Source organism: Coturnix japonica, chromosome 6, assembly GCF_001577835.2.
Source record: "Coturnix japonica isolate 7356 chromosome 6, Coturnix japonica 2.1, whole genome shotgun sequence".
NCBI lineage: Eukaryota > Metazoa > Chordata > Aves > Galliformes > Phasianidae > Coturnix > Coturnix japonica.
The window spans coordinates 29,530,090-29,649,646 of NC_029521.1; the positions used below are offsets into that span (position 1 = coordinate 29,530,090).

Here is a 119,557-nt window from a genome sequence, read left to right on the forward strand (position 1 = left end):
ATTAACTTTCCTTGTCCCCAGAGGATCTTCGATGTCCAGTCATTTTCAGATCTACCTGAATAGGAAGCTGTGTCTGTGCTTCAGGCCAAGTTCATCTCCACAGCAGAATTGTGCTCGTAGTTGGATGGGGGTTAAAGATAACCGAGGTAAAGGCATTCCCTCTGCACAGCTTCTGGTCTTAAAATAAATACTGCCCTTGAAAGCATCCCATCGCCACTGATGAAGCAATGCTTCATTGAGTTATCTCCATGAGCACACGCCAGTAATTGCTGTGGATAAATTACACTCGCCAAAGACTTCTAATGGCCATACTTTGAGTTAAATTAGCTTCCTGAGTTTGCATTGTTAATTAAGCTCAGCACCACCTTTCCATGTATGTTGCTTTCCTTAATAGCCTGTGCTGTCTCTGAAGGGTAAATTATTGCCTCTCTGTTCATGTCCTGTCTTGATGGAACGTGGTATCGTTTGCATTTACTTATTCTACACAAGGATGCTAAGTTGCACGTTGCAAAGTTGCTAAGTTGCAAATGCAGCTGGAGCCTGCACAATTGCTGTGCAGCATACATTGATGCAAAGATTTATTCCTAAATAAACTGAACTCCAAAGACAAATTCATTTGGACTTTATCCACATTGTTTTAACTTGCCTGTGCATGGCAGGCTTATAAAGGACCTGCAGCACCAGCAGTTCCATCACAGATGTGCATTGAGATCACCAAGTTGGACAACAGTCACCTCCACTGCTTTCATAAAGCTTTATTTTACTTGTTAGGTTCCTGTTGCTGGTTGAGCTCTGGAGTAAATGCTACAAACCCAGAAATGTGAATTAGGATTCAGGTGTAAAAGTAAGCCCTAAGCTCAGGGCCAGCTGTGATTCAATGCAATTTGTTTTTCCCTGCAACCTGTGCTCATCCCACCATTAATGATGAGCCTTCTCCCACCTGCCAGGAGAGTGGCTCCAGTTCTGTTTCCCTCAAATCCAATGCTGCCAATCAAGTACTAATTAGTGTTAATAATCAGCCTGGGCTGGCTGCTTTGGGGAATGGTAGTGGGGTTCTTTGTGATGGAGTTCCATGACCAAACTAAACCATGCTGCTGTGGAATGTGGTGTTGCTGTGGTCTCACTATGGGAATCAAAATCTTTGGGGAAGGTGAGTACATGTGCCCTGTTGTATTTGTGCCTTCCTTCTTTGAAAGGGTAATTAATAGCAGGATGAGGGGAAATGGTTTAAAGTTGAAGGAAGGTTTAGGCAGTTGATGGGCAGTTTTTGGTGCAGAATAACTGATGTGTTATGCTCGTGTCAGCCTTCAAACCAGGACCAGGCATGGAAAGAGGTGGATTTTCTAGTTTGATGCCTTATGGTGAATTATTTATTTGTGGCAAAGTCTTGGCAATTGCACAACTTCTGGAAAATGTCTTGTCATCCCAGTGTCCTCCTGAGCATCCTCATCCCTTCTGAGGTGAGAAAATTGCTGTACAGGTTTGGTCTGATGGAAAAGCAGCTGTGAGTGCTGCAGCATCTCAGCACTGCTCACATGGCAGTAGAGAGGATTACATACCTGGAGATGAGCGCCAAGATCTCTTTGTGAGCCTCTAATACCTTTTTGGCAAAGGCACAGTGATATAATGTTAAGTATTTATGTTCCCCCGATTCCCTGTGCTTTTTGTTGGATGTTTTATGGTTCTAATGTTGCTTATGAAATGCCTGGTGTGTTACGGTAGTTCAGGGCCCTAAAAATTAATTTACTGTGTTTTATTTATTACTATAGAAACCTTGCAGTCCTTCTGTAGCTGCCTCCAGAAGGAAGCTGAAATATGTTCTCCTCCTGTTCTTAGCTTGGGAGTTTACAGCAGAAAAAACCTGTGATGGGACATTGCAGAACTGCCCACGTGTTTCGCAGTGATGCACGCAGACCATGAGGCTGGGACTTGATTTCAGGCTCTGGGTCTGCTCCTGCTGTATGGGGACAACTTAATTTGTTCTCTGGGCTTTTAATGAATGCTAATAATGCTGCAGCCTACCCATGAGTAATTCAGTACATCAGTTCTCCACTGCCCTAAGAATAAATCAGAACTGCATTATTTCCTCAAGAAAGTACATTTGGGAGGCAGGATCAGAGCAGTGTGAGTATGGAGTAGTCAAATAGAGTATAATACAGCACCCATTGGGCAATTGGAGTCTGGCTGTAAAGTACTGAGCCCCTTTAATTTCCACTGACTGCAAGGGAAGGTGATTTGTCATCTGTCTGCTTGTGGGGAAGAACTGATGGGAAAAGGTAGCTCTGCTGGTTTGAAAGACAGTGCTAGAAGCTGCTCTTTGTGAGGGAGATGCATTTTCTGGTGTTCTCAATATGGTTTCTATCACATTTCTTACTATTGATTGGTCACAGCTGGGCAGTGGCTACTTTTTTGCTGAGATAGAACTGACTTAACGCTGCTTCTGTGCTGTTAAGTGGTGGAAGAGCCTTGAACAATACCTGTATTAGTAGTAGGCTTCCATAGATCCTTCTAAGTCTTAAGTTTTGGGATCAGTGTTGTTCCACCCAAGCCAAGGGCTTCATTTCACCTATATCCCTTCTGAGTGACCTGAACTAAGGATTCCAAAACTCCTGTGTTTGGAGCACACTCATGGCTGCCCTCCTGAGTACATGTTGGTGTCTAGACCAATAGACTACACACATCAATTTCTTGTTTTCTTGGTTCTCATTTTTGCATAAACACATTGAAACTTAATGGCAATAAAAAAGTCAAAGGGAAAATCAATTTAAGTTGCATGGAATTGTTGGAAAATCTCTTGTGGAGATGCTGTAAGGTTCTGTTTAATGGATTGCTCCTTATACTTGGACACACTTATATTTTGCCCCTTGCTGTTCTGATTTTAAAAGAAGGCACCTGTGAGTTGTCTTAGGCAGAATTTATGTCTTAGTTATTTTAAATGTAAACCCTGAGCAAATGCCAACTTGCTGTCATCGTGGAAGCAATATGTCAAAGTAGATGTTGTCACCTTCTGTATGGGATAAAAGACAACCTTGTGAAGAGACAAGGTACCATCCACTGCAGAGCCTCAAGCAAAGCCCTGCCCCTCCAACACATCGCTGAGCTGGAGGACTTCAGGTGAGATCCTGACAGCTCTTCTCACCCTGTGGTTCTCCAGAATGATGTAAAGCCTGCAATCCATCCTGCCTGACGTATCCCGGTGTTTGATTAAATGTGTCCCGCAGCACTATTTCATGGCTCCTATTGATCACACAGTGTAAACAGTTCTGTTTCCTGCTCTCTTCAGAATAAGATGTTGTGATTAAGTTGCACTTCTGTCAATGTAAGGAAGTACTGGTGCTTGCTCCTTGCAGTTTAAAGCAAGCAGGCTACAAAAGGCCCCTTGGGCACTCAATAATCCTTCCCAAATGGCCCTTCACTGGCAGGTTTGGCTGTGCCAAATGCTATTTAAACACCTCTGTATTAGTTCTGCTCTTCAGGTACTCAGCTATGGAGTGCCCTATCTGCATGGCGTGCTGTGTCTGTGCCCCAGATTGTGCCCTCCCTCCTGCCTTACTTTGTTTTTGCAGTTCTTACTGTTGATGTGATCAGTTCAAGCAGTAACTCATAGGGTGCAGATCGATCAAAGCTCTGATAAATGACTGTCATAAAAGAGCTGTTTAATTTACCTCAACGCAGAGACTTTCACTGTCTTCTGGCTTTCCTATTTCCTTAGAAACAGACAGTCTCCTGTGCTGGGGACTTTGAAACTGATTAGAAAAAATAGAGCGTTTCTGATGGTCCACATGAATTGAGTACAGTGATACTGAGATCAGGACCTTCCCTCACTATCAGAACACAGCAATGCCCAGAAATCTTTTGGTCTTTTAATTCAGCTGTTAAGGTGAAATTTGGAAGAGGTGAAGATAGTTTTTTGGTACAGAAGCTAATTTGGGGAAAGGAACATGAGAAAATGTGTTAAAAAGAGATTTTTCTTTATATATTTTTAATTTCCTATTTTAGAAGCCTATCTTCTTATTTCCATAAAGCTTCCACTCCAGGATTGCTGTCTCCTTACATGATCTGGGTTTGTTCATCTGATAGGTGTGGAGCTGAGAACTGGCAGTGGTCTGTGTATGCTACCAGGCTGTGATAGAAGCATCATTCTCATTTCTCACCTGGGGATAAAACTAACATAGCCATGATGTGATGTTGAACTGGATTAGTTAAAGCCAGAGTGAATGCAAGTATGAGAAGTGCTTTTAGAATCCAGTACTAAGAGAACTGACCTTTGTCCTAGGAGCCTGCAGATATCTGTGGCTCACTGGAAAGTTAGTGGCATGCAGGGCTGATCAGCAAAAGCAGACCATGTTCCCACACATTTACCCCCACACCTTGCTATGATCCCATGCAAATGGACTGGTCCCAAGAAGTCAGTGTTGTGCTGCACACTTAGCACTTTGCTGTGTGTGTTTGCAATGCTCTTTGCTGTGTCTATTGGTCTAAGGAAAGATTTGGACTGGGCTGTACTTTTATTGCTAAATATTCTTTTTAATGTGGCTGAGATTTGCACCCAGGTTGGAGGAAAGAAGCGCTCACCTCTGCTGTCTTTGTGGGCAAAAAGAGCTGCTATGGAGGAAGCAGCTTCACTCAGCCTCATGCTGCTCAATTATCTGTCACTTAAGGAGAAGAGCAGCCTTTCAGATCAAACGCTGCAAAAACCTGTGGGGAGAAACTAAATACCTTGGGAATAGCTGCTGCTGTGCAGCTCACAGTGCTGGGAAGCGTCTGGGAGAGGAGTCACTGGGAAGATTAAGGGGAAATCACCTGAGGCGAAATACTTGTGGCTCTTAAAATGTTTTCTTTTCTTGCAGAAAATACATTTGTCCAAACGTTTCCCACATGGGCTGAAAAATGAGTTTCTGCACAGAGTGTATAATTTCATACCTGGTAACCAGGAGGTGAAATGCATGTTAGGAATGGGAAGGGAATCCTCCAATCTGGGAGCTGTGCTCCATAAGTCCCTGTGTTTTAGCCTTGTGAGTTCTCTGCTCCATCCAGAACTCTTTCAAGAACCTCTGCTTGTTTTCTTGTTTCCCGTCTTTGTTTTTGCCATGCAATGCTGCTGTACCTGTGCCAGCTTGAGGTGTTATGTTTCCTCATCACCATGGGAGCATCCAAACAGCAGTGCTGATCTCAGGGAAGTGGAGAAGAGGTTACCTGCTACAATGAAGCCCTTACATTTTATTCCTGTCACTTGGAGATCAGTCAAGGACAAGGCCCAACACCCACAAAGCCAAAGAGTAACACTAAGAGGTGATAGGGCCAAATCTTCATCTCGGAGCAGAAGTATCTGTGCTGCTGCCCATTGTGTTCCCAGTCCTTGCAGTTCATGTCCAGTGGTTGCATTAGTGGATGGATGTTCAGAAGGATATCTTTGCCTGGCAGGCTCTAACCACATAAGATATGGTAACCCCATTACATTATTGTGGTCCCACCCTCTCCTCTGCTTCAGGGTAAAGGACTCTTCTCCTTTTCAATGTCAACTTGAACACCCATGCCCAATCCTTCCAAATAAGACTTTATTCTCAGCTTCTTCCAGCTTCTTACTTTGGTATCCCCTCATCTCAGAGCACAAAGAAACCCTTGAGCTGGCAGGAGAAACTGCCTCTCTTGGCTTGAAATCTGCTTCCCAAAATCACAGCCAACCTGGCTGTGTCCTGACCAAGAAGCAGCCTTCTCCAGCCCCACTGATTTCTTCCATTCTGAACTCCTAATCTTAAAATAGCTTGTAAGTTTCCTTATCTCAGCTGCCTAAAGAACTGCATATCTTCTATTACAGAATCTACATTTCTCTTGCAAGCCACTTCAGTTTCTAACTTCCTTAGCAGAGTTCTTTCTCCAGTCAGTTTCCCACTTAATTAATCCTTTGCCAGGTTGAGTTAACAGCCCAGTAATTAGCAGCTCCTTGGTGTCACTGAAGGTCAGAGGAACAACCTTATTTGTTTAGAAACCCCATATTTCAAACAGTTTCCTTCACACAGCTGAGCTGCATGCTTTCCTTGTCTTGCTTTTTTCCACAATCATTTGTATTTGCTCCCATTTTCTAATTTTATCAGCAAGGAGTGAATAGGATGGGAAGCCTTACTCTTTTTCCTGAAGCCTTTGTGACTTTTTAGCTGGAGGGAGACAGCTGTGCATGTACTTGTGGTTCTAGTTTAGCATGTGAGGTCTGGTTTGCTTTTTTCTGCCAGTGACCACTCAGGAGTCCATGGCAGACACTGACACAGTGGGTATTTTAATAAGTTGGTTTATAGTACAGAGCATGAACATGTATTTGTAAGAAGTTGAATAATATAACTGTCTCAATAAGTACAAATCCAAGAAAGCTCCTCAGGCAACCAATAATTGTCCAAGAGCAAGAAATTACTGAGTCCCATCAATAGAAAGGTCTTATGCAAAGACCAAGCCTAGACCCAGAACAGAGACTCAACCACAATCACAGAATGTCCAGCTCCTGGCTCCACACAGGATCTCCCTCATTCTGGCTCACATACCAGAAACTGAGACACCAGAAACACTGCACCTGCCTTAAAGACTCAGCTCTTACCATCCTGCACTTCACCAAGGTGGATGGTTTCCCCCTACACCTGCAGAGATTGGGCAAACTGAAGGATCTGAGTCAAGAGCAGGAATGGGAAAAGGTAAAATTTATCCCCATTCTTTCTGGTACTGAGCTGCCTGGCTGGGACCAAGGAAGCCCACCTCCTGCTGAGCTCAAAAGCTGAGGTATGATGGAGAGTTATGTAAAAGGAGATCATACACTGGGGCAGTGGAAAGAAGTGAGCCGCTCTTCTCCATATGAACACCACATGGACCTTTGCAAGGAGCAAGCGCTGGCTGCAGCCACTGGGTGTGCACAGCAACTCATGGGAGCCACCTTCCCTGGGTGCACTGCAGATGCCCCTCATGATACCTGAGGCAACAGCAGAGCACAGCTGTTGGCACAAAATGTGGCTTTCTGGTCGCTGCAGAGAAGATCTAGCTTTCCATGTGATCATAAATGCATTGCAGGTGTCTTCCTTTGAGTTAGGACAGGCTGGGGAGCAAGAAAGAAAAGGAGGGCCTATAGGTTAATGAAACTTCAAATCCTTGTTACAGCCTCTGGCAGTGCATAGTTAAAATACTTCATCCATCCTTTTGCAAGCAGAGCTCTGCTGGGCAGCACTTACCACAGGGATCCTCAAGTCTTGACCTTCTGGCATTCCTCCATGCTTCTACTCCCTTCTATAATTTCCTGTGCTCCTTCACCTCTTCTCCAGACCTTGGTGACCTCTGTGATCTCTTTATTCTTCGTTTCACATCACTTCTCTTGCATTCATCACAGACTCCTGTAGGCAGGGAGGTACCTGAAGCATACATCCATTGGTGAACGCTGTAGTGATTTTAGGGCTGTTCAGTTTTGTAACCTGTCTGTAGGAAAATGTAGTCAGTACAGGTGTCAGAAGTGCTGGATGTGTGGGAAGCGACACAGGAAGTGTTGTGAACAGCCCAATAAAAGTGCTGTGAGATATAAGGTTATTATGTTATTATGTCATATATTAATAGTATCTTTGCCATATTCTCTCTGAACACAGTGGCTTTTTTGAAGTGGCTCTTGTTTTAATGGTGAGTCTCTCTGTATTATCCCCCTCTGTTGAGCATCATGAGCTGCTGGGGGGCTTTTGCTGCTCCCAGGGAAGAGATCGCTGCCCCATCCTGACACTGACAAATGGAGCCCTTTCATTTGTTATGCTTTCAAACTAAGGCTGGCCTGCTGTTTCTATAAAGGAATGTGCTGGCTTCAATATCCACCTCGGAAAAGGATTTGGGGCAGCAATGGCCCTTCAGGCAAATTCACTCCCATTGATCAGCAAAGCACCTGACAGGGAGGGAAGAGGAGGAGGAGGATGCCAGCTGCCCTGCCCAGGCTGCACCATGCAGCCATGTGTAAGGACTCCAGGCCTTACTCTTTCAAGCCTGTGCCATGGACTGTGACTCGCAGCATCCTTCTTTCTATAGTGAGGATGAAGAGTGGTATCTACAGAGCAAGTCAGTGCCCTGCTCCCTCACTTCTTTATTTTATTAAAGTTTTGAGTAACAAAAATTGCAACCCAGTGCAGCTCTTTTATACCTCAATTTCTTTCACCATCTGTACTCTGCTCTGATAAAGGACTGATTGACTCTTACATCTCATTTCTTATCAGCCTTCCCTGGCACTGGTCATGCTGCTCAGTCATGTACTGCCTAGAAGTACTTTCAGCCTGGTTTCCATCATAGAAAAGCTTCCCAGACTTAACCAGGAGCAACTCTTCCTCTTTGGTTCCAATTATAGAAATAATTTCCAGATTAGAAATATTCACCCTCTGGCTGCAGTGAAATAATTTGAGTGCACACCTGCTTGCAGGCCCCTTTGATTTCTGTGGGCATATTTCATTCATTGTCTCATATTAAAGCTAGAGACTCTTTTAAAATCCAATATACCATGCAGCGGTTTTGATCTGCAGGGACAACTGTGGCATTGGTAACAAGAGGATGCAAATTGCATTTAAAACTTAACATGTATACCCATTTAGGCTTTGTTTTGGATGCTGTCCCCTTGTGTTGTTATTTCTCTCTTCTTATGTGAAATGCTCACGTCTGTTGGAGGAATAGGCTGGAACAGGTTGCCCAAGGAGGCTGTGGATGCCCCATCCCTGCAGGCATTCAAGGCCAGGCTGGATGTGGCTCTGGGCAGCCTGGGCTGGTGGTTGGCGACCCTGAACACAGCAGGGGTTTGGAACTGGATGATCATTGTGGTCCTTTTCAACCCAGGCCATTCTGTGATTCTGTTAAATTCTGTATTATTGATGCCTTATTTTGAAGGAACTTGGGTCACTGGAGCATGGTGCCAAGAGGGGGCTGAGGGGTGAGGGGAAGGATGGAGGTGAGTCACCTCCAAGATGGTATCAGGTAGTAAAGGCTGATGCTCTGAAACCGGGCCCCTAATGGTGTTCCACTGCTCACAAAAGACAAATGAAGATGGATGAATATGAATTATCAGTTTTCTTCTCATCAGCTTCTACAGCAATGTAGCAGGTTGGATGTCATGCCAGGAAAATGGTAATTTATGACCCGAGCAACATTTATCAATTAAAGTGTTACTTGAGAAGTGTGTTTTGCCAGCCTGCTCTGCTTTGACGGGTGTTACTGAGCAGCACTTTTATCCCAGTGCATGTTTAGTGTGGTTTCTGTTTTGTTCCCTCTTGCTGGCCGGGGGCTCAGTCACACCATCAGAACGTAGCACATAACCCATCCCTCGAGGTGTTCAAGACCAGGTTGGATGGGGCCCTGGGCTGCCTGGTCTGGTATTAGATATAATATCTACACAGAGGTGCCTAATGCTTAATGTTTAGATGACTGTAATGTAGGAATTACCTCCGTTGCTTTCTCCCCCACACACGCTTCAGTACATGCACAAGTGCACAGGAGAATATAGAGGTTGAAGCAACTATTGCTCTGGAGTCTCCAGTCTATTCTCTCTCTTCTTCAGAGGAGGCTGCTGGGGGGAGGAAGAGATTAGTGAGGATATTTCGATCCCCATCAGCTTCAGCTTGCAGGGTAAACAGAGAGTTTCCACGCCATTGTCACGTTAATTGGTTCACTGCTTGATCCAAAGCTCCCTAAAGTCAATGAAAGTTCCTGTTCTTTCCAACTGCTTGCATAAAACGGGCAGAAATGATTTTCCCGGTGCAAGCACAGCAGTTCAGACCTCTGTCATGGGGTTTTAACAGCCTTCTCTATCAGAAAGAGTGAAAGCTGTGTTAAGGTTTGGGAAAAGGCTCAAGAAGGTGCAACTCGGAGAGCTCTGGCAATGCTGGAGGTGATGTGGTGGTGGATGGGGCCATTAGTGAACCCTCTGAGCTCTGCCAAGCAGAGTCTCATTCAGGTTTTCTATTTCGTTCTACAGAAGAGGGGGGAAAAAAGCAGTTTTTAAGGCTGGGAAGGGGACTGCTGCCCTCTTATGGCTTCCGAGGTGCACAGCAGGGGAAGTGGCTGAGCCCCCTCCAAAGGTATGAGGGGCTCAGAGTGGAGCCAGTTCACCCAGATTTTAGGAGTCCTAAAGGGCGAGTTTTCTTCTAAAAGCTAAAATATGGAAGGGTTCTGCATGTTATCAGTGAGCCCTGCTTTGGCACTGCTTGGCTGCTGCTGTCACAGTGTGTTCTCCAGCAGCATTTGCTGCCCACAGCTCAGTTCCCTGTGGAACATCAGTGTTACTCATAGGAGTGTCTGTCACCACACAGATCCCAAGCTGCCTTTATACTCAAATAGACTTCACAGGTCTCATTTGCAGAGGACACACAGAGGTTGTGCATTTATCCCCATTGGTGTGACCAGAGCTGATGTTCTGGGGATACGCTGCCACCTCTCCCTGTGCTGGTTTGGAGCTCTGCCCCATATGGCCAAAAGGCTGATACTGACTTTCAGTGCTGACACTTCTGTAATAAAAGCCATTACTGCATCGGTGGCTCTTGATTTAGAATGGTGGTGGTTAATTCTTGCAGCTCCCCCACGTGCAGCAGTTTTAAATAGCAGGAGCTGGATGGTTCTTTAGCAGAACTGCTCCTGGGGGACAGGAATCGGTTTTATGGGCTGCGCTGTGGCTGGTAGCAGTGCTGAACAGCGGTGCTGTGCTCTGCTTTCTGCTGCTGAGGGCTCTGACCACGCTGTCACTAAGAGATGTCAGCATCAGGAGTTATACTGTGTGTTATTAACTCTTTTCTGTTGCTGCTAATTGTTAAGGTGGTTGGTAATTTACTGCATGTCAAGGATCTTGTGTGTTTTCCAAGGAAAAAGCTGCTGCTTTTTTGGGCAGTTTTGCAGCAGAACTTCTCCATAGGGTGAAACTTTTAAGTGAAGCATGGGACTAAAAGAGATTTGGGAGAAGCAGGAAACAGAGCTGCTCAGGTGATCACCTGCTACCAAATCACCCTGGTTGCAGGGCTGGGATTTGCCCCACTCCTTCCCTTGGCCTGGCACTGTGCCTCCACTGCTGGCAGGTGATGAATGGGTAAAGCTACTCTGTTTAGATAAGGTGGGAGCTTGGTGCTGACAGTGCTTGCCCTTTGCTTCTTAACCTAAGGGTAAGTGCCAGAATCTGCTCTTGCGAGGAGAAGGAATGTGCCAAACAGCTCCATTCATTCCCATTCTGGCTGGCAAGAGCCAGACCCATTCCTTCTTTATATCCTAAAAGCAAAACACAAGGCTGGCTTGTGTTGCACTCTCTTTTTCCTTCCCGTCTAACAGTGCAGTGTCAGCCCCCGCATCATCTCCTCTTATTAAGCTTTTCTTCAGGTAATGGACACCTGATCTGCCTGGCTCTATGCAGACAGCAGCACTCCTTCCCACGCCCCAGCACCCTGCAGGCAGCAGCTCTGCACAACAGGAGCCCCGAAGTGCTGCAGATCCTCTCCTTTTCCCAGCAGGAGTCACCTCTGACATTGCTCTGTTCCACCGACTTCATTTCTCCTCGAGCCAAGTGCCTGATGGCAGCGTAAGTGCGCTGCCTGATGGGCGCTGGCGTGGTGCAGCACTGACAGATGCGTGCTGAAACCGTGTGAAACATTTTGCAGCCAAAGCAAAACTGGCAAATGTTTGACTCTCTGCCAGCTCAGCTCGTGGGTGCAAAACATCTGATACTTGAACTGAAATGTTTACAGCAGGGAAAGCCGTTCTAGGCATGGTTCTTGTCAGAGAGAGCAGATAATGGCTCTCATGGCACTGACCTGTCCCCATTCTCCAGGTCCTACAATCCCTGTTTTGTGTTTCTCTGCTCTGCCCTCATAATGCTTTTGGATAAATGCTTAAGATCCTCCTCTTTGGTTACTTTGAAAGAGCAAAGCAGTAAAAAAGCATAATGCTTTAATCCCAAAGCTTTATTCTTTTGACTTAAATAGTGAGAAGTCGCCTCTTGCATTGCATCTCCTCCTAGAGATGCTTTCCTTCACGTGTGAGCATCTCTTGCATCATAGGCCAGATGCCAAGTACGGCTGTGACAGTCCTATTGCAAAGGAGAACTGTGCAATAAAACATTGTTCTTGTAGCTGCAGAGGTAGGAGAGAAGGAGCAGAAAGTGCTGGCTGCTCTGCATGGTGCTCATCTCCAGGACTGTGTGCACAGAGCAGAATGTTGCAAATTAAAAAGGTAGATGCGGGGCTGCTCTGCTGCTTTGCATGGGCCATTGCCTTGCTGCTGCAGCACTGCGCATAACTTCAATCTGAACACAAAAGATCGGTCGGGATTGTCCATATTAAACAGTCATTTTATTTTAGACCATCATTTTGGCAATGTCCTTAAAACAGAATGACGTCTTTTGATGCGTTTTCAATTGGCCTTTCCTGTTCCTTCTTCTTAGAATATCTTGCATGGTCATAGAAATAGATGATAACGATAGTAATAATGTTGAAAATGATGCTAAGCAGCAGGATCCAGTAGGAGTAGGAGTACCTGTGTTTAGATCCGACGTCACCCAGCTCCAGAGAAATGCATTTGATGGCCAACTCCCGAGACATGCCATTGCCTTCTACGTTGATGGGAAAAAGTATCATAACCAAAAGAGTGAGGATTCCTGGGAAAGAAAAGCACAACTGTTAGAGATGGATCTGTAGGATTATGTTAGAAATACTTGCATTGAGCAGCTCTGTAAGTTGCTACTTAGGAATATTCTCAGAATCACAGAATGACCCGGGTTGGAAGGGACCTCAAGGATCATGTAGTTCCAACCCCCTGCCTGGCAGGGCCACCAAACATACTCCTTTACTAGATCAGGTTGCCCAGGGCCCCGTCCAACCTGGTCTTGAACACCTCCAAGGACGGGGCATCCACAACCTCCCTGGGCAGCCTGTTCCAGGACTGCTATTCTCCCTGTGTTGGTGTGAATGCCTGTGTTCATATAAATATGAATCCAGTATTTTTCTGTTATTAAAATCTGAGGGTGTTTAAAAAACATCTCTGCTACCTGATGAAAGAACCCAGTGCTGTTGGTAGCTAAAATTAATGGATTCACACTGGCAATCCTTAGCTAAGGTCAGTGAATGTCATTTTTTCACTGAATTTAGTGTTGATGCATGTAATATATTAATTCCTCAGGTGACTTGCAGGTGGCTTACTTGGTATGACCCCAAATTCATGGGATATATGGTACAACAAGTGGATGAGACCCTGAGCAACCTGCTATGGGCTCAGTGTTGGCAGTGCTCCGTGCAAGACCCTGGGCTTAGCAACCTGTGGTTCTTTCCTACCCAGCCTTTTCAATGACTGCGATGAGCCAAAATGAGATCTCTTACGGGATCTATGTCTGTTTCCCACAGCCTCCTTAATGTATGTTGAGTTCTGCCACTTTGACATTTAACCAAATACTGCTTTTGTTTCTTTGCTTTTGTAGTGCTAGCAGAGATATAACTAACGTCCATTGGTGAAAGCATTCCCACCCTTCCCTCCAGGTACCCCGTATTACCAATGTTCCTGCTGACATTGGGTCGGGATTTAACAGGGAGGGCACTGGGATCTCAGACCATCTGGTGCAAAGATTAAGAGCCTTCAAGACACACAACAAACGATGCGTGATTTTTCATCAAAAAATGCCTGTGGCAAAATCAGCTTCTAGGTCGTAGCTCTTAGAGGGCAGTCAGAAGTGACTGCGATCCTCAGCCTGCATGTGGGTTACTTTCTCATTAATACTTAGTTTGGCAATCCCATAATTCTTCCATTGTGGGTTAAGGCTTACAGCCTGCAACTGCAGAAAGGTGTGTTAGGAGCCAGCTGTAGGGAACTGGGGGCTGTGCCCCCCAGGAGCTGTTTGGCAGAGTTCATGGCTCTGAAACTCAGCATCTCCACCGTTATTATTTCTTTCTTCTTAGGGAACATTGAAGCTAATTTTGATCTCTGCAAGTGCTTTTTTAGAGAATGAAATGCATTTTACTGTGACTCAACCCCTCTGTCCATCTTCCCTTTGATGTTAATGTTGTTCTAGATGTATTTGGTTCAACACAGGTTTCAGACACAAAGCTGCAGTCCATCCTATTGATGAGACCTTAGAGGCCTATTTCACTAGGCAGGTAACACAGGAACTGTTATGCTGTAAATACCATGAAGCAGTGGCACAGAGCCTTTAAGGCTTTACGAATTGCTCTGTAGTCACATCCAGCAGGGACACTTCTCAGTTCTGCTTTAATTCTGCATTCACCCAGAGGGTGGTGACGCACTGTTCACAGGTTGCCCAAGGAGGCTGTGGATGCCCCATCCCTGCAGGCATTCAAGGCCAGGCTGGATGTGGCTCTGGGCAGCCTGGGCTGCTGGTTGGTGACCCTGCACACAGCAGGGGGTTGGAACTGGATGAGCATCGTGGCTCTTTTCAACCCAGACCATTCAATGAGTCCGTGATTTGTTAGTTTTTTCTGTTCTCCTTGGTGTGTGCAGGGAGGTTGGACCAGATGGCCTTTAGAGGTCCCTTCCAACTCAATCAATCCTATGAGCATGTTTTCAATTGTTTCATTTTATAAGTAGTTCTTAATGAGAATACAGAGTTATCTGCATGGTGGGCACAAAGTAGTCAGCGTGGACACATTACTCACCACTTATGGAGTTCCAGGTGTAGACTCCGATGGGTCCCAGGAAGGTCTGGTAGGGGTTGCTCACAGTGTTGGTGCACGTAAAGCCGGCGCTCAGGAGGGAGCTCAGCAAGATGAGAACCAGAAGCACAATGATGGCTGTGTTGATGCCTTTTGTTCCACTGCTTCTCAGAGCATCCACAACTGGGAAAGAGGAGGTGCCCAGGGTGTTTAAATGTGCCCAGCAAATCAAGGGCTATTGACACCAAGCTAATTGAAATTAAAAGCTAATAACCAGAGGTTTGGCTGAGCTGTAGAGATACAGCAGGAGCAATAGGTTTGGCTATAGCATATGAGCCCAAATCTGCAATGGGATGGAGGTATCTTGGTCTATGCCTACTAGTCCAGTTGGCACACAAACCTAACCTGGGTTAGGTAGCAAGCTCCAGATTGATGCAGTCCTTCTGTGCAGGTTGTTGCTGTTTCTGTAGCTGGCCAAATGCTCTTGGTACATGCAGTCAGTCTCTTCAGGACTGTAATTAGTTTTATTGTTTTGCCTACATCCTTCCAGTTATTTGGTACCTATGCTGATAATGCAGTACTCCCGGTGTAATTGCAGTAGAGCTACACTGAAGCATAGTATCCTCCTTTCAATTTAAAGCTTGAGAAGGCAACTGTAATGCGCCTGAGGCTGCCTGAACCTATAACAGATCTGACATCAGCGTTGTCATGCTCTGCTCAAAGAGGCGTTGTGATAGACGGCCATCTGCAGGGAAACTTCCCTTTGTGCTGCTCTTCATGCAAAGCCATTACTACAGTGTTCAGCTACCGCGTAGACTGGGGGAATCATAGCAGTAAAAAGAACAAAACCGTAATAAACAACCATAAAAAGGAAATAAACATTCGGAGCAAAAAGAAGAGCTGCTGGAAATAAATTAAAAGGAGAGCTTTCAACTCGTTTAGTGTTTTATTCTTAGTAGAAGTTAATTTCGGTTTGAACAAATGGCAGGTAAGGATGCGTTGTGGAAATGAGATGCAAATTTAAGCAGTTCTGCTAGAAGAAAAGGAAAGACAGGCATTCAGGAGGCATCACTCAAGGAAATGGAGGTGAGCGCAGTGCAGCTGTACTGGTGCGTGTGCTGAAGCAGCCTTACTGCTGCTGGCTGTTGCCTACCATGAGAAACACGGCTGGGCCAGAAGCAGACAGCTGTGTATGATTTCCCTCTGGCAGCATCCCTTAATTTTATCTCTGGGAAGATCTCCAGAGCTGATGGCTGCACCCTCTCATTGCGCTCCTTCATCCTGATGGTAAGCCACCATTCAGGAGATGTACTTCTGCCAGGCTCCACCTGTTGCAAGCATTCCTGCAGCAGCACAGAGCTGCAGAAGGTTTGAAATAAAATGCAACTTTTGTGGCTGCAGACGTTGTTCCAAACAAGACTGTGCAAACTAGAGGACTTCCCAGTGGCTGATCTGGTTGAATGTGACAGAGGTACCCTCTGTATCAGGGTAAAACAGCCTGAGTGCAGAGCGAAAGCACAGGGCTGTGCCTCCAAAAAGCCCTTCAGATTTCCCTGTACCTCCTTTTCCTCAACCCCGTTTCCTGTAAGTCTAGTACGGTCAGATTGAATTTCCCAAACTTTTACAGAGCTGTGTGTGAATGGCCTCAAGGCTCCACGCCAGCCCTGAGGCCCGTTCCAAGCAGAGCTGATCTGGCAGCTTTCACAGCTCTATCATCACAACACAGAATGAATTGTTCACTTATAAAAAAAAAAGAAAGAAGAAAAAAGGAATTCAGCCTAACTTTCCACTTGGCACAGGGTCCCACCAGAGCCCTGGAAGCTGATGGCAACTTTGCTGAATAACCAAGTGCCAGCAGCTTTCAAGTGTTTGGTCTGTATTTTAAAAGGTAGAAAATGAATAAATTCCTCTGTCTCATAGTGAACTTCAGAGACTTCCTGGAGTACTGCTGGTTGCTCATTGCTGGGCTCTGGGTGTGCCTCTGCACCTTGCTCACTGCTCTGTGGGTCTGACTTGGAAACAAGCACGGTTGTCACTGTGTTGTGTGAAAAGGTGGCTCCTTTCTGAGGTTAATCTTTAAAGCAACTGATGGAGGCTCTAAGGATTGAAGTTGTTAGATATAATATCTGTGTTTGGCCAGATTCTGAGAATCCCCAGGGCCGCTGGATGAGCCCTGATATTTCGTTGCTTTGTTGAGTTTATCCATCATGCAATTTGTGCTTGTAGAATCCATATTTCTTTGTTTGTCTTTCACCTTCAGGCTTTGAATTTCCTTTTGATGGTGTGGTATCTGAACGGTAATATTGTCTTTGCAAAGGCTCAGTGTCAAATGAGAGGCATCCTACTGTCTTGGGACAACCTATTTCCTATGGTCCTATAGGAGCTGGTTGCCCAAGGAGGCTGTGGATGCCCCATCCCTGCAGGCATTCAAGGCCAGGCTGGATGTGGCGCTGTGCAGCCTGGGCTGGTGGCTGGTGACCCTGCACAGAGCAGGGGTTGGAACTGGATGATAATTGTGCTTCTTTTCAACCCAGGCCATTCTGTGATTTAAATTTAAAATTAGTATGTATGCAGGTCTGTGAAGCATCTCTCCTGTTTTAGGAATGCACAGAATCCTACTTAATACAAAACATGGCAATCATGTCTAGTATAGAACCTAAGAATTAATTCTAAATGAGCTCATTTTATCTTGGAGACGTGCCCAACGTAGCTAGTGAGGGATGCAGGCATGTCCATATTTAGAGCACTCAGGAAGCATCTTCCCAGCAGCTGTTGAAAACAACGAGCAGCTCCTGAAGCAAACTTGATTTACCCATCTATAAATGGTGTATATGTGAGAACTGCTATGACATTTCCTAAATGATGAGCACAAAGATTTAAATCTGAAGGAAGACAAACAACACTGACAACTAAACCTATATGGACTGTGCAAAAAACTGAAATCCCACAGGGCTGCTTGGCAGTGCCCAGGTCCTGGGGTTTGGTTGCATCCATTGCTTTGCAGGCAAAGGCAAAACATGCCCCAAACTCCTGCCAGCCTGCATCTTCTGCTGGCCCTGCCAAGCTCCCATGGGCAGAGTCCTGCTTTCATGCAGCACCCTATAGAAGTCAAAAAGAGCCTGCCTGCGTGGAATGCTGCTGCACTCACCTCTTTCATTACAACACAATCATTGCAGTGTGAACTGAATTCCACAGTATAGCTCTGTCACATTGCTAATTTGGGTGCCTCAGGTGTGATTTTTATACTGAGTTCAGGTGGGAGAGAACTGGGAACTGTCTGGATGTTTAGATCAGCTGTGCTCTGCCTGGGAGGGTTTGTCTGCTGGTGGCGGTGGGACATCTCACAGCCTACCAAAAGACAGAAAGCCTTCTTCAGGTTTCAAAGCTATTTGACCTACTCTTCCAAAAGACAGCAGTGTTTCTTCTGACTGCCTTCTCTGCTCTTTCACATGTGCTTGTGTGAGTGTTGTGGCTTCAAACCCAGAAACTGAGTGCAAATCCTTGTACTCCAGAGCAGCATCCAGGCTTAGCTCAATTGGGCTTTTATGAATATTAATATTAATCACAGAATCACCAGAATTGAAAAGGACCTACAAGATCATCCAGTCTAACCATCCACCCATCACCAATAGTTCTCACTAACCCATGTCTCTCAACACAATGTCCAAACATTCATTGAACACCTCCAGGATCAGTGACTCCACCACCTCCCTGGGCAGCCCAGTAGTATTTCCTAACATCCAGCCCGAACCTCCCCTTAATGTCAGCAGAGCTCCTTGAGCATTGAGGTAGTTGTGCTGAACTGAGATCAGTATGCAGCCTGTGGTTGCATTTGGTATGCATCACTTCTTGTTGTTGTTCTGCTTTTTCTCATGCTTCCTTTCTCATACTAAAGTTTTCCACACTTGAGTAATAACTTTCTCCAAGGTCTTGCTAGGTAAGCCCTATTCTTTTTTTCCCCTAATTTTTTGCCTTTATTTTTTCCCGTGTAGCATCTCTTTTCCCTTGTCTCTCAATTGTTCTCTATGTAACTTTTCAACCATTTTTATTATTTTTCTCTTTCTGGTCTTAATTTTTCCACTGAGGATAAATACCAAGAGCAGCAAATATTAAGCAGGGCTACATAACAACAAATTATGACCAGCCAACAGCTTTTTGTGAAGTGCTATTTAGGATTCTCAGTCTAAAATCTCAGAGCCAAAGAGCCACCTGGAAAAGGTGTGGTCGCCTGTGCCTTTGGTGGGGACCTTATAAAAGGTGACAAGCTACGTCATAACGCATACTTCACACATGAGTGTTAAAAAGAAATGAGCGAGGATATTCAGTTCAATAATATCACTTAGGAATGGGATGGGGTTCTCTTGAAAGAAACAAGTATTTTCCTTCAAGTGCAGGCCTGGAAGATACATATACACCATCTCTGTCTAAATTAGCTTTACGTGTTTTGCCCTTCTCCCTTGAGCGATTTCAGAACCTATCTCTATAAAAATGATGTTAATTTGATCGTAGGCAGGCAAAATGTTTTAAATCAAATGATTAATTCAATGTAATGAAATTTAAAGGAAGCCAAATTAGTTTTGTATGCTTTTAATGAAACGCTAATAGAGTGTTGCTTTCCTGTTTGTCGCTGAAAGCTTCTGGAAATTAAAATCTGTTTGACACAAATTCTGATCCTGTATCCTTTCCTCCTTTGGAGGCATTGGCTGAGGCCACAGATCACCAGGAGTTGCCATTGGTAGCAACACTTCAGCATTTGACTGCCTTTCTTGGGTCTTATTTCACACCACTTCAAATCCTTGAGACGGTTTGTAGATATTTTCATGGAAATTTTCATTAAGGTTGCAAAAGGACTCTAGGATCCCCATGTCCAACCCCATCCCATACCACACGCACCGACCATGTCCTTAAATGGAACCATGGGGTCATAAGGGTTGGAAAGACCTCTCGGATCCCACAGTCAACCCCTGTACTCCTGGTGCCACCCAGGCTGTCACCCACCACCATGCACTGCTCCTTACCTTGGAAATTGCTATCTGAGATCTGCAGCCCCTCATTGATGACCTGAGCGCAGGTCACTTGGAAGAGCCCATATGTGAGGCTGACAGTAGTGGTTGAGTTCTCTCCTCCAGAGAAGCTGACCTCACTGTCCATCCACCCCTGCGTTCCCAGAACGGCACAAATGACGACAAAGGATGCAACGCTGGTCAAAAAAGCACCTCCATACATCAGTGTTTTCTGTCTGGTTGGCATTTTGGCTGGTGGATTTTCTACAGGTTCAGGTTTCCTTTCCTTTGGCCCTGTTGGGTATAAGGTTGTTCCTCCCTTTGCTCCCTGGAACCTGCTCTGTGTGCAAGCTTCAAGTTATCCTGGTAAACTTTAAGCAGGCAGCAGCAATCATAAAAACGTAAAATAACTGAACTTTGATCTGGAGAAGAGGCGTTACCATGGCTGTACCCACACAGCCCTGACACAGAGGGGAGGGAGCAGCCACTGCCAGCACAAGACTTACTGTTAATGCAGCTCTGCCCAAGGAGGAGATTCCCACGGCTCCCCTCCCGACTCCTGAGCAATTCTGGAGCCCAAACAAAGCTCCCTGACTAACTTTTCTGGGTTTCTCTTCTCCCAGGTAACTACTGATAGGATGAGAGGTCACGGCCTCAACTAGCACCAAGGGGGGTTCAACTTGGGCATCAGGAAAAGTTATTCTTGCACCGGCACAGGATGCCCAGGGAGTGGTGGGGTCACTGTCCTGGGGGCATTCCAGAGCCATGGGGATGTGGCACTGAGGATCTGGAGGGGCCTGGGGTTGGGCTTTGGGATCTGAGAGGTGGTTTCCAACTCTAATCTCTCTCTGAATCTATTCCTGTGTTTTCTTCTGGAAGGTTGGTACTTAGCCTGGAAACAGTTTTTGCTATCTCCACACCCAGCCCCCTTTGGAAGCAAGTGGTAGATTCTGATTTCTACAGTGAAGATGGATGGGTGTTCTTTTGCTCTGCTGACTCCCATCTTTCTTAACAGCTGCCTTCCACTTTTGGGGCCTCTCAAATTCTTGATGCTGTCTGTGACAGGACTGGGCTACTCTGAGCCATTTCAGGGTTAAAGGCTTTCCATCTAGTATCAAAAAGTTATTTTTTTCTAAGGAAATGCTATAAATCTTTATTAACTTCCATATATTTGCGCACAATGCCTATTCCCTCTTCCTCATTTTTTTGCTTGTTTGGGCTCTGTTAAGTTCCAGTCAATTTCTCTAAGCATCACTTGCTTTAGATGTGTAATGATCTTTGATTGCACTTCACCAATGGGGCTTTCAGCCTTCAGCTCTTGTTCAGCTCAGACATGAAATATGCATTATTTGCTGGTTGCCTAACTGCTCTACAGGGAGGAAACAAACACCTTAAAGAGGGATTCATTTCAGTGGGCTGGTGAATGTGTAAAGGAGGCAATACAGAAGGAAATCTGCCCTGGGCGATTGAGCAGGAGAAATGTTACAGTAGAAATCATGTTTGAAATCAGTGCATCTTATTTCTGAGATGTATTGCTGGTATTTTGTGTGATACAATCTCATGTTTCTTTTTATTTTATATGGGATTAAAAAGATATTTTTGATGCCATTGCTTTTATGAATGTATACATTTTGTTTATGTACCTTGCATATACTTCATAGACAGTTTGAATGCATGCATGCTTTAAGCACTGGAGACCCAAGGGAAGATTTCAGCCTCTCTAAACAAATGAGGAACAGGAGACCTCCCTTCCATTTCCCTTCCGGACCTTCAGTTAAATTTTAACCACAGAAGGATGGATAAACTTCCTTATGATCACCGCTATGTCTGTCCACCCTTTAGTTCCACGCTGCTGGGGAGGAGTCAGTGATCCTCTCCCAGAGAGCTTCTCCCTTTACTGGGTGAAGCACAGGCAGTAAAAGGTTTCTGCCCTGGTTCAGCTGTGCCACTTGACCCACTGTGAAATACATTTACAAGATATACATTGAAATATTAATATTTGTCCTGGTACTGAATTGGAGGGAGCACTTTTTCAGCAGCTGCTCAGTGGACCTCCTTTGGCAGACTTGAGAGAACCAAATATAAAGCGAGCCAAGCATTTGTACCTTGAAAAACCTCTAAATAGCAGAGACTGAGAGCTGCAGGGCGTAATTTGTAGTTCCTTTCTAAGCGATCTTATTCAATTATTCTCAGTTTTCAGTGACTGGGCTCAAATTTTTGTGGCTCAAATTGTTGAAACTCTCCTGAGGCCAAAGGAGTGGCCCTGTAAACGAGCCCATAATTTGCCCTTTTCTTCCTTGTTACCTTGAAGATAATCCATTCTCTGTTGATAGCACGATTGTTTGTGTCTTTTCTTCCCATAGCTGCCTAAAAAACCACCGCATCTCCTGTATTTTGAAAAGCATTTCCAGAGCACAGCCATCACTGTCCAATACGCTTCTCCTGCTAAATCCTAATGATTAAACTGGAGCCCTACATGTCAAGCTCCCTTCTGCAACGGCAGCATTTCTATGCCTTGCTCCAGATCAGGCACTCGCATGGAAATCCGGTCTGACACAGCACACCTCATCGCTTCAGGGAGAAGAGGAGAGATGGGTTTCATCCAGCTGTGATAAAATGTGTCTCCATCAGTAATTTACCAGCTCTGCTCCAGCTAGTGATGCTGCAGTCCTTACACAGCAGTCAAAATGGATAATCAGAGTAACTCACTGGGACCCAGACAGCAGAGAGATGTGGAATAAAATCACTCGTAGCCTCGTATTTTTAAAGGAGGAATATGTATTTATCTCATATTTATGTACAAGTTTGCTTTAGGCAACTAGATCTGCTGTAAAACAAACATATATATATATAAATATGTATATAATGAAAGTTTTATTTTCAAATGGAACGTCCCAGCCTGCTGCTGATTCAGACGGGCCACATCCTGTGCTGCTGCTGACCACTGAATGGCCTCACAGCTGGTCCAAAGTCATTCTCCTATGGTGGGTTATGACATTTCACATGGATTTCTCTTCCTGTGTTGCACGCATGCTCTGGAAGGAAGAATCCAGCCATGCAGACACAGTGCAGCAGCTTGCAGGCAATGTGCTCACCCATGCCCTGTAGCCAGGGAAAATTCAAGGTGAAATTATCTGCATTTAGCAATGGTTACCAGAAGTTTACAAGATCCCACATTTAGTTAAAACCTTTCTCTTAGAAAAACACCAGGAGGTAAGTTAGCTTAGCATCGTGCTTGGCTGGCAGGTATATGCTGTTTTCCTGGGAGCCCACCGTTGCGATGAGCCCTTGCAGATCTCACAAAGCCTTTACATCCTTTCTATTTTCCATTTTCCACATCTAGTCACAGAGAAGAGCTAAAAAGGCAAAGTCCTTGAGCTGCTCTTGGCTCCAAAAAGGGGTCAATAATCATCCACGTGTGCACAGCATTGCAGGAGGAGGCTGTGCATTACTAATTATCTCTACCTCTTCTAAGCTGGATAGAAGGTAATTGAAACAACTTGCTGGAAGTGTAATAGAGAATACTAAGAATTAGATTGATTTTTTCTCCCTGGTAGCTTTGCAGCCAGTGTTCTGAGTGGGGATGGAAATGCAAATCTGCTGATGTCCTTTGGGCTGCCTGAAGGAAACCAGGTAAAGCATCATGAATTTTGTTGTAGGTGGAGATGGAAATCCAGAGCTCAGCTGAACTGCCGAATTATTGCAACAGCTGCCTGGGAAGCTTGGATGTGATCACAACATTTTGTGTATCTGCTCCCAGCGCTGCTGTGCAGTGGATTTGTGCTCTTGCATCTTACAGCTTCGTTCTTCTATTGCTCCAGTCCGTTTCAGAACGCTGCTGCAAGAAAAAAGAAACAGATTTCAAGTACTGATTGGATTTCTTCATATAAAATGGCTAAATCTCCTCACTGGACAGGTATTGACTTTTGGCTCTGGGTATCGGTAAGCACTGCCCCCCAAGCCTGCTGAGCAGCAGCCACCAGAAGCAGTGAATGTTGGCTTCCACCTGGACAGAGAAAAAGGAGGAATCATAAATCACACAGGACCTCAAGGATCACAAAGCTCCAACCCCCCCACAGCACACAGAGATGCCAACCTCTACATTTAATACCAGCCCAGGCTGCCCAGGGCCCCATCCAACCTGGCCTTGAACACCTCCAGGGATGGGGCATCCACAGCTTCTCTGGGCAGCTGTTCCAGCACCTCACCACTCTCTTTGGTAAAGGAAGGAAGGAAGGAAGGTCCCAAAGCCACTGCGTTGGTATCAACACAAATGTGATGGGAAAAACCCTGTTTTAAAATGCTCACCTGCTGTAAGAGCATCCTTCAGTTTTACTGTCTGGTGTCTCCTCTGATATCCTCAGGCACAAGCTGTGCTGCTCCCAAATATCATTGTTGTGTATTTGCTACCCAGACTCCAAAAGGCCTCATGGTTGAACTCACTTCATCTCAGTGGAGAAGTGATGCTCAGCAGTGTCCCCACTTGCTGTAACCACATGGGATTTGCCATATGCTCAGGCCCAGGGCTGGGCTTGCTTCTTGAAACCCTTGGGAAAATAAATAGTGCAGCCCATTAGGGTAAAATAAGAAGTTAAAAACACTTAGAAAGCATACAGATGTTTGCCATTTTTCTTTAACGCTCAGGGTCAAAAGGTAGAATTATTATTATGATTATTATTTTTCTATTTAATAAAATGGGACTTTGTGCTTCTTCTAAGCAGGTAACGTTTAGAACAAGTCCTGTAGGTGGTGATGGAGGGAAGAGCTGGCAGAGCAGGCTTCCATTTACTGCAATTTCTGTAACAATTATAAAGACAAGTAGTCTCAAATACTTAAAGACATGCCCAGAAACCTTCGGATTTAGATTCCAAATGTAAGAATCTGAGACAAATGTCTTTGAAGCCATCAAATTAGCTACTGCTATGATGTTACATATTGCCACGCTTTCACCCAATGACTCTCAATTTATAGACTATATTCGGTGCTTTTAACCAGGGATACGTTTGCCGTTATAAAAAAATGTGATGCCCCTATCTGTTGTTTGATGTTCTGTCTCTGATTCTGTCATTTCTCCAGCACGTTTACAATTCCAGTTCCAGAGGGTTGGTGAAGACTCAGATGTATTGTGCTGCTCCCGAGTGCACCATGGCCAATTCTTTATCAATGTTTGTTTTCCTGCAGTGAGGCTCACTATAGAAGGAATCATAGAAGGAATCATAGAATGGCCTGGGTTGCAAAGGCCCACAGTGCTCATCCAGTTCCAACCCCCTGCTGTGTGCAGGGTCACCAACCAGCAGAGCCACATGCAGCCTGGCCTTGAATGCCTGCAGGGATGGGGCATCCACAGCCTCCTTGGGCAACCTGTGCCAGTGCATCACCACCCTCTGGGTGAAAAACTTCCTCCTCATATCCAACCTAAACCTCCCCTGTCTCAGTTTAAAACCATCATAATTCCACCTATTTGAGTGCCTGGATAAAAGCAGCCATTCAAATGAATACACCATTTCTTGCAAACATTTCCTCGTGAGCAAATTGCTGACTCTCACCACTCGATCTACCAAAGGGCTCGTTAAAACCAGCGCCTTCCTGGTGCTGCGCCCATTTGCACAGCTGAAATCGCTGCTTCCCACTCAACGTGTTGCCAAAGGGACTTTGATTAGGAGACCACGTTGTGCAGGAGACACGGATATTCACTGATGTTTCTATTCTGATTTCCCCAGCCCTGCCTTGCAGCTGATGGTGGGGAGTTCTGAAATGAAGGTGGGTCGTTGGTTTGGGTGCTGAGGTCCCTCGGTCCCGCTGACAGCGCCCTCCGCCAGGTGAGCGGAGCGGATCGGAGCGGCCGATGCGGGCAGCATCCGCCAGGCGGCTCCGCTGAGAGGAGGAGGAGGAGGAGGAGGCGGCGGAGCGAAATTTCCTGCCTGGCCGCCGCCTCTGCCCAGCGCCGGAGACCGGCAGGGCGTCCCGCGGTCCGGCGCCCGGGGCCCGGCAGCCCCGGCGGGAGGGCTGAGAGCCGGCAGGAGCATCGGTGGTAAGTGGGGAGTGGGCTGCGACCGTGGGGGCAGGTGGGCGTCGCGGGGAGCCCGGTGGGAGCGGGGCGGGGCTCCCATAGCGGCCGTGCGGAGCCCCCATAGCGCGGTGGTCGCGGTTGGGATGCGGCTCGGAGTGCAGCGCTCCGTCCGTGCCGGTAGCGGTAGCGGCCCTTGGGCTGCTCGGTGGGTTCTGAGCCGCCGCGAACTTCGTATTTTACGTGGGGGTGATGGCAGAAAATAACACGGGGCTTCGGTGGGAACGGGCCCTTGGTGGGAACTCCACACCCCGCTTGCGGTTTTTGCTTAAAATTGGGAGAAAATAATGCCCGAGCGCTCATCAGCAAGGATAACTTCGGTGAGATGTGCTGCTGGTCTGACAGACAGAGCTGTGATAGCACGGGGAGCTGATGGCTCTGAGTGTGTGCTCTCCTCCCGTGATAGCGGTTGGTGACGGGGTGATGCTGAAAGCGATGGCCCGGCTGCGTTCCCAGGTGCTGCCGGAGAACACGGAGATAAAGGCTGAGGATTGAGAAATGCTCTATGGTGGGAAATGCTGTTATTTGCATGGGCACGATGAGCTTGGGGGAACGTAAACATGAATGCGGAGGTGAAGTTGGATGGAAATGAGTGATGTTCAGCTGGAAGCTCACGGTGTCATCTTGGATAGATCTCCATGGGGGTCACTGGGAGCTCCATTTGCATCACTATGGCCTCGGGGTCACTGTTCCTGCTGGGGCTGACCTGGGGCTCCTGGTGTTGCTGTGGACCATGGCTGTGCTACCTGATTCCTTCCCTTTGCTTTGTCTTTGCCTGTTAATAGAGGAACAGCACAGGTGCTGTGTTCTGTTGCACCGGCCATCTGTGCTGGCTGCGCTCTGGGTAACAGATGCTGTATCAGTAAATGCATGCAGTGTGTTTTACCAAGTTAAGAAATAGGCGCTGGATTACTTGTTTAAAAGCTTCCTAGACACCTTTAACAGATCCATAGATCTCTGTATACCTCAATCAGCACAACTGTGATGTTTAGGCTGTTGTAATCTATCCCGAGCCTGTGAAGCACAGGTGTTATTTGAGCACATTTGGATCTGCATCTCACTTTCTTTTCCCCTTTTCTATAAGATACCTTTATGTGCTTTAAGGGAGAAGGGGGGCTGGGAGAGGTTGTGTTTTCTCACCATCTTTCTTACAGGGTGGTCTGAGCATCATTACAGTGAGAGCTGTGCTCATTAAGCCATTGCTGTTGATTGCAAGACACCTGCCTCGCCTTCCTCCTTTGAGTTGCTCTGCAGGGCAGCTGTTGAACTCCTTGAAGTGTGGGAGGGTTATGGCTGTATCCCCTTTGAATGTTCCTGATGTTTTGTAAACCTTATTCCTCATGTGAAGCTCTGTTTCCAAAATAATCTTCAGGGTGGGTTTAACATCAGCTGGAAGTTGTGTGGGGAATGTATCTTCCATCATTACTGCTGGGCCTGGAGAGGAGGCTGTGCCGTGTCCTGTTATGTGTTATTAATAAAGTCAAACTGCACAGGGCCCTTGGGAGCTCCGTCAGGGTTACAAGAGCGATGCGCTCAGAGCGGATGGGGAGATGGGAAAGAAATCAGTGCTTGTTTAGAACAGAAGGTGGGTGTTGTCATGCTGAGTTCAGGGCTGACCGCATGGCCTGGCCCTGCTCTGGATGCTGGGCTGTGTGTCAGGGAAGCACCTGCTTTCAAGTTGCTGCCTGAGCAGCGTGTGGGGGTCTGCAGCAGATCCAGCCCCCAGCATCACCGCTGCTTTTTGGCACCTGGTTTTATTTTACTGCTCTCTGGACGCAGTATTAAGGAAAACTAATCAGAAACGTGACGTGGTGCCCCACAATTGAACGTGTCACAAATTAAACCGATGCATTATTAAAGAGTTCTAATGGCCTGTTCTGCGTGGAGCTGAGTTTCTGAGTGTCTGTCTGTGATGCTCGCTGTGTGGGCTCCGTGTGGTCCCAGGGAGTGATTCAGATGTGGCTGTGGCTGATGTGATGCAGCAGAATTCCAGCGCAAGGAGAAGTGGCTGTGACCACCCGGCTGCTGCCTGCAGGCTCCCTGCAGCGCTGCTCACAGCACTTTTGCATTGCCCTGCAAACACTCCATCTGCATGTAGTCTTTGTCCTCTCCAATAACTATTTTATCCTGGTCTCAAATCCTAGGAGGGTTACTATTATTTTTAAAGTGGCCTGTACTTATTCCAAACTCTTTGCTGAGCTGTAGGTATTGTTTAAATAAATGCATACAACAGATTGGAAGAATAGTGTGAGTCAGAGCTGCAGTGAGATGCTGCTGTGGCAGAGATTAGGAGAGAACCTGCCTCAGCAGTTTACTGAAGCATTTGTCCAGGATTTGTTTTCTAAGTGTGGGGTGTATTTTTAAGATACGTGAGCAATATTGTGCTTTCTACTTCCATTTACTTTGTGCAGGTGTAATATTTCCATTAATGAATCCTTTTGCCTGCCAGAACGTGTTGTGTTGATATCCGCAGAGGATGGGTGCCTTCAGGGACTGGAAGAATGAGTGGGAGATTGCCTTGCTGATAGGAGAAGGGGATACCTTTGGACTGTGATTGGAATTGCAGTGTGCTGAGATTTTGCTTTCACAGTGAGCCACCAACTGATTACCTACAGCGAGAGAGCTCTGTGCGCAGGGCCTGATTTGGGGCTGGTTTGATGTGCTTTGTACCAGAGAAGCAAAGCCTTGTGTGCTATTAGGGGATGCAGCAGTGCCCTAAAAATGCCCTTTTGCCTTTTGTCTGCTGTTGGCTCACTGCTGAAGCAGCGAAGTGAAAGGATCTGGGCACAGACATTGGGCTTGGAGTGCAGCAGTCGCAGATCTGGTATCAGTGGTGACTTCTGGCAAAGGGACAAAACAAAACTGGAAGTAAATCCGTTGGGGTAGGTTACTGCTTCAGGTGGAAGTTTATTGTCACAGGGAAGTGTGGCATGACTCAGCCATGGACTTGGCTGTCCCCTTTATGCCAGCAGCAACAAACATTCAGTCCTTGAAACTGATAGGACAAGGGAGAATGGTTTCAAATGAAAAGAGGGGAGATTCAGACCTGGCGTAAGGAATAAAGTTGTTTGTAATAACGGCAGTGAGGCACCAAGAGATTCCCAGGGTCAGGGAATGAGCTCTGAGCACCTGATGGAGCTGTGGGTGTCCCCACTCACTGCAGGGAGTGGGACCTGATGGCTTTCAGAGGTCCCTTCCAACTCAAACTTTTTTGATTCATATTACAATAGATTTTCTTCTTTGAGTGCAGAGTAATAATTATCGGTAAGAGGAGAAATTATCAGTAAGAGGAGCAGGGAAAGGCATAAAACAAAGCTGCAAATCAGCTGGAGGCAGGGTGAGATGCAAAATTCATCTGGGAATTAAGAGGTTTCCTCCTGGATTTCCTTGCTGTAAGATTCATTGGAACATAATTCAGAAAGGAACCTACAATTAACTACATTATCACGATAATCTCATTCTTTCAATACAAATGAGTTTTAATTGTTGTGGTTTTTGAGGTTTCCATACGTGGGCTTAGCAAAGGGCTGTAGTTATTCAGCTTCAGTGCTGCCCTCACTCATTCATGGGGTGCATTTTAAATACTTCTTGGAGGGGCCATTTCCCTTTTCAACCAACTTTCTCTAGTTGTTCTGTGCTGCAGTTGCTGCTGGCACTGCAGCTCTGCTCCCATGAGCTTTGGATTTCAGCAGGCAGTGAGCACTGCGTGTTCATGGCACTGAGCATCCAGGTATCTTGCACACCTCCCAAGTTCTGTAGGTTAGATCTGCATTCCATGAACGTATACACGAGGTTGCTTAAATATTTGATCATTCAACAGCATTAATGCATCTGCTGTGATACGTTCTGCTCATTTGGTACAACTGGGCCAAGTTTGCTGCTGGAAGCTGGATGGTGGCAAAACAGCTTTCATACAGCAGAAGGAAAGCCTTTGTATATCAAGTTAAAATGATATATGCTTTCCCTGCTAAGTACTGGGATTAGTGTAAATGGACCCTCATTAGTGTTTTGTTTGCAGTTGTCAAAAGCTCATTAATTTCAGGTTAAACTTCTTTGCTCACTGTCCCCAATTGCTTCTCAGTCACAGTGGTCCCAAACAGAAGCCTAGGCTGCTCACAGCTCCTCCCAGCCCCCATGTTGATGCTGGGGGGGATTGATCCTGGGAATGCAGCTCCAGTCACTCAGATTCTGTGCTTGCTTCTTTCTGAACGCTTTGCTACTCATTCCAGCTTCACCTCCCAGTCTCTTTCACACCTGCAGGAGTGAGCTCCTTTCCTCATGTACTCTGTGCTGTTCAGGTGGTGTTTTCCTGGCTGTCCCCCCTTGTTGGTGGTGGGGAGACCTCCTGCTCCTCCTAGAGCAGAGGTGGGGGGCTCAAGAGGAGCAGTGCAGGGATGCTGCATGGTGCTGCCCGTGTTCTCAGGCTCTCAGCAGGTTTTTTGAGAATGGTTTTGCTCGGAGCACTCGTATTTAAATGGGACTTAAAGCAGCTGGTTACGAAATGCTGAAAGCAGAGAGAAGATTTTATTAGGAAATTCCCTCTGGTGGGAGGGCTGTAATTTTTTTATAGTGGGAATTATTCTGCTTGCAAAATGAGATGAAAGGCACATGGCACTGGATCTTCCAGCAGTAGCTGAGCAAGAGAAAACTCTGCTTTTTCATCTAATCATAGAAGAATGCATAGGTTGGAAAGGACCTTACAGCCTCTCTGTCCCCCTCCCCCAGCTCAGGCTGCCCAGGGCCCTGATCCTGATCCTGGCCATGGATCCCCAGGGATGGGACAGCACAGCTCTGGCTGTTAGGCTTTCTTTTGCCTTCCTCTGATGATCTTTGAGGTCCTTTTCTATGATTCTGTGGTATGGCTCATGGGTAAGCAAGGAATTTGGTGGATCTCCACTTATTCATTCAGCCTGCTGCTGAATGGGGCTCTCCCATACTGATCCCAAGTCAGTGAGTCACAGGTGTGATAGCTGTTTCCCCTACAACACAGGCAGCCAGCCCACAAGTGAGAAGCTGTGCCTTGTTGCCCCCCCTGGGCTTGCAAGTTGAGAGAGCCCAGCTCTGTTTGGCTTGTGTATGTGTTTTATGCATGCAGAGCTCCTGCTTTCCTTACAAGAAGCATGAGTTGCATTGGTTGTGTTCTGAGGGTGCTGTTTTTGCCACGATCAGGATGAAAATGTGGTTGGAGAAAGGTTCTCACTCCTATATCTGTGTGCTCCTGCTAAAGCATTCATCAGAATTCAACACTCTGCTCGTTACTGCGCTTTCCCAAGATTAATTTCATGTATTCATGTGTTTTCAAAGGCAAATTGTTTGTGAACGCTGCAAAAATAAAGCCTCCAGGAATGTAGTTCTGTTGCTATTTTAGTACTACTGGAATTTTAAGAGCTTGTATTTCCCAGTGTATAAACTTTGGTATGTGCACCACCCAGCATTGTACCCATCACCCAACAAGCTGGGCCTTCCTGGTTAGCATTTGACATTGAAAGACCTGAATCCAGAAACCACCTTGCAAATGTAAATGTATCCTTATGGTATGTAAGAATTGATGTAGAAAAAGTTCCCTGCTGGTGCTTTGCTTTGGGGCTCTCTATGGCTGCAATGGTTGTGATTGCAGGTTTTGAGAGCGAAGAAAGCTGAATTGTTCCAAGAACTGTTGTGTTTATTTGGGTTGGTTAAAGCAGATGTGATGGAAGCGCATCTGTGGTCGTGCTCAGCCCTGATCACAGGACCACAAAACGCTGTTGTTCATGCAGAGCCTGACACTGGGGCTATTCAGGGCACCATGCAGGGGGCTGGCAGCAGGCTGTGCACATAGAGCCTGGGATCTTCCTCTGGGTCAGAAACAACAAAGCAGGAGGAAAATGGCCATGTGTGGCAGCGCTTTGCTTCATCCTGCTGCAGCCAGGCAGCAGGGCAGGGATGTGCTTAGTTAAATAGACTTGAGGAAGGGCCTCAAGTCTATTTAACTATGGCTAAACAAAGTGATTGGGCAAGGATGTTTTTTTGTGGCAGTGATTCCCCAGAGCTGCTGGACCCCAAACAAGAGATTTCTCTGTACTGAATCCCCACAGCCCCTTTTGCTTCTGCATTGTCTAGTAGCTGCAGTTGGTTTTGGTCTGCTTGTTTTCCAAGGTGTGCAAGCAGGTATGGGAGAGGTTTGTGTTGTTGTGTCTTCCCGCAGTAGTAATGGACATGTGAGACATTGCCTGTTTATAAAGTTTATTGAGTGCCAGAATCATTTGTGTTCTTTGTTTCCAAGCACATGGAGTCAGGACAATGGGGAGGGATATTGGTGTTGGCCCTCTGGGACTTCAGCACTGCATTTTATTTTGGAAAGAGCTTTTACTATTTCTGACCCGATATCCTGAGCAGGAAAGGAAAATTCCAGATGAGAGCTTAGTTCTGAACGTGGATCAAAGCAACTAATGCTGATTTAATGTCCTGTCAGAAGGTAAAACAGAAAGTGAGAAGGGAAAATAAGCTCTGCAAATAAATGGCACTACAGGAGTATGGCATTAGATGATAAACCTTGTTCAGAGTGTCCTGATAAGAGCAGATAAGATAAAGCTTTTCATAACCAGTTTCAAGTCTTTCACTTGCCTCTGAATGAAGGAGGAGGCTTGATAGTTTTGCATTGCATTGGCACTGCCTTGTGGCCCATTGCATCCAGACTGCTTCTCCTTCCACCCTTTGATAATACTATATGGAATGTGTTGCTTCTTGCTACCTTGCTGTTGGTGTTGCAGCCCTACAAGGTCAGCTCGTGCAGGAGCTTCCTTCAGTTTGGAGTGAAGCACGAAGTGTGGTAACCAAGGTATGTGTACATAGCTCAAGTGCCAGAAGGACAAGGATGGTTGTCACATAGGAAATGACGACATCCTTTCTCATGGTCTCATGCATAATTTGCCACGTAGGTGAAGCAATCTTGTTGGCAAGCATAGGCTTTGTGTGAGAGCTGCAGAAAGGTCCTGGCCTTGGCAGTAAGTGCAGGAAGAATGAGAGAGAGAAAGGAAACTCGCTGCTGCTGCACTTTGTTATCGCACAGGTGTACTTACTGCCATCAGAAAAGGGACTTGGATGTTTTGTGGAACATCTCCAAAGGACATTAAAAAAATGTAATGATTAGGGGGGCTTGACTTGCTAATTGTCCTCAGCTTTTGTGCCATCATTTCAGTTTGAAGGCTCTGGGGTGCTGTTCTGAGGGTTATTCTCTTTTCATCCCTATGGTTTGGTTGGGGTAGATGGCTTCTGCCAGTGGTTGGATGTGTTGGTCTGCTGCTTAAGGAGTGAAGGAGATGAGGAGCAGGAGAGCCTGTGTAGAATCTTCTTATTTGTCATTTCTAACCCCCACCCTCCTCGAACAAGGAAAGTTCAGAAGCATCTGATGCATATGATGTATTTACTCATACATTGGTGTGTTGATAGAAACCTTGGAGAGCCATGCAGTTACAAGGCCTCTTGACTTAAGCGGTCAAACAAAAAACCAGTCCTGTAGACTTCACTCTGAAGAAATGTGTATAGTGTACACAGTGAAAGCTATGGGACTCTGGACAAGTCAGGGTACCCATCATTGTCCTCAGCCATGAGCAAATCCCGGAGGTCCCATGCGTGTATTTATTATGTGTTTTGGCTTGGAGCTGTATAACTCCATCCTGTAAAGTTTGCAGAGCAGCGAGGCTCCATATGCAATCTCTTGTTGTTGAAAGGAGGTTTATCTGTTTTCATTTTGCTCTCCCACTGGTAGTTTTTGTTTTGCATCTGGATTTCTACTTGTTTGTCCAAGCTTGAAACACGAACATCTGACCTGCTTCTGGAACTGGTGATAATGCTTAAGGAGGAACGGTGTTTGCTGTTGCTTTTTGGTTAACTCTATGGAAAAAGAACTCAAGTAAATGAATTGTATACCAGTCTTTTGTTTGTCATCACCTGTGTGAAGCAAATAGCAGTTCTGAGCTTCTGCAAGAAGGCCTTGGGATGGCAGCAGCCAAGCAAAAAGGTCAGGTCCCTGTAGGACCTATCCAGCATGTTTAAATAATGCAATCATAGAATGGCCTGGGTTGCAAAGGCCCACAATGCTCATCCAGTTCCAACCCCTTGCTATGTGCAGGGTATCCAACCAGCAGCCCATGCTGCCCAGAGCAGGGGAAACTTTGTATGAATGCAAACACAAAATGCTCCCTGAGGGCAGTGCCTCAGCAGCAGGAGCTCTGCAGACTGTGTTGCACTGTTGCACATATCTGGATTTCAGAGGAGAAGAAAAATAGAAATCCTCATCTCTTGGCTTGTTCTGTCTCACTTGGGATAGTGTTTCTGAGGCACTCCAGTGGAACTAACACGTTCTTCAGACAATATTTAGTGCAATTTGTCAAGCTGGTAAAGTGGAGTCGAATTAAACAGGTGGTGGAAGAAGGAATGGAAGGAAGTAAGTTGTTAACTCCTATCAGTGATCTGGCAGCATTGCTCTGCTTCCAGGAGCAGCAGTGCTTTGGGATGGGTCTCTGTTAGCGTGTGTGTTTCTGCTGCTGCCAATAACTGCTGTGCTCTGCAGCAGTGATTCAGCATCTACCTGAGCACCACTTGCAGGTGACTGCAGGACCTGCGAGTGGAGGCTGTTTGCACAGCTCAGCTGGGGATTTGCTTCCCGCAGAGGAGTCCGGTCTGTTTGTCTTTGCTTTTGCCTCCAGGAAGCTGTTATGTGAAGGAGTTTTTGGACAGGAAAAGTTATAAACTAAATACAGAAGGCAAACAAAGGCTGAAGTCAATGAATTAAGAATATTCCTGTTCTGTCATTTTGAATGAAATATGTTGTGGTTCTATGAATGTCATCTTTGAGCGTAGGTTTGTGAATAGGTTTCTGCCCATCCCCGACTTCTGATGGATGCCCCTGAGCTGCCACTCACTGTGATGTATAACGTTGTTGTTTCTGGGCTGTGAGTCACATCAGGGAAGTGCTTCCTTCTGGAAGGATCCTGCTTTCGTATCGTCCTTCTTTGTAACCTGGATGGTTTCTTGGGTGGTTTTACAGCACAGAGCAGTGCCAACACAAGCAGTGAAGTGGTGTGGAGTGGTTGCGATGGTTCTCTCTTGTTTTCTGTCCAAACCGAAGCTCGTGTGTGTACCCGCGCTATGAAGCACTTGGTGGTTTAATAGATCTACAGAGTAAAAATAAATTCAGAAATAAAAATGAGTTGGTGAACCCAGAAAATGAATCGCATCGCCTGAACCCCACTGTGATACCCAGAAGCACCGTCCTATTTCCCAGTACTCTTCAAGCCTCCTTTTTTTCACATGTGGCCTTGGACATTTGTTTGTCACGCTTTTTGCATTCATTTACATGCTGCACGCTTGTTTTCCCAGTGCTGTGAGCTGGGCTTCCTTTCAGCATAGCTTGGGAAAGCAGATCCCCTGTGACCGTATGCTGATTAGATGGCCGCATCGCAGCTGGTGGTCACGTCTTAAGGATGCCACACAAAGGGAAAAGCAGAGGAACTGAGCAATAAGAGTAGTAGCCTCATTGCCACGTCAGTGTGGAACACGTGCTGGGGAGCTGTGTGTCTTTAGAAGCAGGGATGGCTGTGCAGGAGCTGCCCCTTCCCTGGCAGTGATCTGAGGATCTGCCCATCCTGCCCTTGGAGCTGGTGGTGCTCAATAACCCAAACCTATGGCTTCAGTTGGTTGTTTCTCATTGATTGCCCTGTTTGAGAGCGTGCTCTTGTGCAGCTTCATTTGGCACTTCTCTGGTTGTCCCGTGGGGACGTTATCATCATCATAGCGATCCATTCTGTTCTCAAACACTAGCGTTATTTCTGGACAAAGCTGTTTTCCAAGACATACATTGCTGCATATTGATGTGGGGCTTAGTCATCAAGCCTTTCCTCCTGTTCATTTCCTAAATAACTGCTTAAAACTCTTCAATAGCAAGTAAATCTTCTGGTCTGTTTAAAAACAGTGTGGAAAATGTCCTGCGTCCTCTGTGTCCTGCCTCCTGTTGTGATCTTCAGCATCCCCATTTTTCCTCCAATCGGAGTAAACCCCAAACTTGCTAAATAGAACCCGAAAATGTTTCCCTCAAACACACACCCCTCGTTAGCTGGTATTTACATAAAACATGCTGACACCAGGTTGGGGAGATTGAGTAGGATGCTTTCTCAGCTGTTGAAATTTGCACACGAGATGGGAGATGTTTTGATTCAGAAGGGTTAGCTGAATATCTCTGCCATTTATTCCCATGTGTCAGAATCAAAGCAGTGTTTCTCCAGGCATTTTGCCCACTTCCTTTTCTTTTTGTTTTGTTTTGTTCTTCTTCATTAGTTTCTAAGGTTTTTTTCCCCCTTAAGGTTGGGATGTATTTATACTTCTCTCTTAATGGAGGCATTTAATAGCTTAAAGACACAAATGTGTGTAAAATGCCTTTCAGATGGGAATGAAGGTAATTATCACTGGCTTTAGATTTCCCTTCCTTTTCAGTGGCATTTATAAATTCATTCTTTTATTTATTTAAAGTAGGGGTGAGCCAGAGACCTGTGAGAGTTATGAGATGGGTTCTCCTGCTCCTAAATGCATGGCTGAGAGGCTGGTGCAATTGCAAGAGTTGGGTTTTTATTTGATGGTGGGGCAGTTTACTGAGCACTTGGTTTGATGGATGCTGATGGGTCTCACCTGCCTCACAGGGGGAAATGGATCCTAGCTCGGGAACTGGTAGGGCTTGTGGAGAGGGCTTTAAACTGGATATGAGGTGGGAAGGGGGTAAACCAGACCTGCTAGAAATGAGCCTAGAGGAATGATGATGGGATTGGGATGAGGCAAGGGGCTCAGTTGAAGTGCATCTACACCAGTGCATTCAGCATGGGCAACAAACAGGAGGAGCTGGAGGCTGTTGTGTAGCAGGGAAGCTATGAATTAATTGCCATTACAGAAACATGGTGGGGTTGTTCCCACAACTGGAGTTCTGCATTGGATGGTTTCAGAAATGACGGGCAAGGAAGGAGGAGTGGTGGTGTGGCTTTATGTTAGAGAGTGTTTTGATGTTATTGAGCTTGCGGCTGGAGATGATAACATTGAATCCTGATGGGTAGGGACTGGGGGAGGGCCAACAAGGCAGACATCCTGATGTGGGTCTGTTGTAGACTACTTAACCAGGATGAAGAGACAGATGAGGTGTTCTATGAGCAGCTGGTAGAAGCTGTGTGATCACCAGCCCTTGTTCTCATGGGGGACTTCAACTTCCCTGATATATGCCAGAAATGCAATACAGCACAAAAGAAGCACTTTGGCTGCAGCAACCTCAAGCAACACTACAGCCTTGGGGCAGAGCGGGTGGAAGACTGTGTAGGGGAAATGGACCTGGGGTCATTGGTTGAACATGAGCCAGCAGTGTGCCCAGGTGGCCAAGAAGGCCCATGGCATCCTGGCTTGTGTCAGAAATAGTGCTGCCAGTAAGAGCAGGGATATGATTTAGTGGCGAACATGGATGGTAGGAAGATGGTTGGATCTTGGAGGACTTTTCCAACCTCGGTGATTCTATGGTTCTGCTTAATGGGTAATGCCTTCCTGCTGTAGGAGTAGCAAAGGAGTGCACCGTTATGATATCTGTTTTGTATCTGCACATTCTTCTACCTTGTGATTTCTAGCATGAGGCCATTGCTATGATAGCATATTAGCATATGGCTTGTTTGGTTTGTTTTTGAGGTGTACTTAAAGACCCTTCTCTCAAGGAAGAGAATCCCATCTTTTAAAATCAGTGCTGTAATGACTTTTTGGAAGTATAAAATAAGATCGTGTCTCTTTTTTTTCCCCTTGTACTGGGAAAAACGTCTTTGTTTTTATTTGCTCTGTGTGGATTCTGATGCTTCTGGCCACTCAGAAAGTAGAGCAAAACCTTTTTTTAGAAACTAGAGCAGAATTTTCATAATAAACCTGATCTCCTACAGATTCAGAGCCTCTTTAGGGGGAAGAGAGGGAAGGAGACTGGAATTAGGGAGGGTTATAAGCAATGCAGTTTCAAGGATCTATATTCTTCAAGAAGTCTCTGTGGATTTGGTGCTGCTGCTTGGATTAGGAGGCCCTTTAATTTGCTTTTAATTAAAGTGATTTTCATTTATTCTGTGCCTTCTTCAAAAGTCCCAACGCACCTCACAAACTTGTGATTATATACAGAAAATGCAAAATGCATATTCATGCGGTGCCGAAGTTCCATGTTGAAGGATGAAAATGAGTTTTACTTTCCTTTTTCCTCTTAGTATTTTATAAAGCCTCAATTCACCTTTATAGCACAAGCTTTATAGCACCGCAGTTCAAAATGCAAGCATTGACCTTCTGTGAAGTATTTTATCTATCTATATATATATATATCCATATATATATATCCATATATATGTCTTATCTATATATACAAATCATGTATTTAAATAGCTCAATTTTAGTAGCCTCACTAAGTTGGAGGAAAAAAAAAGTCATGAAAATACCTTATTTAAAATAAAAATAAAAATGAAATCTGCATCTGTTGCAGAGGATCCCAAACAAAATGCAGTGAAGCACTGTATTAAACTGGGAACTGGCAGAAGCACGAGGCACCTGTGGGATCTTCATGGAAACCAAGAGCTTGTCTTGGGTTTGCTCATTGTGTTTTGGAAGGCTGTGATGGCAGAGATAGTGGGGCTTCTTTTCGTGTTGCTGAGTTCAGGCAGCTCTAAGTGAACATGGTGACATTTCATAGTGGAACTGCGGTTTGCTGGAGGCAGAAGTTTGTGATGCGTTGCTCAATGTGGTTGTACACATTCCCCTGACTGTATGAGGACTTTGAGACACAGTGATTAAAGTGGAAAAATAGCAGAAAGTCAGTAAAAGCGATGTGGATGTATTTATAATAAAATTGGGTCTTGAAGAAATGAGTCTCCTATGGTAGAAGAATACTGGAGAATGCTGCTGGTTTGTAGAGAGTGGGAAACTTCACTGCTCAAATTAGGGTAAGCAAAATGTCACTTTTAACATTACGCTGTTGTTCGAGGATATTACACCCAAACTGTGAGCAGCATATTTTCATATAAAGCATTTTTTGTTTTCTAAATGAATACAGCAGTGTTTGTCTGCATGGAGGAGTTATTCATGAGCAACTTTCCCAGGATCTGGCAGGGGAGGACAGGGCTGCGCTCAGCACTTCGAGGGGGTTTTTCTCTTTTGCTTAAGCTACACCAGCATTCCCAGCTCCCAAACACTATTTGGTGGGTAGCATTAAGAGTCTGATGCAAGTGCCCATTTGCTGCCTATAGTACAATCCCAGGCACATCTGGTGGAGGCTGCAGTTGCATGTTGAGGATGGAGTGATCCCAGTGACCAGAGCACTTTGGCTTCCAGGATTTCCCTTCTTAACAGTTGAGTGATTCAATAATTATGGGCTTTTTGTTGTTGCTTGTGTTTTGTCCACCGTTATTTCCCAAACCTCTTCTCCATCCATTGCTCTACAGTCAAAACTGTGAAGCCTTCATATTGTTTTCTGGTAGAGCTGGTCAGTAGTGAAGGTGTGAAGTCTTCTATATGGGAAAGCAGTGACGAAGACAGCATACCTCCTTCCCGAGGGCAGGTTTGAGTCCTGTTCCCCCTCTTTTTTTTATGGGACAGCCAATTTCTGGGGGTTGAGTCTTTTCTTTTAGGCGAGGATTGGCTGATTTCTGAGATGAAACAGCTCACTAAGGTGGGCCTGAGGTTCCTTGGGTTCCTGCAAGCATAGGTTAGGCAATAAGAAAGCTGTCAAGTAAAGGCAAAAAATATCCTTCCTTTTTCTTTTTCTTGTGTTTGGTTGACTTGTTTTAACCTTGAGTTAGACATGGGGCTGTATTGCGAAAGGTGGTTGTGGCCGTCTTGTGAAACTGCCGCTCTCTGTTGCATTGTAAACAGATTATAATAAATGACTTCTTTGGGATTGCATTCATCGGAGGCCAAGAAACATGCTGCAGGGTGATTCCTTGTGGCACTTGGGGATGTTGAGGTGATGGACTTCGTGCCAGCTTATGCATTTAGGGCGAAACCATGTGAATTGTGTATTTTAAAGGACTTTGCCTGCCATCTGTATTGCATCTACTATGTTTCATTGTTCCACTGAGGCACAGATGTTAGAGAAAAGACTGAATGGAGTTACGTAAATATGCAGATTGTTGCTCTGTTTGAAATTAGAATGAGCCCTTCTTGCTTTGGCTGCAGGGAGGTCACAGGGCTAGAGGCTGGTATGAAGAGATGAACTGTAACGCCCTCATGTGCTGCTTCAGGATGAAAGGTGTAGACAAAATTCACCCAGAGGGTGGTGATGCACTGGAACAGGTTGCCCAAGGAGGCTGTGGATGCCCCATCCCTGCAGGCATTCAAGGCCAGGCTGGATGTGGCTCTGGGCAGCCTGGGCTGCTGGTTGGTGACCCTGCACACAGCAGGGGGTTGGAACTGGATGATCATTGTGGTCCTTTTCAGCCCAGGCCATTCTGTGATCCTATGAAATGGCAGTACAGTGCACAGACCAAGAGGTCAGCTTTATCAGCATCCCACAGAGCCAACTTTAATGAGCTGTTTCACCTTGGAAATCATTCTATCTCTGTCTGAGAAAGACTTGGCCACAGAAATCAGCTACTGTCTGGCACGGTCAGCTTTTGTGGTCAGTTTTAAAAGCACTTGTGTTTTGCTTTCAGGGCTAGCAGTTAATTAATTGATTTCACGTGGGTTGGTGTGCTTAGGGGAAGCCTCTGGGGGGCCAATGCAAACCTATTTTTGGGGGACGGAGGAAGAGGGGGTGGAGAGCCCTGTTACCACATCCAGAAGCGCAGGGAGAGGAAGCAGCACGTTGGGATAGGTGTGCTTGCACAGCTGTCAGCAGACGCCTGGGTTGAGCTGCTTGTGCTCTGACTGCATTGAGATGCAGTGACATTTGTGAGTTCGTCTTTCTTGAGTGCTTGTGGCAAATGGTCCAAATGCTGGCGATTGAGGTCTGCTAAGGTAAATGCTGCTCTTAAAGCATTGCATGTTCATCAAGAAGCAGTTGTGCTGGCTTTTTAAGATGAGTTTGGATGTTAGTTAACATCCTCCTGATTTTGTATTCTGTATACATCCAAAACATCCTCACAAACATCCTCTGTACATCAAAAACACAGAAGTCATGCACAGCCTGACCTTTGAACGCGGAGCTTTTTCCTGTTTATGTTGGCTGGGACCCTTAGAAAAACTATTTATTCTGTCATGAAGAAAACTACCAAATAAGTTAACATCTGTGGAAGCTCGTGGAAGGCAGGTAGTAGAACTTGGTATGCTCTGCATGTTTGGATTAAGCCGGGCCTTCCAGGGGATCATTCAGGCTTTTGTGTGATAGCATCTTTTTATCATTGCAGCCACATGGCATCAGAATGAAATGACTGCTGCCATTCTAGCAGAGAGCAAGTGCTGAAATCACACTTGCACAGCAGCTGTTCCTCACTTAATCTGAACAAACAGGAGAGCAAAGTTCTGTATATGTCACTTTCTGCTGTATGATAGTCAGCTGTGGGTTTACATGCAGCCTCCCTGTGGGTGACCTGGCTGATGGGGTGAAGTGAAAGCTCAGCAGGTTGGTAGATGGGCTGGCTGGGAGGGCAGGGCTGCTGTGCAGGGCATGGAGAGTCTTGGAGAACCTCCTGGTGTTGGCTGATGCCAAGTGTGAGGACACAGAGGAAAGGCTGGAGAGGAGACGGGGGGGCTGCAGGGTTGGGCTGAGGTGCCTTCAGGTGCCTATAGGGCAGCAGTGAAAGAAGCCAGGCTTGTCCAGTGCAGGGGCAAGAGAAATTGCAGCTGGTTGTATGGTGGGAGGAAAATCCCATGTGAGAGTGGGTGCAGCGTGGAGCAGGGGTCCTGCCAGGCTTCAGCATCCCTTGGTTGGAATGCCACCAGTGCCTGTCCCACTGAGGTCTGCTATTGCTGATAATTGTGACCACTTCAATAGAGTGTTTATCATTTATGTGCAGAGTTTGTACTGATGGAGCAGTTCAGCTTATCACTGCAGATGTGCGTGCTGTTCTGTGGGAATGCACGGCTTTAAAACGTTTGCTGCGTATAGAAATACATGATTTTAAATTAATTTTCATGGATTGGATGTACTGCCGTGCTCCTATTTTAAGCTGTGCTGTCAGCTGGTATACTTCTGGAAATCAAAACCAGTTCTACCAATTCAGAGGAAAGCAAGATTTTTGTGTCTATGTAATGATCAAAATATATCCATCTTATAGCAGTCTGGAGGGCAAAATGGGAGCACCGATTAGGCCCGGAAAGGGGGTCTTCCTGTAATGCAAACCTGATAATTATTTGCTGAAGGCATCGTGGCAGTCTGTAGTTTACAATAATTAAAGAAATGCAGAAGTAAATCTGTGATAGAAGGATAACACATGAGGATACCGGTCAGTCACCCCCCCCTGTTCTCTGGTAAGAGCTCATCTTGATCAATGCCATTTGACACTACTTGTATTTATAAAATAATGCTTTTCCAGCCCCCTTTAAGCCCAGACCAGTTTGTAAATGAGGTAAGATACATATATTGTAGCTAACAGTAATTCTGCTCTGTTTAGGATTTTCTGTATTGAAAGATAAGTGGTTGGCTTTGGTTAAGCTGGTATGTTTTGCCTTACGTTTCTGAAACCACAAAAGTAGATGTACTGTATTTTGCATATCTGAATGAGGATGCACTAATTAAAAGTCACAGTCTGTTAAAAGTTGTGGATCATTAATGACTTTCTTCGGTTGAAGCAGAAAAGGGTTCCCCTCTGCAGAACAGGAGGAAGCTCTGCAAGCTTCAAGTGTCAGCACGATTTTATGTGGGTTTCAATATTAATAGAAAGAGGAGATTGGGAAACTACGTGAAGATAGGCAGATAATTATGTTCAGTGCTATGCTGAGCCCTGGGCGCTGTGAGTTGGCCTCCAGATCTGAGCCGAGAGCTGCTGCTTTAGGGGGGGTCCAGTAGGGCTCAAAGCTTTGGTTCTTCCAGGCTTTCTCCTGAGGGTCAAGTTCTCTGGAGCCTGTTTCAGGGTCATAGAGATTGCAGAATGTCTGTGAGCTCTTTTCTACCTGGTCAGATTGGAGGCGGCTGGTTGGGTGTACAGGTCACATTCTGTGTGTTTTACCAGCTTGCATTGGGCATAATTGGATTCTAAGAAGATCCTTTGGATGTATTTTCCATTGCAGCATTCATAGTTATTGCTGCTTATGCAGTAAGGATGAAAACATCCCATCCCGCTGATCTGTACATTTTGTGTGCCTGTATGTTACTCCTTGAAGTGGGAAGTTCTGCTTTGTTGTTGAAGAATCAAGACGTACGTTCTTTGGAAGACGTTCCCCGCGGGCTCATCTTTCAGCAGCTCAAAGTCACTTGAAAGGAGGCATTGCCTTATCGAGGTAACGCGTGTTGGGAAGTCATTTAGTGAGCAAATTGCCAGATAATTGCACTGGTGGTAATTGCATCTTAAATTGATCTGCTCTTTAGAAAAATGCTGAAAATGAATGGTTCTTCATCTTGATATGAAAATATTGGTTCTGTTTTATTAATTAGCGTACTGTGGAATAGGAATATTATTATTTTTTTTGAAGGAAGATGCTTAACCCGATCTGTTTTTGTTTTTAGTTGATACCTTCAGTTGGTTCCTGGGAGGAATCAAAGCTCTTTTTGTATCTGTGCTTGTGAGAGAGAGCAAAGTTATGGGAGGTCAATCATTGAAACAGTGAGGATTTTTCATAGAACAGAACTCTTGAGCGTAGCTCAGGATTTTGTGTAGCTCTGTCAGCCCTGCTGTGGTCAGACCTGCATTGCCAGGGACAGCACCACTTTGCTGTTGAATCTGCAGTGAGCAGCAGGACTTTTGGATCAGTGACCTGACCAAGGCACGGTGTCCATGAGACCCAGAGAAGCGGGGAGTTGGGCTTACTACTTCATGCAGTTTCAAAGCTTTCATGGCAGTTTTGGGGGTGACTGAAACTTTGTTTTCAGACGTGGTAGGGTTCTGTTTCATAGGAGGTTTATTACTTGATTCGCTTTCCCACAGATATGCTTTCTCTTTCCTTCTGAGTTGACCTATTCAGCCTGTGGCACAAAGGTCCCTTGGAAGCCACTGCCTTTTGACTGTGTATGTTGGGTTTTGTAAGAGTAGAAATAACAAGGCAAGAATGGGAAGCATTCAGAAATTGACCCAAGTTTAGCTTTGATTGCATTTCTTGGTAATTTGTTTTATAGATGTTTTAAAATATTATTTTAAATCTTCACATTGCTTATTCCTATGGTATGGAATAAAAAATACAAAGGTGAAATGGGCGCAAAACCAGCTGGAAGTGAGTTACAACCTGATTGTTCTGTCTCTGTTCCCCATACAGTGACCGTGGCTCTTTGGCCACCTTGCAGGAAACATATGTGATGTATCTGAGTATAAGGGTGAAGAATTTAGTGTGTGATTTCTTTAGAGAATTGCCCTGGTGCTACTTCTGATAAGGGTAAGATATGTCTTACGAGACGGCTAACTTGCATTAAGTTGTACATTAATGACTTCAGCTGGAAAATACGATCATAAGCGCAAAATATGCATGCCACAGGGCAGGTTGCTGTGCTGAATGTCTAATGTGATAGGGAAGAAAGGGACGCGCTTCAGACACATCTGCAGAGCTGCTCATAAATGTAGCCTGGTTCCGTCACTGCGGAGTGCTGTGTGTGTAATAATTTGCTGTTGAAGAGTGTGTGAAATAGGGACAGGCTGGTGGTTGTGTCTCAGGCATGCAGAGAACCCCAATTCATTATTATTATTATTATTATTATTATTATTATTAGAGGGGCAGGAAGGGGACACACGAGCAGTGTGAGCAGTTGCTAACGCAACGTGAGGGAGTTGTGTCCTGGTTCTACAAGCCAGGTTTCCCCCATAGCACTGCACAATGGTACAGGGAAGAGGAGTTGGAAACAATTCTGCAGCTTCCCCTTCCTTTCTCTGTGTAAAGAGGGTGGGATGTGGTAAGGACTTGATATCGAATATTTCCTTTCCTTCTGACACAAGTAGATGCCCTTGATTGGATTAGGGGTATCAGAGGACATCCCAAGTGGAGAGGATCCATATGGGTCATCTAGTCCAGCTCATCGTTTCCCAGTGTAGAACTGTGTGTGCTCATTCCCAGGCTCTCAGTAGGGCTGCTCTGCAAAAAAAAAGGGAATTTCAGTCTGTTGTACCTTTAGGCAGTGTTCAATCTGCCTGGAATTCCCTTTTCCAGTCACAGGGGGAAAATGTTAATGGTTTAGCATGGCCACAGCCTTTTGGGTTGTTCCATTGAATCCCTGGGATGAGCAGTTATCACATGCTACAGCTGCAAGCCAAATATTCAGTAACCAAATTTCCAAGGCCAGGGTGGGACTACATGAGTGTGCTGCTTATAAAAAAGCTCGTCCTTCCTTTGGCTGGTTTATTTGGAGATAAGAACTTCACGCACATTGGCATTCAGGAGAGCTGGCAAAATGAGTCCCGTCAGGCAGCAGTGGTGGTTCTCGAGCGGTTCTGAGTTGGCTGCAAAACAGGTAAATAAAAGGAAGATTAAAAAGAAATCAGTTGTAATGTATAAAATCAGTTTGTATGTGTATGTAGATTAGATTTGTGCCCTCTCTGGTGCTTCAGAAGGGAAGTACGGGAGATGTTGTTGGCCACCCATTTGTTACAGCGGTGTAATAAATGACTCAAAATGCAAGATGAAAATTAAAAGTAAAAAAAAAATCCAAGTAAAATATTAGTGCCAGAGTGTATGTAAATGGTACTGCTTTCATATTGAAGGCTTCTGATGTGCTGTTTTAAACTTGTTTCATTAGAAAGTGTTATAAAAAGAAGAAAGGTCGGCCGCTGTTGTTTCATCTCTGAAGCTGGGAGTGGCATTTCAGTAATTCTGGGGTGGTTCTGTATCTGACAGATGTCAATTAAGTGCTTCTGTAGTCTAAGGGAATCTCATCTCATCTGCAGGTTTTATAGTTGCCTTATTAAAAAGTAGCTGTTTAATTAGCTGTGTCATCCTGGCAGTCTCTATTTTTATGTCAGAAGTAATGGGAGCACACTATTCTGATACATATAAACCCATCTAAATTCTTATCAAATGAGGCTTGCTGTGAAAGCATCACGTTCTTCACCATGCTCTATTTAATGGGCCACGTGAAGTAAGGGAGCTAGATGTGTAGGGAGGAGATGGCCACCGAGCCTGGGGGGTGTGGGGTGGTTCTGTGCCCAGCAGATGGTTTGGGTGGGCACATGGTTTGGGCCAGCTTCTTTCTTCATGGATTGCCATAATAAACGTTAGGGCAAAAAAGAAAGGAATCTTAAAAAAATAAATATAAATAATTCCTGTCCTTCAGAAAGCAGTGGGTTTTTCAATGGGTGCTGCCAAGGGGATGTGGTTTTAAGTTGAATGAGGGAAGATTTAGGTTGGATGTTGGGGGGAAGTTCTTTGGTAGGAGAATGGTGAGGTGCTGGAACAGCTGCCCTGAGAGGCTGTGGATTCCCCATCCCTGCAGGTATTCAAGGCTGGGTTGGATGGTGCTCTGTGTGCAGCCTGGTATAGGATTAAATGTGGAGGTTGGTGGCCCTGCCTGTGTTGGGGTGGGGTTGGAGCTTGATGGTCCTTGAGGTCCCTTCCAACCCCAGGCCATTCTATGATTCTATGAAAGGGGGGATGTGCCCACCTCCCAATTCCCCCATGCAAAGTTGCAGGTGCTGCTCTTGCTGTTTTCTGCTCCATTGTTTGTGGAAATGAAGCTTGCAGTCTGGGAACTGATTGTCCTGTCCCAGTGCTGGGTTCTTATTTTTAAACGAATAAACTATTTTATTTCCAGATTAGAAATACAACTCTATTTGATAGTAGGTCTGGGATACAGTTTCAGTCCAAACTGTTATCCCCATAGTAACGACCCAGATTTGACCAGCAGGCGTTTTCCACCAAAATGTATTTTTGGATGAAATAGCCCAACATCTCAGAACATAATGGTCGTATCTCCGACTTGCTGTGCATTACACATTGAGAGGGTTCCAACCAGGACTGCAGTTGGGATGTTCTGCATGTGCTGTCTTTTATAGACAGCTGTCAAGGATTGATGGGAGAGCACAGTGACTTTTGTTTTATCCCCTTCCTTAAAGAAAAGCATTTCTTTATCTTGGAGCGTAAGGAAGAGAAATAAGTGCTTTAAGAAATCCTTCCAAAGCCATGTTTTTGTGAGCTATTGCAAATTCTGCTGTAAGTACTAAGAGAAGCACTTGTGATAAATGTATCCCAGGAGAACATTCTGTATTATTACAGTTATTGTACTGTTAATCATGGACAAGTCCTTTTCTTCTGTTCCTTAGTAAGAGTGTTTGAACGTAACAGCTTTTAAAAGTATCACTTCTTGAAAGGAATGTATAAAAATCGGAGTGCTGACTGGGGGTGGATGTTCAGTGCCTTGTCAGGGGCTTAAATCCCCACTACATGTGGATGCCCCATCCCTGCAGGCATTCAAGGCCAGGCTGGATGTGGCTCTGGGCAGCCTGGGTTGGTGGCTGGCGACCCTGCACACAGCAGGGGGTTGAAGTGGGAGTGCGCTGTGGTCCTTATCAACCCAGGCCATTCTGTGATTCTATGATTATGATTCTATATCAGGTCAGCAGTAAAGCCTGCAGGAATTACAGGTTTCTCTTGAGGTCACTTCCAGCCCTGCAATTGCAGGATCAGTGGGGTATCAAATCCCAGTGCATTGCAGTTGGTGTTCTGGAAAGCTTTGCCATCCTGACTGCAAGCCTCCACTTCTGCTTTGGAGGAGACACCTCATCACCTCTTGATTTATTTCTCATCATGTTTTCTCAGTTACCACGTATCTGCCAGTTCCTCTTCCTTCCATTTGAAGCGATGCTTTCATCTTTACTTCACTGCTTGAAATTTACTGTTAGAATTTATCTTTTAATTGAATGCTATGCTGTAGTTTTAGCTCAGTCTCTTCAAACCTAATTTGAAACCAGCGAGGCGGTGGTTGTTCAGAGCAATCTGGTCAGGCGAAAAAGGGACTGTAGCTAAAGGAAGGAAGAAGTGTCATGAACTGTGGAAAGCAAGAGCTTCCTGTGAAGGCTAAAAGCAGCGAGCAGAGATATTTCAGCTATTAGAAAATAGCTCATTGGGCTTTAACTGTCAGGGCTGGCAGTGTTGGAGCATGCGTTTGCTGTCAGCTTGGCTTGCAGGTGGAAACCTCAATGATTTCCAGCTGGCTGCTGTGTGCTGGCAGTGGGGAAGGGCCCCGGAGCCTTCCCTTGGGCTGATTCAGCATTTGCTTTGTTTCCGTGCTGGTGATTCCTTTTCCTTTAGCTCCTTTCATGGCTTTTGTGATGTTTCTATGGCTTTTCCTCCATTGCCATATGTTACACCCCGTGACTGGGAGGTCAGATGGGTGTCTGTCTCAGCAGGTAGTGGCAGCACCGTTCCTGTTCGGGTGGAAAGGGAACATCCTCCAGCAGATGGTCAGCTCCCGTCGTCTGTGCCTTGTGCACCATCACTGAAATGCTTCTGGTTGCTCTAAACTCAAGAAAAAAGTGTGTTTTGAAAAGCTTTGAAGTTTGATTATCGCTTTTTCTGCATTAATACCTCATTCAGTTGGGATTCCTGTTGGAAATCTTCGCTCTTCTCATCACACTGCCAATGCGAGGTTTGCTGGGTAACCACAATATGCGGCTTCAGCTAAATTGCTTCGACCCCTGTTTTTCTCTAAAGTATGAGCAGTAATGTGAGGGAAGCAGCTTTCTTCATTTTTATTCTTTATCTGTCTGCTCAGCTCCCATCGCATTCGTATCCAAAGGGTGTTTGCTGTCCGTTTGGCTGTTGGGTGGCAGATTGATGGAAGGGACATGTTGCTGCAAAGAGCTGCATGTGCAAAACAGCTCATTAGGAATATGTAATCAGGTTTAAGACAGTTAATTATTCTCCGGATTACTCTGTTGCTATCGTATGGCTTTGCATTGTTATGAAAGGGAAAGAACAAAATGAGAATGCAGCTTGTTGGGGGCTTTTCATTGCTTTTTAAAACTGTTATTTTTCATTTTGGATTCTTTTGTTTTATGTGCCCGGACACACTTATACATTTGGGCACTTGGGACACGTGGTGGGGATGCAGCGATGTGACCTTTGGTACCTGCACTCTGCTGCTATTGCTTGGTGTTGCCATTAAAGAGCATCGAAATGTGGCAGTGAATCAGCCGACATTCTACCCCTCTTCCACAGGGGATGAAGCATCCTTACATGTAGGAAACTAAAGGCTAACAAATAAAGGTGTTTTAGTTTCATCTGTTTGGAGGTTTATGAAGTTGTTCCTATCTGGTGAGAGCTCTGCTCTGTGCTGCAAGGTCAGAAGCTGCTGCTCAGCATTGCTGCTGCCCGGAGCATGGCTTGCTGCTGTGGGACAGCTGCTGCCTTGGAGCAATGGGTTTGTGCCACGGCCCAGTTGTGTCTTCCACAGCTCTATGGCAACCAAGGGAAATATGGGCCCTTGTTGGGAAGCCAGAAAGCTCAAGTCTAGCAACAGCCAAGAATTATTAGTAATATGTAATTAATATCTGAAAGTCACTAATACCCAATGACAGTGTCCACACTTCACAAAGCTGAGAAGTTCAGGATGAGAAGGTATAAGAGTTCTGCTCCAATCTTCAGTTCTGTACATTGACCCATTGTACATTGATCTGAAGTGAGAAATGTGTTCTTAATACTGAGCTCCTCTGCTGTTCCTCAGGGCATCGGTTCACTCTGGTTCTTTACGCATAGAATCTGCAAAATTAGTAATCTGTCAGGAAGTTACTGAATTATTAAAACTATCGAGAAAAAACCTTTAAAAAGATGTAAATAAAAATGTAAATTTGATAATTAGGCCAGCAGCGTGCTGTTAAGGCAGAGCATGTTTTGCACTGAATTTACATTTCATGTCCTCTTTAGCTAAGAAACCGAACTATTTAAGAAAATACCATATGATATTACATATGGCGCTTTAATAGCGCCTGTTTTACTTCGCTTTCGCTGAAGCACTAAGTGCAAAATGTAGAATTTCAAAGCAGGCTTCCCATTTCCAATTAAAAGCTGGGTTGGCTCGTCAGTCTCCACCTGCAGGGAGCCAGGTGTGCATGCGGTCAGTGGCTCTGGTTGGCATCCAGTGCTGCTTTTCTCCTTGATCTGGTTTGAGATTGCTGCCTTATTAAGCGCTGGTTGAAGGGAAGGTGAGTGATTTTTCCATGCACAGTTCTCATTGAGTTGGCTGTATTCAGGCTGCTGGCTGTGGCAGTGGGTCTGCAGGTTGTGATGTATGAAGACTGTTTGACTTATCTAAGGGGGGTTGGACTCGATAATCTCTAGAGGTCCCTTCCAACCCCTACAATTCTGTGATCTATTACAAATTAAGTCTTATGTATTTTAATTTGGATATTTTACTCTTTTTAAAGTGATTTTTATTTTTCTTCAAGTCATAGCACTGCTTCTCTGAGTTGCTGGTGTTTGAATTGATCTCTGGCTTTATGCAGACTACTGGAGTGTTTTTACTTGAAACCCTAAGTCTGTCAATATTGAGGCTCTTAAAGGAGGCAAAAATTTCCATATTAAAAATTTCCTAAGTACAGCGGTACCAAACTTCACACCTACAATGAAGGACTGTTACCCTTTCCCAATTCCCTTTATATCTGATTCCAAGACCTGCTGTCCTGAGAGGCTGTGGATGCCCCATCCCTAGAGGTGGTCAAGGCCAGGTTGGATGTGGCCCTGGGCAGCCTGGTCTGGTATTAGATATGAAGGTTGGTGGCCCTGCATGTGGTGGGGAGGTTGGAGCTTCATGATCCTTGAGATCCCTTCCAACCCAAACCATTCTGTGATTCTGTGTGCTGTCCTGCTCACATTTAAGGTATCTAGAAGTGAATATGAGCCGGTTTTAAGTTGTAGGTGTGGATACTCATCTATGGGAATACTTATTTTCTCATAGGAGCTTTTAAGTTGGAGGGAGCTTACCAAAATATTTTTACCTTCTATGTCATGTACAGTAGTGTGTAAATCCAATTTCCAAGATTAACCAGGAATTCAGGGAAATAATGAACACTCTTTATTTGGAAAAGGCGTAATAACGTCTTCTAACTGCAATCCTAGAATTGTTTGTTCTGGGAGATGTATTTTGGTCCGATACGTCTGTCTTCCCTAGGGTGGAGAACTTGGAGTTTGCAATGATTTGCTGATCTCTCCTCCTTTCCTCCCACTATTGACGTTTGAGGGCTGCAATAGCTTTCCTCTGTTTATGCAGGGAAAAAATATTGCGCTTGGTTAGGTTAGTTCCATTTCCTTCCTGGCTTTTCTAACTGTGCAGATAGGCCAAGCATTATCTATACATCATTTCAGTCAAATATGTTATTTTAAATACTCTCATCACTACTGTGATATTAGAAGAAGGACCCTACCTGGTGTTGCTGTATGCATTCCTGTGTTAATGCATAGAGAACCTCTGTCTGCACTTGTAAAGGAGAGCTGCCTCATGATTGCTGTGATCTTGGGTTGTGCTGCATCTGCTCAGGGCTCCAAGGGCGTTTAACGAGTGTGTTAGCGGTATGTTTCAAACTTCACTCGTGTGTTTGATGTATTGTTTTTGTTTCAAAGAACAGCTCCCGAGTTGACATCAAAATGGAACATTTTTAGATCTTTTTGGACATATCAGGGAATGCTCTGTGAATTCGCCGCTAAGTCCTCCTAAGTATTGTGGATTATAGTATTACGGACGAGCCTATATTAAACACGCAGCTAAAACAGCCCCAACTAATACTTAAAGCTATTTTAAATGCTGTGGACTTGAATTTGAAGGGCTTTGCTGAGTTGGCTTGAGGAATTTCAATAAATATGAATCGGCTGTTTGAGCTTAAGTGGCTGGGAAAACAGCGATGTGAATGGATTGTAATCCCTTGGTTAACAAGAGCGGAGCAGAAAGTATTACAGGCTTACCATTTCCATTGCCATAAGCAAAGACTTCCATTAAGGACCTGTTGCACATAAGCAATGCCTGCTTTGGGGTATGTCTAATTGCATTCCAGCAGATAACGTTCCAGAATGAAGACATCTGCCAGTTTCCTCAAGTCACAATAAAAATAGCTAAAAAGTTTTCGTGTGGTCACAATGAAGGTGACTGTATTAGAGGATGCCAAGCCTCCTGCTCTGCTCTGAGCACTGCCTGATGGATTGCCTTGGTGCCATGCATTCTGGTATGGGTGATGCCTCCCTTACTGCCAAATAAGGACCCGCTTGCTTTCAGATGAGCAGTGTGCTTCATGTTGATTAAAGGAATGAGAGGTGGTAGGAGTATATAAAGAGAAGGAAAAGACCTGAAGATCTCAGAACTGACTGTTCCTGCCTCACGGCTTGTGTTCTTTGACAGTTGTTTGTATATAAATGCTGCTTGTTTTGTGTGTAGTTTTCATTTTTGTGAAGAACTGAGCCACAGATCTGTGCTGTGAGATCCATTTATGACATGTAAGCATCCTGCTTTTTCCATGGCCGTGATAAGCCCGGGTAACTCACGTTAAGATTCACATCTTTAGTGCTCTACATTTCGCAGCTGTTACATTTGGGATTCTGTTTAATTTCTTTGGGATCGATTTTTGTTTGTGTGTTTGAGCTATGAATCCTTTTGATAAATAGTCAAGTACGGAAAGTGATGAATGTTGCTTGGAACGGTGGCTTAGCAGAGATGCTGGCAGTTATCTCTGATCGCTGTCATTCTGATTAAAGGGGAAAATTGCACACTGCACATCACAGGTGTGCATCCAGAAGGGTCTGGGCCTCCCTTGAGGGGATAGCTATGCACATCTTGCTGCTCAGCATTCGGAGCCAACAGGATGTAAATACCCAGGAAGGAAAATAAAAAGTCAACTGTAAACCTGTCATATCGAATGGGGCCATCACACACACACACACAGTTCTCTGGATTCACTGGGGCTGGCAGCGTGGGGGGCTGGGAGGTGGTGGGGTTGCAGTCCCTGGAGGTGGTGGGGTTGCCATCCCTGGAGGTGATCAAGAGCAGTGGAGATGTGGCACTGAGGGATGTGGGCATAGTGAGGGTGGGCTGAGGGATCTGAGAGGTCTTTCCAACCCTAATGACCGCTTGGTTCCATTTATGGACATGGGCATTGGGTATGGTGGGGGAGTGGGTTGGGGATCTCAGGGGGCTTTTCTAACGTGAAGGGTTCTGTGATGGTATGAAATGGCTGGGTTCAGGAGTGTGCCGGGATGCTGGAGGAGCAGCCCAGGGGTGAGAGCTGGGGCTGATGCCGTGTGCTTACACAGGCTTTTCATGGGAGGGGCTTTTTTGACCTGCACCAGCTGTTAATGTAGGTGAGAATATGCCTTGCTTAAATGTTTTTGCTGCAGATAATACTTATTTATCCCAGGAAGCTCAAGCTGTTTTGACACTTCCGTAATTATAACCACAGTGGAGAGAGAGCTTATTTTCTAACTATAGTGGTGATATTTGATTTATAATTCTCTTCTCGCTTTTGGGGCAAGAAAAGCTCGATTTGTGTTCGTGTTTCTGAAGTGGTGAATGTGACTGCGGAGTGCGTAGGCAGCGATGGAACTAATTTGTGGCTGTGGAGGCTGTGAATACGTTTTATATACTTAACACTGTTCTCCTGCACTACTGAAAGGTTGTGAGGATGAACTGAGGCTTCATGGGCAGTGAGGTGGCCTGAACAAGGGTGAGGACATGCCCCTATCTACCCAACTCTGCAGCTGTACCTCTCTTTTGGAGTTCAGCCTTTGCATGGCCAGCATCCTGCAAGCTTGGCTTCAGTCCTGCGTTGAGCGTTAGTGTTTTACCCATAGCTTTCTAAAGCAGCAGCACTTGCAGAAATGGCTGTCACTTAAAATTTGGCCACGTGCGTATGCAAATGCTCATTGTGCTCCTTTTGCATAAATCAAATCGGGATCTTTAGCAGTGTTTAATGCCTGCCAGCAGAAGGGGTGTGTGCAGTGCTCTGTGTCTGTGATGGAGCTGCAGGAGGATAGCAGTAATAGGCTGCAGCAGCAGCTGTTGCACAGCAGACCTTCAAGCCCCCCCCCAGGAGCACCTTTGTTTTTACTGTTATTGCTATTTAAATCTCTTGGATGGGTTGGTCCAGCAGCATTGCGGGATTGCAGTCACATGAAGATGAAGGTAAATGTGAAGGTACCTATAGGCTGGCCATGCTGTTGGTGCTTGTAATTGCTCTTCCTCACCTTTTCCTTCATAGATATGTGCTTTTCAGATGATTTGCATCTCTTGACACAGTTTTGTCCTTTATGGATGCGTCGTACAGCGTGCTGTCATGGCAATAGGAAACATTAAATGGGTAAAAGTCAGCGTAGCGTACAAAACAAGGTTTTTGGAAGAAGGCCTGAACTAGGTTGTTTTCTCAGACTCTGCAGACAACTGAAGTCTTGGGAAGGCTCTGCAGTTATCTTGCATATTTATGAGGACGCAGCCTGCTTTTGCTAAAGCAGTGCAATGTGGGACTTGCACAGCCCTGAAGCTGCAGGCGCCTAATGCTGCAGATTTTGTTTGTGAAATCCCATAAATATGTGCTTGTTTCTATATATATTTCTAAGCAGTCTTGATGATTTTTCCTTAAGGTTTCCAAATAGAATCTTGCTGCAGAAGTTGCCTTGTTATTAGTTCGTAATTGACACCACAGTTGACCAGGAAACTTATTTCTGTATTACAGACCACTCTCTATGTGGTACCAAAGACAGAAAAATCCTGATAGAAATCTTTAGACCAACATCAACAGCGAAGTGAATGAGGTGTCTGTGGGTGATGTCCCAGAAGCTGCAGCAGCTCTGCCAGAGATATTGGTGCAGTTGGGATGAGCAACGTGTGTTGGAGAGCACGGGGAAGCCCTGACCTACATACATGTTTATCCCAGAGCTATTGCATTACAGGGAAGCCTTTAAATCAAAGCCTTCTTCATCGCAGTGCTCGGCCTCAGGAGGGCTGTGGTGATTTTAGGGGTTATAGGACCTGATAAAATTTGCACGGACTTCCTTTATTACACAGTTTTTTATCGCCTTTAATTCTCTTGCAATTTATCATTGTCTTTTCTGTTAGCGTGCGGGTAGCGGCATGTGGGTACAGAACCAATTTAAGAAGTGCTCTGTCAGACTTTTACCTCATTTTCACCACTTCTATATTTCAGAGGAGAACGTTATCGGTGTGAATCAGTTCAAATGTTTTTTTTAAGGCTCCAAAGTGCCAGATCAGGAAATTTAGATCATTTTTTTCTTGGTAACGAGTGCAATTGATAATTCTATATACTGTGAAGAGTGAAATCTTTTCCTGGCTTTCTCACTATTGCAAGTTGCATCTCTGGCATGCTAAAGAGGCTGCAGACTTGCACCCTGGTAGGTACCACAGAGCACATAGGCAGCATTCTTGGGGGGCACGTAAAGGAGAAGTGTACTTCTATCTCTAATAGTGTGGGAGTTAATCCGTCATTGTACAGATGTTAGCGGAGCAGAGGCGTATATCTGGGAACATACATTTTGTCCTTTCACTTTAAGGAGAAAAAGTAAAAACAGGGCAGTTGACAGCAGTTATTTAAGGAAAGCTTCCTGTTTACTTGCATAATAAATCGTAAACTTCAGGTGGTTCTCCAGTACTCACAGCACACTGCGTAGCTTGTGTTTTACTGCTCTGCTTTGTCTCTGATTAATTACTGCCTGCTGAAGTTCTTGCAGATAAGAGGTGGAGGTGGTGTGTGGGATGCTCAGATGCTGCTGCTGTGTTTTTGGATGGATGGAAGGTGGGGATGTATGGGAAGCTGCTTTGGGTCTGATGGTGACCCACATGCTGTTTGCTGCAAGCTGTTATTAAGGACAGGTGTAAATCTGGCTGTTCAAGAGGCAAGGACGGGAGCATCTGGAAGATGCTTGGAGTAAACAGTTGTCTGTGCTTCGTGCTGTGGGAGCTCCTCTCCACTTGCACATTTAGGCAAATGTGAGCCTGGATAGGAGTAGTTTCTGTTTTCAGAGTGAATTATTGTCGTTCAGAAGAGGTTAAGAAATGAGAAGTTTAATAATGTTCCAGTAATGAAATTTATGGTTCCACTTGGAAGAAAAAATTGGAATCCAGCTGAAATTAGGTAGAAGTTATGGGGGAAGAGTTATCTGTGTGGCTCTCGGGTGCTCCTGGGGCAGAAGCATTGCTATGCAGTGACATCCTGCATCTGGAACAGCCCAGTGGTCAGATTGGTCCTGCAAGCAAGTTTGCTGGATGTCCTGCATCCCTCCTTGTGAGCAGCAGCACAAATAGATGTGGCTGAAGCACGTTTCTGAATCACTAGGGAAGCAGCTTTGGGGTTGTATTTGCTGTCATCCAAAGTCATGGCTCTATCATGCAGACTCTTTGCTAACAGGACAGAAGGCTGCTCCTGCCCCCGCTGCTCTCTGAGTCTTCTAAGGGCAATTAGTGAGCAGTGTGCTTTGTGGCATGGGTGCATCTGTGCAGGAAGCAGGGTCACAGCATTTTGCTGAAGCATTGCACAACCTATTGAAACGTTGTGGTGATGCTTACTTGAACTTCGCATCTGGGTTACCTACATAAACAGAGAAATCCCATTGATGCATTGCAGTTCTTTGCCATCTCCTTGCATAGCCGTGTGCCTAGGAGAGGGGAAGTGTTGCATCAGCATTGCCCTGGGTGTTTCTCAACCTGGGGGGCTGGAGGGGTTAATGTGGCACAGCACTGGGGCTTTGCATCACTGGTGATAAGGCAGGAAGGAGGAGAAGCTCCTGCAGCACCGGACCCTTCTGCTGCAGCACTGCAGAGCTGTTGCCCCTGTCTGCCTGGTGGCTTTCCCACTCTATTTTGCTCTCGAGTTAACTTTTATTTCTTGATCCTCTTTTATCATACAGATTCTTCTTTTTAGTACTAAAGTCCTTCCTTCCCCAGGAAACCTTCACTTGCCCTGAGAAGTGATTCCTGCACTGCAGTGCTTATTATCCCTGAGTGCAGCACACAGAATAAGCTGCAGGCTTGGGTCGTGGGTTTAACATTTCAAGCATCTCAGAGGCTGGCTAGTTTAAATTGTAGATGTGTGGTTCTGTTTGTTTTTGAGGCTCCAGTCTGTAGAGGACTTGAGCATCCCTAGATACTTGCATTGGGGATGATCTCTCTGGGAGAAATGGCCTATTAGCAGGCAAAGGACTTAGTAATGGATGAGAAATTCAGATGTGTTTAATGTCCCAAAGCCTGATTTTTAAATCAAGGCTGCTGCTGTTTGTTATAAATTAAGCTACATAAAGTAAATACATCTGCTAACTTAGGGAATGGTGCAGGGAAAGAGAAGTGCTCAATGCTGCCTGCAGCTGCCCCAGTGCCAAGGGAGCAGCCCAGCCATTGCTGTGACTTAAAACATGGGAGCTGAAGGACCCCAAGCTACAGCCTGCCCCCATTGCAGCTGTCTGTCCCATTACAGCTGTGTCTTTCATGTAAATAATTGGAGGAGCAGGTTGTCTACATGCCCAGCCAGCACCTAACTACAGCAGCAGCTGTTGGCTGAATCCCTGTGCACGCTGCTGCCTTGTTAAGGTACGACAGCAGTCACAAAACAGGTGTTAGGTGGAACTGTCTGTATCACAAGTTCAACATCTGGCACAGCCTGCTCCATTGGCTTTGTCACTGTTCCTTATGCATCTCATTTGGCAGACAGTGCTGCTGGGTGCTGGGGAGTGTTGGAGTTCGGGTCTGAGCAGTGAGTGCTGCATCCTGCACTGGGGGACCTTCCTGCATCTGAGCGAACACTTCTGCTTTTGTGGGTTGTTTTCTTTCTTCCTCCTCTCCTTTCCTCCAAAATAAAACACTTTGCTGTTGAAACACAAGGGTTTCATCTGACCATTGCGCTGCATATAATTCTCCTCTACCCGTTTCCCATTGTATGTAATTAGTTTCGGTTCTCAAGGACTGATTTTAAATATTCATATGGATCTGGTACAAGGGAGCATCTGTATGATGATATGTTTTCTGCATCTGAAGAATAAAAGGGCCACTGGGATGGAACAAAAGGCAACTTCTCAAGTTAATTGTAAGATTTTATTGGTGTTTCACTCCGCTGCTCCGGGGTTTCTTCTGTGAATCAATTGCACACTGCCTAATTTATGGATGAACTCCATCTGAAAGGCATTGCAAATTGATTTGCTGACAATGCGTGGGGAAAGGTGACCCTAATTTGTCACTTCGAGCTCCTGTACAAGCCTATGGGGAAGAAAGAGATACTAGAAGTTGCAGAAATGGATAATGCAGAATTTTTGGTGCTTGTTGCAAAGGGTCTGTATGTGTATTCAGTAAAGCACAATGAATTTGGGCTGTGGGTAGCAACTGCTTAGTGTTATTGGAGGTATTAGTGAGAGTTTAAAGTGGGTCAGGGTGTTTATCCTGCAGTATTTGTTCTTGTAAGATTTTATACAGACATCAGCCTTTGCTGGCCGATGTTTCCTGTTTGCTTGGTGCTCTGATGGGCCTGTTCTGCTGGAGTGGTCTCCTTTCCTTCTCCGTCTCTGTGTGCTCATGAGCTTACTCCTCTTGTGAGCTTTGTAGGTAAAACAGTGAATATTCAAATCAGAGCCTTGCTGCAGAGATCTTTATTTATCTAAAATTAGACCCAGAAGGATAGACAGTGAATATTGATGCAGCAGGAGACATGCATTGGGATATGAAATAGGGCTGTGAAATGGCCATGGCGTGGACCTAATGGTAGACAGGTAGAAATAATCCAGTGCTTTTTCTTTTGCTTTCAGTACTTTTCATTACTGTCGTATTTTCCTGTGCTTGTATGTCAGTTCAAAACTCCATGGTAGGGCCCTGCTCTGGTACCAGGCTGTTCTGGTACCAATGGCACTGTTGGCCAGGGTTATGGCTGCTCCTCACCCTCAGCCTGCCTGGGGTTTTCACTTGAAAACTCATTTATCTGCCTATGGTTTGTGCCTTGTTGAGTATCTGTCCCAACACTTGAACTGGTCTCTTAGGGTTTGGCCTCTAAAGGGTGGAGAACTTCTATTGGTAGCAGGGGGAATGATGGCACAAGTGATGTCTCAGGGGTTTTCTATACGCTTGCTGTTAAAAATAAGACCCGGCCTTTCCTCCCACGCTGTCTTTGGGTAAGCTCACTCCTCTCTGCCCACTCCAAAAGCTGAGGTTATTGAAATATTCATCAAAATGCTGATAGAATGCTCTCTTCTGCAAGCAAACACAGGACAAGGGAGGGCTGCCTCTTGGCTTTTCTGTATATAAAGTTGCTCTTGGTAAGGCATTTCTGTATGAGCCCAGTGTGCTGCTTAGTTTGGTCCTTAGTTTGGCTGCTGGGGTGTGCACAGGGGATGCAGTGATGGCATGGATGGACCTGCTAGTTGGCTGCCCAGCCCCTGCCTCTCTGCCTCTGTCTGCAGCTGTAGTGCAGGAGAGCACGGCCTGGTATGGAGTTATTGCTGCTGTATGGAGCATCTGTGCTGAATTGCTGCTTAGAGGGAAGGACTGTGAATTCCAGCTCAGGAGAGGAACAGCATTTCTCCCTATTTCTGAAGGGAGAAGAAGAGACTTCTCGTGAAGTTTCTGGTTTCTGAGAGACTTCTGTTTTTGCAGAGCTGACGTAGCAGCCTCACGAAACACCATGATGTGCAGCGTGGCAATCAGTCCTGCAGCTCCCATAGGTGCTGTAGTGGGGTTTTTAGCCTGGCCTCAGGCATTTGCTTTCTCAGAAGCAAGACAGAGAATAATAGCGTGATGGCACTGTGCTTTGAGAGCAGCAATTAACCCTATATGGGAAACCAGACAGGTGAAGGGCTGGGCTGCAGAGCTGAGGGCTGCGTGGTGCTGCTGGGATTCAGATGCACTTGTCATGAGTGTCAGAGGTGATCTGCCATGGATCTCCTGCAGAGAAGCTCAGCTGTACTATTCAACCTTTTGCAGCTGTACTATTCAACCCTTTCGCAGCTAGCACAGTTATATTTAGATTCTAATCCTCTTGCAAACCTGTATAAGAAATGACTCATTGCGTTAATTGCACTGAAATTGTGGGACTTTACGCTTAGTCTGAGATAGGAGTTGCTTAAACTTCCTCCTTTGTGTTTAAAACCTCTGTTTGTGACTTAATGGGTGTGAATACTGAAGAATTATTAGAGAATCCTTAGTTCACATGGATATGTTGAGCTTTTTGTTTTGCTTGGTTGGTTGATTCCTTATAATGGGGGGATCTACAGGAGTTTTGTTTGTTGGAGGCTGTTAAACACTTGTTTGTCTATCAGGTAAGCAAGGTGATATCACTGTGTTAATGTTGGGTCAGCAGGTGTATGGTTTAATGGTTGGGTGCTGCTGTGTGGAGCCAGGAGTTGGACTTGGTGCTCCTCATGGATCCCTTCCAGCTTGGGATAGTTTTGGAGCTTTGGGAGACAGCATTAATGCTTATCACAGCTGTAAGTGTCACAGCTACAAACTGTATTAGCTGCTGTGTCATCCCATGGCACTGTCTAATAGGCTGTAACTGTTTGCTGACTTCATGCTGATTAGTGATACCTCATGTATTAATTATCACCACGTAGGTAATAAATGGCTTGAATATATCATAACTTTCCATACTTAGGGCTTTACTTTAATTTGTAGTCTTTAATCTGATTCTTTCAGTCTGCTTTAAAAGCCCTTTATTGCTCCTATTCTATACACATCAGGAGTTGTTATGGTCATATGTGATTTTGTGAGCAGTTGTATTATATCTGATACGACATGTTAGGTATTTATTCCCTCCATTCTTGTGCTATTTCTGAAGAGCTCTGTAGCAATACCTGTATTTATGTATTATATACAACACAAATGATGATGAGTGTCCTCTAGGCAGCCCCGTCCTAGAACAGATGGGCTTTTAGGGTGAAATTGTTTGTATGCTGGCACTGAGGAGCAGCAGAGGGAGTGAGTGTGGCTGTGTGCTCCCTCAGCACTGGGGCTGTGGCAGAGCCTTGCTGTGCTGTGCTGGATGCTGATCCATCACAGCTTCATTTGGCACTTCAGAAATGAGCTTAGTCATGTGAAGTGAGGGCTGGGAGGGAAATTGAAGGCGTTCTGAGTAGCTCAGGTTGCTAATTTTGGTTCATAGTGCAGTCTTTAATTGTGCTTTTTTGCTTCCGGGTGTTATTTACAGCAAGAGAGAGGATCCGGCCCCATCGGCTCGTGCAGAACTTAGCAAGCACTGCCTGTGTGAGGAGCTGTGTGCCTGTATGTGCGCACTGTAGAGATGTTATTGTATTTATGTATCTAAAGGCATTTCTTTGTATTTCCAGTGTTATATATCCTGCCCCCTCTGCTGGGATCTGCACGAGCTGCTGCTGGCAGCCAGATGTTGCTTTCAGTTTTGAGGCAGCCTGCTATCAAATTGTCTTTTGGTGCTTAAGGTGTAACCAGCAGGTTAAGCAGCATTGTTTGAAGATGCCCCAAGCAAGGAGGGCATCCCTTGCCTTCAAATCCTTGGTGATGGGTTTCAAAGCAAGTCCTCTGTTCTTCACTTGGAATACCCTGCCATTTAGCGAGCACTTCATCTGTTCTGTGCCGATCTCTCAGGTGTGGTTCTCAGAGTAAATATGCATCTGTGCTGGGAAGGTGCACTTCTTTGTCAGGTTATTATAATATGCAATCCAATTAATAATCATCCTTACTGTGCTATAAGCGCTCAGACTCCCTTATCAGCATTATGACATAATGGAGCAATAAAGTCCAACCAGGAGTGAAGTCACACGGTGAGTATGGAATTGAAGTTGTAGCTGGGTGCTGCCTGAGGTGGGTGCTCTGCCCTCCGAAGCACTGGCCTGGCCTGGGGCTTTGTGGAACAGACGGTAACTGTGGGCAGAACACACTGAGCTCCTGGTGCCTTGAGTTGGACTGAGTGCTGGGCAGTGCTCTGTGTCCTTGCAGGGTTCAGAGCCAGACTGATGTTAGGGTGGCATCTTCATGTTAAGCACGAAGGGTTTGTGTTTGCTGTGCAGTTTTACAGTGATTGTACTTTTTTGTCACGCTATTGAGTGGGACCTGGAATCCTGTTTCTATAACAGTACAGGCTGTGAGAATTGTGATTGTTGCAGGAGCTGCTGGCAGATTTCTGCCTTTCTGAAGCTTCAGCTCATCAGGAATAGCTCATAATCCTGTAATACAAAAATGTGATTCTGAAGTGCCTGAGCTGAATATCCATGAAGTAAGGACTGGATGTAGAGGCACATCAGCAAGCAAAAGTGCAGTTCCCAAAGCAGCCCTTGTTCCTTTTTGCAGGCAGGAGGCAGCTTTGTGCCTTGACAGCCTTGGGCTGCCTGGAAGCCTTGTGCTAATAGCAGCGAGCACCTTGCTTCCCTATTTCTTCCTTTCTGATTTTATCAGCAAGAGGCTTCTGTTGTGCATGGTCCAGCAGTGCTCCATATTGTTATGTATTCCTGCAACTTGCTGACCTCCTCATCCAGTGCAGTGCAACAAGAGGTCCAAGGTGCTCTGCAGAGCCCAGTGCCCGGACACACACATCTCAGTCCCTTACATCTGCTGCTACATTTGCTGTCAGCTTTGATCCTTCCTCCTCCAGCAAGCAGCAATGCAAAGCACTTAATCATGGTTTCAGACAAAGAGGAGATCCCAGATTGCGTTGTCGTGTAGATAGATTTATTTCTGACCAATCTGGGGGCCCTAAGTGTGTAACCAAGTTGCACTTCATTGCATCCGAGAGAACAGATGCAAGTTGTCTGGCACAGCACATGTATCCATAAAGCCCTGGTACCAGATGTGCTGTGAGGGGTGTAAGGTGTCCGATCTGCTGATGGAATCATACGGTCATTAAGGTTAGAAAAGCCATAAGTTGCCATACATCAACTCAGGGGGCAAAGTCAGCAATGACTTGTTTCCTTTTAATTGTGGTTCTGAAACAAAGTAAAAATGAGCAGCAATTTGACCTCAACATTTATCGTGTGCTTTTGTTTTCTTTCAGATCCAGGATGGAACAACCCTGTCCGTGCCTGCTGCTCTGTGTTAGCTTTCTGTTCGTGCGAGCTTTACCACCGAATGGAACTGAATTACCAAAACCCACCAGCACCACAAGTAAGGACAGCGTTTAATTTGCAAGGATGGGAACAGGGGTTGAAGGGGGCTTTGGGTGAGGTCCCTGCAGTGGCATCATGAATGTGTTTCCAGGACTTTGACACCACTAACGCTCCAATCTTGCCTGCTGACGTCAGTTTAATGTGTTTTATTGGTGCTGTACACTTTACTTTCCGTTTCCAATGCCAGGGAAGTGCACAGTGTGACAGTGACAGATGAGGTCAGGGTGATGGGACCTGGACACTGATGTAATGAAATAAAGGAATTGTTGAATAAGAAGGTGATGTAGCTGAACATCATGAGCAACTCTTAATTTTTGTGTGTATTCTGTGCTTTCAGTCACATGAGCTATCTAAGGAAAGACTTGAGATGGATAAGAGCACAGCACCCTGTGTAAGATGAGCTTAGGTGGAAGTAGAAAAGGCTTTTTGAAGGCCTAAGGGTGATTTTCTGCTCACCAGTTCACCACATCCATTCCACCTCACTGCTTTTTCTCCTTAAAACATCTTCCTTTTCCTTCAAGCCCTCCAGTATCTGTCCTAACCCATTGCAGTCCCATAGAGGGGTTGGCTCAGGACAGATATATATATTAGAAAGACCACTGTTGCTACTGTTATGTTCTGTATTTGGATGTCAAATTTCAGTTGCTTATTGCCCTTATGCTCCCCAATCCTATCCTGGTGCCTTCCATGTGCCCGTGCTCTGCTGGGTGTTGGTTGTCTGACAGCAGTTATGTGCTGAGGATTTGGCTGTGTGTGACACTGTGTTCACATCAGAGGTGGATTTGGGTATGAGTAGCTTCCCTACGGCCTGGGCTGAAGGAAAATAAAGCTGGCTGTGTTCCATTTAAACAGCGTGTGGAATCGTGATGACTTCTCAGTGTCTTGTTGTTGATGCCAGGTTTTTCTAGGAGGGCATTTCTGTGTTATGTTCTTTTTGTTGTTTTCATTCTGCATGGGAATTTTATGGCTGCGTGGCCAGGAAGCCAAGCAGGAGCCCAGTGCCAGGCATGGCTGGTGATGGGATGACCCACATTGGCAAGTAGTTCAGGAGTGCAGCACACCAGCATCAGCTTTGAGCACCAGAAAAGCTTAGGGTTGGTTAGAAGGGCAAGGGGTTCAAGCAGCAGTGGAGAAAACCTCTGTGCTGTTTGCTTCCAGCTTTGAGATTATGTAGAATGTTTATATAAATATGAATGTGGCTGACTATGAAATTGCTAGTAAATAGCTCTGCTGTGATGCTGTCAAGTGGTTGTCTTTGTCTCGCTTCTTCTCTGGCGCTTGGAGCAATGTAAGAGCAAGATGCTTGTACTTGTCTGACTATGTAACAATGTGGGAACTGGGAAAAAGGAGCAGCTTGTGAGCTCTGCTGCTTCTGAGAATGTTTTAATAAACTGAGTTAAAAGGGAGTTTCCTCATAGATGCTGTGTTCACCTTCAAGGTCAGGTTGGATGGGGCCCTTGGCTGCCTGGGCTGGTATTTTATATGGAGGTTGGTGGCTCTGCCTCTGCAGCAGGAGGTTGGAGCTTCATCATCCCTTCCAAGCCTGTTCTATGGTTCTTTGATTCATGTTTTCAGTCAATATTGTGTTGATTGGGAATGTGGTAATGTGGGTAAGAGAAATCTTGTCTTCCGTGTTTTAATTAAACCTTAATTTGAGTGATATGAGTTAGAAATGATCAGTACAATGAAACTTCTATTTAGAACTATCAGAACTTTCCTTTACTTTCCACTTTACAGCCCCAGTGCTACATGTGAAGGAACTGATCCGGGGATGAGGAAGGGAGAAGTCTGTGGGGAGCAGGGAAGGAGGGCGGGATGCTTTGTGCTGTGTAGGCGCTGCTGTTAGTTCCCTTTTGTTGTGGTTGGTTTTGTTTTCTGGGCTGGCACATTAAAACTGGGAACATCCTAAGCCTGGAGGAAGCAATGACACATGGCCAGCAAACAGCTGTGACAGCGGGGTGGGTGGTGGGGGAGCACGAGGGTGTCACTGTCCTTCTGGTGGCCCATCTCACCCCTTGCTGGGATTCCAGCCACCAGCTCAGTGCATTTCTGGAAGGCACTGTTTGCTGTGAGCAGGAAGCCATGTGGGTTGGGGCTGCTGAGTCCTCGTGTTGGGGTGTTTCCCTTGTGGTGGCTGTAGGACGGAGCAGCTTCAGAAGCTGTCAGCTTTTCCTCCGTGTTCTGACTGATGCTTCAGTTGTCAGCTTCTGAAGCAGAACTGATTAAAGAAATATTTCAGGTCTGTGAGTTGGTTTCCCTTTAAAATCAGACTGGATACGTAGGGGGTTTTGTGGGCCAAAGGGCTTTTTGTCTGTGAATCGATAGTGGCTGAAGCTCCATCAGAGCTTCCTCTTACAACTTTTGGATTATGCTTATAAGATAGTCCAGGCAAATATGGAAGAAAACACAAGTAATACATGCAACTGTTTGAAAACATTCCATCCCTTATGTGCAGCCTCTGCAGCACAAAGACCCTTCTGTGCCCCTGCAAGGCCAAAGAACCTCAACAAATGTGCCCATGTACCAGGAGAAAGGATGATGTAGTGTCAAAGCTCAGCTCCCCATAGGAAAGGTGCTGAGCACCTACAGCTGGCAGGGCTGCCCCGGGCTCTGCTGCCTGGAGGTACATCTCCGAATTGCCTCAGAAATAGGGTGTGAGATGTGTCAGCTCCTCAGAAAGGAGGCAGGGGGTTTTGCATTGTGTGAGGGACTGAGGGAAAACGTAATTCCCCGTGACTCAGACTTTGTGCTGGATTTCTCTTCATCTCGGCTGCCTTGCAACTGAACTGGTTATAAGAACCCATGAAATCCCCGAGCCCTGGCTGGAGAGGATCTGAGATATTCAGTCGGAAGCAGCAGAGGCGGCTCGTTGTGCCTGTGATGGACCGGTCTGTACTTTCTGTTTCTGTCTTTGTTGGAGTGCTGTTTTTGTACAGGGCTCAGCATTGCTGCACACAGCCCTGTGTGCTGTGCTTCATCTGGGCTCTCCCTGCTACAAAGGCTCTCAAGTGCTGCTTCCTGGTGACACTTCAGTCAACAGCATCTGTTTGGTCTTTGTATACCAGTGAAACATCAGGTTTTGTAGCCTTCCTCTTCATCCTGTTACTCTGACTGAGGTAAAGGCTTTCCTTGTGTGCCCTGTGGGTTTAAAGCAAGCGACTCCAGGCCCTTGTCTGCTATAGTGTAACCTCACATCTCTCCAAGTTTTACGTTCCCCCTCTTTTTTAACACTCTGACTTGCCTCCCATTCTCTCACCCATGTCTTAAATCTGACCGCTTCCTTTTGGTGTTCATTCAGGATGTGGAAAAGCACCTTTGTGTGCAGGGCTGCTGTCCCTAGGAGGACCCACAGCAGCAGCTGCTGTGCACAGGATGCTTGCACAGGGAAACCTCCTGAATGGGCTTGAAGCATCTTTTAGCATCATGTACTCCTTAAGCTTGTGATGCACAGGAACAGGTTGCAAAGGAGGCTGTGGATGCCCCATCCCTGCAGGCATTCAAGGCCAGGCTGGATGTGGCTCTGGGCAGCCTGGGCTGCTGGTTGGTGACCCTACACACAGCAGGGGGTTGGAACTGGATGAGCACTGTGGGCCTTTTCAACCCAGAGCATGATTTTACTGGCCAGAAACCTCCACAACACAGCAGCATTTTGTGCTCCGTTGACTTCTATTAAATAATTTGTGATGCATTTAGTAAGTGCAGAACATAATCGTGTAGAACCAGACATGGCTGATATCCCCAGCTGATTCTGCCTGTGCTGCACAAGGCAGCCTGCATCTGCAGCACTTCACATCAGCCCTGTTTCAATTTGCAGACTCTACAGAGGAGAACAGCTTACACAAGGACCTGCTGACCTCCATGCTCATCCTGCTCCTGGTGTTCATCATCTTCATCCTGTTGGCCGGCTATTTTTTCAGGTATGTCTGTGTGGAGCTCTGCTCACATTGCTCAGCCTCGCATTGGGTTGATCTAATGAGGAAGTGAAAGCACGCGTGCGTGGGGTGCACAGCCTTCATAGCAGCAGGGAGCGAGCAGTGCTGCTCATGGCTGCTGGTAGCGGGAGGATGAACAGGAGCAGCTTCTCCAGGCTTACCTGGTTGGTAAAGGCTGGGCTGGAAAAACACCAGCTACCTTTAAATGTAGTTTCTTGTATTAACGTGGTGTGTGTGTTTAAGGTTCCGAAGACATAGGAAGGCTGTGGTGAGCTCTGGTGACAAGAAGATGCCGAATGGAATCTTAGAGGAGCAAGGTATGGGGGTGGGGGGGAGGTTTGCTCTTCTCTCCTATGGGAGTTGTGTTTGTATGCACACATTCCTTAGTTAATGAAGAATTCAGTTTTTCAGTCATTAATTGTATTTGTTCCATATTGCATAATGTAAATTTCAGGGTTTTTGGTGAAGGGACAACAGTAAAACCAGTGACAACAAGAAACACCAGGAGTCCCCATTTGTCTGTCTTATCTATTAATCTATCTGCTAACTTCCAGTTGTTGGATTTAAGCGCCTTACACTTTATGTTGTGATGCAGCAAATATTTCTTAGTAAGCGTTCTTTGAGCTGTGTAGAATTGTTTTGTTTGGATGCTGACTGAGTTTCTGGCACTGTGATCTTTGGATTTGGAGAAAGAGTTGCAGAGATTCTTAAAAGGAGGATGAACCCCTCATTCACTGCATGAAAGTACCGGCAGAGAGAAGCAAGAGGATGGGATAGAGAAGTGGTCCAAGGCAGTTGTGCCAAAATAAAGTACTCCTAGGAACTGATCAACACGTTCCCTTCACCTCTTTGGACGTGCTGCATTTACTTCCTTGAGCGCAGAGCCCTCAGGGCTGGTTGGACTCAGGAGGTTCAAGCCTAGAATGTGTGTAGGAGCTGTTCAATTCTTGCTTAGGAATTCTTCTTACCAAAAGAAAGGGGAAAAAATAATGTGAGAGAATTATTTCGGTGCTTTCAGCCAACTCTGTGATGCTGCATCTGAATGGAGGAGTCGGTTAAAAGTAACGCGACAGTCATTGAGAAAGTCAGGCTGCTAAATATACATAGCCCAGACTTCCTGCTCTGTGCATGAGCCCAGGGCAACCTGCCAGGAGCTTCCTGTGCCCCATCAGTGCGGGGTCCTGAGTTGCTGGTGTGGCTGTGTCAGACTTTGGCTTCTGGAAGTTGTACCAGCATCGCATAGAGTCAAGGGGTCGTTTGGTTTGTGGTTTTGTTCTTTATTTCATTTATAATGAGCTCTATACCTAATTAGAGTTTCATTTGAGAGGTGCGTTTTTGGCATCTTTCAGCATATGAATTTGCCATTTTAAATAATTTATGGCAACGTTCTGAACGTGGTTTTAACATTGATTTTTTCCTTCAACTGACAGAACAGCAAAGGGTGATGCTGCTCAGCAGGTCTCCTTCGGGCCCCAAGAAGTATTTCCCTATTCCAGTAGAAAATCTCGAAGAGGAAATAAGGATACGATCAGCAGATGAAGGGAAACTGTTCCGGGAAGAGTTTAATGTAAGTCCTCATATTTAGAGTGAAGAACAGTGTATGAAAAAGAGGGGGCAAATCAAAACCAATCTGTTAAAACACTGTGTGTGATGCTGATGTCTCAGAGCCTTAACGCGTGTTATGTGAGTGTCCTGGTACGGTGTGTCATCCTTTAACACTCACTTAAGCTGGGTCAGCTTTGAGGCAGAGCTGCTGTCTGTGTTAGGTTGCTTGAGGCGTTTGGATGGGGAGATGTTCCAGCCCAGTGCTCACGTCCCTTGGTGCTCACACACCTCTACATGCCTGCTCCTGCTGTCATGTGTGCTCTCTCTTTCTGGCAGTAATCTGGAAGGTTAACAGCTGTGTGACACTGTGATGCCGAATGTTGGAATATATGGACTCCTTGCCACTCACTGGCATCTTTAATGTTTGTCTGAAAGCTGAAAGGGAGGAAAGTGGAATATCTTTAGCATTGATTTTTCATGCTTTTGGTGGAAGGAGCATTTTTTACAAGTGGGTGCTTCACCTCTATGGGAAGTACTTAAGATAGGAGGAGAGAGTGGCCTTAATATCACCCTAATGAGGTTTGAGGGTTTTCTGGTGATTTGACTTTCTGCACTTTATCATCCCATCACTTCCCTTTTAGTCAGGCTTGGTGCCCTAGCGTTTCCATTGAGTGTCTCAATTGTGAGGGCTTTTCTTTGAAGCACTGCCTTGGTCAGACAGGGGATTTTGTTGCCTGCACTCAACCCAACTTCAGCTGCGTGTGGTCGTGGTGATGAGTCTTACCCAGAGCCTGAGGTGAGCTGCTGCAGAGCCCATGGATAGACATAGAACTGCACTCCTATAACTTCAATTTCTTCCCACTTTCCATAGCAGCAGAAGCCAGTTGCACAGAGCGGTAGCTTAAATGTCAAATACAGAGTTCTGAAAGCCAATACATGCGTTGATTAGACAGTCTGTTATGTTACCTTCTTAATTGGGAACATATTTATAGCTGTGATTTATTTGACGATATATTTAAAAGTTGTAATTTCTTTTCCTTGTGGGAGGGAGGGGATTGTGGAGATATTTATCTAAGTCGACAAAATGAATGTGAATATTCATCTGACAAGATGCATGCTTGTGAATTTTGACTCTCCTGAATAATATGTTCTCCAGTCAGGATTGAAACAAGCAATCTGTTTTTGTTTTAAAACCTGCTCTGCTTGGATTGCCATGCTATGAGCGGGTGAGCTTGCCTGCACACGGGCTCCATGTCTGAAGGCCGTGCTCCAGTGCCCATAAGTGGACAGGCATCCACAGAGCAGGCCTGGAGGTGGCCAAGGGCTTGTAACATCTGCTTGGTAGGGTCTGCCCTGCCCTGGTCTCCCCTGCAGATCTGAAGTAGATTTGGGCTGAAATTGGTGTTTTGGCACTCTGTGATCCAGCACTGGCCATTCAGAGAAGCTGGGCCTGGGAGGTTTCAGAGAAAAGGAAAACAAATCAAGCACCTTTCTGCAAAGACATGCAGCAATTGATAGAATCACAGAATGGCCTGGGTTGCAAAGGCCCACAGCGCTCATCCAGCTCCAACCCCCTGCTGTGTGCAGGGTCACCAACCAGCAGCCCAGGCTGCCCAGAGCCACATCCAGCCTGGCCTTGAATGCCTGCAGGGATGGGGCATCCACAGCCTCCTTGGGCAACCTGTGAACAGTGCGTCACCACCCTCTGGGTGAAAAACTTCCTCCTAAGATCCAACCTAAACCTCCCATGTCCCAGTTTAAAACCATTCCCCCTTGTCCTACCACTGTCTACCCCTGTTGATAGTATCGATAGTTCTCTTAGAGTTGTGGCCCTGATTGTGATGTCAGTGCTTTCTGTTTTACACTCAAAGCCTCTGTTTCCCTAAATTGCACATGCTGCACTTGTGCAGTAACCAGAGTAGCAACTTCTTCATTCATTGGTGAAAATGGGGTACTAGGGGGAGCATTGTTCTTCTTCACAGCAAAACAGAGCAACAAACAGTGCCAGAACCCAAAGACATTCCTTCCAGCATGGGCCCCTCAGATGAGCCTCGGCTCTGCTTATTGTCGATAGAGTAAAATAAGCCTGTTGTTTGTGGAGTTGTAAGGTGGCCTGGCCATTGCTTCAATCTTCAGATTGATGAAAGGGAGATTTTTGAAGTGAATTTCCTTGGGAAATTTGAATGTTGCTGTCAGATGTCCCTGTGGTTTGCATGGTGGAAAGCTGAGAAAGCGCCTTGATGCTGGGATAGGCCGTAGCCCTCCATCGCTTCACGGAAGTGGAAGGGGAAGCAGATAAGGCAGTGTGTGCTGTGGCAGCTGACCCAGTGCCACCCTGACTCGTCAGCTCCTCGTGGGGCCCAGGGGGACGGAGTGGCCACAATGCAGCTGTGGTGAATCACATCCTCTGCTCTGGGGATGGATGGGTGGGCAGTGAGGTGGTAGTTCCCCTTCGGCACGTGGGGAAGGGGCAGGGAGGTGTGTTGGGTGTTTTATTTAATTGTATACGTATTTTAAGAAGTGTAATTAGCCAAGACGCTGGTTTCAATCAAATAAGGAATCAAGCAGCTTACAGAAAGTAGCTTTCATTTTTCGACTCCTAGCTCTTATTTTAACCTTATCTCTCCTTTCTCTTGCTTACATTCAGAAGTTTAAGTGATAATGAAAGAAAAGAAAAGCCACGAATGCAAGTTGCTGTTCTTTCTGTGGTGGTGGTGGGGAATTCCTTCCTTCCCCTCCGCCCCTTCCCTCCTTTTTAAGCTGGCAGCACCAATTTGTTTCTAAGGAGAGATACTGAACAGTGCTTTCTGACAGGAGGCAGGGGCAGTTTCTTTAGGGTGCCACTTACAATGCAGTCATATCCCAATTTTCCATTGCTCTTTGTGATTCAGAGCAGATGGAGTGGGTCTGGGTGGGAGAAGGCAGTTCTGACTCCCAGAGAGCGGTGGTTTTATCCAACAACTTAACACTGTTCTAGATGTTCAGTAGAAGAACCTTGAAGATTCTCCATTCACTTTCACACCTTTGGCTGTGAGTGGGGCATTTCGATGCATATGGAGCACAAGCCCATGCCTCTGAATGAGCAGAGTCCTTTGCTTTTCCATGGCCCCCTCCCAGTAGCATCCCTCTCTCACAACCTCTTGGCAGGTGCAGCTCAGCAGCTCTGCCTATGCATGTGCAGCAGTCCCACCTCAGGTTTCTCCTTGCTTTCATCCTCACCCTCTCTATTTCTTTTCTCAATTTGATTGCTCTGCAAGCCTGTTTTTTATCTGAAGCTGGACTAAATTTATCTGCAGTCTGAGATCTTACTGATTACGAGCAGAATTTTGACTTGTGTTCTTACAGCAAGCTTCAGCAAAGGAACCACTGTTATTTTCCTCCCTTCCTACCAGAATTGGGTCCTCACCTATAGATTTTGGAAAGATATTTGATATTTAACATTCTCAGCACTGAGCTGTTAACAATCAAACTCCATTCCTGTTATTAACCAACTGCTCCTGCTAAAAGTAGCTCTCGGAGCAGAGTGGTGTATCGGCAGGGCTGGGTCGTGGTGCTGTGAATCATGGCGGCAGATGGCATCTTTAGGCAGCAGCTCGGATTGTAACAGTCTTCTAAATAACCACCATCGCTGGTGGGGAAAATTACTTAGATTTTAAAAATGCTGAACTTGTTTTCTGATGTGAAATCTGCCGGGTTTCCTGTTTTGGAATAATGAAAGTTATTTTTGATAAAAGTCAAATGTGTTTGATTCTGTTGGCTGAGAGGCACGATGGATGAACGCTCTTTGTCCTATGCCATGTGCTGTCAGCCCTTAGCTGATGTAATGCACTGACTCTTTGTGTTTTCTTCTTTCTTGCAGTCTTTAACACCTGGATACGTGCAGGGAACGTTTGAAATGGCAAATAAGGAAGAAAACAGGGAGAAAAACAGATATCCCAACATCCTCCCATGTAAGATGTTACCTTTCCTTCTAAGCCAGGCCCTTAACCATCAGTCTGGCATTGAGTGCACCGATGGTGTTCATATATGATTTCATTGGTCGTGGATGTTCTTCATATCTCTGTGTAAAAGCTGTTTGTTTTGCCTTGGTGTGTCTCTAGCTGTTGATCATTTTACATGATGCTTTTGTGTAATGCTAATCAGGTGTTGTTACACAAAGCCTTAGCAGTTGGTGTTCTACCAAATGACAATACATCAAACTGATATTCCAGGTTAGAGTTGGGTGAGACAGTACAATGCAGTTTGGGCTTCAGCTGTTGTAGAGATGCAGTCCTGGTAACCCTCAAGCATGAGAACAGTGCTTCTGTGGGGGAAGTTTCTGAATGAGAGCTGGAAACAGCCCAGGACCAGGCAGTGCTGTGCTCCTCCTCCAGCTGCAGGTCTCACAGCCACAGACTTTAGGCAGCTGCTGCCCCTTGCAGCTTTCACCATTCCAGGCTTTGGCAGCAGGAGGGGGAGGGCCACCGAAACCCATCCGTGTTGTCAGTGGGTTTGGCTGGAGCTGATCAGAGCCCCTGTGAGCCAGCTGGTGTCCAGCCTGTGTTTTAGGATGGGCTTAGCACCAGCTGTCTCCCAGTGTCTGCAAGGAGGAAACTTAGTGCACATGATTCAAATGCAAACGATCTCGTAATGCTTCTTCTTTCAGATGATCATTCCAGAGTGATTTTGACCCAAGTAGATGGAGTCCCACCTTCAGACTACATTAATGCATCATATATAGACGTAAGTTTTTCTCTGCTAGCCAAACTGCTAACTTTGCCTGTGAATTAATATTAAATAGCTATTTTTATGCTGGCACACATTGGCATTTCGGTTTTTTTTAACTGTGATATTTATTTCCTCAGGGTTATAAAGAAAAGAATAAATTTATAGCTGCACAAGGTAACCAGTTTATTCTCATCTCTATTTTGTAGCCAGAAGTAATTTTAGAAGTATTCTGAGGGTTATTTTCAGGTGCAGGTGGTGGCCAAATGTGAAGGTTAGAATGTAAATGAAAGGGAGGCGAGCTGCCTTTCCACCCACAAATACTGCTCTCAGCCTGGACACTTGCTTCCACCACTTCCATTTTCACTTTGCTTCTTTTATCTCTTCTGGGGAGCTGGGGGAGGAAAACTAATTGGATAAAAAGAAATAAGTTGGTTTCTTTTGTAGTTAATATTGTTTTTCTTGTTAAGAAATGTGTTGTAAGCACCGTGCCGCATCTCTTGACTGGGTCTGTGTTCTGTGTGCAGGGCCCAAGCAAGAAACAGTCAACGACTTCTGGAGGATGATATGGGAGCAGAAGTCTGCAGTTATTGTCATGTTAACAAACTTGAAAGAAAGGAAAGAGGTAAATGGCTTTTGGCACAGCTGGGGGTGTGTGGAGGTGTGCTCCAAAAGCAGCCCTGGCTGCTCAGCATCTGCTTTCTTTTCTTGCCCTTCTTAGCACATATGAGCACCTGTTAATAAATGCAGCTTTAATTTCTAAAAATGTGACTTTGTACAATAGATCTCAAGGAATAAACCTGATAACTGACGTTGTACTGTGTAGCCTTTAGCCACAGGCACATTCTTGCAGCCACAACTGTTAAAACTCAATGCTCCTGCTGACTCTTATGTAAAGACACCCTCACATTTCTCACCAAGAACACCTAAAGCTTAAAATTAAAGGGTCAAGACATCAAGTCTCTCTGTCACCAGAAAGCCCTGCTCCCATGCTGTGCAGATTTGGATAGTTTAAAAAAAACACGTTTCCAAGCCATATTCACAGCCTTCTGTGCATAAATTTAATCATCAGTAGCACTGGCGAAGTGTTAAAGCTGTCTTCTGTCAGATGATCAGCTCCACATACACTTGTGCTTACTTACGTATGCTGTTTTCAAGTAACTTCCTTGTTCTATATGTGACCAGTAATGAAGTCAGGCTCAGCATTATAAAATGCAGTTTGTTTACGCAGGATAAATGTTATCAGTACTGGCCCGATCAAGGGTGCTGGACTTACGGGAACATCCGTGTGTCAGTGGAAGATTGCATTGTGCTCGTGGACTACACCATTCGCAAGTTCTGCATCCAGTCGGTAAGATACAGTCCTTGTGCTCCATCTTAGCACGCCTTGTGTCTGCAGCCAATGGATGAACTGCAGGAGGCTCTGCTCCGTGTTGTTCTTGCCCAAGGAGGCTGTGGATGCCCCATCCCTGCAGGCATTCAAGGCCAGGCTGGATGTGGCTCTGGGCAGCCTGAGCTGCTGGTTGGTGACCCTGCACACAGCAGGGGGTTGGAACTGGATGAGCATTGTGGGCCTTTGCAATCCAGGCCATTCTGTGTAGTTTTGCCTTGTGTGTGTACAAGTTCCTGTAGATCTTGCTCCTTAAAGAAAAGGCTGTGCTGTTCCTAATGTAGTGATAATCTGATGCAGATTGAAGTCATCAGGTTCAACCATAATGTTAATTTCAGCCAGTGTGTCTAGTGAGAGGTGATAAACTGTACACAGCCTTATGGTAATACTTGAATTTCACTCTTCATGTGTGATAAATTGTGAATCTCTTTTTTCACATACCCTAATTTGGGATCACTCCTTTTCTCTGCCAAGATGCATTACAATGATGTGTGTTAATGGGTGTTTATATTGAATGCACGGTGTAAAGTCAGGATCCAGGTGTTGCAGGAATGTAAGTCATAAATAATCCTGAGAACTTGTTTCTAAACCTCTGAGTGGAGAATGGAAGTCCAACTCAGAGCCCACATGTTCCCTTCAGCTCCATGATGGCTGTAAGGCGCTGAGGCTCGTGACGCAGCTTCACTTCACCAGCTGGCCTGATTTCGGGGTGCCTTTCACACCTATTGGGATGCTGAAATTCCTGAAGAAAGTCAAAGCGTTGAATCCTGCCCTTGCTGGGCCAGTTGTGGTTCACTGCAGGTAGGTCGGTGTTCTTTGGGCTGTTCTGCTTGTCTGGCCTGGAGATGGGGGCAGAGCATGGAGGCTAAAGATGTATTTCCTGTTAGCAGGCTATGAAGTTTGTGTGCACTTATGTGTATATGATACTATGCTGAGCTTTCTTAGAGCTGGGGATATGAACAATTCCAAAAGATCCGTCTTTGCTGTCACTCTAATATTCAAACAGAAGGTTTTATTTTATCCATGAGTGATCTTTGGTATAAATATGTTCTTTGTCAGAATACAACCTCGTCATTACGAGTCGGTGACCTTGGCCATTAACTGCTCCTCTGAGAATTCATCCTCCACTTTTCCCACAGCAAAATCAGTTTGCTGTGTAAATTGTTAAATGCCGAGAAATCTTGGAATAAAGGCTTGCATTTAGGAGATTTAAATGCTGCAAATGGGAGAAATGTACCACATACCAATGCAGAACATACTCCCACTCCTTCAGTTGCCAACACATGAACTTGTTGCATTAGAAGTTTCTGGAAAGTGTTTGAAATTGGATGTTAATGAAACCACAATTAAAAAGAGTTGTAAAAGTGTCTTTTTAGGAGCAATTATGATATCGAGATTGAAGTAAGAAGGGAAGAATGGTGGCTTTGTCTTTCTGGGTTTTGTTTTCAAGGCAATGGTTGTAGATTGATGTATTTCTTTCTTTTCTGTTGCTTATGTCCAGAGGACACTGGAGAGTCACTGTGCTGTTGGAAGCAGCCCATTTGTCCTGCCTGGCTCAGCTTCTCTTGGTTTTCTCTGTTGACCTTTCTGGGCTAGAATTTGTCTTCTCCCTCATGTGTCGTACATAGGAGTCTTGAGGAAAACTCTTGGAAGGAGTGAGATCTGTAGTAGTGTCACACAACCTTTCCTTAGGGAAACCCCTTTGCAGTGATGTTCTGTGGAGACCAGTGCTGGGTTTGAGCATTACTTTGCACAAGCAGGAAATCCTGTGCTTAACTTAATCAACAGAACTTGAGCCAAAATAGAGATAAGTGTAAAATATCTCATTAAAGTCTTCAGAGATTTCAGGCAGCCTGTCCAGCACAGCGATACCACGACGTGTGGGCTGGGCGATAGTGCGGAGCTGCAGTGTGTGCTTGAGGTGACGAGTGAGGAAGGTGACACTTGATTTCCATCACAGCCAGGATATGACACTATTGAATTGCTGGGAAAAGGAAAGGGAAACTCATCGATAGTGAGCAACCGTGCTTTTTTTTTTTTTTACAGTGAGCTTTTACAAGAATACCATCCAGTCATCCTAAGATGTAACTGAGTGAGGGGGGGCCCAGAGAGGGTCATGTGGGGAAAAGCAAGGGACTTTAAAGCATGAGGGTCAGTAGGGTGAGCAGCCTTTGTGGGTACATGTGGGGCTTGTCGGCAGCATGGAGAGGTCACACGTGAGTGAAAGGAAGCAAGAGGGAAGGGAGGCTTGGTGGTAGGAAATGGCCACAGGCAGAGATTATTGGTTGGGTGTTGTTTGTTTGCTTGCTCCCTGATATTATTTAAAGCCTGACTTTTCCTTGCTGAGAGTTGAGCTCAGTATCTTTGGGCACATGGGGATGGAGGGAGAGATGTGTGTCATCGACTGGAACCTTGCAGCAATGGCTGTATGAAGTAAGCTAGCAGAAGGTCAAAGGAGAGCTGTGAATGCCTAGCACAGGATGCCATGCCCTTTTCCTCTGAAAGGAAGAACTGGAAGTCGCTGGAGTGATGTAATTTGTGGGAATCTTGCTCCCTCTTGTGGCTTTTAGAGGATGTCTGAATAAAATCAAAATTGGAATAGCAGTGTTAGGAACGGTAGAAGTCATAGCAAGTTACTGTGTGGAATAGCAGCCATGCAGAAAAGAGGTAAAAAGAGTGTTTCAGTGCATTGGGAGTAGCACAAGTTCTACCTCTGTTGTTGGTATAGCGATTCCTGCAGACTTTGTTGTTCAGCTGAGGGATTTCTTTGTCTTCTGTTTCCTTTTGAAGCGCTGGCGTGGGCCGAACAGGCACGTTTATCGTTATAGATGCCATGATAGACATGATGCATGCTGAGCAGAAAGTTGATGTCTTTGAGTTTGTTTCAAGAATACGTAATCAGCGGCCGCAGATGGTTCAGACTGACGTAAGTAGCCATCGGAATTACAGCTTTCCAAGTTTCAAGCCTTCATCAACACAAATAATACACATCTCCACTGTGATGTGTATGTGAGTGTGCCCTGTTCTATTGCACGCCTGGATAACTGGAACAGGAGCAAAGTTTCCTTGATCTGGAGGGCAGCAGCCCTGCCTGCAGCAGAGAGAGAACGGGGGGGGTGATCTTTAAGTTTGCTCCAACCCAACCATTCTATGGAAGGTGGCATTGGGAAAGGAAATAGAGGCCTTAGCAATAAAGATCACACCATGAGGCATGTTATCTTATGGTATGTCCAGGCTCTCTCCTTGCATGATGGAATGGAGTTGTAAAGAACATGAATGATGTAACAGGAACTCAGTTTTAGTCTTATGTGTGTGTTGGTCATCAGTAGCCTGTGGACTGAATGAGACAGATGACAGTGCCAGATGTGAGATTGTTTTGCTCCATTGCCTCACAGGATGCTTATATGCCTGTTGTTTGTTCCAGATGCAGTATTCCTTCATTTATCAAGCCTTACTTGAATACTACCTCTACGGTGACACAGAACTAGATGTGTCATCCTTGGAAAAGCATCTACAAACATCACACAGTGCAGCACCAAACCTTGTCAAAATAGGGCTGGAAGAAGAATTTAAGGTAAGTAGGAAAGGCCTTTGCTCTGAGACTTTCAGGTGGCAAAATATTCACAACAAAAAGACACTTCAGAAGCAGAACAAGTGCAGCCTTAAAAGAAGAGGGCTGTCCAAACTGAGATGCCAGTTATATTTTCTGCTTGCTGTGAATCAGTCCAATGGACTCAGTGATGGGGACACATTCAGGCCTGCATCATTTGATGGGCATTTTCCTCTATGCGTTTGATTTCCTTATAAAAAGAAAAATGGAATTATTCTTTTGGTCTTGAACTGGATGCCAGATCAGATAAAGCTGGAGGATGGAGCTGGATTACATTGACCTAATTGACGTGTCAGCAGAAATGTTAACTCAGTCACTGCTGCTGGCAGAGTGAATTATGGAGAATTTTCACATCTTGATCTGAACACGCACAGCTTCAATGGGGGAAACAAGGAAAAAAGAAGTGCTTCATGGAGAAACCCCTAATGGAGAAACAAATGATGTGATGGCTAAAGTATTTACTGTAGATCTAAAGCATTAAATCACTTAAGTCATTCAGTCAAGTGATTTCAGTGTTCGCTGCATTTCTCTTTTACTTTTAAAGGATCAATTTAATCAGATATTGGGAAGTGGGAGAAGAAAATGAAGTAACAGTTCAGATGTCTGACACTCTGAGGGGAAACAGGCAAGCAAATACATAGGAATTCTGCAAAGATTAGAATACTCAGTGTTGTTTTTTGCTGTGCACTGTGCTAGAAAGGCTTTGCAGAAAGCTTGCAGAGCAACGTTCATTTCTGCTGTGTGTTCTGAAAGCATTAAGATGGCCCAGGGGCATGGAGCTCATCCACAGTGAGGAACAGAAGAGCCTTAACCTGTGTGGGACTCTGACACACGCTCTGTTAACCGCAGTGTTACTCAGGAGCTGAAAAGTCATTTCTGAGATGTGGGAATTTCTTTTTAATGGTTTATTGGTGCTACTTGGGTTTTTATCAAGGAATTAGGATGTGCTTCTGAAACTGAACCGCCTGGTGAATAGAAAACTGCTTGAAAAACTGCTTGCAGTTGGCAAATTAAATTGAAATTAATGTAAACTGAAGTTACGTGAAATAGCTGCTGAAACACAGCCCTGTCACTGTGGTGGTTACCTGGCAAATCCCTCCAGCAGAAGCAGCTGGTTGCTGTCAGATCAGTTGGTACAACCATGCATGTATGTAAGCTCTGCTGTTACAAATTGGTGGGGCAAAGGCAGTGCATGTCTTCTGTGTACACTGTGTGCTCTCATCACTGAGTAAATAGAGGGTGTTGGTCACTGCAGCAGTGAAGGCACAGATACGTGGAGCCCGGTGAGCAGCCCCTCAGCTTGTTCAGCCTTCTGGTGCCCGTCGGTGTGTCACAGAGTTCTAATAATCTAAAAAAAAAGTTTGTTAATAAAATAAATAAAAGATTGCTAGTAGGAATGGAAGGAATATGAGCACCTATGAGTTCAGTGTACGTTTCAGTGATAGGGGAAGTGGAGGTTTTACAAAGGGAAGTGGTGTAGAACTTGAGAAGAGCGTGTGAGTGAGCAGGCTGCTGGGTCACGCTCAGCGTGTGGAGCTGCTGGTTGGACACGATGATGTTAGTGGTCTTCTGTATTATATATACACACAGGGCAGCAAAACGGCTTTAACAGAATCCCAGAATGCTTTGGGTTGGAAGGGGCTTTAAGGATCATGAAGCTCCAACCCCCACCACAGGCAGGGCCACCAACCTCCACATTTCATACCAGCCCAGGCTGCCCAGGGCCCCATCCAACCTGGCCTTGAACACCTCCAGGGATGGACGGGGCATCCACAGCCTCTCTGGGCAGCTGTTCCAGCACCTCACCACTCATAAATGGTCAGCTAATTATGACTGCGCTATTGGTCTATACCCAATGAGTGATCCTCTGGGTACAGGTTATGAGGAATATAATGAAATAAAAACCATTTCTGTTTTAATTAATCCTCGTCCTTGTTTGTGTGCTTCATTACAGAAATTAACGAACGTTCGAATAATGAAAGAGAACATGAGAACTGGCAATCTTCCAGCAAATATGAAGAAAGCGAGAGTCATCCAGATTATCCCGTGTAAGATGATTGACTTTGTATGTATAGAAGCAGGTGCTGTAAACAGGTGTGTGGTTATCCTGAGGTTGTCATGAACGTTAAGTTATGCCTGTATGCTGGTGGCAGGGTACCTCGTATCAGAATGTGGCTGTGTTGGGTAAGTCAGGGACAGACTTTAAGGCACCTCGTCCAGCTTTCGGATGGGCAGTTTGTCCTTGTCCCACATGTGTGAGAGTGGAATGGTTAACATATGGTTAGCAATAAAAATGAATGAATGTTTGTGGTGTTTTTTTCCTTCCAGATGATTTTAACAGAGTGATTCTGTCAATGAAGAGAGGGCAAGAGTACACAGACTACATCAATGCTTCCTTCATAGATGTAAGTATAAATGTTGTCAATGTATTTAAGCTACAAGTCAAATATTATACTGCTTCTTGCAAGTCTTCTTGAAGAGCTTCAGCCAAGTTGGCTTATGAAGAGCATTAGTTTTGTTTGGGCTTGGCTTATGGGAGTTCCCAAATGAATTCCTGATCTTCAGTGTTCTGAACTCCAGTTTAGTGTGATCACATCAGTATGGAAATAGAACCATAGCTCAAAAAATGAGTCTAATGTTCATTCCGCAGTAAAGGTAATGAGTGCAGTTGTTAAATAATCTCCTTGTGAAAACCTTCAGGGCTCACAGCAGAACTTCATTCCTACAGCCATGACTGTAAAAAGTCATAAAGTAAAACTTAGGATCATGAATCTTCATTTCTGAGACAAGGTGAACTAATGAGGACAGCGAGCAGCAGGAGCTGATGGTTGTCTTTAAGCCAGAATCTGTCTTGGGCCCCTGGTGTCACTGGGGCTGTTTCTGTGTTATTGCTGTGACCCATAGACAAAAGTATTGAGAATGTTGGTTTTCACATCTCACGTCTGCACGTGTCCATTTCAGTGCTGGGGGGGTGAGCAAAGAACCAAGTGGACTCTGTGTTCCCAGAGCGTGTGAAGGATTTGGGTGATGCTCATATTGTGCAACAGCATGTCTCGTGTGGACAGCAGCTGAAATGAGGCTGTTGCTGCTCTCTCCAAACACCGACTTCTGTCTCTGCTGCCATGATATACAATATACACACCCTGGCCTTTCTCTGCAGGGCTATCGCCAGAAGGATTACTTCATTGCCACGCAAGGACCGCTGCCCCACACTGTGGAGGATTTCTGGCGGATGGTGTGGGAGTGGAAGTGCCACACCATTGTCATGCTCACAGAGGTGCAGGAGAGGGAGCAGGTGTGTGTCCCATGGCTCCATTTTATAAATGCAGTACATATGAGTCTTCACACAAGATTAAAACTTTGCCTACAAATTGCAGCAATATAAGACTTGTTGCCTTTTCTTGAATTTCTGTGATTCTATAGGTATCGGGAAGAAGTTTTTCACACAGAGGGTGGTGACACAGTAGTACAGGTTGCCCAAGGAGGCAATGGATGCCCCATCCCTGCAGGCATTCGAGGCCAGGCTGGATGTGGCTCTAGTGCTCTGGTTGTTGGTGACCCTGCACACAGCAGGGGGTTGGAACTGGATGAGCATTGTGGGCCTTTTCAGCCCAGGCCATTCTAAATGAGCTCTTCCTTCACTAGTAGGCGTAGGCCAGTGTTGCTGCTGTTGCTTGATTTGTCAGGCAAAAACACCTACGCTACAGAAATGGTTTCTAGAGGGCCCAGTTTGCTTTTTAAAGCACAACTCTTAGGGATGCTTGATGTGGATACCTCTGAAAGAGCTCTCTGGGGACTGAGAAGAGCCAGACAATGCTTTCTTGAAAACTTCACTCCCTGTATGTCTCTGTAAGCTTCTGAACCTCTTCTCTGCATCCTCTGTCATTCATTAGCGAAGAGAACAGCATCTCCCTGCCCTGCAATGTTCACCTTGTACTTCAGTGCCATTGAATGATTTCTGTTGTTGTATTGTGTGTTTTTAACAACCCTGCACTGCTTGTAAGAGTTACTTGGTTTTCTTCTGGTCTATTTATAAAGCAGCATTTATCAGCTATGACTTCTGCTCCCTTTCCATCTTAATTCTGTATGTTACAGTAATGTTTTACTGCTGTGTTCTTGGGCTTTAGCTTTTTCATTGCAAATTGTCCAGAACCCCACTCTATGCTTTGTCACTGTATCAGAAGTTGGTGGTGATGTAGATAACTGGAAAAAAATGAATGAATACTTATAATTCTCTCTCCCATCTTGCAGGAGAAGTGCTGCCAGTACTGGCCATCAGAGGGCTCAGTAACTCACGGAGAGATAACTGTAGAAATCAAGAATGACAGCCTTTTAGATGCCATAAGTGTAAGAGACTTCGTAGTTACGTATAATCAGGTACTGTTCTTAATTATATGAGTTGTTTGTTTGTCCTAAGCAGTTCATAAATGTGATGATGTAACTTAAATAGGAGAATGGTAGATAAGGTGTAAAGAGGCAGTGCTATTCCCAAACATCCTATTTAATTGCATATAGAATAATGACAGAACATTCAGCTTGCCTGGCAAAATTGGCAGGGTGGTAATGCTCACTTGAACTTTCAGGGCTGCTTTTAATCAGCAGACGTTAAGGCAAGACAAATAATGTTAGCTTCAAGCTAAGAAATTGTGTTGTGAAAAGAGGAATGAATTTCATTTTGCTCTTCTTACTTTTGGACAGTTTGGCTTTGATACACAGTAAGTTTTCAGCCACTGGCACTCAGGATGCATAAACTTTAAGTGCATCCTTAGAATTACCCAAATGAAACAGCTGTGCAAATGGAAAAGAAAATTAGAGGCAGCTTACCAGCACTTTGAATGTAGAAACAGAGCTCTTACCAACACATTACAGACCAAGCTGAAACTAACCCCTTTTACCTTTTTTCTTTGCATGCATTTAGGGTAACCAAGAAAAGCAAAACAGGCTGGTTCGGCAGTTCCACTTCCATGGGTGGCCAGAAATCGGAATTCCTGCTGAAGGAAAAGGGATGATTGACCTGATTGCAGCTGTCCAAAAGCAGCAGCAGCAGACGGGGAATCACCCAATCACGGTGCACTGCAGGTGAGGCTCCCTCTCCTTCCCACAATCATCTAAGTGTCAGGGTTTCTTTTTGTCCCATCTGGCTGCTGTTAGGGCAGCTCTCCTTTGTGACCAATGGGCTTCATCCCCCCAAAATGAAGAAATATAATGAAATAAGAGGTAAAAGCAGCTGTTGTCTTTGATATACATGGATTAGATACAAGAGACAGGTGAGGTAATGGAACAGCTGCATTTCCTTGGCTTTGGAACTTGTCTCAAGAAGAGAAGCTTGAGAATCAAAGAGAAAAGTTATCTTTCCTTAAGATAATGGTTGGAAGAAGTGCAGGGAGAGAAGTGGGTATGAAAAGAGCAGTGCCGTGTTCCCTTGAAACAAATCTGCTTCTCTGTGGTATTTCAAATGCATTCCTCAATACAAAAAATTCTCAAGCCAGCGTAAAACAAACTCTTTAAAGTGATGCTGAGAATGTGCTTTGGGAAGAAAGAAAGTGAGTGTTCAGTATGAGGAGTGTGAACGTAAACACAGGGAGAGCAGTGTGTGGTTGAGCACCCTGTGCATCCAGGGTTACTCCATATCTTTTTCCTCCTCTTTTTGGAGCAGTAGATGAAGGACATTGCTCGTGGGTTCCTTTAAAAGCCACATATGGTTACTACAGACTGGCTAAGGACGAGTAAACCTCAGCCCTGTTAGATTTCACCTTTGTCCTTAGTCTGATAAAAGTAAGTGTCAGAATTGAAGGACGCATCCCATGCAGCATTCCTGTTTGGTTTTCCTCTAGCTGAGGATACGTGCGCTTGCACTGAATCTTTTCACAGGGCTGTGCTTATCAAATGTTTTTCTATTTGATGGTAATAAAGTAGAACAACGACACATGATTACATTTCACCTGCTTGTAAATTATTAAAAAAAAAAACATTAAATTTTTAAATTTAATAAATTATTTTGTGTTTCTCCTTGTTATGCAATCCAGTGAACCTTCCTTCTACTTCAGCTTACCACCGAGTGCTGAATTCCAGCCTGTTTTTAGGGACTGTTCCCTATCAGAGCCATTGGGCTGGCAGTGCACAGCCACTGCTGATGGATTGTTCTGGTTGTGTTTGTGTGTGTATCACATGGGCCACATTTCAATTAGAGAAAGCACTTAATTTGTGGGTTTTTTGACTCTGATCTGTTAGGTATCGCAAGTCAGGTAACAGTCACTCAAATCTATTTTGCTGACATGGAATTGTGGTCTGAAGGGAAGAAAAGGACAAAATATCCTGGGTGAAGCATTCTGGAACAAAAGGAACCTCAGTAACAGGGGATTACATTTGGTTGCTTGCTATAATCAGGTTAGAGGCAGAGCAGTCGCTTCTATGTAGTTGTATGTAGTATCACCCTGCATGCAGACTTACATGGATTTTCCTTGTGTTAGCTTACCTCTCTGAAAAGCAATCATATAGCTTGTGAGAGCAGTTACAGTCTTTTTGTTGGGTTGGACACTGTTCATCACATTGCTTTGGAATAATAATTCTGGTGAATCATAGAATGAACCATAGGATCACAGAATGGCCTGGGTTGCAAAGGCCCACAGTGCTCATCCAGCTCCAACCCCCTGCTGTGTGCAGGGTCACCAACCAGCAGCCCAGGCTGCCCAGAGCCACATCCAGCCTGGCCTTGAATGCCTGCAGGGATGGGGCACCCACAGCCTCCTTGGGCAACCTGTGCCAGTGCGTCACCACCCTCTGGGGGAAAAACTTCCTCCTAACATCCAACCTAAACCTCCCCTGTCTCAGTTTGAAACCATTCCCCCTTGCCCTATCACTGTCCACCCTCACGAGCAGCTGTTCCCCCTCCTGTTTATAGCAGGGACTCCAGCTCCTGCCTGCCTCAGAATTCATATGGATTCATTGTGGCTCCCTTTCAGCATGGCTGACCAAAATCAGCTGCTATTAGTATTTGGGTATTCTCTATCAATATTGTCTTAGCAGTTTTTATCCTGCTGTATTTGCATGTGTTTGTGTTGCAGTGCTGGTGCTGGAAGGACAGGTACATTCATTGCACTCAGCAATATTCTGGAGCGAGTGAAGGCTGAGGGGCTCTTAGATGTATTTCAAGCTGTGAAGAGCTTAAGACTGCAGAGGCCACATATGGTGCAAACACTGGTATGGTATTTAACAATTGGAATCTTTCTCAAAGGGTGTGTGTTTGTAAATATCCTTGTGGGAGGAGAACAAAGGGGGTTTGTTGCGGGTTGAAATAAATAATGGATGACGGCTGTGTATGTACAAGGTATCAGAAATGTGTATCATTTCCAGGTTTGTTTGGGTGGTTTTTTTTACGGCCTTTCTGAAAGTAGAGCTTGGCTAAATGGCCCGTGCTTTGTTAGGAGCCGGTGACAGTTAAATGAACCAAAATCTTGTGGTTGTGGATGACAAAGCTCAAGAAGTAAATGGCTTTTAAGCTGTTTCCCCATAGCTCAGCTTTTTTCTTTCTTAAATCCAAATGTCTGGGCTTAACAGGTTTGCAGTTGTCATAGGGAGAAACGCTGACTTGGTCTGAGGGTTTTCCTTACAGAATAAAGAACACCTTTGGATACATAGTTTCGGAGAATACATAGAAATGCTGATACTTTCTATATTGGTAACAGTTTCCATTAGAAACTTCTTTAGAAACAGTTATCTGAGAGCAGCTCTCCCAGGTTGAAATCTCGTTGTGGGCTGGGAAAGAGGCTGAAGAGCTCGGCCTGGGTTATGAGCAGGGAGGGAACCTTTCTTTTGGGGTTCTGGCCCCGTCCCATCATTGGGACGCACAGCACTAGGCGGCAGGCTCATGTCACCAATGGATAACTGTGTGTGGATACATACACACAGCGTTTACCAATGGAGCTCCATTTCAGAGGGAAAAAAGTGAACTGGGAAGTTGTTTTTATTCATGTTCTCTCCATTTGAAGTTGTGTTGTCACACGGTTTCTGCTGTGAAGCTGTTAAAGCCTGGAGTTAAGCAGACAGGCTCCCTGGGGTGCCCAGGAAGAGCGATGGGAACAGCCCAGTGCCGTCAGCAGCTCAGCCTGAATGAGGAGACAGGTTTAAGAAGTGATGTTCATTTGAAGAATTATCCCCTGGAAAGCTGAAATCGTGTTAAGTGACAGGCAAGAATCAGCCTGTTTGACAAGAGAGAGGCACCACTGCTTTTATGAAAGAAACAAATCAGAATGGATTCATCCTCAGCTGCTTCTGCACATGAAGGGGGAGCTGACAGCTTTGAAGGGGGGGATGCTGTGCTGCCGGGCCCATGGTTCTGTGGGGTCAGGGTGTTCTCATTTACCTGGTACAAAAAGTTGGTTGTGCGTAAGATGAGAGAAGTGAGGTCAGGGCTTGAACCTGGGCTCTGCTGCTGGCTGAGGTCCTTGGTCACTTGTCCATGGTGACAGAGCTCTTCACAGTGATGAAGTTGGATGCAGAGAGAACAGACCATGGAACCGTGGGGCAGTGAGCAGACATGGGGGGAGGTGAGGTTGAACTGATGGCTGTTGCTGTGAGCTTCAAGTTAGAACACGCTGCCTTTACCCCTCCCATTTACGTAACAGTGATTCATAAGATGTGATGCAATTCAAGTACATTGTGCTGTCTTCTTGTTTTGCAGGAACAATATGAATTCTGCTACAGAGTGGTACAAGATTTCATCGACATATTTTCCGACTATGCGAACTTTAAATGAAAACCTTCTGCCTTATTTTTTAATTTGTCTGTATAAAGAGTTGTATATGATATTAATTTATTCCACGGCGTTTGGTTTGTCGACTTTGGACTGTAAATAAGACCCTGTTTGCTCTAAAAGTTGCATTTGCTGTACAAAGTTATTTCTGAAAGATAAATATCTTCTAAAGCAAAGTATAATGTTCATATAGAGTATATCGCTATCAGATGGTAAAGAGATCTTTATTCTAAAGAGCAGTAAATTAATTCTTGAAGATTTATTTCTTTGATTATTTCCTTTTGCCACTTTACAGGTATTTATCAGCAGTGCCATTACATTTACGTTTCATACTGAGGTAGCGAGCTGTGGTACATCTGTTTAAAGGAACCATGTTTCGGCCATAAACCTTCACAGAAGTCAATAGGAAAATGAAAAGGGGTGTTTATTTGGGGCTGTGTTCTGATAACCTGCTGCTGCGTGTTTGGGATTGATCTCAAGGCCTCACTGAAAGGCAAAGGGGCTGTCCCAGGTATCACAATACAGCCCTCTGTATTGCTTCTAAAGGCTGGTTGTATGAGCCTCCCCATGGGTGCCAGCTCTGTATTGAGTCCTGCTGCCAATAGGACACAACCATTCGAAATGCAGATTAGAATTGCTGTTTAAATTAACGTGACTTTGTAAGTTCACTTATTCTTTCCTAAATATGACACCAGCTTGAATCAATCTATAAGTACAATAACGTCAGTTTGTCACTATTGAAGGAGATTTAGCATATCAGGAGTGTGTATCTAGCATTTGTCTAACTCAAGAGGCATTACAGCCCTGGTTGGCCATGGATATAGAGCTTCACCATGTACATGTGCATAACCTCCAGCCACCATGAGAAGAGGCAGAGGACAGTAGTAAAGATGGACTTAGATTCAACAAGGGTATTTGTTACAAGACTGGGAAACAACAGAACAACAGTGTAGCACAAGCAACATGAAGAAAAACTGCTTTATGTTCTTATCTTCCCATGTGTGTTATCAGCAAAGAAGTGCTTCCTTTAGCCAGAAGGGGGATACGTTTGTGTATAGAGATGTATTTTTAATGTAAGTACTACTGATAATATTATGGGGGAAATATGTTTTAGAAGACTTTATTGCATCCCTGGACGGGATGTGCTGGGGGTTAGAAAGTGCAAAACTCGCAGGGTGTCTGAATGTTGAACAAATGAAAAGTCTTTATTTTCCACTCTTTAGAACATGCGTAGGAACCAATGAGCACAAAAGAGGTGAATATGTACTTGAGTTACCTAACTAATATGCAATAGTCCTGTCTCGTCCAGTTGGCTGGGTTTTATCAATGCAAACGGAAAAGCCTTACTTAAAATGAAGCAACTGAAGTGGATCCTTTCACCGCTCCTGTGAGCATTTCTCCCTGCTGCTAACAAGGAGCATCACGTATTGCAGCACTGAAAGGAGACCGCAGCACCTTCTGCCTCTCCTCACCTTCATACTGAATGGAAAAGGTTTGGTTAAGAGAGGTTAAATGATCATAGAATGGCCTGGGTTGCAAAGGACCACGATGATCATCCAGTTCCAACCCCCTGCTGTGTGCAGGGTCACCAACCAGCAGCCCAGGCTGCCCAGAGCCACATCCAGCCTGGCCTTGAATGCCTGCAGGTATTCATTGATGATAGAACATAAGTCTAAGAAGTGTTTGCTGCTCTCCAAAGTAGTGTATCTTATGGTCCCATTGCAAACATTTAGGCTGCAGGTGCAAGGAGCAGCACTGAGCTGATGTTCCAGCTGTTCAATGTGTACTGGGATTGTAGCTGCTAACAGGAAGAAACCCACACCAATAATATAGTCACAAACAGAGCTACGTAGTGATTCTTATGTTTCTAATGATTTGAGAAGCTTGTTTTCTGGTTCATATGACAAGTGATGGAGAGGCTGCCCATTGCAGCATCCCTGTCGCTGTGGAGCCGTGGCTCAACACGGACACACCTGCATTTTGTTGGTAATGTTCCTCCATTGCATGGAATGACCTTGGAAACGCCAAATAGTCGATTAGAAGCCGTACATTCTGATCTGTAACGTGGTTTTGGTCACTGTGTGACTGGACTGACTGTTCTCATGTATTAAGGTAGGTTCCAGTTCACTGAGCATTTAAGCATTTGCTTGCTGCCATCTCTTCCAATACACCCGCCGTCCATTGGCTCTTTGTACCCGGAGCAATCCCTTAAGTGCTTTGCTGAATTGGGCCTTAATGACGAATGCTGTCTGTAATTATACCGGTGTTTTTTAGGCTATTTTTACTTCTTGGTTTTTTTTAAACTTTGAAAACCAGCCTCAAACTGTTTCCATTCCCCCTGACACCATTTGTAATGTAAAGCTACTGGAACTCTGTGTAACCCAACTGTATTTAATATGTCAAATCTTTATAATATATGTCCGTATATCATCCAGTTTGGGCTATTGTTTTATTTCATGTCGTTTCTAATTAGATCTCGCTGTTTTTAATGCTGGTGAGTGCTGCTGAATTCTTTGTATATGCAAAACACAGGATCTAATACATCCCGATGCAAGAACAGAGCTTTGTTTTTACTCTCAAGCCGCATTACTCTCTTTAAATCCTTTCATTGTATTCCTGTGTGTGTGCTCGGTTAAATGGAAGGGCTGAAACCCCATTATCTACATCAGTGACTTCTTAATACTTATAATCTGCCCTTGTTTGGAGGCGTCGCTCTGGTTCAGGTCCTGACTGAAACTGAGGCGGGGAACGGCTCGGCCCGGCCCGTTTGAAATCAAACCCTTCCTTGGCTTCCTATTGGATGCTCCGCGCCTCCACGTGACCTCCGCTCAACCAATCGCGGGCGGCCGCGCGCCTTTTCGAAAGTTGTTGCGGGAAGTTTAAACGCGTTTTTCTTTTCTCTTTCCGCCGGGTCAAGAGAAAATAGTCCCACAGCAGCGGGGTGGCAGCCGCAACCCAACGGTCTGAGTGAGTCCAGCCGGACATGGCGGCTGCCTGCAGGTGAATGCGGCGAGGCGGTAAGCTGCTTCCAGAGCATTAAGAGCCGCTCTTGGTGCTCGTTGGTGCTCGGCGTAGTGATACGTGAAGCTGTGCGAGGGTGTGATGCGGCCGTGCTGGCGCGCGCGCGGGAAGACGCGGCGGTGGCGGCGGACGGGCCGCGCTCAGTGCGGGTCGGTCAGTCACAGCGCGAAGGTGGAGGGGGAGAAACGGGAACCGCAGGTACGAGCCGGACGGGAAGGGATGAGCGGGGGGAGCGCTGCGGGACGGGCGGGGTGTGGGGATGAACTGCAACAGGTTGTAAAGGAGGCTGTGGGTGCCCCATCCCTGCAGGCATTCAAGGCCAGGCTGGATGTGGCTCTGGGCAGCCTGGGCTGCTGGTTGTGACCCTGCACATAGCAGGGGGTTGGAACTGGATGAGCATGGTGCCAGAAGAACCCCAGGCACCTGTACAGGCTGGGAGGAGTTGTCCTTGAGAGCAGCTCGGCTGAAAAAGACCTAGGGGTCCTGATAGATGAGAAACTCAACATGAGCCAGCAGTGCGCTCTGGCAGCCCGGAAAGCAAATGGGATCCTGGGCTCCATCAGGAGAGGGGTGGTCAGCAGGGATAGGGAGGTGGTTGTCCCTCTCACTCCCTGCTTGAGTGAGGCCCCTCTGTCTGTACCGTGTCCAGGTGTGGAGCCCTCAGTACAAAAAAGACATGGAGATTTTTGGATATAGGGGTCGAGTAGGAGGACAGAAGCATGGTCAAGGGGCTGGAGCACCTCCTATGAGGACAGGGCTGAGGAGTTGGTTATTTCAGCCTGGAGGAAGAGAAAGGTTCGGGGTGACCTCATTTGCAGCCTTTCAATACCTGCAAGGGAGCTACACCAGGAGGGGAGTAAATCTTGGAAAAGGCTGACAATAGCAGGACACAGTGGAAATGGTTTTAGAGTAGTATTAAAAGAGGGAGATTTAGGTGGATGTTAAGGGGAAGTTCTTCACTAGGAGAGTGGTGAGGTCCTGGGAACAGGCTGCGCGAGGGAGGTTGCTGATGCCCCGTCACTTGGAGTGTTCACGCCAGGTTGAGGGCCCCTGGGCAACCTGATCTAGTAAAGGTGTATGTTTGGTGGCCCTGCTAGGCAGGGGGGTTGGAACTACATGATCCTTGAGGTCCCTTCCAACCTGGGTCATTCTGTGATTCTGTGTGATTCTGTGATCATTGTTGTCCTTTAGAACCCACTGTCCTAAGCACATAAAGCATGGTATAGATGAGTTATCTTGGCGTTCTCCTGTAGGTAAGGTTCCTTTCGTGTGAAGATGCCGCTCTTTGGGAAAATTATTATCATCAAACGGAATGGGACTGACGGCATTTATTTTCCGCTCACTGCCAGCTCATGTTTGTTTGGAAGGTGAGCACGTTTTGTGTACTGGAATGCATTGGAATAGTACTAATAGCGTCTTTCCTGCTGGTGGAATCTCATTGATGCTTATTATGTAAAATCAGTGTTTATGTATTTGTGGGTGAAGTCTGAGGGTGGGACGGTGCTGTGGGGCTGGGGCTGAACTCGTGTCACTGCTCTCTGTGCCTTTTCCTTACTAAAACTGCTAATCAGATTCCTTGGTGAAAGTCTATGGTGAAATGTCCGGTGTCGGTTCAGATGAATGAGCTGAACGCTATTAACAGAGATACTGATAGGACAAGGGGGAATGGTTTTAAACTGAGACAAGGGAGGTTTAGGTTGGAACTTAGGAGGAAGTTTTTCACCCAGAGGGTGGTGACGCACTGTTCACAGGTTGCCCAAGGAGGCTGTGGATGCCCCATCCCTACAGGCATTCAAGGCCAGGCTGGATGTGGCTCTGGGCAGCCTGGGCTGCTGGTTGGTGACCCTGCACACAGCAGGGGGTTGGAACTGGTCGACCATCGTAGGCCCTTTCAACCCAGGCCATTCTGTGATTCTGTGATGCTGATGATAATCTCTGGCTTCACGTTTGTGCCAGTTAGGTAACACTTGGCTTGTGCTTAGCCATGACACATTCAGCCCCCTTATTTTTATCTGAGTACTGTTGGCACTTGGATAGATTCTGGAAATGTCATGTTTTGCTATTAAGATGATTGAGACACCTTTAGATTGTGTATTTTTCTGCTTCACTTCTTTTTCTATCCTTTTTAGTTCACTTTTTCACACTACTTTGCATCACTGAAGTCGGCACTAAATAGAGGATTTGCCTGTTCTGTGTGCAGGATGCCAAGCACAAACATTGTGCTGTTTGGATTATGAGCTGGAATTTGGGACATCCTAATTTCTCAGCAATCCCATCTGTCTGTTTTTCTTTTTCTCCTTTTAACTTGTAGGAGAACAGAATGTGATATTCGCATCCATTTGCCTCAGGTCTCGAAAGAACATTGTAAAATTGAAGTAAATGAGAACAAGGAGGTGAGTTTCACCTGTGTGTTAGTGACATTTGCGTTGTGTTGTTGCATCTCACTGCGATTCTGACGTGTTTGCTTTCTTTTTAGGCAATACTGACTAATTTAAGTACAGTAAATCCCACACAGCTGAATGGTGATTATTTCCAGCAGCCCGTGGCTCTGAAACATGGGGATGTGTTAACCATTATCGATCGTTCTTTCAGGTGAGTGTCAAGCACCTGCTGTGAATGCCTTGGTCCTTGAGGGTGCTCTGCAGGCCAGCAGTGCTGAGAGCTCTATGGCACAAGCTCTGGCTGGTGGGGCATTGGGTTGTGGATGCCCCATCCCTGCAGGCATTCAAGGCCAGGCTGAATGTGGCTCTGGGCAGCCTGGACTGTTGGTTGGTGACCCTGCACATAACAGGGAGTTAGAACTGGATGAACATTGTGGGCCTTTTCAACCCAGGCCATTCTATGATTCTATTTTACTTTTAAATACTTTCTCTAGATTTGAATATCCTCTCCAATCAACTCTGAAGAAGAGACGATCCAGATCTCCAAAAGATGAAAAGCTGCAGGTAATTTTGAGGCAGTAGGTTGCTTCTTGCAAGTACAAGTGTTAGTATTGCTGTTGGACTCTGTGTCCTTGTTTTGTTGAGGGGTTTTGTGTTTGTTCTTTGTAAGTTGGAATCATTTTTCAATTGTTGGCAAGCTTTCTGTTTGGAAATGTGAATGAACTCCTTTAGAGAAACACTTCCTAAAATACACATGATTTATTAATTGTAGAGTTGCCAGTTTCTGGTAATACATAATGATCTGTGATGTTAGCAATACAGGTAAGCTATTAAAAATTAATCCTTAGCATTTTCAAGGAGCTCTTGAGCTGAAATGAGGAGTGTGGTGTTCAGTATCCTTGTGCATTAAATGGGGAGGTTTGCCTTAGAGCCTAAACATGCTTTAACAATCGTGTGTTGCTCTGTGCTGTTTCATTACGGTAGTGCTGGAGTTTGTAAGTGTCAGAATAAGTCCATTTTTGAACAAAATAATTGAGTAAAATTAGATTGAATAAAACTATTTCACGACATCTGCTAAGGAAGTGAGCTTAGAATGTGCTGTTTATATTCATCTGCTACAGGTGCATTCAGAGCTGATAGTGCTAAGACAGCACTTAAACTCTCACTATATACACTATCAGTGTTCTTAACTGGGGCAATGCTCAGTGATTTCAACTGAATCCTTTTAAAGCTGTTCAGTAAACAGTGCTTAACAATGTTTATAAAGTCAGTGTTTTTCTGTGTGTAGTAGAAAGGTGAAGAATAAACATTTGTTGCTCTGCTGTAATATTGTACAAATTTACAGGTTCTTCATGTTCAGCAGGTAGCAGAAGTGGAGCTGTTATCCAAACAAACTTCAGGATCTAAAAGTCTTTGTTCTTCAGGTTTGTACCTGTATTAGAGGGGGGTGGTTATATTATTTTTCATGAGGAGGGTGGTGACGCACTGTTCACAGGTTGCCCAAGGAGGCTGTGGATGCCCCATCCCTGCAGGCATTCAAGGCCAGGCTGGATGTGGCTCTGGGCAGCCTGGGCTGCTGGTTGGTGACCCTGCACACAGCAGGGAGTTGAAAGTTGATCTTTGTGGTCCTTTTCAACCCTTCTGTGATTCTTCCAACCTAATTTTACTCTATGAGTATCAGGAGGAAAAAGCAATGCTGAAAAAGGGAAAGAGGGAAACCCACACCTATTCTTAAAGACTTTTCAGTCTGAGTACAGTATGCCTTTGTATGCCTGTGTACTGTTTCATTGTAGTTTGTGATTTACCAAAACAGAGTCCCATCAGGAGAAATAACATAGTTGCATCCTGACAAACAGGCAAAACAGCTAAACTGGAACGAGCAGGATATGTTTGTATCGCTCTAAATGATTTCTGCAGGTTCGGTTTATTTATATTTTTGAAGCTGCAATGCAAAATGACATTTGGAACAGATGTGTGAAACTTCATTGGTTGCTACATTTACTTTCCAGTGACAACTGTAACACCACAAAGTCACTTTGGTGATTAAGATATGTTAACAGATTGCATTTGAGTGAATATTGTTGCAAAAGAACGTTGTCAGGTATTCTTTCTTAAAAAGAGTTTGTAAAATTTATAATTCTAGAGCGACAGTTAGCTCTGCTAAATCACAGCTCACAGTCTATGTTATGTAGGTGTAGTACAAAGTAGCTTTATTCTAGATGTGATAATTTGGAGTAATGATAGCCCTTAAACGGGTCAAATGCCAGAACCTCCCATTCTCCCTGTGTTCAGTAAAGATACTTTCATGAGAAGATAGAAGGTTTCATAGAATCTAGAATGTCCTGTGTTCAAAGGAACACACTGTGGAATCATGCTTACATGCTGGAGTCTTGAAGTAGCAAGTTGCTTGCTGTGTCTCATCTGGGAACTGCTAGCTCTCCCTTATTATCTTGCTTTACCCCAGAGGAGTGTTGGTACAGCTAAAGTGATACAACACCTTTGTGAACACAAGACAGAATAGTTAGCGAATTAAGCCAATCAAAATGATGCTTTTATTCTGCACTCAGAGATTTGTCACATGGCAGACCTGAATGTTGTGTGCATCAACTACCAAAGAGAAAATATAGATTACCTTATCTTTTAATGGAATAAGGTCCAGATTACAGCAGAAAATTTGTTAAACATTTCAACAGTGATTTGCATTATCAGAGAATTGCTATTGTTAACAGAGCTTTATTTACAGTACTGTGTCCTGGACCCTGGTTGATATTCTTGGAGGAGGAAAGGAAGGGGATTACCATCATCTATGTTTAAGAAACTTGTGGTTGTGTTTCTGCAACTTCTATGTAACTCCTCGTTGTGCTTTTGCTTTAACTGTAGATAGTGCTGAGTGCAAAGAAAAGAACACCGCTGAAAACAAACAAAGTACACAGGAAAACATTTCCAAAGCCATGCCAGCTAAGCTACAAACACTCAAGTCTTTCAAAATACAAGAAAATACTAAAAAGGAAAATGAAACATCCCCTTTTAGTAAACTCTATGAAAAGCTGAAACATGAGGTAAAAAGGAGAAAAATTCTACAAGAAGGAAACTTACTTCAGAAAACTGGAAAAGAAGATGGGAAGAGTGTTTTGCTGGAACCAAATGCTCACATTCCATCAAGCTATGCTTATGAGCTGGGAATCACAACTAAAGAAAAAGAAACAGGTATGAATGAAAATACTGAAGAATGTAAAATGAATGAAGAAGTGATCAGCTCAGAGTTGAGTAAGAGCTTAACTGTAGGAGGTGCTACCAGGAAGAGTCTTACCAAAACTCCTCAAGCTTCTGTTTTAAAGGAGATGAAAAAAGATAGCGGTAAGGGAAGTCAATTGCAAGATCATAAGGAATTGAGAACATCAGGGAAACTGAGTGGTCCTGAAGTTACACCCAAGCCCCACAAGGAGAGCAATGGAAATGCAGCATCTCTGAAGGCGTGCTTGAGTTATGCAGGTAAAATCAACAGCTGTACAGTAGTAGTGGAGAAGCTAACGCAGGCAGCTAACTTGAGGAGTGTTTCAGAAGGTGATAAATGTGTTCTGTCTACACCAAGGTCCAGGAGGAAGAGTCTTCAATTTGGTTTCATATCACCTGCCAAAGAAGCACATGGTACAGATTCTGTAAGTACTGGGACTCCAGCAACTCGAGGAGATGCATTGTTGGAACATGAGTCTTTTTCAGCAGTTTCAGAAGATGCAGTGTGCGGAAATGGTGGCCTCCAACAACTGCCTTTGGCAGAAAATAAATGCTTAAAACAGAGGCGAAATAGTAAACAACTTACACCAGGAAAGTCTGTGAAAGAAGATGCGCTGACAGAAACTTGTGATCAGAAAAACATTGACTTGAAAAAGAGAGATTCTGGATCTCCAGCCGTATCTAAGAGTCCCAGAAGAAAAAGCAGGCAAAGTAATGAGTTAACAAACAAAAGCATCCATTCAGAAACATTGACTTCAGAAGAGTTCACATCAGAGCTGGCATCACCTGCTAGTCCGAAATCTGGCTCTGGAAGAAAAAGGGGAAGGAAAAGGAGCTCTGGGCAGTTAACTGAAAAAGCATTGGAGACAATTGCAGTTCAAGAACACAGCGACGAGACTGCAAACACAAAAGGCAGTGAAGCTAAACAGGAGCTGGCCACTGAGGGATGTCAAAAGAGACAGGATGTGGAAGATACCCATATTCTAAGACCTCATAGATTATCATCAAAGAGGTCTTCTGGAAGTGCTACTGTACCGGTGGACAATGAGACTCCTTCAGAAATAAATACTTCTGGCCTGTCAACTGAAGAGCAACCAGGTAAACAGGTTTAATCTCGTGCCTTGTTAGAACTGGACTGGGGGAATTCTAGTGTTAGTGAGAATGCCTTTGCTTTAGCGATATATAGTGCTGGGATGTCAGTTCTAAGTTGTTTATCATGTAGTTGTAGTTGACCCTAAAATTACACAGTAAGTTGTTCAACTGGGTAAATTTTGGTATCTGAATTATTTACCATCTGATAAGTTTCCAAATCCAGAATGCACAAATGAGCTCTGTTTTCTATGCTGTTTAAAAGGGTGACTTCCTTGATTCTTGGTTATTTTCAGCTATTGTTATTTATTATAGGTAAGACCAAAAGGATATCTCAGAAGAGGACAAGTGGTGATTTGTTACCTCAGCCCTTAGGAAAAAGAAAACGAGTGTCTTTTGGTGGTCATCTGAGTCCAGAACTCTTTGATAAAAGCTTGCCTCCCAACTCACCCATTAAAAGAGGAGCCATTCCTGCCAGACTGAGTTTACCGTTTGGAAACTCACCACGTGCAGTACTGAAAAAGGGGCAGGGACTGAAACACTTTGCAGTCCAGGTAAATGACAAATGCTAATGCTAATCAAGTTGCTAAGCTAATTCATGCGGATGGAATTCTGGCCAAATCATGTGGCTTGGCCAGTTTTGCTGCTGTTTTAAAACTGTGAAAATCTGTAGTGTGCTTTATTTGAATAAACCTGCTTTGAATTGAATGATGACGTTGGTTAATTGATTAAGTTGAAAGGGACTTCTGAAATTTAAATATTGTTACATGTTTTGTTTTTTAGAGAGTAACATTAAGGATTTTCAGATGATCTCATGATATTTTGTAGGACTGTACTTACTTTTTGGTTATGTAGAGGAGCGTTTGTAGTTAAGCTTTGTGCAGTAATGTCACGGTTTGAACGAAAAATCCACCTGTGTCAGTGACAGGGGGTCGTGGGCCCCGGAGGGGCCCTAGGCCGAAAGGAAAAAAAGTTAATTAGGAAAAGAAAACAGCGGCAACGATCTAAGGAGGCACACTTATTTACTAAATACTATATCGAAATACAGGATAGCACAATATAATACAATATAATTGAAAATTGAGCTAACGAATCAAGCAAAATAGGAGAGAGAATGAGTCCCGTAACCGAGAGGCCTACTGTGAATCTGGGCGAACGGCTGAAGGCTCCCACACACTGCCCTGAACGCCAGAACTCGAAAGACGTCAGTCTAGTCTGCGACTGAGTTAATATAGAGTCCAGGTCCCGTGACCTATCGTGTTGTTCTCTGGGAGATGTAGTCTTCTTCTGTAAGTTGCAGATTCAGTAAAATTATTAAGTAACTTGTCTTTCCCTTCTATTCTTTCCTACCAGGAGCTCGGTGCTCATTTGCAGAAAGAAAAAATGTCACCCAAAAGCGTGTTGGCCCAGAAGTCCCCACCTGCCTCATCCCCTGCTTCTGGAAAAGCAACACCCACATTTACTTTAAGCTCTCCACCACCTTACACAAAAGGACGTTTCTCTGTTTCTCAAGTAACGACTCCATCCCCCATTGCAGAAGAGCAGAACACAGGTGTGAAAGATATAAATACGAAGGAGAAAAGTGCTGGCCAAGTGGAAACACCTAAATCTTCTCATGTGAACGAAGATGAGAAAACCTTTTTGATGACTACGCCTAACAGATTAACCAGAAGATCACAGCATTCTTTGAAGAAGACCCCTATGAAGAGGAGAAGTGGGGCAGTGGCAGTACTCAGTGCAAAAAGAAGGAGTGGTGCTTCTAGTGCCAATTTACTAGGTTTGTTTCTGCAGTTATTTTTTAATATGAATTTAAGTACTGTGGAAAGTAGTAGCAAGACTGAATTAGACCTGTTAGTTCATTACACCCATGACATCAACAATTGCCGTGTATTCTGACTTTGGATTTTTTGAAACATGCAAAAAATTGCAAAATCGTGCATTCCCTTACATATAAAGAATAAGTTACTAAAGCAGTAAATGCTTTAGAATGTAAATCGTGATACTCCAAGGTTTATAAATGGTAGAGTTAAGGTTTTGATAGGCTAATTGTAATGAGCCTTCGAGTCCTTCAAATTTGAGTGCTGGTTGAAACAGTTTTAGTGCTATTGGAAAGACTGAGACTCATTTAAAATGTTTTGTGAAGACACTTTTAAGACAGGATGTCCTTTTAATTTAAGGGAGTAGGTCCAGATGACTCTTTCAAGGTGAAATTTAAAGTTTCCCACCAACTCTTACTTGGTAGTTTTCATTCTCTTCTATATTTTTATATAGCACCATTTTTAGAGCTTGAGCTACACTTACATACAGCAGAGATTGTCTCACTAAATGGAGAGGCATAATCACAGGCCCTCCTTGTTAATGCAGCTGAAACCCATATCATTGTGGTTGTTTTTTGTGTTTTTTTTTAGCAAAATATGGTGGTTTTTTTTAGTTGCTTTGTCTGTTTCATTCACTTGTCAGCAAGATTTCCTCACAAACATTTGATGCTTTTTCACTCCATCTCTGGTATGCAAGTGGTTTTTAGTACCTTTTGTACGATGAAAATAACACCATTATCTTCAATCTTTTTTTGGTTTTGGATGTCTAATTTGGGGAAACTTTGTTATCCCGGTTCTTTTATTTAGATATTTCCCTGCATGGTTGGCTTCCTTCTTTATATTCTGCACATCCAGTATTGACAGCTTTTGATTTTTGTTTTGCCAGCTTTCCAGAACTTGCAGAGTAACTGTGGCAAGAAAATAATAATAGCTTCAGAATATCTTCAGAACTGGCATTCCCATTTTTTTATCTTTTCTTATAAAAAGAATCATTTATTTTATGCACCTTCTCCTTGTCATTTCTGCAGTAAATGAGGCAGGTCTCCTGTCAGCTGACAGCTTTATTACACAGCTGTGATTAATTTCCTGATCACTGTGTACAGAATGATAGCTGTACCGTGGCACTTTTCAGAGGCATGTGATGAAAATGGTGTAGGAAAGGTTTCAGAATTTCTATGTATACCTGAATGCTCTAAGCTGTATAAATGCATAATTTCATGACGACAAAGTTCCTCAGATAGGTGATGAAAGAAAAAGTCAATACATTTCTACTGAAAAAATCATTTCTTTGGCTTTAAACCTCATGTTCTGCCAAAGAAAAGTTCAGCTATAATAATGAGCTGGGCTGAGAAGCTGATGGCAAATTTCTACTGAGGAAAGTATTTCCTTGACAAAAAATGTGAAGACAGAATTGGGTCAGCCTTCAGTTTCAGGTTTGGTAGTGATGACATTGTGTAAGTCTTCTTGTTCTTTGGTTGCGGAAAGAAAACTATACTGGATGCTTGTTAAGCTTCAGCTTGAAACAACATCTTCATTTGGAAGTGTTTTCACAAAGCATTTGACTATAGGTGCCATCAGATGATACAGCTACTAATTTCTGATGCTTGACTGTAGTGAATCCTCTGGAATCATAAAGAAATAGTTATGAACTCCTATTTACACAGCTGAGAGTTTAGGTTGTTATTCCTGTTTTGTTTTCCAGTTGCAAAAACGTGGGCAGAAGTGGTTAAATTAGGTGTTGCAAGACCACAGGCAAAGGCTGTCAAAAAATGTGTTCAAAAAGGAAGACCAGCAAAGAAAATCATACGGACACCAAAGGTATGAATATGAAACTACTATTTAGAGGGTAACGGATTGTAGGTGTTTTGTTACAAAAGCTGGAAGCTTTTAAGGTTTTAGGAAGATGTTAAATGGTATCGGTGTCTTTTTCATGATGTGTAAGAATATTGTGACCTGTAGGAAGCACTCAAGAATCACATCTGGTTATTCTTTTTGATGAAAAGAATAGGTGCTAGCAGTAGTTAAGGACTAGGTAAGTGTCTGGATACTGTGATGTGTTGAGCATGTGAAATAGGTAACCAGTTTCATTAATTGAAACTTAGTGAACTTAGTGTAGTCAAAGCATCTTAAGAGTGTATCTAAATAACAATATGCTTTGGGTAGATGGATTAAGTATTTGTTTCCTAAAGTCAAACTGTACTGCCATTTGAATGAGTGTCTGTTTTAGATTTAACACTTGTTGATGAGATTGATGATTGGACTTGATGATCTTGAATAGGTCGCCTAGATATATGATTTTGTGAAGATTAAGAAAGGATTGTGACTGAAGTACTGTTGGGATAATCTCTGAGCATTCCTTAAAGCTAACAGTAATTGTCACACGGCTCATTGGGCACAGTCCCTCAGATTTTAAAAGAAGATACAAGCGATGTATTTCACAAAGAGCCAACCCTTTAAATTATCTGCAATTTAACTACTTCTGTATGCTGAACAGTATGTATTCACTGAACAAGACCAACAAATGTGTGGCAGTTTTGAATGATTCTCATTAGTTTTTAAATATAAAGAATCTTTATTTACTAATTTTTTTTATTTTTTTTTTCCCTTGCTATAGACACCAGAAAGAAAAATAAAAGGTCATTTTAGTACAGGTCATGCAGAGTCACCTGCGACAATAGTTGTAGGTAGAGCTTACTCCACCACAGTCCAAACAGCTGGAAAGGTCCCTAAAATGGTAAAAAATCCAGTCTTGAAAAGAAACATGAGTATGGATGAAGACTTGACAGGTAAGTTGTGAAATCTTAAAACCTGTTACTGCTTCTGTCAACTGTGTGGGGTTTTTTGTTACTGATTTGGTTTGGTTTCACGTGTTCTGTTTTCAAAGCATGCATGTTTGCTTTTTTGTTTTAATTAAAATTGTGTTTTATAGGACTGACCGAGATGTTTCAAACTCCAGATAATAAGGGTGGAAAAACATCAGCTTTGACCACTGCTCATGATTTTACACCAACACTCACTGCAATGGAGATTTCTGATCTGCATACTCCTGAAGAAACTGGTATGTTGTTTGGAATGGAAGACTTATGTGTGCATGTAAGGTAATAGTGTCTACAGTTATTTGAGACAGCGAGCAGTCTTGAGTTAGACAGGCTTGATGCAGAGAGAAAATATCTTGCAACTGGTTTTTAGTATCTAATGTTTTAGAAAACGTTTTGTAGCTTCAGTAATTTTTGGTAGTCTTTAATTAAATTTTTTAACATTTGGATTTGCTGTGACGTTTCTATATGATGAACTATAGTTTCAGGCAAATCTTTTGTTGAAGGATGGCAGTTCTTTAGTTGGTTATTTGTGGACTTTGTCCATTGACAACATCTTACAGCAGGAAGTAGGTGCATTTTATAGTTGCACGGCAGTCATTGTGTTCCTGTATAACTTAGTATTTTTTACAGTTCTGTTCAATTCTGTTTTGTTAAGAATTTAGTCAAGACAAGCATCTAGAAAAGGAAAAAAAAATAGGTATGAATAATTTGATATTATATTAGAGGCACTTTTAAAATGATTTTTTATATCAGATTGAAAAACCTTGTTGTTTCTTTTTTTATAATTTATACTTACTGTTTTAGATTTATGCTGTGCCTTTTAGGAACTGATTATCTTGTTGCTAATTACCTAACTGATTGTTGATGCATATTGTCAGATTTTAGCTTCTTAGAATGCTGGGTCTGACTGAGGCTGTTTTCTGCTTAGTTATACAGCAGTGAGTGTGCTTAGATTTATTGTTTTTTTTGTTGTTTGGTTCTTGTTTCTTTTAAATTGCATAAACCTACTGTTAATTTCAGGAGAGATGATGGTGTCACCATTAAATGCTTCAGATGTTGCAGAACAGAAACAGGATTGTCAAGACATCTCTTACTTTCTGAGAGAGAGAGAGTCTCTGAAGTCTGCGTTTGATGCAGTATCCACAGAAACTCCTGAAAAGAAGAAAATTGTGCTGAAGGAAGATACTGGCATGGATAGTGGGTCAGTAAACCCAGAGAAACAAGTATCTCAAGTGAGGTCATCAAGTAAAAGGAAAACTCCAACTCAGAAGCTGGAGTCAGTTGAAGTTGTATCAAATATCAAGCAGCCTTTAAAGACCCCAAAGCAGAAGTTAGAACCAGCAGACACCTTGTCAGGCATCAAACAGCTCATGAAGACGCCGAAGCAGAAGTTAGAGCCTGTAGAGTCCCTGTCAGGCATTAAGGAGCTCATGAAGACACCAAAGCAAAATTCAGAACCCTCAGAGGTCCTGTCGGCCATCAAGCAGCTCTTGAAGACCCCAAAGCAGAAGTTGGAACCAGCAGAGGTCCTGTCAGGCATCAAACAGCTCATGAAGACACCAAAGCAGAAGTTAGAGCCTGTGGAGTCCTTGTCAGGAATCAAGCAACTTTTGAGGACCCCAAAGCAGAAGTTAGAACCAGCAGAGGTCCTGTCGGGCATCAAACAGCTTTTGAGAACCCCAAAGCAGAAGTCAGAACCAGCAGTGGTCCTTTCAGGCATCAAGCAGCTCATGAAGACCCCGAGGAAGAAGTTGGAGCCTGTAGAGTCCTTGTCAGGCATCAAGCAGCTTTTGAAGACGCCAAAGCAGAAGCTGGAACCAACAGAGGTCCTGTCAGGCATCAAACAGCTCATGAAAACCCCAAAGCAGAAGTTAGAGCCTGTGGAGCCCTTGTCAGGTATCAAGCAGCTCATGAAGACCCCAGAAGAAAAGCTGAAGCCAGCAGTGGTCCTATTGGGCCCACCGCAAAAGTCAGAACCCATTACAGATGAAAATGCCTCTGAAAAGTTGCTGGAGATTCCAATACAAAAAAAAGAGATATTAAAAGATGTTACAGGAGTTAATTTAATCAAGAAAACTCCAAAATTCAAATCCCAACCAGTAGAAGACATGGTTGGAATCAGCCGTATTTTCAAGACACCAAAGGAAGAAGTTAAACCCATAGAAGATGTATTTGGTATCAGTAGATTAATGAAGACTCCCAGAGAGAAATCTCAACCAGTTGATGATTTTGTGGGTTTGAGTAGACTTATGGCAGAACCCAGACAGAAGAATTCTGAGCATGAATTGGACTATGTTGGAGTTAAGGAAATATTTGATACACCGGAGAAAATGAAGGTAAAGATGTTTGTTTGTTTTTTTAGGGAGGGGGGGAGAAGGGGAAAGGAATTTATTTAGACTTGGAGTCTGTGGCTGAAATTAACCATTAAGGACATCTAATGCCTCGTGCTTTATTGCATCATGTTTTCATTAAAGTATCTTGTGCACGCAACCTCTAGATGAAAAATTCCTTAGTGGTATGGGAAGAGTAAAGATTGCAACCAATGTTTTCCTTGGAAACTTCTTACAGGTGCATGACCCCCTTCTACAAGATGTAGCTTGGTACAAATCTGAAGGAGTAATTTTTTTTTCCTTTTTATAGCACCCTTAAATTACTTACAAATTATAGTCCAGTTCTTACTATGCCTTTGTTTTCAGAAATAAAGTGTATATGCTGCTTTGTTTGTTCTTCAGCTTCTTCGTAGCCTCTAGATAAAATATTAAAGCTCTCTTTTCTTTAAACGTGAAATAGTATTGAGCTTTTGCCAAAATACTGTGATACCTCTTGGTTGTTTGGTATCTTATTATTCCCATGTGTCTTTAATTCATTGCTTGTTGAATGGACACCTATTTCTATAGAGAAAACTATAATGCTATACGTTTGCTTGTATTAGTATGCATTTTGTTTAAAGGAGCTCTGTCCATGTGTTTACTGAAATAATGTTGAGTTACCATTCTGATTTTACATGGCTTCATGGCTCTTGTTGTTTGTGCATTTTACTAGCATTGATTTTTGTGTAAGCTCAGGGATTTTATTTTGACACTTTTCAGCCAAGTTAGTGAATGCATTAAAAAACAAACAGACAACTGTGCAGTGTTGTCTTCCACTTTAAAAACTGCAACATTAACTCAGATGACAAATATTAAGGTTGTTTTGTGTGCTGGTATTGTATATGGATACAGTTGTTAAACTAAATTAACTTTGTTTTATGAGAAGAATACTCAGTAAGACTTTTTTTCCCCCAAGTATTTTAATTTTATATTGGCTAACTTCACTATTTCCTATCCTGTCAGACATGAATTTATTGATTATTGTTTATTCCCCTAGGACAAGACAGTAAGTGTTATGGATCCTAAGCAAGAAGATTCTGTACATCCTTCTACTAATTGCAGTCGTGGATATGGTAAGTATAAATACTTATATTTTAAAAATAGTTGTACTGAATATAGTTAGTACTAGGAAGTTTTAAGCATGTGCTTTAAAAACTCCAAAGATCAGGTACCTCATGAAATTTGTACAGTAATTCCTAGTGCTGAAGTTCTGTTGGTGGAAAGGAAACAGTGTAGTGCTGTTCTGATGTAGTGATGGTGTCATCTCCAAACATACACCAGCGTATAAAAAACACGGATGAAAAGATCTCCATTTAAAATGACCTTTCTCAGCAAAGGCTTTCAGTAACTCCTCTGAAAGCTATGAATGCTATCAGTATCAAATAAAACACCTTTTGCAGCAAGCTGGCCAGAGTCTATTGAAATACCACCACACTCTCCTTTTTTTTTTAAATTAAGAATATTAAATGTACAAGATCACTCTGCTAGGAAAACTCACAAATACTTTTATCAGGCATAGTAATGAGTAATTTTTGCTTGTGCTCTTTTCTATGTAAAAACTTTGTATGGGGTGAAAAAACTGTTTTAGAAGACAAAGGAAATACTTCACAAGGTGAAGATCCTCAACAGAGGAAGTCAACTAGTGAAGGCCAGTCTACCCAGAGGCCAACCAGGGGCAGATTGAGGAAGACTGTACATCCTGCTTCAATAAAGCAGACTGAAAAGGATTTAAATTTAAAAGAATTACAAGGTCTGGAGAAAAAGAGCTCCCAAGAAGAGATGGGAGAGGTCAGAACTTCAACTTCGGTGGCTAAAAATCTAGGAAGAGGAAGGAGAGCAAATGCTTGTGTGGTAGAAGAAAACATTTCAGAACATAATGGTGAGAAAAAAGTTGAAACTGTTTCAACTTCAGAGATTCCTGTTGCTGCTCAAAGACCAAGAAGAGGTAAAAGGAAAGAAGCAAAGGAGTTAAAACTTCCAGATGAGAACCTTGAGTCTTGTGGCAAAGATTCTTCAGTGTTACAAAAAGAACCTGCAACTATGAAACTGGCTTTGCAGGATTTTATTATCAATGACATAGTAATAAAAGACGACCTTCAAAACGTGAAGGCAGAAAGTTTATCTAGTAACAATCAAAATGAAAACTGTCAACTGCAGACAGACTTTAAATACTCTGAAGATACATCTAACAAGGCCAGTCCAGGAGACAGTAAAGAAGTGGTTCTACTGCCTAGGAAGAGGGCTAGAGAAGTGGGGAAAGCAGAAAACACAGAAGAACCGATTGCACCTAAAAGAGAAAGGAGAGCTAAGAATGACCAAGTCAAGCAAGCTTCTACAGAGGAGCTTCATGCAACAGCAAGGAGGCTTCGTAAACAACCATCTGCAAAGATAATACAAGAGGATGAGCAGACTTTAGAGACTGCTCCAGCAGGAGAATCTGAAAACAGAACTGAAGTTGAAATGAAAATAACACAAAAAAGAGTTAAGTCTTCAAGAAATGCTAGAAAACAATTGACAGAAGTAAAATCAGAGACTTATGGGATGGAACCTGAGAATACACCGAATGTTCAGAAAATCAAGGAAACTCTGGGTGAAACTGTTGCTGAAACACGATCAGCCACCAAAAATGAGAGGGAAGCATCTCTAGGAAATGAAACTGAAAATACTCAGGCAAACACAACAGAAGCATCTCGGAGATTAAGATCACAGGAAAATTCTGGAGAAACAAAGAAAATGCCAACTGCTGTTCTAGTCTTGGAATCAAACAGCTTAGTGCAAGAAACAAGCAGAACTAGGAGCAGGAGAGGCAAGAAGGACTCTTCAGAGCAAAAGACTGATGAATCTGCTAAAAATGTAAACTGCTCAGAGCTAATAACACTCAAGTCAGAAACAGAAATAGAGAAATCTTCTCCCAAAGAGCCTTCAGGCTGTGTTGATGAAAAGAAGATAGACAAAATAATGGGAGATCAGAACAGCACATCTGCCACAACAGTTAGAGCTGTAAGCAGTGACAGTGATGCTCATCACCATCAAAAGCAGACAGAAAATAAACAGGTACTAAAATCAAAGGAAACTGAAGTTCTGCAAGAGAATCAACCACAAAACAATGGAGCTATGCGTATGAGAGGTAGAATTAGAAAAGTTAATTTTGAACTTGAACCATCCAGTTCCAAAGTACTTGGGCAAAAAAGGAGTTCACCTGGGAACGAGGAAGGAATGACTTACAAAGTTGGTCAACAAGAGACTTTAGAAAATCCTTCTTCTCAAGTAAGGAGGAGCAGAAGAAAGCAAGTTAATTCCATTCCACAAGCGGCTGGTTCTACCTTTACAGAACAGCAGACCTTAATTGAAGATCATAGTAAAGATGAGAGTTCTGTAAAAGACCATGATCCAGCTTTGGAAGCTACTCCCTCTTCAACAGAAGACAATCCACCGAGACGGGCAAAAAGACGAGAGGTTGTTGTAGCATCACAAGAGACGAGTTCTCTTTCTATCAGAAAAAAACGTGGGTTGCAAGAAGGTGATGATAAAAAGATGACTGCGAAAGAAGATCAAAATCCAGCTTTGGGAAATAAAACTTTGCAGGCAGAGACAAATGCATCAGCAAGGGACAAAAGAAAAAAGATCGATCTAGCAGCAGAGGCAAAAAGTTCATCTTCTCTCCAGAGGAAGTGTGGCTTGTCACAAAATGGTGATAAAGAGGTGAATGCTAATGAAGAACAAAATATGCCTTTGGAACCGGTGTCCCTCACAGAAGTGAACCCATTAGGAAGGGGCAGAAGGAAAGCAGCTCTGGCGTCACACACAACTAATTCAATTTCTCTTAGAGGAAAACGTGGCTTGCCAGCAGACAGTGTTAAGGAAGATGCTCCTGAAGAGGATAATGTTCCATTAGAAACTGTTGCTTCATCTCCGAAAGAAAATCAGCTGAGAAGAGGCAGGAGGAATCAAGTGGCCTTCTTGCCAGAAGCCACAAGTTCTGCTCAGGGAACACAGAGCTTATCAAAGGAAAGTGGTCGAAAGAATAATCGTAGGGAAGCTAAAAACCCGACTTCTGAAAAATCTGCTTCCCAAGAAAAAATAGATCCTTCAAAAGGTGACTCCAGGAAACAAAATAGCACTTCTCAGCCTGTTAGCTCTGGATCTCTTCAGGGTTTGCCAGAAGATGGTAAGAATGAATCTCAGCAGAGTACGCTTCTGGAAACAACTCCATCTTCAGAAGGGAATCCATCAAGATTGGGTAGGAAAAAAACAGTTTCTTTCAAATTTGAGGATACCAGTTCCAGTTTTCTCAGGGAAAAACGCGTCTTCTGCAACAACAGAGGTCAAAAGGGAAACCTTAATGATGATGAAAGTGCATCTCTGGAAAATAATTCATCCCAGGAAAACCGTAGGCAGCTGAGAAATAAGAGGGAAAAAGTAGAATTCAAATCAAAGGCAGCTACTTCTACTTCTCTCCATGATAAGGGCAACGTGTCAAAACATGATAACAATTCAGAAACTCAAAATAAGTGTTTGGCATCCACTGGTTCTGAAAAAAATAAGCAGTCTGGAAAAGAGGTTAACCCTGCTCAGCAGCCAACCTCCACTTCTCGTCGAAGAAAATGTCAGTTGCCAGCAGATGTCTTAGCACCCAAACAGTTAAAATCAGGTGAGGCAACAATTTACTTTCTATTTTGTATGTATGGGTAAGTTAGGAATAGATAGAACAATATGTGCAAAGTTCTATTACTGTAGGCTGCCATAGGCTAATGTAGATAAAGAGTTCTTTAATACAGTAAGAAGACTTAAATGAAGAGCAGCTATGTTACCCTATTCAAACAAGATGCTTTTCCTAAGCAGAATGAATTGATTTTTATGGTACATCATGCTTATATTCCTCCTCTGGGATATTCAAATGCCCTTGTGCATGTTCTCTCTCAGTCTGCAACTTAGAATTTAGAGTAATACAGCAATTAACTGACCTGCAGGAGTAGGTGGTAATGACATAACATGAGCATTGCATCTTTAGGATCCATCGTTCATGGTTGTTTCATCCTAAATACCACCTGAGCTCTTGCTCCTACATCTGTAGGTTTTGGGTAACATTTATGTAACATGCTTATCAGTGTTGCCGTCTTTCTCTTTTGGCTTATACGTATTTACTATTTTCCACTTCCTGACTGCTATATATACTTCCCAAATGAGAGACTGGTTCTGGTGCTTTTCTACCTGCCTGGATAGTTTCTCTTCTGGGAAGGTTTGTCTTTTCCCATCTGGATTTAATGATGGCTTCCTTGCATGTTGCTTGGCTTGATGCTCATCTCTTGGAGCAGCTTTGTTGTTCTCTGCTCCCTGGATTCTTACATAGGTATCCAGCCTTTTGTTTATAGTTAAAAGCCTGATTTAACTGAAGTTGCACCATACAACTCTTCCTATATATTAATTTTTGCTGGATTTTTCTCCAGCATTGGATGTATTTTAGTTTTACATAGCTGAAATGGTAGCTAATTGGTTTTGGTGCTCTCATTAATGCTAACCTACTTTCCGAAATAGCTGTTAAGTCCTTGGGGATGTATCTTAAAGGATATTGGATGTGCAGAAATGTGGGCTTTGTAGCTGGTTTGTCGAATTCATGGATGTAATCTTTGGAATGTGGTCACTGGGGACATCCTAAAAAACAACGTGACTGAAGACTGACTTTGTATGAAATGTTTCGTTTATGATATAAATTTACAATTGATATTTCTGTCTACAAATAGATAATGATGAAAATAGATCACCTAAAAGAGGAAGAAGAAACAAAGCCAAAGAAGAACTTGACAGAGGGGGCATAAAGGCAACTCAGAATCCTGGAGGAAACGACAGAAGAACAAGATCAAGCACAAGAGCAAGTGCAAGAACAGGAAAATAGCCTTCGCAGTTTCAGAATCAGTTTTTAAAACAATTCAGTAATTGAATGAATAAGTTTGTAACGTGAACTGATTTGCACTCGGATTTTCATTTCAGGTTTTGTAAAACAATAATGATGTTACAAAAGTAATTCTCTCGATGCATTTACAGATACAGCATAGATACCTGTTCTTAGTAGATCTGTCTGTGTAGCGGTTCTTAAACCGTGCGGTGCTTGTCCAGAATGGCAAATACAAAAATTAATCCTTTCTAACATTATTTATCCCCTTCTTCTGCTGATCAGTACAGCAGTCAGTAAGCCATGCTACTTCACTGTCCATTTAATTGTAAGCTATTTTCTGCGTAGTTTCATGCGCTTAAGTCTTATTTTTCATTGAAGCTCTGTAAATATTCTTTAAAAAAGAACTATAGATTTATTAGTAAAACTGCTATGCTGAAATGTTTTTTAAAAGAATTTCATATTTGGTTGTTTTTTTTTTGGAGATTTGTAATTCATTAAATTTGTAAACAATTTGAGTCTTCTGTGCTTTGTATCCTTAGAAATAATTAAGAGTGTGTATTTACTTCTGTTACCATATCACGTGTAGAAAGGAAATCCAGCTTCAGCATCTAACTGTGTTTTTAAGAGCAGAGTTGAGAACCTTCATCTTTATGTAGTATTTGAGGAGTTCCAGGCATTTCTATGGACAAATGGAATGGGAGGGGCAAATGCATTCCACGTTCTGACGTTTGGTAGCACTTTGAGGATGAAAACGACCCTTTGGGTGAGTTCTTGTTTGTGAGATGTGTTGCCTATTGCGTTTGTCACTGTAGGACTGAGATGTGTTTCCTGCTGTTTCAGTTTTAGCCTCCCAGGTGTGAGGAACCTCTCACAAAACGTGTCACTGGGTTTTTGATGTAGCGTTTGTGATCATCCAGAATTCTAACTCATGCAGCTTTGTGTTGTCCCAACTGAAGCATTAGATCTGGGCTGCTAATCTGTTATTCAGATCCGTACTGATTTGACAGCATCTTGTGTTGGGTCCTGGCTCTTCTGCTTGGTTTGTGGCTCTCTGTCTACCTGACTGCAAAACAGACTTGGAAATGTGAATTTCACTAACCTGATCTTGTGTCAGCCCCTGCTGGCTGCTGCTTAGAAGTATTCCTCTATTTATTTATTTATTATGAAGCTATTCACAGAAGGGAAACAGGACAAAGTAATTTAATATTTGTAACCTCTTGAAGTTGGTGTACATTGGATCAGTTTGTCAAAAACCCATAACCATAGTGATATATGTTTTGAGGTTTGAAGGAAAAATACTGAAGTACTGCGGGCACTGCTATAGGTTTACATGCTATATTATTTAAAAGGAAGATTTTCTTGATAGTGTTGATGTCGTATCACTTCCTACCCTGTTTTGCCTAGTACTGGATGTTCGAATGGGAACAGTTATCTTCTGGCTCAATTTTCTGCCGAAGATGACTAGATCTCAGCAGAGAAGAGGGGAGATGATGCACGTTAATAAATGACAGTGTGCAAAGAGTTTAATGCTGAACATGGTTGCAAGGTTGGAGGGCACTGCTGTGCTCTGCTTATGTATGTGCTGTTGCATTAATGTATGTGTCTTATGTTGCAGAGGACGCTTGTGTGGAGTACTCTCATTTTCTTTGGCATTACACTCCTGCAGAGATCACTTACATGCTTGTGGTACCCTGCTTGCTATTGATCCATCTGGAGGAATGCTGCTGCTTAGACCTTCACATTTCTGCATGGCTGCTGCTTGGCTTTCACACGTATGTTAGTTAAAGTTACCTTAAAGTTTTTCCTACTGCCTGTTCTGACTGCGTGATCACTGGTTTGGCCTGGTGGCTTTCAATGTGAAATGTGAATGAAGAGGAAGGAGAGAATGCTTTAAGCTCTTGAGGCTTTTGCCTTCTAGGTGAGCCACATAGTCCTGTGAGTTTCTTTGCTCCTATCTGGAAATTTTCATCTGATTTAAAGATTCTGTGCCTATAAGTGTCTGTACCTCTTTTCCATCTTTAGTATCATTCCACTGTTACTTAAGGCAGTAATTTCTGGCCTGGGCATATGTCAAAGTCCTGAGGTAAACACCAACACTGCTTTTTCTGGAATAACAGAAACCAACAGGGCTGAGCTCTTAGTTACTTAGATAACAGACCTGCAGATAGATATACATCCAGAGAAGAGGCTTTCTGTGGCAATAGATACAGTAGAGCAATGTCAGAATCTGCTTACTCTCAGTTATGTCTTCATCTAATCCTGCAGTGACGCTTTGCTTGTGTGATAGTTGGATGAGAAATTGCTTCCCTGTTCTTGACTAGTTGAAACAAGTGGATGTGGGACTTCCCTTCAGAGGGAATTTGTATCAGTGAGACAGTGAAATCTGGGGATATTTTAGTTAGTGGGAAAAAAATGGTACCTGGTTGTTGTAAGAATGTCTAGCTGAGTTTTCTGCATGTGCAGCTGCTCAGGCTTATTAATTTGAGCTTCAGCCTGCAGCAAAGTAACTGCTTTGTGTTTGTTTTCCGTGGAGCAGCTAATACCCACCATAAAGAAATTGACTTCTGTAGTCCATAATGAACAGCTAGCTGTGTCTGTTGAGAGCCAACAGAAAACAATGTCACTTACCAAAAGGTCCTATCAGCCTTTGGGGACAGTCCAAGAAATGCCCTTGTGAGGATTATTGTTGGTTTTGTCCTTGCTTTTACTCCAAAACCAGCCTAGTCCTGACTAACAGAAGCAGTGCCATGCTAGGCTACATCTATCTCAGGACAGATTTAAGGTGTTACCTGTGACTGTTTCATGTAATAGGAGCAGTAATTCTACACATCACTTTCGAGGTTTTATACAGGATTTTAAACCAAAGTGTTTTGTGTCTGTTTTGAAGTTTTCCTCTTCAGAGCTTGGAAACAGAGAGGTTTAGTTTTGATGTGCTGTTGCTGTTCTCACAGGGAAGGTTTCTTCTCCAAAGAGTGGCCAGGCTCCTTGGAGGGGAAAAAAAGGCACTTTTTAAGAACTTGTGTATGAGGTTATTTGCAGCTCCTTACTGGTAAATGTTCTCAAGCGGTGATTAAAGGTACATGCACTTGGAAGGTGAAACAGCTGAAGAACGTCTCATGAAGTAACACATCCTTTTGTAGGATTAAAAAGGTAATGAAAATCCAACTAGAATATTGGCTGCCAGGTATGTCGGGTTACCTGATAGCTCTGGATGGTGCTCCAGGTAGATACTAATGCACTTTTCTGGCTCACTTGAGCACCTGTACCCAGCAGGTCCCTAATAGCTGCCAGCCTGTGACCGCTGCTATCATTGCCATGTCTCCTTGGGGACTTTTCTATGATAATGAACATAGAAACAGATGCTTGGGGATTCTTCAGCTCAGATGGCAGCAGTGTGAGTAAAACTTTCAGCTGTCTATCACTGTAAGTATTTCATCTAACTAGAAAACAGATAAAAACTGTGTTGGTATCTAATCAGCTCAAATCGAATTTGAGCCCTGTTATGCAGCTATGTGCTTCTACAAAGTGCTTCTTTCTTTGCCCTCAACATGTCCCTTCCAAGAAAGGAAGGTAAAGGTGTGATAAACTTTTATATTTCATTCTTTTATTACTGTTTCCTGCGAGGGGACCATGTTTTGTAGGAGCAGACAGTTTAAGAAGTGCTGTTGTGGTGGAGTGGAGATGGGGATGTTCTACAACTCAGAGTCCTCCGCAGCCTGTGGGAAGCTGTGGGAAATCTATTTAAAGGTTGGGCTCTTAGCTACCTAAAGGTACGCTGACAGTGCAGAGGTGTAAGGCAAAGCACATTGCTGTCACTCCTTGCTTTTCATTGAGAGAGCTACTCCACAAGCTCACTAGATGCACACGTTGCAGGAAATTTGTGGTTAATAACATTTTGTGCACGCTCATTAAGCTCCAAATGACCTGTTTTTAAATAAAGGGAAATGGCAAAACCCTCTCAGAGGGACAAGGGGTGGTTCAGTCAGAAATCATGTGTAAGATGGGCCAAATTCATTTTAACTGAGCCACTGTGAGCACCACACCGGTCATAACCTGCCATCCCCCTGCAGCCATCACTGGGACTCTCAGTGGTCTGGGAGCTGGACCAGGTGAAATACCATCAGCATTCATCTGGTGCTCACTACCAAGATAAGGTCATTTCACTGTGAGGTTCTGCAGTGTCTTTTGGAGCTGGGTATTCTTTTGTAGCCCTCCTTTTAAAAGGTGTGTGATTACAGTTGGCCAAGACCACCAATTAGCGCAGGCTAATTTTTCTCCTGTTTCTATCTGTGCTCCCTTTGTTATCGTTACACGTTGTTCATTACTTGGTGTATCTAATGGCAATTAGGGAGTGAGGCAGCCACAAAGACTAATTTGATCACCTGGAGACCTGCCTCCCACAGCCCCACACAGTCAGTGGAGACCCAGCTCTGCCTGCAGGGCACTTTGGATGAGGCTCCAGCTCCCATTCGCCCTCTAGAGAAGCCTCCTCTTCCATTAACTAAAGGGAAAGCCAGGCATCCCCGGGCAAAAGATGGCCCTTCTGAGCCATGCTCCCATTTGAATAAAGGAAGCTGTGGGCTGAGTTTGACTTCTAAGTTTCAGGGCAAAGGCAGTTTGTGGGCAGTCGTGCAATGGGGCCCTTCACGTCACCCCGTGGAGCTCAGAGCCCCCCAACCCCATGTATGGCATTGGTGGTGCCTGTGGCTGTTCCCTCTTGGCATATTGCGTGTGTCCTCAGGGTGCTGTTGACTTCACCCAAGCAAACTCAGTAGTGGCAGAGTGAGCTCCAAATCAAAACTGCGTAGTATCGAGCAGGCCTCTTTTCTGCAGTCTTATCCACTGCCATAATAATAAACTCCAAACTTGTAAAGTTTCTCTTCAGCTTCATAAAGCCCAGCCGAGTGGCTGTCTGCTTTTATTCCCATCTGTTAAGAGCCCAGATCCCCCCCATGCTGTGTTAGTATAACAAAGCTGATCTCAGCTGTCCTTCCCAGGGCATGGCACACTGTGTTGTAAATAAGATGCACTCCTCAGCAAGGCTCAGAAGTGCCCATACGAATGGGTGCGTCCTTCCTTAGCACCTGACCAGCACTGCAGCTGTACAGAGACAGCTAGCGAGTGCTTTAATATCATCTCATGCTTAAAACTGCCTTGTCATTTGAGTAATGAATTCACTGTGCTTTATGATGGAAGAGATTGCAGCTGAGTTTTATTTTAGGTAGGGCAGCCGGCTAATTTGCTACGCCGCCTTCCCAGCCCAGGTGTGCTGCGAGCTGCACCACAATCATTAACCTTAATACAATTTTTAAACAATTATTAAGCTAATCAGATGCAAATTAAACAAAATGAACCTATAAATATATGTGTTTTTCAAATTAGTAATTGGATTTTTTGATGATCTTTGGCTTGACATTGATAAGCTGCTTCTCATAACAGTCTAATTAGGCAATATGTAAACTTTGGCATTCGGTTCTGTCCTAGTGGCTTTTTCAAATGATGTTTGTAAAATTTGCAATTTCATATTACAGATTAAAAATTAAAAACTGCAGGAGGCTAACATTAAAATGAGAATTCATTTCATGGAAAGCCCTGTAGACAAAATTCACCCTAATAGAATTGTGCATAAGGGGCTGCAAATCATGATCTATAGTTACACAGGGGAAGGCTTGTCAAAACCAGTATTGTTGGCCTGTAGTTCTATTCACAGTATTAAACCCATCAGTGAAGTCACTTTGGGGAAAATGCGAACATTATCAAAGAACAGTAAATTAGCAAGAAATTAAAGCATATACCCTTGCATTTCCAAAACAAAAGATCCCTTCATTAAAAACCTTTCATCAGTGGTTTAATATTCATAGCAGTAATTTGCATAACTAAATCAGTTTTCACTGATGAGAGACGACCAAAGTTTTTTTTTTTCCCCCCCCACTAATTTCTTTTTTGAATGAGCTTCTCTGGTTTGTGGGGCTTTTTTTTATTTTTTTGTGGGTTTTTATTTGATTAAAATTTCACATCAGTAGTTGGGCAGAATCGGACGCACGACCGAACTGTGTTTGCCATCACCATCCCTTATGACGGTGAGTTCAATGGTGCTGCACACAGCGGAGCACCTTGGCTGCCCACAGCCCTGCCTGCTGGGTGACACCCATGCCCTGAGATGCACTTTTGATGTGCTCCTGGAGTTGTTCTTTATTAGTTTGTTCTCCTTTTTTTGTGCTTTCCCACCTTTCCTGGTGCACAGAGCGAAACGATGGCAGAGCAGAGCTAGGAATGAGGACATGCTGTTACAGTGTGTGTGTGAAGAGCTTTCTGATACCTCTCTCAAACTGATATCCTTTTCCCAATTTTTTTAAGCAGTTTTAATGTTTTGAAAAGACCCTTGGGAAAAGGAGAAGGAAAAGGGAAGTCCGTTTGCCTTGGGGAATGGAGACAGAAGTCTGTTTTGGTGTACAAAACACTCTTATATTGAATTAGTTCAGAATCCAGAAATCCGTTCAAATATCAGATTGAAGATATAACCAGAGCTAAGTGTCCAAGTCACTGAGAGGCTGAAGTGAGCACCAGTTGTGCAGTACATGCATGAACTGGGTGCTCCGGGCATTGGTTTGTTAAACTGAAACCCTCCAATTCCCAACACCTGCATTAGAGCGGGACGGTCACTGACATCACCTGCATGTGAGTGCATTAGTTTCAAATAATAGATGCCTGCATTCAGATTGATAAGCAGCCACTAATTTTTATCCGATTCTTTTTATTGGCTGCAACTGAAGCTTAAATGCAAAGATACAAAGTTAATAAGCAGCTGTAGGAAGACTTAGAAAAGTTGTGGTGTATCCTTTTCTCCTCTGCAAGTTTTTGTCCTGTCATTGAATCTGGAGTAGCAGATCTCTAAAGGGTTTAATGCATCCTGTGTGCTCCAAATTGTTCAGTGGTGCCATCTTTGAAGTATTTCCACTTTACATATAAGGACGTGGGCATGGGGGGGGTGGGTAGGGGTTGGTCTGGGTGATCTTCGTGGTCTTTTCCAGCCTTAATGATTCTATATTTCGCAGTGGATCTCTTTGCAGGTGTGTGTCTGTGCTGCTGTTCTAAGACCATTGCTGGGAAGACCGTATCGTCATGGGGAAGTTTCTGTGCTCCCTCTGGCTGCCAACCATGGCCAACACTTTGTGCGTTTGCTCTGTTGTTGGTTGTCTATTTGCTGGGACTCTGTACCTCACGCTGCCCTTAACACCAAGTAAGTTTATGAGGAGAACTGCCATAAAGGTTATTTTTGGCAACCCTTGCCAGCTGTCAGACCTCCAGTGCAGTGCGGCTGTGATATAAGCTGAAAGCCTGTCCATCGTGTTCCAGGCCCCGGATTTCTCTTCTTGGCTTAGGATGGGGATCTGGAAGGGCCATAGCACTGTATGGCTGGTGAAAATCACGTAGTAGGCAGTTGACATTAACCTGAAGGCTCCTTAGGAGAACTGTTTACCAAATGCTGAGATATTGCCATAGTCATCCAATCATAAGGTTTGGGTTGCAGGTAGACCTGAAAGACTTTTGTTGTGCTTTTATGTGTCATTCAGGAACCACTCAGAACCCGGTCAGATAGTTCTGGCTCCCTTTCCTGACCAAGTAAGTAGAATAAGTTTCTGAGGTCTTTTTTTCACTATAATAAGTAGGGCTGAAAAACTATTGCGGCAAACTGTTGTGCAAACCAGTATGCATTGAAATGTAGCAGGTAGCCCCAAGGGTAAAGGGAAAGGGGGTTTGCTCTGTGTTAGCAAAGATGGATGTTTCTTCATTTTGAATTCTTTGGTCATTTCTTTGAATAATTCCTTCCATTGGAAGGACTATTTTATCTTTTTCTTTCACTCAGAAACCAGCAGTAATAATTATTGTCCAATGCTGGAGAAGTGAGATGTCAGTGCAAACTCTGATTGCTCAGTATTGGCATTAATCAAAACTATTCATATGAAAACTGAAATATCCCCTTCATGATTCCAAAATAATAGCAACAATGGACATAAGAGGGTTCGTGTAGTATTAGTTCTGCATTATACTCTAAGGATCCTTAAAGAAGGAGCAGGTGGAGCCCTATAACATAATTAGATTATGATATCTCTACAAAGATACAATTAAAGCAGAAATCCTCTTTTTTGGATGACTCCAGCTCTGAAACATTTGAGACCAGTTCACACCGCATGTTGTCCTGTGTGGTCATGAGGATACTTCTGCATTATTATAGTATGGCAAAATCAAACTGAATAGCTGATAAAAAACACTGAGCAGGTATAATAACACCTTCACTAACAGTAAACCACCTAATTGACATCAGCATGTGTTTTTTTGGTCACCTTGAGGACAAGGGAGAAGAACAAACAGTGTGTGGGCAGATCTGTGGGTTTGTTGTATGGTGTCACTATAGGAACTTTGGGCTGTATAAAGATAAGCGTCATTTAATCATCTATTTTATAATGGTAGAGACTGAAACTTTGCTATAAAGAAACTATTGATGCATTACAAGTTAAAGTACATGTTTTTCTAAAGTCAGATTGAAGCATTGAAGCTCCATCAGCCTTTCCATAGCAACTGTGTGTAATCAGTGTCCAGTGCCTGTTTTGAAGTGGATGCTGTGGGAAGTTCCATTTACAGTGTGGAAATGACAGTAAAAGAAATGTTACTCTAAATACTGTTCTGATTTGTTTTCAGGTGCTGATTGTGCTGTTGTTACAGTACCTGTGCCTATGAATAGCCAAAGCTTTCCCTGCAAAACTTTTTTGTGGCTTGAATTTTATTTTATTTTCTAATATATTATCATCTGAATTCCTAAGGAAAGTCCTAGTGGTAACCCCTGACCCACATGTACATCCAGTGCTGTTCCCCTATGGCCCTGGCCTATTTATTGCTTTCCTAAGTACTCGAGTTCAAATAGGAGCTCAGAACAAAATTGAAAATGAGCTTGGGGTCTTTCTTTAGTCCCAATTTGTTCACTTCTAAAACCACTACCCAATTTAGCTCAACTGGCAGTGTCTGCTCAAGAGAGGGCAAAGGCTGGAGGAGCGGGGCTGCAGGAGGGCAGGGCTGGCGCGTGCTGCCAGAGCAGCATGGAGGAGCGTGATGTAATTGCTCAGCTGCACAAGCGTGACAATTAGCATGCAGAGCTGAGGGGTGCAGAAGGGAAGTTTGTTTCCTGGTGCCTGCTCACACTGTGGCTTTGGGGGTGTAGCAGGCTCTGGCAGCAGGCAGCTGGGTTATTGCTCGTGGTTAATACCGTGATGATGCTGTTAGTACAGGTGCTGCTGTACTGTAGGGGTGGAAGGCAGTTGATGGACAAGTGGCTCTGCGTGCTATCGGCACAAATGTTTTTATGTGTTTGAATGTGAATGGCTTTTTTGAGTGAAAAGAGGTTATGTCAAGGCAGGGAAGTAAATATCCCTCTGTGAAGAGGGCTGGAAATGAGGAATGAAATAGGTGATCTTGTTGTAGGGGGATACCTTGAAAAGTGCAGCACTGGATGCCTTATGTTGCTGTTCTCAGACTGAGCTCTTTCATAACCTTTTCCCAAGACCCTTCTTCTTCCCATTGCAGGTTATTTTCTGCCATTGATAGTTGCTGCATATCACCTCCTGCTCCTTTTTGTAAATACCCAACCATTCGCATTTTAATTATTTTTGGATAGGTGTGAGAGTTGTCCTTCTACTAACTGCAAGTACATATCCGGCAGTTAAAGCCAAACCCCAAAGTCATGGCAGCAGTAAAATCAGAGGTTGGGATTGAACTCAAACAAATATTCTGGTTTACTGGAAGTATTATTGGAGGGGCAAATAAAAGCATATGTGGAAAGAAGCGTTACTTTGGAATCATCTCTTGGGATTACATTACTGCTCTCCTGATGTTTATTCCCTACTCTATAGCAGTAGTTTTTGATTTAACTCCAGTTCTTTTAGCATCACAGGGTAAGGATTGCCAGCTGCCCTGCAGGGTGCTGATTTGGTCAGCAGAGGCAACTGATAGGATGGTGTTCAATGGTATCTAAGTGTCATTCTATTGCATGTGCATCTAAATGTCATATATGTTTCTGGCTATCTGTAAACCTTCATTTTCCACCACCCAGATGTTCCAGGTTCACATACAAACTTAGATCTGAAATTTCTGCATGCCATAAGCGTTTTTGCTAGGTAATTC

General features: G+C 44.2%; 3 protein-coding genes across 7 annotated transcripts; 2 read left to right on the forward strand and 1 right to left on the reverse strand.

Moving 5' to 3' along the window:
* Positions 1 to 11,909: 11,909 nt before the first annotated feature.
* CLRN3 (clarin 3) lies at positions 11,910 to 19,992 on the reverse strand. Its single transcript, XM_015867624.2, has 3 exons — positions 19,643 to 19,992; positions 14,628 to 14,807; positions 11,910 to 12,622 (listed from the first exon to the last, which is right to left on the reverse strand). Exons 1-3 carry the CDS (start codon positions 19,872 to 19,874, stop codon positions 12,348 to 12,350), a joined length of 687 nt encoding a protein of 228 aa, XP_015723110.1. The 5' UTR covers positions 19,875 to 19,992; the 3' UTR covers positions 11,910 to 12,347.
* A 5,524-nt stretch (positions 19,993 to 25,516) lies between these two features.
* Positions 25,517 to 89,247, forward strand: PTPRE (protein tyrosine phosphatase receptor type E). Of its 2 annotated transcripts, XM_015867561.2 has the most exons (20): positions 25,517 to 25,658; positions 62,714 to 62,823; positions 66,640 to 66,742; positions 67,001 to 67,074; positions 68,188 to 68,324; positions 72,162 to 72,252; positions 72,948 to 73,024; positions 73,147 to 73,183; positions 73,534 to 73,631; positions 74,238 to 74,357; positions 75,037 to 75,197; positions 77,187 to 77,322; positions 77,821 to 77,970; positions 79,961 to 80,054; positions 80,335 to 80,411; positions 81,167 to 81,301; positions 82,258 to 82,383; positions 82,925 to 83,085; positions 85,071 to 85,206; positions 86,687 to 89,247. In XM_015867561.2, exons 2-20 carry the CDS (start codon positions 62,721 to 62,723, stop codon positions 86,759 to 86,761), a joined length of 2,091 nt encoding a protein of 696 aa, XP_015723047.1. In that variant the 5' UTR covers positions 25,517 to 25,658; positions 62,714 to 62,720; the 3' UTR covers positions 86,762 to 89,247. The 2 variants fall into 2 exon arrangements, with proteins under 2 accessions (XP_015723047.1, XP_032301250.1); XM_032445359.1 differs by lacking the exons at positions 25,517 to 25,658; positions 62,714 to 62,823; positions 66,640 to 66,742 and adding an exon at positions 66,829 to 66,921.
* A 599-nt stretch (positions 89,248 to 89,846) lies between these two features.
* On the forward strand, positions 89,847 to 109,896 carry MKI67 (marker of proliferation Ki-67). 4 transcript variants are annotated; one of them, XM_015867556.1, is made up of 16 exons: positions 89,847 to 89,977; positions 91,033 to 91,146; positions 92,091 to 92,172; positions 92,256 to 92,371; positions 92,655 to 92,724; positions 93,506 to 93,584; positions 95,041 to 96,492; positions 96,799 to 97,037; positions 97,837 to 98,260; positions 100,003 to 100,118; positions 100,915 to 101,086; positions 101,230 to 101,358; positions 102,140 to 103,455; positions 104,486 to 104,561; positions 105,077 to 108,139; positions 109,230 to 109,896. In XM_015867556.1, exons 2-16 carry the CDS (start codon positions 91,055 to 91,057, stop codon positions 109,379 to 109,381), a joined length of 7,578 nt encoding a protein of 2,525 aa, XP_015723042.1. In that variant the 5' UTR covers positions 89,847 to 89,977; positions 91,033 to 91,054; the 3' UTR covers positions 109,382 to 109,896. The 4 variants fall into 4 exon arrangements, with proteins under 4 accessions (XP_015723042.1, XP_015723044.1, XP_015723045.1 ...); XM_015867558.1 differs by having other exon boundaries at positions 105,080 to 108,139; XM_015867559.1 differs by having other exon boundaries at positions 93,521 to 93,584.
* The last annotated feature ends 9,661 nt before the right edge of the window (positions 109,897 to 119,557 follow it).

What these genes read in the sequence shown, in the direction of transcription:
- CLRN3 (XM_015867624.2), bottom strand. Translation starts at nt 19,874, where the DNA reads ATGCCAACCAGACAGAAAACACTGATGTATGGAGGTGCTTTTTTGACC. An exon ending in CTCAGATAGCAATTTCCAAG is followed by an intron (nt 14,808 to 19,642) that starts GTAAGGAGCAGT and finishes CCTCTTTCCCAG; the next exon opens with TTGTGGATGCTCTGAGAAGC. An exon ending in CACCTGGAACTCCATAAGTG is followed by an intron (nt 12,623 to 14,627) that starts GTGAGTAATGTG and finishes TTTCTTTCCCAG; the next exon opens with GAATCCTCACTCTTTTGGTT.
- PTPRE (XM_015867561.2), top strand. Translation starts at nt 62,721, where the DNA reads ATGGAACAACCCTGTCCGTGCCTGCTGCTCTGTGTTAGCTTTCTGTTC. An exon ending in TTAATGCATCATATATAGAC is followed by an intron (nt 73,025 to 73,146) that starts GTAAGTTTTTCT and finishes TTATTTCCTCAG; the next exon opens with GGTTATAAAGAAAAGAATAA. An exon ending in TCAATGCTTCCTTCATAGAT is followed by an intron (nt 80,412 to 81,166) that starts GTAAGTATAAAT and finishes CTTTCTCTGCAG; the next exon opens with GGCTATCGCCAGAAGGATTA.
- MKI67 (XM_015867556.1), top strand. Translation starts at nt 91,055, where the DNA reads ATGCCGCTCTTTGGGAAAATTATTATCATCAAACGGAATGGGACTGAC. An exon ending in CAAAAGATGAAAAGCTGCAG is followed by an intron (nt 92,725 to 93,505) that starts GTAATTTTGAGG and finishes ACAAATTTACAG; the next exon opens with GTTCTTCATGTTCAGCAGGT. An exon ending in ACCCAAACAGTTAAAATCAG is followed by an intron (nt 108,140 to 109,229) that starts GTGAGGCAACAA and finishes GTCTACAAATAG; the next exon opens with ATAATGATGAAAATAGATCA.